General features: G+C 41.0%; 3 protein-coding genes across 12 annotated transcripts; 1 reads left to right on the top strand and 2 right to left on the bottom strand.

Moving 5' to 3' along the window:
- Positions 1-10,930: 10,930 nt before the first annotated feature.
- CCR6 (C-C motif chemokine receptor 6) lies at positions 10,931-25,377 on the bottom strand. 5 transcript variants are annotated; one of them, XM_027777491.2, is made up of 4 exons: positions 25,213-25,377; positions 21,818-21,924; positions 14,748-14,824; positions 10,931-13,905 (listed from the first exon to the last, which is right to left on the bottom strand). In XM_027777491.2, exons 3-4 carry the CDS (start codon positions 14,754-14,756, stop codon positions 12,820-12,822), a joined length of 1,095 nt encoding a protein of 364 aa, XP_027633292.1. In that variant the 5' UTR covers positions 14,757-14,824; positions 21,818-21,924; positions 25,213-25,377; the 3' UTR covers positions 10,931-12,819. The 5 variants fall into 5 exon arrangements, with proteins under 5 accessions (XP_027633292.1, XP_055666823.1, XP_055666824.1 ...); XM_055810848.1 differs by lacking the exons at positions 21,818-21,924; positions 25,213-25,377 and adding exons at positions 16,419-16,827; positions 18,403-18,546; XM_055810849.1 differs by lacking the exons at positions 21,818-21,924; positions 25,213-25,377 and adding exons at positions 17,255-17,696; positions 17,740-18,393.
- Positions 25,378-46,375: 20,998 nt separating this feature from the next.
- CEP43 (centrosomal protein 43) lies at positions 46,376-73,297 on the bottom strand. Of its 3 annotated transcripts, XM_027777489.2 has the most exons (13): positions 72,952-73,295; positions 63,330-63,383; positions 61,409-61,463; positions 60,690-60,778; positions 58,531-58,665; positions 57,698-57,781; positions 52,384-52,601; positions 51,248-51,328; positions 50,918-51,030; positions 50,245-50,313; positions 49,442-49,481; positions 48,726-48,819; positions 46,376-48,271 (listed from the first exon to the last, which is right to left on the bottom strand). In XM_027777489.2, the coding sequence occupies exons 1-13, from the start codon at positions 73,039-73,041 to the stop codon at positions 48,197-48,199; spliced, it is 1,197 nt and encodes a 398-aa protein (XP_027633290.1). In that variant the 5' UTR covers positions 73,042-73,295; the 3' UTR covers positions 46,376-48,196. The 3 variants fall into 3 exon arrangements, with proteins under 3 accessions (XP_027633290.1, XP_027633291.1, XP_013160984.1); XM_027777490.2 differs by lacking the exon at positions 48,726-48,819 and having other exon boundaries at positions 72,952-73,297; XM_013305530.3 differs by lacking the exon at positions 51,248-51,328 and having other exon boundaries at positions 72,952-73,291.
- A 4,770-nt stretch (positions 73,298-78,067) lies between these two features.
- RNASET2 (ribonuclease T2) lies at positions 78,068-107,032 on the top strand. 4 transcript variants are annotated; one of them, XM_055810245.1, is made up of 10 exons: positions 78,068-78,226; positions 82,529-82,633; positions 84,805-84,871; positions 91,805-91,860; positions 92,808-92,865; positions 93,660-93,730; positions 99,324-99,437; positions 101,717-101,762; positions 101,972-102,046; positions 104,490-107,032. In XM_055810245.1, the coding sequence occupies exons 2-10, from the start codon at positions 82,545-82,547 to the stop codon at positions 104,679-104,681; spliced, it is 768 nt and encodes a 255-aa protein (XP_055666220.1). In that variant the 5' UTR covers positions 78,068-78,226; positions 82,529-82,544; the 3' UTR covers positions 104,682-107,032. The 4 variants fall into 4 exon arrangements, with proteins under 4 accessions (XP_055666220.1, XP_055666219.1, XP_027633287.1 ...); XM_055810244.1 differs by having other exon boundaries at positions 78,094-78,251; XM_027777486.2 differs by lacking the exon at positions 78,068-78,226 and adding an exon at positions 78,258-78,431.
- Positions 107,033-127,694: the final 20,662 nt, after the last annotated feature.

Below are 127,694 nucleotides of genomic sequence, written 5' to 3'. Positions count from 1 at the left end.
CTACGATACATCAACACAAAAAATCCATTCATTTTTTTTTTCTTTAAAAGTACTGAATAATTTCCAAAAATACTTAGCTAACCAACGAATTTCATAGGGGAAAACCAAACTATCAGTAATACCAGAGCCATATCTAACTCTTCACACCTCAGAGTGATTCAAGAGAAAAGCAAGACTGGTATCAACCTAAACAAAATGGAGTTTCCAGACAGTGACTAGTGATAATTAGGATTTAATCATAATCTTCAAGTCTTTTGTTCTAAGAGATGTGCTGAGAAATACATTTAGATGGTGTGTTGGATGATCACAGGTTTTTTAAGTTTTTAATGGCTTTGTGATATGTTTACACTTGCTTTTCGTTATACTTTGAGATTTATTCTTCTTGTGCAGTATACAATTGTTTGATGATGTAATAGGAAACCATACATTTAATTAAGGTGAGGAACATAGCCATTTATTTGTATTAAGTGGTTACTTGTTATATATGACCACAATTGTTGATACATTTGAAAGCTGTTATTTGACAACTGATAAACTCATTACTGTGAGCACTGACACCAAACACAGGCAAATTATTTCTAATCTATGGGTAATTCCACACATGTTGTCTCAGTATTTGCCACTGGACCATCGTTCATGCCACTGTAGTCACAAGGAGCAGTGCTGAAGCCCTTCCATGTGGTGGAGCGATGCTGCTTCTCAGCCCCAGCTGGGCTGCTGCCTCTGCTGCAGCAATGATCTTCTGTGAAGTTTGTGTACCTTAATATTGACATTTCTAGCATTTTCCCTTCTTTCTCCAAATGGGTGCCAGTGTCCTCCCAGCAAGATGCTGCCACCTGCCTCACTAGCAAGCTGGAATCTTTAAAAGTAGCCAAAATGTAGAGCATAGACTCATTTTTCTATGTTTTTAAAATCTCTCCTTTTCACCCAGGTGCTGGCAACATGGGCAGCCGTCTGCCCCAGACAGCCTGCAAGCACGTGGCAGCAGTGTGACCTCCTTGCTCAGCTTGTTGGTACTTGCTCCTATTGCTTTTTTGGATAAGCAGTTTCAGACAGCTCATGACTTCCCCCAGGACCCAGCTGCAACAGCCTAATGTGAGGGCTTCCTCTTCCTGAACCAGTAACTTGTTAGTGTGGTTTGTTTACCAGCTTTGAGTGCACACTGCTAGCAGCTTAGTAACAGTAGCCACAATTCAGGGTAATAATGTCATTGACATGAATTACTCTCATTTAAGCACAGCTCATTTACTATCTACCATTTAGGATGTCCCAGGGTGCTTGAATTGCATATCATTTATCTTGGCCTCTGTAAAGACTCCCCAGGAGAGATTTCTGTTGCCTTGCATATTGCTCATTCAAGTTTCACTATGGCAGAATTATTGTCACAGTTGAAAACTTCCAAATCAGCTTGGGTCAGGGTTTGTTTGGTTTTTTCTTTCTCATTTACACACCATGCCATATATAATAAGATCTCTGTTAAAGGTAGGATGGTTTAGCTAGCTGTTAAAGTTAAATCTGCTCAACATTCCGAAGATGCGATTCAAAGGCATCTTAATAATTCTTTTCTCCCTTTTTTTTTTTTTTTTCCCCTACAGATATCCTGGGATATTAAACAGATAGAAAATACATAGCAGAAGCTCTGCAAGGCTGCACATGAAACAACAGACTAGAAAGGGCCACTGCGGTGTGCCATGTGGCAGGCAGCTCTTCCAGCCAAGACAAAGTGGCAACCCCTGCTTCCCTGCTCCTCCCAGGGCCAGAAGAGGGAATGAGAGAGAAATCAGAGAAGGAAAGAAGCACTGAAACAGCTACCTTGTTTGTCTTGCTCAGGAGTGCTCTGCACTGCTGGAGCTGAGTAAAAGTCACCGAAGAAAGAACGTCTGTTTGGCACGCAGCTCCCTTTACATGACAGATCCTTTGGTTCCTTCTCCTGTCTGCTGCAAGACCAACTCAGGTAGTACTACAGAGATGCAAAACAAGCAAACAGCTCTGTAAGAGAACGGAAAGAATGAACAAATGCAAGGAAAAAAAGGGCAAAATGTCAGAGAAGAGACCTGTGACTGGGGAACTTAGACCCAGTTCTCTCCCTTACATTTTGGCAGACGTTTGGAGGAAGGGTCGAGGCTGTGTTTTCTGTTCATTCAGTCTGCAAAGAAACTTTGATTACATCTAGAAAGGAATAACATCTATTTCAAGTCTGACATTCCTGTGCATCTTTTGCGATGTAAAATTACAAAAGCTAGATAGTACAGATACTACCTCATACTTTCAGAGAATTTGTATGGGTTTTACCCACTAGAGGGAAATCTTGCACTGAGTGAGTAAACAGACAAAAATCGAAGCACACTGGTGATTTTTTAAAATGTAAAAATGAAAATAATTTTACACCTAAAAGAAACACGTGCTTTCTGAAGTAATCTTAAGAGATCCTTAGGATAGTATCAGTGTCTCACAACATGTTACGATTGTCTCACAACATGTTCATATTAAGCGTGAAAATTCAAAAATTCATAATCAATGAACATGAACAGTGGCATTTTTTTGTAACCTACTGGCTATTAAACTCAGACTGATGAAAAGCCCAAAGTTTCCAAACACATCCAAGCCTCCACACTCGTGTCAAGAAGACAGTAGCGATGATTTGCAGACACTTTTTAAATTGGAGTACTGCTCTATTTCTGAACTAGGTGACACCACATAATTAACTCAGTCTGTTTATACTGTGACACCCACTTTTCCAGCTGGAGTTACCAGCCCACCTTGAGCAAAGTCCACAGAAGGGCACTTTGCCAATGGAGCTACACTGGCTATGAGAGACCCTAGCAACAATAAGTGGGTACAGCTTACATCAACAAAACCAGCTTTCTGCCAGTTATCACTAACCTCTACTTCCTTTGCAAGACAGCTTTTCAGGAGCAGTATTATTTTGACAGCTGAGTCTTTGGTTTTTAATTAAGTAAAGATATTTTAAAATCTCACTGTAAGTTCCTTTCATGCAGAGTTCTTCTGGATAAACTTCCCCACACAAACAAGATGCATCTGATAGTGACAGTCAATATTTGGGCATCTGGGAGCATAAACATCTCTGCAACAAGAACCCCGTAAATATGAGTGTGTCTCTGTTGATGTCAGATCCTATAAAAACTGATGTTTCCTTTTAGCATTTTGCCCATGAGGTTTTCCCCGATGCCTGGTTCTATAGGATATTAAGGTCCATGGGAAGAGTCATATACAAACATATGCTAAAATCATTACCCAGTATGTTTGTAGCTGTCAGATCCTATATCCTGCACTGTGATCTGGTAGCTTTTGTTTATCATTTCAGTCCACTCAGATGCTTCGACACCTATCCTGAGGCAAGGAGGATATGAATGAGTCCATATCTAACAGGATTCCTGTATGCTCCAGTTATCTGCTGGAGATACTCGAGAGTTTTTCTGGCACTCTGGAGTACCCAACAGCTTGTCCATGTCTTAGTTATGTTAGCTGCCTTTGTAGGAGGAAGCAGGTTTTGAGGAATATTCATTTCTGATAACTGCATTCCCAAAAGTTGTCTTGTGGGGTAGAAGTCAGAAGAGAAACTGGAGTCAAGAAGGTTTCCTAAAAACCTGGTTTTATAGCCCTAACAATAAATGCCAATTTTTCTCAGATGATCAAAAGCAGTGACAGAAAGCTCACAGACTCTTTACAACCACAGCATCCAGGCAGAAACCTGCAAAGAGATGTTGGGTTTGTGGTTTGCTGCGAGTCCTTCACAAAGCTCTAAGAATGTCTGTAACTTGGATTTTGTACTTCGGTCCAGATTGGGCCCTTTGTTTGCTTTTATTTTACCTTCTTCTCCCTTTTCCCTTAAAACCAGTTACTGTAACCTTTGTTATGAAAACATAACATTTAGATAAAACTGCTATGAACATTTCTGCAATGAAGCATTATTTGGGAGAATTTTTTACACAAAAATATATTTTTACTTAAAGGCCAAGCAAATAAAAAAAACACTCCACCTTAATTCACTGCATTCCCCACCAAATAACCATTACTTTATTAGAGACCACACACTATATAATAAAGCAGCAAAATACAGAACTTTTTTTATATTCTCCACCAATAATTTCATTCTACCTGTGCTGTATCTTCATTTAAGTGTCTTGAGTGTTTTCACCCTTAGTGAATATTACAAATTGCTCTGGCTGCAAGACTCTGAAATGCGTAAGAAATTGTCTTTCGATATTCTCCTATAATGCAATCAACTGGGAAGCCAGAGAGAGAAGTTTCTGACAAGAGAAGCTGAGTTTTTATGGCACTATTCATGCTTTTTCTTCCTTCCTTGTGGAACTATGCTGTATCATTAAATTAAATAACTTTGGGAATTGAAAATACATAGGTATAGACTAGAAACTTACTGTAACAAGCTGAGCAGGGACTGAATTTAGTGGACAAAGCCTCTTTGATTTCAGTAACCATCTAAGTGAGATAGCGACAAAGTGCAAATCAGTACCTACAACAATCTGTTGATACAGATTTTCAGAATTGCAACAGCATAAAATAGTATAATACAGAGAAAAATCACCTAAATGTGTAGTTACATGCGGTAAAACCAACAGACATTCAGCTGCTAAGCACCAGCCATTAGACTGTCTTAAGTCTAAGATAAGACACTATCTTAAAAATGATCTGACTTACTAAGAAAAATCTGGTGCACAGTTAACAAAGACAGATGGTGTTTTCCATATTACATAGTCTTCCAAATAGAAGATAGCTAAGCAACCTGCTTATTTCCATCAGTAGAGTCATAGAACAGATGGTTAAGTTTGACCATTGAGACTTCTGGACATCATCTAGTCCAGCACCCTCCTCAAAGAAGGGTAAATGTGTACCATAATGTATGTTATCTATTGATATGTCTAGGTCATTCACAGTTTTCATCTGTAAACGTATCAAATAGATGCCTTTATAATAAATAATACAGTGCGATTTTTCAAAGATCTGTTTGCTTGTGCAGCCGAGGATTTCTTATTTTATGTCTATGTTCTTCTCTCCTTGTTGCGTTAGCTCTAATAAAACAGCATTTTAAATGATACTTTACAGAGTCTGAATGCCTTTCTTACAGGGATCATAACAAACCAGCACTTCCTGGTGCGAAACAATAATGCACTGTTACAACTAAGTTTTGCAAATCCAACAAAAATTACTCATCTAGCTTTGTTTGAGTGTTTCATAAGCAAAGCCAGCAAAAATACGTGTTGAAATTGCACAATAAGCACACAGCCTAGCCCTCATAATTATTGAGACCCCAATGAGGCATAACTGCACCTGATTCTGCACAGGAGTAGCTGTTGTCCCTTCAGACATAATCCCACTCACCAGTGATTGTTTCATGGTAAAGTAAAAGCTCGCCATTATAAACTTAGTAAGATCAGATAAAAAATACTTAAAGATTGAAAGGAAGAAACCTATTTTTGGAGAAAAGGAGGTTCTTCACTTCCTCCTTCACTGACAAGAAGCAGCAACCACCCCCTCAGAAGGTGCACTGGGGGAGAGAACAGGCAACAAGCTCACACAGTTCCAGTTTAGCCACAGACCTTAGGTTTGAGGAAAGCAACAAGGGAAAGCTTAAAATGGACATATGTAATTCATTACATAGTTAAAACATACAATCATTATATTATAAGGCTAAATTAAGTGATTAAAAGCATGTCTTCGGGCCTTATATCTATAGAGATTTAAGAGATAGAAAGTCAGTTCAGGATAATCTCAGCATGAATATTTTAAATGATGTTCAAGTTGAAATAAGCAAGTGTTCTAGATACTACCTCACACAAAAATCAAGTGAGTAGAATTAGCTATCACTGAGGTTTTCTGTCCAATATTTTGCAACTTTAGCAAGAATTCTATGCAAGTTAACATGTTTCTGTAGTGTTGTGTCATTACCACAAAACAATAATTTGTATCCTTATGGAAATAAAGGCAAAAATCAGAAAAAAGTGAAAAGGAACAAAGTGAAAAGGAGTAAAACCAATAAAACCATCTTAAAACCATTACTTCTATGGATTTCTTCAATAATGTATTTTAAAGTTAAGTTACAGAACAACATGTATTTATAGAAAACTTGAGAAAGAAGAAAACTGTCGAGAGCAACAGTGGTTAGAAATACTTTGTAATGAATCCAGCCGCATGCAGCCTAAGGTAAGAACAAGAGAGGTTAATGAAGACAAAACAGAAAATGTTTCCTGCATTGATCAACCTATTAAAAAAAATCTTAGGTTTATGACAGTCCCAGAGCACCTAATACTTTCATTAGCAAACACTGTGTTCATGTCAAATTAACTACAATGTAAAAGGTACACCAGGTTCTTCAATCTGTTTTAACTTTTTGCGTTCCTGCTGATACTGTCCTTTATTACTAGCAGTTGCTTCTGAAGTGTAAAATCAACATATATATACACTGGTCTAAAAACACCATAAACTAAAAAAAGCCTCTGAAAACAGCATTATTTTTATTACTGTTGTTATGAGTGGAATCTGTTTTAACTCTCAATCAGAAAAATAAATACAAAGGTGTCTACATTTTTCTATTAAAATTCTAGAGACAGATTATAACATATCGTAATCCACCAACAATACATTAATAAGACTATTTTAACTTTCATAAATAGGTTTCTCTTAGAAATCAAACCATGCATCATAAATACACATCATTCACACATTTTAACAGTACATTTTCTATACCTTTTTCTCTTCTGTATTTTTGTAATTGAATACAGAACCTAGAAATTGTTTTTTTTAAAAGCATACTTGATACTAGCAAAAAACAATAACAAATTACGTTGACTAGAGGCAAAACTTGATCTGATACCTACCAGAAATTCATAGGTTAAAAAACTGAATACTAATAAAAGACGAGCAGAGAAAATCAAGGACAGCAGGCAGAGTTCCACTTGTATCTACTTTAATGGCTCCATACCTTTGTAAAAGCTTTTCAGAAATGGGACCAGAAATCACAATAAAACCATAGCTGGATGATCCTTTGCAGGCTAAGAAACAAACAAAAAAATAATCACCAGCTTTCTGGTCATTAGGTAGCTTTTTTCCTTTATAATTCATAACCACTAGATAGGACTAAGCACAAATCCTTCACAAATAAAACTAACATGTTTTGTACTGAAGTATCAGGGCTGTCTATGCCCGACGTCAATCAAGATGACAGATATTTTCTATTTTGAAGAGAAGCTCTTACTTTGATGTCCAGCCATTGTTTTTTTCCTGAAGGAGCTGAGTGTTCCCTACTTCCCCAGCCCCCAGTGAATCACAAGTTTATAAATGTTTCAGTTACTACAGATTAAATATATTTTATTAAGTTAATTTGTATTAACTAAAAGAAATGTCTAGGAATGACAAAGCTATACTAAAACTGAGTTAGAGCTTTAAAATGTTTTGATAGAAGGGTGTTACAGCACAAACTAGTAGGCTGCAATAAGGCTTTTACCGTCGGTCAGATTCTACTGTCCTGCTGTTTGTACTCTTCAGGCCAGTCCCCCTGCTTCTTCTAGGTCTCTCTTCATTCAGTACTTCTCTTCCATACTCCTTAGGGCTATTTAACTACTTAGCAGGAACCGGCCAGAGCTGCACATTATCCACATCAGCCAACCCACCACCCCTGAAGCCAGCCCACAGCTGTATATTATCAATGCTAATTAACCCAGCTTCATTCCTCTACAGGCGGGTATTAATTCAACTGGTTTAGCTCAGCTTTTATAGGTACAGATCAAATTGAGAATGCAGTAATTCAATGTGTATTTCTAATAAAAAGGCAATGAAAATAAATGGAAGATGGTGTTTTCATTAAAAATATGAATGGTGGATCAGGATACACAGTTGGGTTACATAATACTATCAATCTAAAGAAAACTGTCTATAGATATCAGCTAGAACACTGTACAAGCAACAGGCTTTTCAGCCTGTAGGAAAAGGGATCCCGACCTGGTGGGTAAGAACTTTCACCATCAAATTAAGTTTTTAATGAGCATGTTTTGTGCTCTTGGCTAAATAATAACCAGACACTTGTCAACTTAGGTTGGATAATGGAGTTCATTCAACCAAAAATGGAGAATTTGTTTTAAGGAACTTCTCATAAAAGGAACTTGACTATGCTCAAAGCTGCCCACAGAAACAATTCCTTGGTTAGCGATCACGTCACTACCACCAGGTCTAATCTTATTCACCCACAATAGAAGAAATGCCATTGAATTCCCTCTTCAGCCTGCAGGACCTGCAACTACACTGCCCAGAACAGAATTAAGAGCTAAATTAAGGCTGAAACATCTTTTTTTTTGTTTTTGGAGCTGTACTTTACATAGGCTGCTTCAAAGAGGGTATGAGCTCCTAATCCATAGGTGGTGGCAGGAGGTGGTGCCTCCTACCACAGGAGGTGGTAGGAGGGAATAGTCTGATTGCTCAGCGGCAGCAACATAAAAAAACAGATTATGAGCCTCTTTCAGTGGTTTCGTAAAATCATTTCCTTGGCTTTTATTATATTATCTGAAAACTAACCAGAAATGTCAGAACAGTTTAGATGTTTCCTGAGACAAACTGTTCTGACATTTTTAAAATGTTATCATTTGCACTTAATCTAAAACTATTTTTTCCAAATCTGAAAAAGTTCTGAAAGCTTCAAGTACCATCTTCTTGCTGCTTTTGTAGCAACGACACACACACAATTTCACAGTTCTCGTCAGCAAGATTGCCCTACAAAGATCTAAAGTAGAGTTTGGTCTAAATAATAAAATCCAAGTTATACCTGTTATGTACTTAATCATTATCATTATCATTATCAATAACCTTCCATCACAAAAATGTTCCTCTCTAGACTGGTTTTTTGTGTTTCTCTTCAGTTTTCACTCATCATCTCCAACTGTTACTTATTTTTTATATAGTTTTCATTTTCTTTCTTCTGCCTTTCCTTGCTAGTAGCAAGCCCAAAATTATTTTGGTCTCCTGTGCTCACTGTGACTCTTTTGCAGGTTCACCAGCTCATAGTAATTATTATTATAAGAAAATTAATACATAAATAGAAAAGATAGCACATGAAATTTAAAGGGAAGCAAGTTGCCACTTTTTATGGGGAGCTAAATAATAAATTAGGTCCATTTTCCAGATGATATGTGTCAGAAAACAGGATTAGCTTTAGGCTGTCTGCACTGAGATATTATGCCTTTATTTAACACCATGTACTGATGACCCACCTCCTTCTGAACTGCTTGAATGCAAAGGGTCAAGCAGGGCCACCACGGAGCCATCAAAAGCAGAATGGAACCCACTAACAAGCAGAGACCTTGTACGTGCAGCCAGTACCACAACGCAGTCCCCAGGTGGAGGAAGAAGATATGCATTGTCTTCTCGAAGCTTATAGCCACATCTTCTGTGTGTACAACACAGCGCAGCATGTATCTTTCTTTCTTTAAATGTGGTAGGAAATGAGGACTTATATAAAAATAAGACTATTTTCTTCAAAACAGCAGATGGGATACATGCAACAAAAGAAGAAAATTTCACTACATATTTGCTATGCAGTGTACTGCACAGCTACCACAACATGAAAATAATAATAAAAAGCAGCATCTATAGCAAGCTCTGAAAACTTACTTCTTAAGCAGTGAAAGTAACACCCAAGTTCCTATATATGTGTGCTCTTTTCATGTCCTAAACTCCCAACACCAACCCCAGCTCACCTGCCAGTTCTGGTGACATGGTCACCGAAGGAAAACAGAATATCTGGGGGCCCGTCAGCAACATCCACTGGCCAACCCGCCACTGTGGCCACCCCATCCACTGCTGCACATTGAGCAGTGGGGCTCCCCTCTGCTGTTTTCGCTCTGAACTGGTCTTGCTCTTTTACCTTATGGTATATTTCACAAAAAATGGTAAGAAGGTATTGAATGTCAATTACATTTGTAGCCACCCATACTTCCATTCTGTAGCTGCCCTCAAAATTGGAGTAAGAAAGCCAGCACGCCGTGGGTTGGAGCTGAGGCTCTGCCTGCTCAGCAGCCCCTTGAGAGCCCGTCCTGTCCTTCACCCCATTTCTCCAGAGACAGGGCCATCATTTGCACTGGCTGTACCTCAAGCAGGATTTTTAGTGAGGCCTCGACATTGACAAAACTCATAGCTGAAGCACCGTGTTCCCCTTCCCTTAGCAACACTCCTCACCCGTGGGAATCAGGGAACAGCTGGGTATGTTTTCTGCTTTTCAACATCATTTCCAGTGAGCATTTTGCCTTCCCACGAGACAGCAGCCGGCAGGCTGTGTTGCCTCCCGCATGAGGCAGGTGTCCCACCACCATCATTCCCAAATCTCTAGGGTCCCTCACAGCTGCCAGGGACTGGTGACCCATGAGGCAGCCTCTCTCCCTGGGGAAGGTCCCAGCCTGCGGGACAGAGCTTTGCTATCTTCCCCCTGCTCCCTCACCCCAAGGGAGGATGCCCTTTCTGCCAGGAACGCCTCCATGAAGGCTGTGGTGCACTCGCCCTGCCCCAGGGCCCTCCCTCTCTGCCCAGGGTCTGTCAGTGAGCCCCCTCCGGTGGGATGGTGACAGTGACAGGGGCAGGGACTGCCCCTCGGCCACCGTCTCACCCCTCAACCCCAGCCCGGCAGCCATCAGGGCAGTGCTTGAGGTGTTCAGTGGCTGAAGGCCAGTGCAGGCACGGCAGCAGGACCGGTGGGAGGGTGGGGGTGTCTTTTGAGCCTTGCGGGGCTCTGCCCAAGAGCCGCCATAGCACCCAGTGAGCTCCAGTCATGGACATGTCGCCCTACGGCACACCTCACACAGCCTCTGAGGGAGAGATGCTACATTGTTCAGGTGTGGGAGATTTTGCACTGAATAAGAGAATGTCTCAAGGCAATACATGTAGCAAGAAACTCTTAGATCTGAGGGGATTTTTTCCTTTTCAGTTTCATTTTTTATTTGCCAAATCCTCTTCCAGAAAATCATCAGTGCTATATACAGCAAATGCATGCATCTGCACTTACATAATTTTGTATCAGATTCTTGCCTAAGTTGCTATTCAGTCATGATAAATATATGCAATCCTTATCACACCTGGCGCTGATATTTAAAAATCTCACACTGCACTGTAAACAAGGCTGGACTGCACCTGCCAAGGCAGCACTAGTTTCGTGTCATGCCATATCAATGCCCTTCCTCAAGGGATCTTCAGCTCCACCACTGTCGTTCTTGACCTTTTGCGTTGCCACTGAATGACATGGTTAGTGATCCCAGCTCTGCTGTCTCTTCAGCCATGAACTTTAAAAAAACCAAAACCACCAAGGTAAAGAGCAAGCTGCAGATTGCATTAATTGACACAGCCGTAGGAGTGTAATGTCCCACACAACAACAAATGCAGACACCATCATGGCTTACACTCGCATTGCAGCGGAACTCCAGAGGGCTGGTAGGTACTTCAGCAGATGACAAACGATGGTGCTCTTCCTCCCTCATCCATCCTGCCCCTCTGCCCTCCAGCTCCTGCTCCTGTCTACTTTGCCATCCCATCATGACTGCTACAGTGTGGTGAAGCTCACTCAATGAGTAGAAGATCCACTGAGGATTTGCTGAAAAGTCACAGCTGGGTAAAACTAATGGCATTTATTATAAATATTTCTATATTCATAGTGAGCCAAATGCTGACTCAGTAAAAATTCTGTCTGAATTAAGCCAGATTATGGTCTCATTTTTAGATATAGTCCTTAATAATTTCTGAAGCAAATAAAGCAAATTTTATATATGCAGATTTGTGCTAGAAAATCCTTTCCTAAGGAAACTTTGCTAATGGCTGCTAAATACCAAGAAATGCATCATGTTTTGTCACCAATCAAGTTCCAACAAGAAGTGTTGGAATAACTGCGGTTCTGTACAGTTTGTTGCCTTTTTAAAAGCGGAGTGTGAAGAGATTTCAGCTAGAAAGAAACAACTTTTCGCAGAGATATTCACCAGCTTATCAGCTTTGATGGATTCCAGCATCTGAATCCTGTGCCAATGAAGAGAAGCATCTCTCAAGCAAAAAAAAAAAAGTTCTCTGTTCAGAAGATAATTTCAGTAGATATTTCAGTGTTCTCTTTGATTAATAATTTTCTTTTTTTCTAATTTTCTGTTTAGTAGACCTGTCACTGTTGGCTTTGATGAGCCTCATCCCTGGTGTAAGCAACTCCTGATGAGCAGGTGGAGTGTAGAACTGGGCAAAGACTCACGAGACCTAATCCCTAAGCCCAGCTCTGTCAGCAGCCTTAACCCTGTTTCTTCATTTCTCTGTTTGCTTTCCTTGACGTGCTTTGCTCAAAATGCCATCTCTTTAGGTCAGTATTGTCACAGTGTGACCTTTCTGTAACAGAAGCACAGTGGAAACCTACACTTAAATAGGATTTCCAGTAGCAGTAATTAACAGAAATAACATAAATGTAAACAGAATGAGCCTGGATATAACTTGATTAATTTATGTAGTACTTCAGGGATATTTCAGTGATGTAGGACAGATGAGATGCCATTTTCCCTAGAAAACAAGGAGGGTTCCTCTGTAAACTTCACTTTCCTGATAATTCTAAGAAAGTGCACTTTAGAAGAGCATGAATGTTGAGAGAGGTAAATAAGATTTCAGTTTTCCACAGTACAGTGTTACTCTTTTATCTTATTTCTTTTCCTGAAAGAAGTTGTAGATAGTTGGAGCTCCCTTAGAGTTACAGAGAAGCCCAAATGACTTGTCACAGGCACAGTGACACTGGTTTAGGTTGCTCAGTGGGAAGAGTCCTTCAGTAATACAGTTCAAATTGTATTACATAGTAAATGAAGATCCATTGTCAGTCAGAATTTCACTAGTCTGTCTTGAATGACAAATATCAGAGTTTGTCTTTGAACAACGTTTATGGTATATTTTGTCTCTCATGCACCATAGGTCCTTCATTATCTTCATGAAATAACTTCTGAACTTCACTCCAATAAACGCATAGAGCACAGGGTTCATGCAACAGTGTAAAAATGCTATGGCTTCAGTGGTGTATTTTGCATAGGCCATTATCTTGTCACTGTCACAAGATTTGTCTATCTTGCCCATATTTACAGCTGTCAAAAGAAGAACAATGTTATAAGGTACCTGGCAAACTAGGAAAACAGCTACAATTAAAATGATCACACGGATTGCTTTGGTTTTTTTTGAATTCTGAGCTTGTTGTAAGGATCTGACAATGAATGTATAGCAAAAAATCATGAATATGAAAGGTATAAAAAATCCAAATCCAACTTGTAGACACAGCAGCAGTGATTTCAGCATCGTGCTTTCAGACATTCTGTCAAACCTTTGATCACAAATCTGTTTGGTTTCATTGACGGAGAAGCTGTAACTTTCACTGTATAGAAAAGAAGAACTAGAGATTAAAATTGATGATGCCCACACAACCAAACAAATGAGTTTACTATATGCGAGTGTTCTTGCCCTGAGTTTAAATGATTTTGTTGCTTGTACGATAGCGATGTACCGGTCCACGCTGATAAAGGCCAAAAGCAGCATGCCACAGCTGAAGTTGATTGCATAGATACCTCTTGTCATTTTGCAAATGAAATCACCAAAAATCCATTTGTCAGCAGCATAATTCACTGCCCACAGTGGGAGAGTGAGAACAAACAGTATGTCTGCTATGGCCATGTTCAAGAGGTACACATCCGTCATGGACTTGGTTCTTTCATATAAAGCAAAGGTCATCACTACAAAGATGTTACCAACTAGGCCGATGATACAAATTAATGAATATGCAACTGGCAAAAATGCTTTTGTGAAGTTCCGGACTTCCAACTTAGAACAAGGCTGTGTGATTAAAGAAGCATAGTCTGAATAATATTGATAATCTGTGGTACGAGGCTCTGTCTGTAAAAAAGAAGATCATCAGTTAACACATAGGTGCTCTAATTTCTATATAGTAGAAAGATGATAGATAACAAAGTCATACATTTGGAAATCTTTCAAAAAAATCAGTATACAAGTATTATATGGCTTGCTGACTTGAAATGGAAATGACATTTCCCTTATGATAACTGTAATACTTCTGTTCAGTCCTTTCCATGTCTCAGCTTCAAGTCTGTATCAAACTCATCTCAAGACAGACCACACACACTACGTGTTTTACACTGTTTCCACTGACCACACACACCACAATTACAAATGCATTTAACACTGTGGAGGAGACTTGTGAGAACTAACTAGGGAACTTCATAAAATGTTAATTAAGTTATGAACACGGAGATAATCTTTTTGGATGGCCCAAAGGTCTCCATCTTCAAATACATTATGCAGAAAGGATTAGTCTGTCCTCACAGAAGACTCTACAGTATAAAAGTCTGGATTTGAAGTAGGGGGTCTAGGCTTCCTTTAACATCAAGGGAGAGGAACAGGGCTTTCTAGCTGATACTAACTTAGCTTGGCTAAATTAAGCCCAAAAAATGATTAATTCTCTCCACTCAGCTAGACAGACAATCCAGGATGGGTAGCCTCAGACAGTTACCTGCTCCACAAACACCAAACCTGTAGTTATATTTGGTGAGTGCAAACCCAATAAACAGTGTGCTTCGACAGTGAACTCTGCTGTCAGAACCCCCCCCTTCAGCTAATCACTCCTGAGATTAGGGCATTTGGACCAGCAGCCGCAAAGAGCTGGGACTTCCAGATTCATTGCTTTATTGATGTGCTAACATAGTTTATTAAGTACTTACAAAACTCATTTTGGCAGTACACTTCTCAGAAAGAAAAATATGTGAAGAATAACTTCAAAATGCCTTCCCAAGAGTTTCTGAAAAGAAAATAAAGTGGATTGGGAAACCAGCACAAGAAATGTGAACAAACAGAAAAAACACAATTGGAAATAAAACATTTATTCAAAGAATCTCTTCACTTCAACTATATCAACATTACACAGGGGCATCTCAACAAATCACACATCTCTGCAAGCGCAATGCAGTTGGGGAAAGTGGATGGTTTGTATCAGTATCATTAAAAGCACAATCTTACATATGGAATGTTTATTCATACAGCTAATAAAAATATATGACAATAAGTGGCTTTTACTTCACAAATTGCACCACAAGAAATGAAAGTAAATTAAGTTTTACTTTCAGAAATCCTGTATGACAATGGCAATCAGTGTATTGAGGTAAATACGAAGCAAATAGACAGCACTACCTCAGTACACTCCATAACAGTAATCACAGAATGGCCAGGGTCAGAAGGGGCCTCTGGAGATCATCTAGTCCAACCCCCTGCTAATGCAGGTTCACCTAGAGCAGGTTGCACAGAACTGTGTCCAGGCAGGTTTTGAATGTCTACAGAGAAGGAGACTCCACAGCCTCTCTGGGCAGCAGATGGAACTTCTTATGTTGCAGTTTGTGCCTGTTGCCCCTTGTCCTGTCGCTGGGTACCACTGAAAAGAGCCTGGCCCCATCCTCTTGACACTCACCCTTAAGATACTTCTGGACATTGGTAAGATCCCCTCTCAGTCTCCTCTCGTCCAGGCTGAACAGGCCCAACTCTCTCAGCCTTTCCTCATAAGGGAGATGCTCCAGTCCCCTGATCATCTTCACAGCCCTCCACTGGACCCTCCCAATAGTTCCCTGTCTCTCTCCCTTGAACTGGGAAGTCCAGAACTGGACACAGCACTCCAGATGGGGCCTCACCAGGGCAGAGTGGAGGGGGATGATCACCTCCCTCGACCTGCTGGCCACACTATTCCTAATGCAGCCCAGGATCCCATTGGCCTTCTTGGCCCCCAGGGCACACTGCTGGCTCATGGGCAACTTCCTGTGCACCAGAACTCCCAGGTCATTCTCAGCAGAGCTGCCTTCCAGCAGGTCAGCCCCAGCCTGTACTGGTGTGTGGGCTTGTTCCTCCCCAGCTGCAGGACCCTACACTTGCCTTTCCTGAACTTCATTAGGTTCCTCTCTGCCCAACTCTCCAGCCTGGCCAGGTCTCACTGAATGGCAGCGCAGCCTCCTGGTGTAGTTTTGTATCACCAACAAACTTGTTGAGGGTACACTCTGTCCCCTCATCCAGGTCATTGATCAGTAAGCTGAACAGGACTGGACCCAGTAGTGACCCCTGGGGAACACCACTAGCTACAGGCCTCCAGCCAGGCTCTGCGCCACTGATCAACCCTCTGAGCTCTGCCATTCAGCCAGCTCTCAATCCAGCTCACTGTCCACTCATCTACCCCACACCTCCAAAGCTCACCTACAAGGATGTTACGGGAGGCAGTGTCAAAAGCCTCTCAGAGGTCAAGGTAGACAACATCCACTGCTCTCCCCTCATCAACCCATCCACTCATTCCATCATAGAAGGCTATCGGGTTGGTCAGGTGTGATTTCACCTTGGTGAATCCATGTTGATTATACCTGATAACCTTCTTTTCCTCCACATGCTTTGAGATGATGTTCAGGATGAGCTGTTCCATCACCTTTCCAGAGGTGGAGGTGAGGCTGACCAGCCTGTAGTTTCCTGGGTCTTCCTTCTTACCCTTTTTGAAGACTAGAGGGACACTGGCTTTCCTCCAGTCCTCAGGCGCCTCTCCTGTTCCCCATGACCTTTCAAAGATGATGAAGAATGGCTTGGCAATAACATTTGCCAGCTCCCTCAGCACTTGGGAGTGCATCGCATTGGAGCCCATGGATTTGTGGGTGTCAGGTTTGCTTAAGTGACCTCCAACATGATCCTCCTTGACCAAGGGGAAGTTTTCATTTCTTCAGACTTCCTCTCTTGCCTCCAGAGTCTGGGAAACCTGAGGGCCAGCCTTGGCAGTAAAGACTGAAGCAAACATGGCATTCAGTAACTCCACCTTCTCTGTGTCCTTTGTCACCATGGCACCCACCTCATTCAGCAGCAGGCCGCATTTTCCCTAGCTATCCTTTTCCTACTGATGTACTTGAGGAAGCCTTTCTTGCTGCCCTTGCCAGATTTAATTCCAAATGGACTTTAGCTTTGCTGGTCACCTCCCTGCATGTTCTGACCACACCCCATATTCCTCCCAAGTGGCCTGTCCCTTTTTCCACATCCCATAAACTTCCTTCTTCGGTTTGAGGTTTGCCAGAAGCTCCTTACTTGTCCATGCAGGCCTCCTGTCCCCTTTGCTCAATATCTTACTCATAGGGATGCACCTATCTTGAGCTTGGAGGAAGAGATGCTTGAATGTTAGCCAGGTCTCTTGGACACCTGTACCTTCTAGATCCTTGACCCATGGGATTCCTGCAAGGAGGTCCTTGATGAGGCCTCCTGTAGCTGAAGTTAGCTCTCCTGTAGTCCAGATCTGCAGTCCTACTTTGTTGCCCTGCTTCCTCCACACAGGAACCTGAACTCCACCATCTCATGGTCACTGCAGCCAAGACTGCCCCCAACCAGTCCTTCTTTGTTTGTGAGTACAAGGTCCAGGAGTGCACCTTGTCTCGTTAGCTTGTCCACCACTGCATTGAAAAAATTATCATCAATGCTCTGCAGGAGCCTCCTGGACTGTGTGTGCCTAGCTATGTTGTCTTTGCAGCAGATATGGGGGTGATTGAAGTCCCCCATGAGAACCAGGGCCTGTGACAGTGGGGCTCGCTCCAACTGTCTGTAAAAGGCCTCATTGGCTTCCTCTTCCTGATCGGGTGGCCTGTAGCAAACACCCACAACAGCATCCCCTGTGTTGGCCTGTCTCTGAATCTTTATGCATAAGCTCTTGACTTGTTCTGCATCCACCCCACGGGAGAGCTCGATACATCCCAGTTGCTCCCTCACATAAAGAGCAGCCCCACCACCTTGCCTTGCTGGCCCGTCTTTCCTAAAAAGTACATAGCCACTTGCATCCCCAGAGCTTTGTATTCAAGCTTCCTTGATTCTGCCCAGGTTCCGGCTTATGGTGTCATTTGTGCCCAGGTGAAAGAGTGCCAGTGCATGGCAGTCTGCGCTCTTGACAAGCTGCGGCACCCTCTCGGCACCATCTCGGACCTCGGCTCCCGGGGGGCAACAAACCTGACGTGGCTGCATGGGCGCCTCAGCGCCCTGTGACACAGGCACCCACTGCGCCCACCCCACGTTTCTTTTTGCAGTAACCACGGTGCTGCTGGGCCAGTATCTCCACGCAGACCTTGCTCGTGGGTGTCTGTAGCTGTTTGAGCTTCCCATCTGTTCCTGGTTGTGGTGCAGGAGGGTGGCCGCCGAAGTGGAGTCCTGCTTTTGCGGGTCACCCGGGTCCAAGGTGCCTCATTCTCTGTGGTGTCTGCTACAGGAGCACAGCTCTGAAACCACCTGTCTACCTCCGCCTGGGACCTCTGATACTGGCAGCCTTTTTCCTGCAACTCGGCCACCTGTTGTACCAGCCCGCACACACCTGAGCCAGGCACTTACCTTTTCCCCAGGAGAAGAGTCATGGCGCTCACATTAGACCCACCACCTGTACCGTCTCCTTCCTCACCAGCTCCGGCTGGGTGGGCTTTAACTCCGAGCCGAGCGCCCACCACCCCGCCGGGACCTCGGGCCCTTCCCCGGGGTGCCGCCCCCGCCCCCCGCAATCCCCCGCCCCGGGACCGCCCGCGCGCTGCTTCCGGCTCCCGCGCGCTGGAAGCTCCCGCCGGCAGCGCCCCTCCCCCCGCCTCGCCTCTGCCTGGCGGCGCTTTAATCTTTCCTGTGGCATTATTATTTTAATTTTTATTTTTTTACTCTGTATCTCAGCACTTTTCACTTCGCATCACTTGCCCTGTCGTATCGCACCCGTGAGGCGGGTGGAGAGCGCCGGGGTGCATGTGTTCAGTGTATGGGCCTGTGTGTTACAGGCTGAGAGAACAACTCAATTCATCGCTCTGATAACTACGTATTTTACAAATGGTAATTAATTAATTTGCACCACACCCTGGGGTGACAAGGTGTTACTACCTTTATTTTACAGAGAAGGAGCCTGGGCTCTGAGTCAATACAGTATGTGCCTGCTTGGGTGCCCCCCACCATCGCTTTTAAGCATATTTAGTGTTATAAAGAATTTCAGTTACATAAAGGAAAGCCATTGACTCTGGCTGCAGCCAGGCTCAGACTTCTGCAAATCAGACCACAGAGTCTAAAGTCACAGATAGATAAAATGGGGAACATGCCTCTGGATGCCACATGCACGAAGCTGGGCTTAAATGACTTGTTTAACCGTGCACAGGAACCCACAGGCAGGAGATTCGGTTCCTCGGCATTCCCTGGCATGAGCTCAGCCCTCCTCTCCGTTAGCCGCTCCGCAGGAATAGCACATCCCAGCACTGCGGTGACTGCAGGGACTGGGTGACATGAAGTCCCATGTTTGCAAAGGCTGTGAATGGCAACTTTAGACTTAAGGTCTAGATAAACAAATCCCCCCTGCTCTGGAATTGCCTGAATTCTGAAAGAGAGAGACAGACAGATAACCTGTAAAAGTGGGGCAGATGTGGTCCAGACATAACTGGGAAACTGAGGGAGGGAAAGGACTGAACATTCTCCAAAAGCATAATGAGGATGAGACTCTCTCTGACTCATGGCAGAGGGCTGCAGATGGGTAAAGACCCACACTATATGATGTTGCTTAAGCGTGACAGCTTCTCTGGCTTTCCTGCCCTTTAAATAAATCTTTAACCAGCTCTCCAGCTTCCTCTGCTGGCTTTTCAAAGCTGATTTTTAGCAGCTGTAGGAATTTGACAGCCTGAAAGCAGTTGAACACCTTCAGAAGAAAGCTTTAAACCATTTAAAGTGCCTCTCAGAAGTGCAAAGATATATAAGGCAAGCAGGTAAGCTGTACAGTTCAGCTGGGGCTGTGGTCCCCAGCCCATCTTTGAGCAACTCTAGTCTCCATCTGCTGCTTTACCCTCCCCTGATAACATCCAGTCAGACACTCATGGCCTTCCTTGGTGTTCCAGTTACCCTTTGCTCTTGGCTGCAACTGCGGTAACTCTTCAGTTACACAGCACTGAAAGGCTACCTGTCTAAGGTACTATTCCAGAAACTGTTATTTTATTGTTGCAAGAAAAATACCTTTCTAGGTATCTGTCAGTCAGATCTTTCTAGGACATACATGGCTAAAATACACAGAAAGACCCTGACAGCATATATTCTTTGTAAAATATTCACTCTTCATTCCATTTAGCCAAAGCCACTCCCAAACATTAGTGTAACGTGTATGTCATGGTTTAGCCCCAGCTGGCAACTAAGTACCATGCAGCCGCTCATTCACTGCCCCCCCACCCCGAGCAGGATGGGGAGGGGAATTAAGAATAAGGTAAAACCCAAGGATTGAGATAAGAACAATTTAATAATTGAAATAATAATAACAACAACAACAATTGTAATGAAAAGGAGCGAGAAGGGGAGAGGAATAAAATCCAAAAGGAAGGGAAAAAAACCCCTAACCAAGTATGCACGATACAGTTGCTCACCACCTGCTGACCGATGCCCAGCCAGCCCCCAAGCAGAGGCCCTGGCCAACATCCCCCAGTTTATATACTCATCATGATGTTCTATGGGATGGAACACCCCTCTGGCCAGTTCAGGTCAGCTGTCCTGGCTGGGTCCCCTCCCAATTTCCCGTGCCCCTCCAGCCCTCTCGCTGGCAGGGACCAAGAAACTGAAAGGTCCTTGGCTTAGTATAAACATTATTTATCAACAACTAAAAACATCAGTGTGCTCACTGTTCTCACACGAAACCCAAAACACGGCACTGCACCAGCTACTAGGAAGAAAATTTGCTCTGTCCCAGCTGAAACCAGGACAGTGTAGAAGGAACAAGACAGGGTGGGGGCATTTAGAAGAAAGGGAGCACAGGTGTTTCCTACAGCCTGCAAGGAGGGCTAAGAAACGAGATCTCTTCAGATTAGCCCTAGAAGAAGGGCTCCCTAGTTCTCAAACTAGCTCAGCAGAAAGCCTGTAGGGAACGACAACTGTTCATCATGGAAGAACTGCATACCCTCCCTATACGCTACAGGAATTCACAAAGGCACTGCCAGTCACAACTCTATTCAGAAAAGGACTTCCATTGTCCAGCAAAAGCTTCCTGAGGATGGCTGGTACGAAAGTAGTCAAGAAAGACTCAGACTGAAACCAGAATTGCAGAGATCAGATTGAGGACCTCATTTAAATCTCTTGAGCTGATTTCCTTTTCTGGCTTTGAAACAGTATTCACCAAAGTTATTAAGAAGATGCACCAGCTGCAGAGGAAGTTGAATCACAACTCCTATAAACAGAATTTTCTTTTCAATGTAAATCTTTTTAAGAGTCTTTCAGTAGGCACCTTTATAATTTATAACTTGCGTATTTATGGCTTTAATTAACATTAAGGTATTAGTTAATTATAGAAAATATATTTCCATACATATAAGGGGGCAGGTGTGTGTTCTAACATTGTTGATATATTACATATAGGCACATGTCTGTGCATGTACACACAAGCTTATGTTCTGAATATTAAATATATAAGCCTTGCATTTTTATGCTTGCTATTTTTTCACTTCATCCACATTATCATATTTCTTCTCACTATGAAAGCAATATGTGTGTACTCAAAAGTAAGATTAAACTACAAACTTGAATACAAAATAATGATTTCAATTATACAAGCAAAGTATAATGGATAAAGAAATAACTCAGGAAGAAGATAGATTTCTATAAAGAAAAAAAATTCTCAGTACTTGGAAGGAACTGATAGGTATTTTTAAAGTATTCTCCACCATTGTAACTACACTCCTACTAACGAGCTCAGTTTAATACATTCATCACACATACTTACATTATAGATTGCCTATTTTATTTTAGTACTTACCAGATTTGCAAATCCTCTGAAGAGCAGGTGAAAGAGGATGTGTGATTCTGTTACATTCTTTCGTGGCTGCCTTAAGCACATTTACCAGCAGCCTCAACAGGAGTACACTTTAATGCAAAAACCAAGAAATAACAGCATCAGTTAAAGGTACAGGGCTCAATTGAAATAATCATCACTTCCTCCTGACAAGCAATAATAACAACCTGCTTTTTTATGCAAAGGAAAATATTTAACCTTATCTATGCTGGAAACATGCAAGCTGGAGGCAAATAATTTACTAATTAGGCTACCTATGTAATTATACTATTTTTTAACAATCAAGCTAGCATTAGAATCACAAAAAGTAGGATGGTAATTGTCACTGTGCTCAGAACACATTCTGAATTTTGGCCTATTTTTGCAAAGGGTGCACTTAACGTCATGCAGATAAGCAGTTTAATCATTAATCATTTAAATCAACAAGATCACTTAGAGTAGAACTGCAAAACTGAGACAAGTGTTCATTACTGAATTGAGTAATAGCTGTTTTCTGAAGAAAAAAATAATAATCTGGTCTGTCTCAAGGCTGACATTATCCAAATGTTTTGCCTGAACTGTGGACACAACACATGCACATGCCCAGGTAAAGAAGGAAAATGCAATTGTATTTGCCTGTTTGACACAAACATTTGCTGTTTGTGTGCACACTGTTCAGGTCTGTTGCTAAAGTCAGTTGGAACTAGACATGAAAATGTTTCATTTTGTGTTTTTTTAATTTTAAATGCTATAAATATTTCTTTTCCAAACCTTAATTTCTGACAACTTAGATGTTTGCATTAGCAGCAAAACCAAAAACTAGTAAAAAAACCCTTCAAACTTATTTATTTTAGAAATTATGTGTGTGAACATTCCATTGCAGCTTGTGTTCTCGTTACAGACACCAGATGGCATTAATATAGGCAGCCTTGTAAAGCATGATTAAATTAACAGAACGCTGTATCTAAAAGAAATGCCGTATGATAGGTGTCATGCTTGTCTTTTTCAGAACTGAGTGTATCACAATATTAGGGGCTCCCTAGCAGCCTAAGTATGGTGCTGCTTTCTGCTAACTGTACCCAGTGAATGAAACAAAAAAAGCTGGATAGTGCCAAAATGTGACTAGTAGATTTAAAGTAATGGTACGTAATCATTTAAACAGGCACTTTCACATTCTTGATAGATGATTTTCATAGGATCCAAGACCTTGACTTCAGCTATGACAAAATCCCAACATATTTGCATGGAACAACACAGAAATACTTTAAAATCCTGAAATATGAGTCTGTTTTTTTTCTTATGTGTTTCTGCATATGTGGACGCAGTGCATGCATGATTTCATTGTTGCTGCTGAAAAGCAGTCTTCACTGTTTGATGCATGCAAAGCAAAAAAAAAAGTATGAAATCTATCTGGATTGTGACTACAATAACTTCCATGAGCTCACTCTAAGATTTATTTGGCTTCCTTATTACCGTTTGGACTAAACTGTTCCCTGTCATCACAGATCTGGGGAAGGTTATGATTAAATCCATAAAGTAGTTGAGCATTGGAAATATGGTTTGGTAAAGTCCAGTTACATGGAGGAAAGAAGATGTGTGAGTTTCAGGGCAGAGAAGAAAAAGGTAAAGACAGAAGGCCAACAGAAGCAATTGTAGCAGACGACTAATATTATCTCCATTTTAAGTTTCTATTAATAAATCAAACTAGCAGCTGCAGTTAGAGGACCAAGGGTGAAGTAATGGTCAAAAGACAGATTCCTGAAAGTTGCAAAGATATCAAAGAACAAGTCATGAGGCAGATGTTCTTTTCTCCAGTTGTCTGCCTTTGGCTATCTTCAGAAGCAGGACATGGCACTGAATGGACTTTTGGTCTGTGGGACAGTTCTTGTATTCTTAGCAGCCACCAAGCTCTGCAATGTATCTTAACTGTCTGAAGCAGTCCAGATTCAGTGACTTGCCACAGTTGCTGAAGAACACCTATGTTTTAATTGGCCTATGCTGATGAGCAAGGAGAGCTGAGCTGTTGATCAATGTACGAGGGCAGCACAGAGGCAGGGGCGTGAGTGGGGAGGGTGCATGAGCAATGATGTCGTGGAAGGTGCTAAACAATTGCACTGTTTTATGGTTTTCTACATTTAGATGTTTGGCAAGGTGCCCAGATCTTGTGAATCTTTCCAGACATCCTTAATCACAATAGTGAAGTTCTTTTCACTGTATTATTTATTTCATAATTCATAACAATTTCCATCATTAAAACTTCACACATTTTCAGGTCACCTTTTTAACCTCTGCTAAGAGGGGCTTTTACTTTTTTAAACTGCATTTTTGTACTCTTTTGCTAACTTGCTGTTACTTGCATGTCAAAATGTAGTGAAGGAAACCATCCAATTAACTTGATTTGGGCTTCAGATGAGGCTCATAAGGTATTTTCTGGACCTTCATGGAAAGAAAATACAAGCTTAATTTTTAAATCCTTTTTAGTCCCTCAGGTGCTGTAAGGAACACTACATTTACTCTTGATAAGCTGAGGTGCATATACTTTTTGTAATGACAATGCTATGACAGCCTAGATCCTGTTTTCAAAGAACTCACTTTCTATCTAAATGCTGCCTGAAGCAAACCACAGATTCCTGCTCGCAGAGTCTGACATTTTGAAACATGGGCTCAAATCTTGTGAAAAACAGCAAATTCAGAGTAGAAGCACATTCTATGTCAGTAAAGGAAATTGCTGATATTTCAGTTTGGTCCATTTCCTTGTGGGCCTTTTAAGTGCTTCTTTCTCATAACTCTGGGACTGAAGAGATGAATCTGCATCTTGCAGACTACAAACTTCATTACACAAACCCAGATCATGGCAGTCACGTAAGCAGCAAATAAAGAGTAACAGAAGTAGAAATTCCCTCTGTGTTACAAACATGTATGAGACTTCAGATCACTAACCTGGCCCATGATGATTGCAGTACATACTCAAACAAGCACTTCTGCTACTAGCAACAGCTTCTAGCATCCCTCTCAGACAACAGCCTATTTTTGGAATACTAAAATATTCTAATATATTTTAATATTAATATTTTACAATACTAAAATACTGCTGTGAAGCAGCTGAATATTATCAATACAATTTCATGGAATGGGAGTCATTAAAAGATAAATCAGAATTTTTAGGGTTAATTAAAAAATAGATCAGAATTTTAGCTTATCCATTACAAAAACTATTGCTCATCTCGTTCAGTATTTAGCTGTTTCCTAATTTAAATGTATCTCGTGCTTTTAGTCTGCAATATATTCAATATTCACCATGAGAACAGTCTTTCAGAAGGTGAAGAACTCACCATGTAGGTGAATGCCAAAATTAATACAAGTTAACCAGTCCAACTTACCTTCTTAGCACGTTTTCTTTTGACCCAGTTACAAAGCCCAGACAGCCTTCCTTGCAGACACTTTGTGCTTCACCTTCGCACTGTGGCAAGTGGAAAGGGTTTTTTTCCTTTTTAGCTATTTGAAAATCTGCATGTTATGCAAATGAAGCTCCCACATACAGTTAGTTTTTGTTTGTGTGTTAGAGCTCTGAAAGGAAATCTACTCTCGTTTAGCTAATATGGTTATTGTGGTTTCTCAAGTCTTACCACATGTTAGTTTTCTGCCACCACTAATTAAGGAAAGAAAATATTGAAAGATAAGGAAAACAAAACCACCACCTGAATTATTCCAGAATCCACATGTTTCTTCTGGAATGACTAGGGATGTTGGGATTTTTTAATTCTAAAAGAAAGGCAGCACACACACCCACACACACCCCACCCCACTGTTCCATCCTACTTTAATGTTCATTCAGCTAAATTTGGATCAGCCTAATCTGATGCAAAAATCTAGCCATCAGCTGAGGTTCTGGTCTCTCTTATTCTTTCGGGCTACAAAATGTAAACTATACATTTACATTCAGGTTGTTTATATTACCTATTTAATTTTTTTAACACTACCATCTTATATTATCAATATATTTTTTCTCATTAATTCTTCCAAACTTTCCTTCTTTTACTCGCATCTGGCTTCTCACTCCCTGTCAAACATGCTTTTTCTGGTTTTGGTATTTCTGTATTTAGTTTTTTGTTCTCCCTATTTCTTCCTCTTTCTTTGTTCAGCTTTTCTAGATTTCTCTTATTTCCATCTCTTGTTGTCTTCATAATTTCTCTCCCGCATTAAAATTTGTAGCACAACTCACTTCCTTCCCCTTTGATCTTTTTTTGTTCCTATTTTCAGCCTCCCTCCCACATGATTCCACCTACCCCCCTCGTGCCAGGTGCAGCCCTCCTCACACATTATGAGGTGTGAGGGTCTGAAATAGCATGAAACCAGCACTGACATTGCATTGACTGGCATCCATCATTACTTGATAATTACTTGATCACCTCTGTCAAACCAGTTAGAGAATACAGAGCCCTCTTAAAGGCCTTCTACAGGGCTTTTGCCATGGGAGAAGATAGGGTTTAGGAGATTTAATGGGTAGCAGTTGTCAGTAGAGCACTTGGGAAGGAGAGGGACTGTATAATCAATGTTTAGGTCTTGCCCCTAGCCTGGGACATATGATTGCATTTGTAAAACCTCCCAATCCATCAGTTTTCTTCCACCAATGCTTTTGCTATTTAATTTGAAAGCAGTGGGAAACCAAAAAATTGAAGGGAAACAGTCTGCTGGTCATGTGAAAATGGTAAAGATTCAAAGGTAATTTCTTCTCGGACTGAACGTGGAATTTTTGAAGGAGGAGCACAGTCATATTCAGAGCACTCCTCTGCTTCACTGCAGCATCACTTCTTAGAACCAGCACAGTTCCGAGCTGGCCTGGCTTCCAGAAAGAAGCATAGTGAGCAGTAAGTGTATCCTCCCATTGATAATCACTGGCTTCAGGAAAGCTGGTTTAAAATACTTTATTTTTTTTGAGAAAACGTTAATGAAAACAAGAGTTTTAAACAAAAAGTTGACAGTTTTGATGGAAGTTTGTACAGCAAAAATGCCAGTTCAGAAAAAGCACCAAGATGAACAGGTGAGTTCTGATCCAGTTGTTTATGCTTTTATTCTGAGCTTACCAATCAGACTACATTTCCTTGCTTTGAATAAAATAGGCAATGAGTAACATCATTCCATGGCCTAGGGTCTCACAGAAGCCTAGGCAGGAAAAGTCTTGGAATTCATAAGGAACAACAACCCCCATGAGACATAAGAGTAGCAATTTCCAATTAACACATTTCAATTTTTCATCAAAATGTTTCAGGGATAGCTAAAGGCATTCTTCAGGAAAACTGTTTTATTGAAACCATGCTTTTTTCCATTAAGAAACAATTTTAGCAGACTATTTGCTGTCAGTTATACTCCTTTAATTTAAGAACTTTTACCTGAATTATATTTGGTCTGTTTTCTACTATTGCCCTTCAGCTGCTGATCTTAGAGGTTTAAGAACCACTTCTGGTGAAACCATGACCCAAGGTTATGCCAGAAGTAATGAAACTTTACAGTGATGAACAGAATCATACAACCTGTGCATTGCCAAGGGACAACTGAAAGAAGATGCCAGGCACTTGTAATCTCACTTATCTGCATTCTCTGCCCACAAGAAACTGTTTTACTGTCCAGAAAATGCATAATTGTTCCTGAAATCACAAGGAAGAAAGTGCAACACGAGTCCCAGTCCCTTATTCTCCATCACCTGCACAACGCTTTGCATACAGCTGTGCATCACCCAGATATTTTCTTTTCTCAGTGGGACATGATTGCTTTCATTGTAAATGTCCTTTCTGAGGTCACGGAGGGGGAAAGTGGCTTCATTCCTGTGTCTCCCATGCCCAGTGGAGTTTTACATATTAGAAGTACCTATTACAACATTCTTTGATCCCGTCTGGGTCAATGTAACTAAGTCCATGTAACTAAGCCCATGTTACTGCAACACTTAGACAATATGTCATTATGAGACCGAGCCTAACACAGCAGCTACACTCAAAGGTTAAAGCTAGATTCTTGCTAAAGTGGATCTAATTTTTTTAAATGAAATGTATCACTATAAAGAAGACAAAATATTGCAAAGTATCTCCAAGTAACTGCTGCTTGCTGAAGTAAATGGTCCCCTGCAAGAAAGTTCTGCTGAATTGCCTGCCAATGCATGACTAATTTACATTAGGCTGTAGAAGACAAGTGAGTTTCTGTATCAGAAATGCTGCAAACACAATGCAAAGAGACAAGCAGAGTTAAATATGCAGTCGCTGACATAATTGCTATGGTTTTAATGCTGTAGTTAGACCATACCCATTGCGGTAACACTTTTTTTTCTTGCTCACTCAGTCACTCACTCTCTGTTTCATGTCTCATTGAAATAACTACCAAAGTAGTTTCTCAAACCCTGTCATCAGCCTGTACTCCCAGGCACTGACATTTCAACCTGAGCAAGTTGAATTCATTGACCTGATTTCTTTTTAGAGTTATGCTTTCGTTATATGACTATTTTTACAAGACACCCACAACCATGGAATACCCCAATGACCTCTCTTCGCACAGCAGTGGCCTTCATGGCTAGGGTAAGAGCAAAAAAATAGATTTTAAAAAGTGTTTATATACCTAATGATGCAATTGGTTATGTAGTATGGAAATTTTAAGGCATCTGGGATCCTGGCCCTCAACTAAACACACAAACGCTGAAATGGAAGAATGAAATTTGAAATTGTGTCTGCAAAACATGCAGTCCCTGGATTAGCTGGATACAGCTCAGAGATTTCTTTATTCCTGTATGAACCAAGACGCAGCACTTGCTTTTCAGCTGGTGGACTGTAATTTTCCCAGTTGTAAAGACAAATTAGGGGGTTTGGCCGGCCACTTCAATGAGATAATGACTCCCTTACTTTACTTCTACACCATAGTGTAGGCTATAACCACTAACCACACCTATAATCTGAGGCAACCTGAAGAAAAACTCTCACAAGAGATTGCTCTGCAGGGAGGAAAATCTTCCAGATTTTCTGTACAGCAGGAGTTACTGTTCCTAAACTGTCACCACTGAGATGCCACTGGTATAGGAAGGCAGTTGTGTCCTAATCACAGACCCTCTCTATGGTCAGCTGTGGATCAGTGTCATAGTCAAGCACATGTTTAAATCATTCTGCTTGCAATAAGCTTTAAATGTATTGGTCACTTTACTGTTGCTGTGGTCAACAGAAGCTAGGTACCTCAGTCCCTTTAGAGACTTGAGCATACACATGAATTTCCATGTGGATTGGGAGGGAATGTTAATGCACATTGGGGTGCTGTGCCATGCAGATGACAGGGAGAGCAGTTGCTGTCACAGGATCCTCTGCTACAAACAGCTAACACAGCTCTTAGAATTCATACTGCAGCAGATAGTTCACCTTTCACTTCCTTTCTAGGAGTGGGCAACTGCTGTTATCATTTGATCTCCAGGCCTTCATGCATGCAGTCACTTACTGGTGGTTACTGCTTTGATAAAATTGATTTTTCCACTGTGATTACATCGCTGGTAAAAAACCCCAAAAATAAAAAAACCCACCATAGAAGTAACAGGAGGCACATTACTGATCACTTCTTTGCAGAAGCAGCCATCTGGCAACTGCTGTCAATTAATTCTGTACTGTAAGAGAACGGAATCATGTCCTTACATCTCTTTGTTGAGAGATAATGGGTTTGTTTCTATAAATATAAACTAGCCCACACTGAGAGAGGCACCCCATAACGCTGTGGAGCAGGTACGTTGGAGAACCATGCTGCACAGCTATATTAGATCTACTGAAATAATACTCTAGGGCAGCAGGCTGGATAGCAAAGAACAGGAGGTGATTGGCCCAGATAGCCAGGTATATCTCTCCTGCCGGGCTCCCGGGGCTGAGGGGACAGCCTGCCTCAGCCTGGGCTTCACCGCGGGCTGGGGGGGAACCGCTGCTCCGGGCCTGGAGCCCCTCCTGCCGCTCCTGCCCTGGCCTGGGGGCTGCAGGGCTGCTGCTCTCACACAGGCCCACTCCTCTCCCCAGCAGCAATTGCTGTTGCTCATAATTTTCCGCCCCCTTCTTAAATCCGTTATCCCACAGGCACCACCACCGTGGCTGATGGGCTCGGCCTGGGCCAGCAGTGGGTCCATCCTGGAGCCGGCTGGCATGGGCTCCATCGGACATGGGGCAGCTTCTGGCGGCTTCTCACAGAAGCCACCCCTGTGCCCCCCGCTACCAACACCTTGCCATGCAAAACCAATACAAACCAGAAAACCAAAAACCTGGTTATGGATCTTGGCTGTAGCAAGGAAACTTCTCCATCTGCAGCAAGCCCAAGACTTTTTAACAGGTCCCTCAGTATATCTTTCCTATCCAGTGCAAAGCTATGCCAGATAGCTCAGGTGTCAGATGCAGTACAGTCCCTAAAAGATCCATTTATTTTGCTCCAAGTTAGATCGCTTTTGATGCCTGCCCAGGCACCTTGCTCATCTCTTCATGTCAATGTCCCTGCTCATTGTAGGGGCAGTGGGACTAGAGGACCTTTAAAAGTCATTTCCAACCCAAACTACTCTATGTTTCTATGATTGTGTTGTGCAGCACAGACATGTTCTTTAATGAAGGGAAAAAGCATGGATGTTCGTGAGGACACACTTAAGAAAGCTGGCAACTGATAGCTACCCATGCTCCCTCCTCCCCAGGATGTTTTGGTTACCTCCACCATTGAGATTTAGGGAAGTGTGCTAATATTAACCACTCCCTGCTCCGCTGCAGCTTCCTCCCACTTTGTTGACCAGGGTTGGTGTCATGCTTTACAGTTGGCAGACATCCAGATTTGCATCAGTCCTTCACTCATCCCTAGTGGGCTCTCACTGCCCCAATGTTTCAGCACCTATCCCAGGAATCACCACCCAGACACGAGCAGGGACACCCTCACCAGAATCTGCAGCAGCTCCCCATGGCTGCTCTCTGTGGCCTCACACAAAGCAGTCTTGGCTTTATCTGCTTCCTCCTACAAAGAGGGACAGGGAGGAACCACGCTTAGCATGCCCCAGCATAGTTCCTCCCTTCAGAGAGGACTATCTGACACATGTTTCTTCACCCTGAAAGCATCTTTCTGTCCATATTCAACTGACCTCACCAGTCTGTGTTTGGAGTCAAGATCATGCTTCAGCTGGGAATATCTGAGCCAGCAGTCTTCTGCTTTGATTACTTCACAGGCACAATATCCCTTTTCCTATTTCAAAGCTCAGTTTCTCTCCAAAATACCTCTGATCCTTGTTAGCTGAAATGCTGGAATGAGACCTGGTCCAGCCAGTCATATCATTCTACCTGCTAGCAGTCATCAAGGCAAAGATGCTGCTCCTCTGCACTTTTTGTCCATTTGTTTCGAGTATACTCTCTCTGTTCAGTCCTGAGTGCCAGGACTAAGTACCCTAACTCTCGAGGCACACATCACAAGAACCATTTAGCAGATTACCCTTTCATATCGAAGGTACAAAGCCAGAATCCAGAACTGTAATTGGTTTCTTAAAGCAATGTTGGTTACATGAAGTTTGTGTAATCCGTTCCTTGACTTCTCAACATTAGTGTAGAATGAAGGCACGGGGTCAACGCGCCCACTGCTAACCACTGTGATTCATTTAACGCTGCAGCATCGACTCTTCAGCCCCGTCTGAATCAGGGAAGACCTCGGTCTCCTGAGACATTCAGATTTCTGCCTACTTCCAAATGTGGGCGTAGTCCCAAAGGTGTTTTTCAGTCAGATTTCAAAAGACAGTTGAGCCCACATGGCAGCTGCCACAGGCAGCGGTCCCCTACCTTCTCCTGGGCTCTGGCACTTGCTTTTCTCTCTGGGTGGCTGGCTTACCTTGAACAGAAAACTGTTCATTCTCTTTGTTGGTTTGTTTTGTTGTTTGGGTTTTTTTCCCCCAAGTAAGGAATTTCCTCCTTGTTTAGCAAACACAACTGACTCTTTCGGGGGTCAGGCAAAAGCCACAAGAAGAGCCCAGACCTTGGTCCTAACTAGAGTTGGGTCTAGCTTGCCTCCCCTCCCTCTGCTTGTGGAAAAAGGGTTCTCCTTGATGAGATTTGTCATTCCCACCTGTGACCAAGAGGGAAGGTCTCACCCACACAGGTGAGGTTTGCCCACACTAGCCCACAGTGATACGTGAAGTCTGGAAAGGATCCCCTACGCCTCACTCTGGCATGGTTCTGGAGGGACAATGGCATCTTCCTGGCAGGACACAATGTGTTGTGCGTGTTGGTCATGCCTGAGTCTCCCTGCTGCAGCTGGTGCATAAAGCAGCCCATCCTTCAGCAGCCCCCTTCTGCCTGTCCAACAGAAAGAGGTTTCTGTTACATTCTGTTACGTTGATGTCAAGACTGGCATTCCCTGCCAAGCCAGGTCTCTGGGGACGTCTTCATCACCCAGCCTCACAACGGAGTGTGTTCCTCATGTCCAAGTTCACACAGCAACCTACTGTCAGCCAGTGTGTGTGTCCAGGGAGGTTGCTTTCCTTTTTCCATTTTGACATATACAGGTGGTACGTGACATGAGCTTGAACTACTGCCTTTTGTAAGGACAGAGGGAAAACCTGCTTCCCTGTCATCACCAGTCCCAGCACAAGTGGGAAGGGGACTTCTAGGTCTCGGCCTACATGGCTGCAAAAGAGAAGGATGTAATGCCACTTCCCACGGCAAACACAGGCAGCAGGACTAGAGGGGTTTGTTCCCCTTCAGGTGCTGCCAGACCTGTCCAACCAGCCTGATCAACACCACCTCTAGCACAGGCTGTCTCACACCTTTGTCAAAGAATCCTTGTTGTTAATACTTCAGTGTTCCTAAAACAGGCAAACAGCTTCCACTAATACAGGATTTTTGCTGCGATTTTCCCAGCAATTTTATGTGATAAGCACCGTGCCTTGGCTGTGCCAGAGAAAGGAATGGATTCCTACTAGCTGACCTCAGCCAGAAGGTTCCTGGAAGTTCTAAAGTGATAATGTGGGGCTGCTTAAAAAATTTAATGCAAAAAAATACAACAAAAGAACTTGCACTATGGTGCCTTACTTAATGGTATTACTGAAAAGTAACTATGAAAGGAGCTGCACTGTAATTACTAGATTCATGTCCTCTGTTACTGAGATGCTACTGCCCGATAACTGTGAGCTACACCTCCAAATTCAGAACTTCCCCTGGGTCTTCCACAGAAGTGGAACTGATGGCAGGATTAATGACTCAAGAAACAAATTCTTGTTATGATATGGTATTGTGATAGTAATTTATCTCTTTGCGGGTTCCTCATCATGTGAACCAGCTGCAAAGCTTCAATATTCAGGTAGACGCTTCTCCGTGCAAGGTGTGGTAGATAAGGGATAGGCTGAACTTCTCAGCTGCATGACCCTGCTCACCAAGGGTGAGACGGAGGCCACACCGGCAGCAGGAGAGAAGCCCTCAAGTACGTAACGTAGATCCTGCCTGATTAAGTGAAATGGAGGGTAAGTGTGAGGCCATTCCGGCCTGCGACAAAAGGCGTGTAGGAAAAGCCAGCGTTTTTGCAGCTCTGCCAAAGGATTTCTTATAACTTTGCAGTAACCTCTGCTTACACCAATTTTACTTTTCTGTCACAGCTGAGTGCAACAAAAATTGTAAAAGGTGAGGCAATGTTAGACTGAGACATTTTTAGAAGCAATAGGACATTTGTGGTTACAAGTTATTCGAAGCTCCTACTATGGAAGATGTTCCATCACTGAGGGCAGTACAAGGTTTTATTCTTAACAGCTCCCCTCTGATCATATGTTAAATAAAAAGCTGCTATTTGAATAAAGAAGAAAGAAGCTGAGAGAGTTCTGTTTTCTCTAAGCCATGTACTAAGGGTGCTTTGGTTTGGAGAGGGCTTCACATAATTTTTGCTGAAGTTGAAATCTCATTATTCTAATAATTGGAAAAGGCTAGAGTCAGACCTGGTTTTTTTAATAGTCATAAATACAGAGTTCACTCACTGTCTCCAGCTTTATCTTGCTATATCTGAGGTGGCAACATCCTACGTTAAATGTCTTTCATCTTCTCTCTCTCTGCTGTCCTGCAGGGCCCAGGGTGGTTTTCAGTCTGTGTTAGAGTACCTTCACATCCAGCTCATACTGAGGCTTTAATGCTCTTGTAGACAGCAGCTTCTTCCTGGGATAGTTCCCAGCCTGCTCTCAAGGTGGGTCTCTTCCATCCCTATCCCACTCAAATGCTTTGAACTTCAGACTAGTCTCTGAAGCAGTTCCCCTGCACTAGGACTTCTAAGCATGTCTCTGGGGTGCCCAGTTCTGCCAGCAGCACCTCCTGAATGGTTAACCTCTCAGTCTGCCTGCATCTCCTCTCACCCCACAGCAGCTTTAATGTGCCCCCAAAAGTGCAGGTCTCCACTGCTGAGCTCCTCAGGTACTCGTTCAGTGTTCTTAGGGGGAAACCCAAGTCTTCCGCTTGAGTTGAAGGCAATTCAAGGGTTTTCTTCCAGGACCCTGAGAAGACCAGTAGATATATTAGTGAGGCCTCCCACCCACATACAGAAGTATGAACTGTCTTTACTCTCATTGAGAGCCTGTTACCTTTCTCTTTCTCCTCTCCAGATTGCTCTAAAGGCTAGGATCATCACCAGGGTGGGGTTCGGTTCCTTCTGAGCAATAGCTTTGCCATCTCCTCAGACCTATCCCAGACTGAACTGAAACAGTGGGTCAGCTACAAACCATCTCACTTTCAGCAGAGCTGTAATGACAGACCATTGTCCTGGGTCGGAGAGGAACAGGGTGACTGGCCCAGCATGGAAGGAAACCCACAGGGGCACTAGCGGTGCTCAGGGATGTAATGAGCTTCACAAGCTGTACGGTCTGACAGATGGCTGGCTTGCAGCAAGGGCATCCACCCATATTTTACAGTTGAGGACCTGGCAAACAGAAAGATTAAGTGGCTTAGCTTAGCCAGAGTGACCGTGGCAGACCTGTGAACACACCTTGGGAGATGTGGGTCGGTGGCATAAGGACTAGATGGCCCTTCCTTGGACCATCTTCAGACAAAAGTAATTTCTCCTGGTGCTGGGAGCAGGGGTGGCTGGCAGGAGCACAGCTGCATCTGTTGGGTTTGCTGTGTCACCTTGCAGAAACCAAGTGCAACTGGGAGCTGAGGAGGAGATGGGATGAGAAGGGGCAACGCAGGGACAACAGAGGGAGAGGGATCCAGTAGGAGACATGGGGGAGTAAAGGCAAGAAGGGAAGTGAGGAAAGTCAGAAAGGAAACCAAAGAGGAAACGTACCATATACAAAGGGAAGGAGCTTGAAATAATGTCAAGGGACTTTTTAAGCCACCATATCGTGGCTACCTATGCTGTGCTTAGCGTGGCTGAGTTCCCAGTCTGACAGTCTAATGAATGCAGAGGGCATTGCTCGGAACAGTGGCTTTTACCTTCCCACAACCCATCAAATTAATGGGAAGGAGGAATACCCCAGCGTCTTGCTAATACCATTGTACAAACCTGAGAGCAAGGAAGGCTCTGCACTACAGGGCCTGAGTTGCCTCATCATGCTCCACCAGGACTTCAGGACTGGCCCCACATTGCCTCACCACTGACCATTCAGGCTCCAGCTACACATTGGATGATCCTCCACTGCCCTTCATACCTCCTTTCTGTGCCTAACTGAGACTAGATACAAATCTGTGCTTGTGCAGTTTTCTGCAGGTAGAGGTTAACACATGGCCACAAGAGACAGTGTCCCTGCACTTAGTCACTTCGGTAGGTTTTCCATCACACCATTGAATTCTTTTCCCCTGGTGCAGCCTTGCGCACAGTGCAGGGACTGCTCCTTCCCCGCCAGAATGCTCAGTGGGGACCATCCTCTCAGCACCTTCACACTGGTGGGCAATACCTCGAGTGGTAAAACTGTTTTCCCCAGATCCCTGGCAAATTCTCCACCATCAGAGCTTTTTCTGCACTGCCACAGCTGTAGCATTAAATTCTGTGAAATACCATATTTGTTAAAATAACGACCACAGTTCAGTAATGATCATTCCAAATAACTGCACGCCCTAGGTCAGTAGCAAACAACAGGCTACTGTGGTTTTAGATTAAACACTCACATCAAGAACAAAAGCCAGGGGAGAAAAGGATCAGCTGTACTCAAGAAAGCAGTCTGTCTTTAGCTGTGTGGGCAGTTTATCACAGCTTCTGGACTCCCATACTGTTGGAACCAAGCAGGGAGAAAGTAAGCTCCGACTGATTAGGTTTGCTTGATCTGGATGATCTCTTTTATATTCCTACCTGTTGAAAGTTTGTTTCAATTCACTTCCCCAACCCCTCAAGGCAGCGCAGAGAGGATCAAGTAACAATAAAATGATTCATTAGCAGAATTGGACTCTACTGTGCGGAAAAAAAGCAGTCAACCTGAGCAAAAGTGCAGTAATTATGAGAAAATGTATAGACAGTATTTATTGCAAAAGACCATGCAACTGGACAGTCTTCAGTTTGCTTCCCATGACCGACAGATCCTTGGTGATCAGTAAGAACATTGTCAAACAACAGCATGAGTCAGGATGCATCCTTTTTATTTTCAAATTCAAAGGCCACAAGAGCAAACCACATTGGGAGATGAGCAAACAAAAAAGAAAAAGGCTGTTCTGCAAGATTTCCTGTTCCATGATGCATGGGTAATTGGCCTATATTTGTGACCTCATTTTTATTTCAGGTTTTTAGCTGTACTGCAGAGGTTCGATCCTTTGGTACAAAGCTTGGGCTGTGAAGGAGCAGAAACAGTCAATGCTGGGTACAGAGCAAGTCTTGAATGAGGCACACGGCTCTCTAACTTGCACGCTCTCTGACTTTCACATTGCCTTAAGCCTGAAACAAATTTTAAATGCTACTTCTCTAGCAAAGGGATGAAGGAAGACATAGAAAGAGATAAACAGCCTCCTCCCTCAGGCACCTCTTTCTGAACTGCACCCAAGCCTGAGCTGCTGGGTAGGACCCTGGCCCGGGGAGGGGGCACTGGCTGTTGCTGGCTGTGGTGGTGAACGTGCTGTGGCGTGGGAAGGGGACCTCTGCGGTTCTGCTCCTGCCATTAACAAGGGAGAGGGCAGTAAGTGACATTTGTGGAGCTACCCCTAGAAGTCATGCATTTCACAGGCAGAACAGCACTTTACATGGTTTACACTGCAAATAAGCCATGCCCACTTGGTGCACTGCTAGAACTGTTTGGTCACAAGGTATTTCTGTTACACAAAAACCAGTGGCCAGAGCTATGACATCATATAGTCTACATGCACTGCTACAGCATGCAACGCTTCATCTTTTCCCAACAAACATTTTCTAGCATGCTCCCTACAGCACCAGGCCACAGCCAAAACCAAAGTCCACTTTCTAATTTTTGTTTACAAATGGGATTCAGACTTTCTGCTTCAAAACCAGAATGCTCCTCACCATTAATCTCTAATGTGCTGATGTTATTTTTTCAGACTTTTCAATTTTTATCCTGAAACTATTCCCCACACCTGCAGCTCCCTGCTCTAAATTGCCCAAGTCACTATCTGCTTCACTGTCAAGCACATGGCCGCACGCCCCAGGGAAGGGAGCACAGCTTCAGCCGTCCCTTCCGCAACACAAAGGCAGTTTCCTGCACCAAGCCACAGCTCTCCTGCTGGCTGTGGGCACTCTTGCTCTTTCAATCAGTTTTACCTAACTTTAATGTTCAATCGGTTTTACATAACTTGCTCTCTGCTACCACCCATTGCTTCCCAGCTTTGCTCTTCTTTGGGCTATGTGCTTGATTTCTTTTTCTTAGTATAAACTGGATTAGCTTGGGTTCTTTGACACTCGTTTCTGCCTATACTTTTAGTACTTCTCTGGACTCCTTTGCATCTTTCCACAGTTTAGCTTAATTCATTTTGATATTTAGTGCAAAAGGAGCATGCATGCAAGGAAGCAGTGCAGAAGAGCTACTGAGCATTAACATCACACTAGTTTATCCTACTTCAGCTTCTCAGGTTAGATGGCCCCAATGCATTCACATTTTTTGACTGGTACTTGCAACTCCTTCAAATGAAGTACCATCAAATTAGCACACACATTGAAATCAGAAACTAGTGGAAGAGAAGGTATTAATGAATTTTAATTTCTCTTTCATGGAAGAAGTCCATGAGAATTTGTCTTATTTCTCTCCAGGAACATTTGATTTCTAATGTCAGCACCTCCCCACATCTGTAACCACACCTTAGAGGGACCTTCAGTCAAAAACCTGCTCAAAATTCAGACTGTCTCATAGTTTTGTTTAACAGTTCCTGTTCAGGTGCTCAATTTAAAATTTCACTTAGGGCTTAATTAACTTAGTCTACTGACTGAGTGTAACTGAGGAATACCAGTTTTGCATGCTACAGTTAACAACAGCGGGGCAAGGAGGTGGTAAGTGTTGCTTTTTTATAGCACTCTGTTAATCTACAATTTATTCCTTAAAGGATTATTTTAAATTTCATACTTCTCCCATTAATGTGTGTTAATCTATGAAGTTTAAGTGTACATAATACTAATCTCCAGGATTGCTTTAGTCTTTGAAAACCAGAAGCAGTATTTTGTAATTCCCTCTTGGTTTGCTTGGAATTTTTTAACTACATATCTTTCCATTTAATCAGTTTCCTTTTAATGAAGAGCACAGCCCTCCTACCTTGCAGTTCAAAGGAGATGAAGAAAACATCAGTCAACATGTCAGCCACTCATTTGAGCTACTTAACAGCATAAAGGTGCCTTTTCTTACAAAGGTTGCCAGAATAATTTTGTAAAACCCAGCCTCTGTAAAACATTTCTTAGGTAGGCAAATACCACATTGATTTCTAGGAAATGTACACGTCAAGATTTTGCGTAAATTCATCCCTAGTTCATCCACAAGCCAGAATTATTTAGACTGTTTTAAGCATCTTTGTGTTTAGAAAGGGTTGGAAACAGTGCTCAGGGAGGAGACAGGACACACATTGCTGGTCAGGGGCCAGCACAGCTGGAACAGCTGCTGAGCAGCAGCCTGTTTGCACACAACCAGCCCCTTTTATACTCTTACCCCTCTGTTTGCCCATGCTTGTTCCCTCAAACCACCGTGATCCCTCCCCTTTTCCCCCTTTTGGTCCTTGCCCTAAATATAACAGGATTTAACCTAACACTCACCCACATAAAATTAGGTGGACTGCACCATACCCTCTCCTTGCACAGTGTTTCACCTCCTGGGTGGGCTGCACTCCCTGAGCAGAAGGCTCGGTGCCACCGCGTATCACCTCCGAGGGTGTTGGTCGGCGTGGCTGTGGTGTGCTGAGCCTCACAGCCCCACGCCTCAGGAACGGAGCTGCAGGATCAGAGTACACCCAGCCGCGGCAGCTGGACTGGCAGGAGTTACCTCGTTCCTCTGACCTCCTTTCCACTTGTGGAGATGAGCTTTTAATCACATAACCTAACAGAAAACACCAGAATTATATGCCTAAAACATGATGTGAACATCAGTTTAAAAGTGATTCTGCATGAGCATTTAAGTAGAAAATGTGACCGGAAACACTGCTTTGCCATATGCCATCCCCTTCCCAATAGTGCCCTTTGCAGCATGCCCTGAAGGACATCTGTCAGCCAAAGTAGACCATGTTGTGAGCACGAAGTAGAAGTTTTTCCATTTCAAGGAAAAAAAAAAAAAAGCAGCAGTTTCTTGCTATGAAGATGCATGTGATACTTTTACAGGGGAACTGTGCAAATGACCTGATTTTATTGCCTTGTATCTGTTGTGGTTTCCCTATATGGAAACCACATTGAAACAAAATCGTGATTGAAACAAAACAAAGCTGCTAAAGAACTGAAAAACAACTTTTAGAATCCTTGCAGCTTGTTTTTAAACATAGATAGATCCAAGGGTAATGATCAGCTGCAGTTACTTGCACAGCACACTACCCAATTATGTCCTAAATTCATGTCTTCTGAGAGTTTATGTAGTGGTTTAACCCCAGCCAGCAACTAAGTACCACGTAGGTGCTTGCCCACTGCCCCCACCCCCAGAGGGATGGGGAGGAGATGCACGATACAGTTGCTCACCACCCGCTGACCGATGCCCAGCCAGCCCCCAAGCAGAGGCCCTGGCCAACATCCCCCAGTTTATATACTCATCATGACGTTCTATGGGATGGAACACCCCTTTGGCCAGTTCAGGTCAGCTGTCCTGGCTGGGTCCCCTCCCAATTTCCCGTGCCCCTCCAGCCCTCTCGCTGGCAGGGACCAAGAAACTGAAAGGTCCTTGGCTTAGTATAAACATTATTTATCAACAACTAAAAACATCAGTGTGCTCACTGTTCTCACACGAAACCCAAAACACGGCACTGCACCAGCTACTAGGAAGAAAATTTGCTCTGTCCCAGCTGAAACCGGGACAGATTCCTTCAAGGACATAAGGTTTAAAACCTTATAGTACAGTTGATGTTAAATTAGTATATCTTACAAATACTGGCTTTTTTCAGTGGGACAGTTTGCATGTACATGAACATCTGCAACAATAAACCACAGCAAAACTGTTTACATACAAACGAGGTAGTCTGCACAGACAGAAGCGGCCAGATGGAGTCAGTCTATCCCATAACAACTAATCTTCTGTCTAAAGTCTGCTTTGCTAGAGTCATGGAATAGTTTAGGTTGAAAGGGCTCTCTGGAGGTCCAGCCTCCTGCTCAAACCAGACCTAACTTCAAAGCTAGATCAGGTTGATCCAGGTCTAGTCCATCTGAGTTTTGACAATTCCCAGTGAGGGAGAATTCACAGCTTCTCTGGGCACCTGCTCTAGTCCTAGACCATTCTCACGTTGATTTTTTAGATTTTCTTTCATGTATGCAGCTGGAATTTCTCTTTATGCAATTTGGCTGTTGTCCTTCCCCTGAGCACCTCTAGGAAGAGTCCAGGTCTGTTTTCCATACAGCTCCTCATAAGCATGGAAGACCAAAGCTTAACCACCCACCTTTACCTTCTCCTCTGCAGGCAGAACAGCCCCAGCTCTCTCTGTAGGCCACATGCTCCAGGCCCATCACCATCCTCTAGCTCCTCCACTGGACGCTTTCTGGTTTTTGGCATCTCTTGCACCAGGGAAACCCAAACTGAACACAATACTCCAGGTATGGTCTCACAAGGAAAGGGACATAGGGGAAATAGCCACTTCCTTTAGCATGCAGGCTACATAAGCGTGGCCAGCAGGCTGAGTCACTTCTCCAAGCTTTCACTCTTCACAGCTGCCCCCAGGACCTTTTCTGCAAAGCTGCTTTTTACCCAAGCCCATCTTTCTACGATTTGGTTACATAGATGCTTTGGGAGACTGGCTAAAGTCAAAGAAAGTGACATCCACTATGGCCCCAAGAACCATGGTAGAAGGTAATCACATTGGTCAGTCATGATCTGCCCTTCGTAAACCCAGGCTGGCTCATTCTCAGGTTCTCAGTCAATTTATTTTCATTCATTTACTTTGAAATGGCTGCCATGAGAACCTGCATCAAATTTCCCAGGGATGAGGTGAGGCCAACTGATCTATAGCTTGGCTGGATCCTCTTTCTCACCTTTTTAAAAGCTATGCATACCATTTTCCTTCTCAAGTCATCAGGAACATCCCTTGATAACCACCTTTCAAAGAAACCTGGGAGCAGGCCTTGACAGTAAAGACAGATGAAGAACAAACAGTACCTCGGTCTTTTTTACTTTACCTTCATGACTAAGTCACCCAATCCATTCAGCAGTGGGCCCACATTTTCTTTCCTCTTCCTTTTACTGATGCCCTGCTTGCAGAACGCTCTTCTTGCTGCCTTCACATCCCTTGCTAGTTTCAGCTCCAGCCAAGCCTGGATGTCCCTCGCACCATTCCTGTATGCCCATGCAGTTCCACAGTCATCCCTTGTAGCCCGTCCTCACTTCCACTTTCCACACAGTTTTTTGCATTTGAGCTGAGCCAGCAGTTTCTCAAACAGCCAGCCTGTCCTCCTGCTCTGCCTGTGCATTGTTTTGCACAGTGGAAGGAATCCTTTGGAAAGGCAACCCCATACCCCTCAGGGCAGCCTCCCATGGACTCCAACAGAACCCTGAACAAGAACTTCACCACCCTGAAGTCCAAGACTATTACTCTGCTACTTGTCTTCCTCTTTGCTCTCAGGATTTTTAATACTGTCATCTCATGGTTGGTGTAGCTAAGGTTGCCATTGACTCGTGCATCTGAGCACGTATTCCTTATTCCTGGGTAGAAGATCTAGAGTATCCACCCCCATCCTGACAAGCACCCAGGTAAAAGATGATCCCTAACACACGAAGTCTCCTGGCTTGTTTGCATTCTGCCATGTTGCCTTTCCTGCAGATCAGAGGTGGTTAAAAATCCCCATGAAAACCACAGCATGTGATTGGGAGACTTCTTCAAATTGTTTAAGGAAGGTTCCATGCTCTTCCTTTTCTCAAATGGTCTGTTGCAGGTGCCTGCCACAATATCCCCTTTGCTGGCCTCCCCCTTACCCTTGACAACAAACTCTTGGCGAGCCTGTCGTGAGGGCTTTTTCTGTTCCATTTATGCTCTGCACATTCAGGCTACTCCTCTGTGAACCTCACCTCCTCCATTTTTCTTCTCTGCCCACCCACTGTAGCACTCCAGTCATGCAAGCTATTCCTGTCATCCCAGTGATGTCACAGCTATGTGACTACAGACTTCCCCTTTCTCTTTATTCTGTTGCACATTTTATGTGGAAGAAAACCTCAGACGACCCCAGTCACCCTGACTGCTTGCGGTGAGGGATGTCCCTCCCTCAGACTCTCCGGTGTGTGCTCCCTTCAGCTCCCACAAACCTGCAGGCTTTGGTCTCCACACTCAACAAACCCTTCACAAGGTTAGCAGCCCTTTCAGTAAAGATACTCACCTTCATCAGGTGCATCCCGTCTTTTCCTAGCAGACGTCATTCCTCAAAGAGTGTCCCATAGCCATAAAAAAATCCAGAGCCCTGCCCACGACACCAGCAACACGCTAGAGGTGAGCTTGGGCAAGGAACAAACAGGTCTGACGGGCAGGGGACATGCCTTCATCCCTTTGCAGAAGGAAGTCCCTGGGTACTGTTACCTGTTGCTTTCTCTCAGCCTCACTGGCTCCAGCACCACGGTTGGATGCATCCCCCAAAAAAGCTCGCTCCCTGTCCCGTTGGCAGGACTCTGCAGTTCTCTCGGTGAGCACCTGCAGCTAGAGAAAAAGCTTTCTTGTCTCCTTCATGGGAACCCCAGCCCTCCCCTCACTAAACATTGCCTCTGCTCTTCCCCTCCTGCCATGCAACGGGCGATTGGGGTCTTTGCTCTTACAGCGGCCACCAGGTACCTCTGCCCTCCTCCTGTTGGCATCCCTGATGCCATCCAGGCTGCTTCACCGGGCAGTTCAGTGTCCTGACCAGAGCAGAGCTCCCGCAGGCGAGGCTGCTGTTGCCTCCAATCTCCAAGAAGCTCCAGGCACTCCCTGCAGCCACATCTCCCCCAGGGCTGAGGTCCCCAGTACACTGTGGTAGTACTCTGGCTAGTGTTAAGGACCGTCTTGTGGCTTGTCACCAATATCACTGTGTCCTCCGCTGGTCCCAAGAACTGTCTATGGCCTTACTGTTCACCCTCTTCTGCTAGCTCCTCCCTGTTTGCACAGCTGGTCACAGTGGTCCTTAGGTGTTAAGAAAGAAGATGAACCTGTTCAACCTCCCGGTAGGCAGCAGGCAGCTTCTCACTCTCTGTTTCAGCTACATTTCTCCCACCTAAGAAATGCCGGCTGTGCCCTCATGCACCACCCACGGACCAGGACACACAAGCCTGACACACACCTGCCTCATCCCCATTAGGTTTCCTGCACAGTCTACAACTCCTCACCCTGCTTTTTGTTCCCAGCTGCAGTTCATTTAAGTGTCAGGTCTGCATTTTTTCTCCAGCACCGCACAAAGCTTTAGAAAGCTTTTTTGAGGTGCTTACAAACCATTCTGTTCCCCTAGGTCAGGGGTCCTCAAACTTTTTAACCAGGGGGCCGGTGCGCGGATGAAGTGGCAGGAGGCCATCTGCGGCTGCTTGGTTCCCCTCCCCCCGGGCGGTTCTGTAAGTACCGGAGGCCAGATTGAGGACCCTGGGGGGCTGTATGCAGCCCGTGGGCCGTAGTTTGAGGACCCCCGCCCTAGGTCAAATGACACACTTAATGAAAAAACCTCAACACTAATAGCAAACATTCAGTTCATTGAACAAAGGAAGGGTTCCCCCAAACAACCTGTTAAGTGTTTGCTCAACTTTGTTGTCATCTCTCCACTGTTCTCAGCTACTGTACCAAGACAATGCTTGACAACTGCACTTGTAAAAAAGAATGATGTCCAATCTCTTTCTGTACCGAAAAGCTCGCTACTCATTCATTGACCATTTTCCCCTGAGAGGTACAATGGACTTAGATGACCAAGGCAATTCATTTTGAGGCCTGGGAGGGAACAGTTTGTCGCACTTCTTTGAACAGCAAGTCATATACTTACATTATATTTCTGAAATACTAGAAAGAATAAACGATTTGAAAAAGTCACACAGGAAGTTTTGAACTGTGATTGACTAAGACAATTATGGACATATTCCAAAGAAGTGACATATTGTACATGCAATGACAGTTAAATGCATGTTTCCTATTATTCTGTAGCAAAGAAAAAAAATAATAAAAAAATCACAGCAGCAACAAATTTTAGTACCACAGAAGCCTGAAACCAGAAACTGTATGCTTGAGGTCACTGGGCTTTTTGGCTTTATTTTTTTTTCTTCTCATTTTTATTAGAAGAATTGAGTACTATTTGCGATATATAACCAAAAGAACTGATGCTTTTTGATATTCATTGCAGTTCTGTGAGACGTTCAAACTTCGGGTAAGTCAATGACCTTAGATAGCCCAGTTCCTTTTTTTTGTTAGAAAACAAGATAGTCATATGTTGCAAGTTATGAATGCAGTATTGCAAAAGCATTATAGCTAGTCTGTAGAGGATTTAGATAAACGAGATCACTTACAAATCTACCAAATCTGCACCACTTAAGATTCAGCTCAGCTGCTCTCTTGGCTCACCTTACAAGGGAAACATCAAACCAAAAAGACCTACCAAAAAAGATGCATCTGAAATTAATATTTCACCATTTCCTGAAATGAACATGAAGCACTGTAGTCATCTTGCTGAGTCTGCTGCCTAGACAATGCTAACACTAGAAGTTTGTTAGCCTTTATCTACAGCTGAACTGAAATACCCACAGATGCATTGTTTCCTGAAGAGAAGGCTGGGCTTCGTAGAAGGTATTTATTTCATCAGTGAAAATTTCTACACCAAAAAGCAAGCAAAATAGTAAACCCCTTTTCTATTATCACCCAATCCATCCTTGTTAATAGTTCCATACCATTTAATGTGGCTGTAGTAGCCATAGCGGAGTCCTTAATTGTTTACTTCTGGAAATCACATTATTTCTTAAACAAATTACAACATATGAGTGTTTAACAAAAAACCATGTTTCTAACCAGACCTAGCTGCTACAGACCAGTCAGTCATAAGTGCCCCTCGCACACACTTCCTCCTCTGCTCACAGAGATGCCTGCAGAAAAGCAGAACCAATACAGAAGAACACTAAAACAGGAATATTCCCATGTTTTATGACAGGGCTCTAGTTGTTAATTCTAACATACAGAGGAGGTTGGGTACTCAACTGCATTAGGTCCTTTAGCAAGAAGCCTAATGTAAAATACCAACCAAGATAGTTTGAAGTGTTCAGCAAAACAAGCATTCAAGAGAGCTTAGCTTGTCAGTCATGTTTAAGTAACTATCAATGGTAAACAAGACAAATTTTTGCTCATCAAGATTTGATTTTTTTCCCCCCATTGTCTGTTGAATCATACACCATCTGACAACTCTGATATCCAGTAACCCTAATCAGTCTGGTCTTAATTAGACTTTAGGATTCACCATCAGGAACTGCAAGATCCTTTGGGCTTACAAAAAACCTGAGCATGCACACATTCTCAGCTGCAGACTGGACTAACTCGGAAAAAAAATCCTTCAAGAACCCCCCCTAAAACCCACAGGGCTTCCCGAATTTCCTAAATGTCAAGATTTTTGGTTCAAGAAGTCTCTAAAATACAATTCAGCCAGCACAATAGCTTTATTTTGCAATTTGAATTATTATACACAACTCGGTAAAAGCCTACAGGAGGAACAGCAAGGAGACTTACCACTTTTTGGCATTTCCTTATGTTAGAGTCAAAGTGCAGGGTCTCCAATTAATCCCCAAGGTAAAAGAACAATATTTTGCTGTTAACAAAAATAATGTTAACACTTAAAATATCTAATTAGTTATTTAAAAGGCCACATCTTCAAATGCAATTAGAAATCATTTAATAAATTTTTGTTTCTTTTGGTATGATAAATTGCCATATATCCTACAGCTAACTGGTAATGGAACATCAGGCTTTCCCAAGACATGTAAAAAAGCCAACACTGTCTCTACATTATTCCATACACCTTAAAAATGAATGGCAGAAATCAAATGTTCCCAGGTGTTCAAGTGGAATTTTATTTCCTTCAGACATGCTGTTGATCTTATTAAAAAAGGAACAAACAAACAAAACAAAAAAAGCCCAAACCAAATTTTTTATACATAGTATCTCGAGGCACAGGTTCCCCCCATACATAAAAAAAAATGAGAAAAAAATTTATTTTACACAGGATATATCCTATGTTACAACATTGTCGCTATTTGTAACCTATGGCACATTGATTTTTTGGGGTGAAAAAAATTCTCCTCTGTGTTCAGCTGCTACAATATGGCACAAAGTTAAAAATTAACATCATTACTAAATATCCTGATGCTTTTCTGCTGGCTGTTTTGGGGTGCACATAAATAAAAGGCACACTTTTCCTCTCTCCTCTCAAATCATTTATGTACTGTACAAGCCTAACTGCACTGCTCCATGCCTGCTGGCCCAGTGCAAGAAAAAGATTTAAGTCAGCATCCAATGCTAGTAGCAGCTCTATATGCTTAACCAATGGCTTTAGATTAGCATGCTACTTCCACTGTGGTGAGCACTGATGAGAGGCCAACAGTGTTCCTGAAAAAAATTACAAAGCCAAAAAAAAAAAAAGGAAAAAAGAAAAAAATTAAGTTATTTATATTCACTTACATGTATATTTTTCAAATGTGTTCACAATGTTCAGAAAGTGCACGTTTTGAAGTCTTGTTTCTGTATTACAAATGTCCATGACCTATATATTATAGCAGCGCCATGTACAACAGTATCGTTAAAGAGCTGTCAACGTTTCCATTACTGACCCTGTTTTGCAAGAGTATAATGAAAATACAAGAATTTGCTCTTAGCTAGAGCTTAGTGTCCATAAATGTCTTCGGTATGGTATCTTTAAATATTTGGATTCAATTCTGTACAGTAGTCAGAATCTGAAAAACAGCACGCTAGTGGTTTCACTTTTTGGCGCTCATTTTTACATAACAAGTATTTTCAAGAATGAAAGTGAGCACATGAAGAGCCCTCCATAATAAAAGCTCCACAAACCATTACCACACTGTTAAAAACTTAACAAAACCCAGTAAGATTTAGTTAATGTTTTGTGGATCCTTACAAAATCACTTTTCATGGTTTAACAACAGATAACATCAAAGAAATTATCATACATAAAAACAGCTTAGGTCTTAACATCAATGGCCTGACAAACATTTAAACAAGAATATCCGGTGTTAAGACTAGTGCTAAATTTAGCTCCTCTCAATTTGATATGCTGTTAAAAAAAAAATAAATTCCAACTTTCAGAAGAGTCTCAAAAACAGCAGTTTCAAGTAAGTCTGGAGCAATTAGGTATTGTGGCTAGAGTTACTATAAATACATACTACTTGCTGACTTGACAAAGTTGTGTTAAAAGAAGTGTGAGTTCAACTGCTACCTCTGAAGGTTCTTGCTTTGGTTATCTTTAAAAAAAAAAATTAGACTGTTATAATAGCAGTGCAAGTTCACTATAAAGCCACATGCATCTCTGTCAATGTTTTCTTATCAATTGGGTTTTATTATGCCCACTGCCAGCAACGGGCATTCTGCTTGGAAAATTCATCTCCTGCTGTAAAAGATTTGGCTGAACCAAATGAAGAAAGTAATTCTGACGTCAGACTCAAATGGGAACGCACCGTTTCATTTAGTTCTTGTTAAAGAGTGTTTAAAAGCCTTCTCCACCTACAGTCTTTTTGAAACACAAGGCACAAATAGGGAGTGGACATTCCAGCAAATAGTGATTGTCTGAAATTAACAGTCCACAGCAGTCTTCTAGTCCAGCACAATGAAACACTTTTGCTGTCCAGTTTTATGCCACATCTTCTAGATAATCTGCAACGTCACTTAACTGAGAAATGGTAAGGTCTTGTGTGATGCCTTCAAGCTAGAAAATAAATGAAATTACAAACTCAGAAATCATAGAAACAGTAAGTATAAGTATTATTTCTTGTAGTCCCTCATATAACATCCCATTCTTTTGGCCTCAAGCTCTTTTAGTGACATCTCATACTCCTGAAGATCTGTCCGAGTACCTCCTAAAGATATAAGGATAAGACATTCCTATGCCGAATACTAACCCAATGTCAAATACATTTTACATGGCTAGAAACAGACAGTGAATTGTGTTACAAAACAATTGTTGTGGGGGGTTTGTTTTGTTTTTTAATCAGTGTAGTATCTAGACTTGGCAAGACTACTTGGTGTAAAGATACAGAACATAACAAATAATACAGCCTTATCCTAGGAACATATGATAATGGCACTTTCCTTCACAGAAGGTTAAAAATAAAAAAGGCAAGATCACAAGAACGTGAAGAACAATTTTAGAAGATTCATACTTTATCACTGGCATTTGACTCTTCTGTTTCCACAGAAATTTCATCTATTTCTTCACCAATACTGATATCACTTTTTTCTGAGCGATGGCTAGTACTAAAGAGAAAGAAAACCATAAATGAGGAAATAAGACTTTCTTCTTGAACATCCAGGTGTTACGTTCACTTGACATTTGACTGGGATTTCACTTCCTAGCAATTTAAATATGAAGTTACTTAAAACCCCATAACAGCTAAAGACTTTCTACCTAGATGAAACCATGATAAATACTTAGGCCTCAATCCTGTAGTTTACAACACCAATACCTTAACATCGTAAGGATAAGGCTGTTCAACATTTATTACTGACTACTCATGCATGATGCTTTATTTCTTTGTTGAATATTTCAGCACACACCATATTCATTGTTTAATAGCATTGTTAAGTGCATGGTTCAGGAATAAACCAAACACCTTCCACAAATAAAGCAACAACTTATAATAAGTTAGTACCAGATTTTTAAGGAACTCATTACTGCCTACACAAAAGGGATCAGGTTTTTTCATGTTTGTAACCACATGTACTAAAATAGCAAATGGAAGTTTAAAGGAGTTCCGAGATACTGACAGACTCCAGCAATAGTGACTAGCCGAAATATTATGAAATAATTCAAATATGCTACTGTATATGCTTATAATGCAAGGAATACTATGCTACTGCAGTATCATCCTTCTCTTACCTGTTGAAGTCATCAGCATACTCATCGTCATCTCCATTTCCTAAATAATTTTTAAAAGGTATTAATCAAACAAGTTTTATTGTCAGGAAATGCAAAAAAAAAAGAATCTCTTCCTGCACCCAAGCATATGGTTTGGTGGCCAGCAAAAGTGTCAAGTAGATTAAATTACTTGAGCAGGTTAGGAAGAGACAATGACTTTATATTTGTCATTAATTAATCTCAAGCTCATTTATACAAACCGTTTTGAAATTGAACATACATTTTCGTGATATTGACTACATTGCTGAAGTCAAAACTAAAATACATGGCAACTATTTTGAGAGAGAGCTGATGCTTCTTATATCACATCATCTTCATATTGCTCCTTCATATTCATATCGTTTACAAATAAACTTTCAAATGTGTGGATGACAAGAAAATAGGCCACTGAAAAACAGTAAGACTTGCCTGGCTATATTTTTGCACAAATATAAACCCCCTCTTTTCTTAGAAATCTAGACAACAAGCAAAATTTATCATTTGATATTGGCAAACATATGCATGGAAAGAATCAAATTTTTGCTGCACATGTAAAATACTAATCCACATACAAGACACCGATTTTGACTTTTCTGTATTCCTTTAGATCAGATCTTGCTCTTAACTCCAGTAAGTTTCGCAACGGTGTTAAACAATGACAGAAGTAAAAGCTGAAGATTTTAGTTCAATATGTGTATTTCAGTTACTCAGATTCCTCTAAGAAGCTGGGCCAGAACTTAAGGGTTTACAATATCAGAGCTTCCTCAGGTTTAGCAGTTACTTGCCTAATTCTAGTGATCCCAGTTTTACATTCACCAAAAGCAGGTCTTTCAAAACAGAGTTTCTATTCAAATCTGTAAGAAAACAAAAGCACTTATATCAGAAATTTGACTTATGACTCTTTAATAACATCCCACTAAAACATATACATCAACCATTTATAACAAATGTTCTTTTACAATAATCTTATATAATTTTATAGTGTAGTATGCTAATATTATATGCAATTTTCAGGTCTGAACTCCGCTAATGTTTAAAAATGTGAGTAGCAAACATGGACAGTCTCCCAGTATTCAGGATCAGGTTTTACAACATGAAAGCAAATATCCTTAAAGAACTTCCGCAAATAATTTAAGGTAACAATACAAAGGAGTAAGTCAATTTCAGTTAGAAACCAAGCAACAGAATTTTATACTCCTGAAGACTGCCTTATATAGACCAAAAAAAGGAGTGTATATAAGTATTTCATGCTCCAAAACCTAAGATGCCCCAACGGTGACATAATATATCAAAACCGCTAAGAGATCACTCAGATAAAAATGCATTACTATAAAGCATATTACACAAGAAGGGGACCACATACTTAATCACATTTGCATCTGAATATGTAGTGCAGTCATTATATTACGAGAAATATCTCCTACATTTATCAAAATATAAGAACATGTACAAACTTACTACTATCAGACTCCTTTAGCGAAGGTGCACCAGTCAGGGAGCTTAATCCACTTTTTATAGGTGGTGCATCAGAAAGGGATGCTAGACCTCCTGCTTTATTAGCTTCAGTTTTCCTAAAACAAACCAAACAAATAAGCAGTCTACAGAGCTGTGAAATGTGCGTAGTGACTTCTTTTTCTATGATTTACTAAATGGTCATAAAACGAGAACAGCAATATTAACAGCGAAAAGAGCTAGGGACAAAGGACTAATCATTCTGTAATCTTAACAGTAGGCAGTTTACTGGCACAAGTGTCAAGCGAGACTTCAGTAAGACAGTCACTTTCTCACCTATGCAAAGACTTCTGCCTGCCTTCTTTCACAGACAGAGCTCCTGCACCTCCATCAGCATCACTGTTTTTATCAAAGGGCCTTTCATTATTCCCACATGCAAACGCAGCCACATGAAGAAAGATTCAAATATAAATCAGTATTTAAATTGGTTTGGTTTACAACTAAAACTACGTCTGACAAAATTAAGAGTAAGCATCTACTGTAGTGATAATACAAAACAGTTTATGCTGTTCTGCCTGCTGTCAACACAGTTGGAGGAAAGTCAACATGAGGGGAATCTACTGTCAAACTGACTTGCAAATGCTTCTGCATTTCTTCTGGTAACCTCTACTAAACTAGAGCAACACTCTGATTACTTGAGCACAGCAAAAGAACACCATGAAACGATACTGCATATAAATGATATTTAGTTTAGATATCAATAGATATCTAAACTAAACTTCAAGATAACTTGACATGATAGCACAAATACAGTTTTTTTCAGTTGTGAAACAAAGCTATTTTATAGTCCAGTCACTATTCTTGTTTCAAATGGTATTTTTCAGTCATCAGACTCCATAGAGGAACAATTAAAAAATGCCCTTTGGAAGCTTCTGCAGAATTAGCATATGCAGAAATAACAATACTTCACTGAAAGCACAGAACTGCACACAAAAGGTGCTGCAATGTGAAGAGGAAGCCCTCGTCTGTTAGAAAACTGTCCTCATTCTCACAATGGAGCCAGTTGACACTTTCACCAATTTTTTGTACAAAGCCATCCAGAACGCTAAAGCATTATCCTTATTATTGTGCACTTCCTTTAGTACTGATTGCTGCTGCAGCTCTGCTGCAAGAAGAAAAACCAGCATCCATGCTTTATGCATGTTCATTCTACCAAATATATAGCCTTACTGATGCACCTAAAAGTGATACAGGTTTTTCCACTCAGTGTACATCCAAGAGATCCCACAAGACACTGCATTTCAAAGAACAGAATCATGGAAATGCACCTTTCAGAAACAAAATATTGCAGAACAGATCTAAACACTGGCATTTACAAGCATAAATAATCAAACATCTGCTAGCTCAAAGGCCTGCAAGCATACAGAGGACAAAAATAAAGCTGCATTAAGGAGATCATCCATGTCACCTACCAGCCATAAGTTCTTTCTGGTTTGGGTATAGGATCATCAAAAAAAGAATCTCCCTCTACATCGTCTTCATCCACACCTGGATCGCTTTTTTCTTTGGTATTTAAGTCTTTGTTTTCTAGTTGAGGATCTAGTTTTGTTTCATTAGGCAGAAAATGAATGCTTTTTTTGCTTGCTTCCCCTGATGAGACACTTGTATCACTTTGAGTGGTTTCAGCATCCTTGAAAGATAAAGAATGAAAGGAGTAAGAGTATTATAAGATGTAAATACTTAAACAACATATACACCTACCATTCCTTTTGAAAAAGTTAGCTCAGACTTATTAGTATTTTTCAGGAATTTATTAGTATCATCAAGAATCACACAAAAGGAAAAAGTTAGATTTACCAGTTTTATAAAGGAACTGCTATTTATTGTTGCTGCCATCAAAATTTTTTGTTCATCCTCTGCATTGCTTTGCTATCTAGATCACCTCTGCCATAAAAACAACCAATTTTAGAAGATGTTGGTCATCAAATAAAGAAAACTAGACAAATTGATTCTTATCTCTTAGCTTTGAATATAGAGGGGGTTGTTTGTTTTATAGCCTGGAAGTTGTGATGCTTTTAGTGTTATTTTACATCCCATCTATAAACAAACTTTTTTAGTTATAACTATTATCTTCAAGAGAAATCAATTTAAACCCATGCAAGTTACCCTGACTTCCATATTACAAGGTAACCTCAGCAATATAATATTAGGTTTTAAACTAGCAAGTGTAAGATGACTGCAGTTGATGACACTTTCTCCCTTCAAATACTAAAACCAAAAATGACATAAACAAGATACTTTGAAAGTACATAATTTTCAGTCTTCCATGCTTATGGCTCCATCCTAGATACTCAAGCATGTAAGGACTACTCTATCTACTAACTTTAAATAATGCAGCTCAAGTTGTTATCTTTGCAAAACTTTGTGGCCCAAAGAACAATATTCAAATTTACCTAGATAATTAAACTCACTTGAAAAAAATGGATTCTTATTTTTAACCAATAGCGTCTTTCTAAGTAGCAAGCAGTACTGCAATTTCTATCTTCTCCTCATTAAAATTAAGCCACTTAATATCTGTTTATTACATTAACTTCCTTCCTGCACACTAATAGCAACAGTTTTAGTTTTAAAACAAAAACAACAGTATTGCTTAATTCAGATAATCAATATGTAGCTTGCACTGTCTCAAGTATTTCTTTATCAGTCATTACCTTTCATTCAGAAGGCTGAAGTATAATTTTTGAACTGCAGGCCATGAAAGTTGAAAAAGGCCTGCCAAGGTCATTTTATCTCAGTCACAGAACCACATTCACTTGCTGGCAACAGCTCAGTTGTTCTAGGGCAAGAACAAGTAAGTGGCAGTAACAATGAAATTTTAATTTCCTATCCTAGAGGAACAGAATCATTGTTGAAAATTAAGAGCTTAGTGATAACCTGACTGGAGTAAAAGGGAAGTTACTGCTACTTTTCTATTCTGGGCCCTGAGGGAGTGAGCTGCTGCTATCTCATCTAAGAAACTACAAGCACAACAGTTGGGCTTTGCTTGGATTCATATATCATAAAGCTTTGCTAAAGTGCACTAACTACTTTACAATTGTAGCGATAGGTTAATGATGGCTGAGGGTTCAAAGAGCAACATCCCTACCTTGAGTTTCAGACTTAATGGTGTTAATAAATCAGAATGTGGTTTCACACTTGTACTTAAACAAATGCAATTCTTTGCTGCTGCCAAGAGCTGTGGTCTTGGTCTCTCCCAGCACACTTCCTTCTACATTACATGTATTGGTTGCCAAGTCACAGTCAGAGCAAATTAAGCTCACAGGTTTGCTGAAAAAATACCAGAGAATCTCAAGTTTGATCAGGAAGCCTAAAGTGTTCAGGCAACTTCCATCTTGCTCCAGCTGGGACTGGCTAAAATTTCCTCCAAGTATGTTGCACAGGCAGAATATTTTCCCATCCTGCCTTTACCAAAGAGAGAGAGAGAGAACCAGGAAGAAAATACATCTAAAAACTGTAGTCCCATTAAGATAGCCACTACTTATTCTTAGAGGAGTATGTAGTCCAACCAACAGCTGTTGCTATTCTGTAAGAATCATCCATACAGAAACCAATTTTCTCCCATTTCTGAGATAAATATATTTTCATGGAGGATTCAGCAATATATTATGTAAAGAATTTCCAGAACAAGTTAATCTCCCACTGCAATAGAATTATGATTTGCCTGCCATAGCAGATGAGTATAAAGAATATAAAAAGCCTGATCATAAATTCCAATTTATTGGAAATTATATTCTACTTGCAACCTCATTACATCAGAAAAAGCATGTAAATGAAAGTGTTTTTATCACCACCTCAGCTGCTGCTGCATGCTATAAGTATTCAACTCCCAACAACACACAAAACTCTCCTGAACAAAAGCAAACATGACTCAATGAACCATCTTTTACCATACTTTAATACTTCTTGCTCAGATTTAAATACTATTTGGTAGTTTCTTGTGTGCTCCCCTTCCCCACACCCCTCCCCTCCACTCTGACCTTTATTCCTGTAACAATGATCAAGTGATAACCATCAGTGGCAGTCCTAATGTATGCATCTGGTCCTGATGGCTGCATCTGACTCAAAGTGGATTTGGGGGAGACTGATAATGCAATAGCCAAGGGCTAATTTGAACAATATGCTCACTTAACAGTGCTGGTCAAGGCCCAACTCAAGCCAGGTTGGAAAGAAACTAACTTCTGTAGTTGGTATGCAAATATGACTATAAGTCGATTATCTTACTCCATAAATATCAGTCTGCCCAGGGCTCATTGTGCTCTCGTGCACAGCAGTGGGCTGCACGCCAGTATCTCCCCTTCATTAGGGACACCGCTCAAGGTTACTCTTCGAGGCTGAGGGATTCCTTGCTGTGACAGATACTCAGTAAAGTGATTAATAGCATGCTAAACTGAAATCTCAGCTAAGTGGTATAGAAGGATTGATTGCGCACATACAACTCTTTAGATACAAAACATTGATCCAATTTGGGACAAAAGTCTGGATGCAGCTGCACCTAAACTCTCCTCTGAGAAGGAGTTTAGAACAAAACAGGGTCCTTTCTGAACCTCATGACTCAATGGGAAAATTTCCTTGGCAGTTTTGTCTGACTGTCCTCTATGCAGCAAATAAGTGTCCTTTGCCATCGATTCTTGTTAAACCACTGTCACATCTATTATCAAACTTTTTTACATTTCTCTTTTATGTCAACAAACATATTGCTACATCTTTCTTACAAGTGAAGTACATCATTTCTTTATAACTTAGACCTTAGAATAAATCCTAGCATCACTTTCTTGTGTCCATATACCTATTGGGGATTAAGTATATACACATTAAAAAAACACCACTATTGACTGGACCAGTCCCAGTCACTATAATTAAGCTGAAGTCAGTCAATAGAAGCTTGTGCATCTATAGATTAGTAATGTAAGTAGTTGATAGCAGCCCGAAAAAGAATTCTGACCTCAACACATAGAATAATGCAATGCACTGCAAGACAGTATCACTTTAGAGAAACAGCATTAATCTTTGGAAATCATTCAGGCATGGTTTATATTTATTTTCCATCCAGTTTCTACTAGTGTACCTAGCACTGTTTGAGCTGAGTACAGGAGTTCCTGTTTTGATCAGGCCCAAATAATTGTGATAAAAGAACTAAGACTGCCATTTATTCCCTCCTCTAAAGCAGTTTCCAGGCATAACTTAAAACTCATTCTTATGAATTTAGTTTCCTAATGAAATGAGTCTTAAGACACTATACACCTTTGTGCTTGTGACTGTCTCCCCTAACCAATTTATTTTGGACTGGCTGGCAAAGTTTAACCACAGTAACAAGGGCAGAAGTTTCAAAAAAGCCCCAAACATCTGCATAACTGCATTGCCAAAAGTTCTGCCAAGAATAGACATAAAGGAATAAGATTTATACCAGACAGCGGATGAACCAGCCTTGAGGCGTGCATGGACATCCAGAAAAACATCCATATGAAACCTGGTTCAAACTACAAGCTACTGGAACTACTTTTTTCCTCTTCTAGACTTCTCCTGAGGAAAAGCCATATAACAAACACTAACCTCTTCTCTTTCTGACCTACTTATTTCAAAAAAAGTAATTTAGAATTGAAGATGAAAGGTAGTATATGCAAGGGAGAAGGGAATATTTATGACTTCTAACCCATCTTCAGTAGTTCTTAGCTAATCTAGTACAACCCCAAGACAAAAGTAAGGACTCAGGTATAAAGCAACAATATTAATAACAGTGATATTTAATCAGCATTCAGATCTTTTTAGTGGGTTTGTTTTACTATGAAAGCTAGTGCCAAGCAAGAATTATCTTCTACAGCAGGTCTGAAATTATTAGAATTTCCATTCAAATGTCAGTTAAAGAAATATTAGCTTTTAAAATACTACCAACAAGCACAGCAATTAATATGGTAACTCAATCTTGAAATGAAGTTTGCTTTTCAAATTGTATAGTTTCTGGGTTTGCATGGCAAAAAACTAAGGAAGAGGAATAAAACGAAGCAGATCCAACCTGGGATGGTCATATTTTCTTTTATCCTTACCAATCCCTCTCCAAACGCATGAACTAACAACAAAATCTATGTGATGTTATATTTCTCAGCTTTGATTAGTGAGTTGGAAAGCTTCCAAGTAATTTCCCAATAATCCTGAAAAAAGCTATTAAAACTTTTTATGTGATCAGATTACATCAATAATTTGAACAAACTTTAGTACTTGAATCAGGGTTGTTTTCCTTTGGGTTGTTTTGTGGTTGGGTTTTGGGGGATTTTTGGGTTGGTTTTTTTTTTACAGAGTGTAGTGCGTAGCTGGTTTCGGAAATGCTGCTTTTCCTGCTCCACACTGGTAATTTGTGTCGATCAGTTCCAGTCAAATGTAAATAAGTATTAGAGCCTGGAAGATGTTAGTTAATACCAGTTTTGTGCTAACAGGAAGCAGCAGAGAAAAGACAAGCCAGAGGCCCCAACACAAAGACACTTGTATCCTAACACCCTTATCAATGCCAAGGGCAATCAGCCAGCTGCCCCATACACAGGGCAACGCAGCTCCAACCTGTCTGCATCTCACAGAGGCTGTGCGTATGTGCTGTCATGTACCCAGTCAGAAAGGTACAGGACTTTACAGATCATTTAAATTAATGCCATTGTATCTGCAGTTTCATAACAGTTCTCTTTTACTTATTTCACGTATGTTATGTAGCTTTTTCATTATATATAAACACAATCTTACCTTATTTGGTGTGGGGTTTGTACTTAATCTTCCATCAGATGATTTTGATGTGGCACACAGGCTATCACTTAGAACTGGAGCCACCTAAGAAATTCAACATAAACACTTCTTAAAAATACATTGAATTTTGTCATAATACCATCCAACAAGAAACAATCTTCACGCAGTATGCAAACTGCAACGCTGTGATGTTATTTTAGGAAGTCTATGACAACTACTTCTGAATTTAAGCTTTTATTGTGGTAATTAATATATCCTGGGTGCAGAGAATTCTTCTTTCGAGCCACAATCACAGCAGACTAATCAAATGCTTCTTCATTAATTTAATTTATTCCATTAAAATATTACTGTCATTGCCTTTAGATAGTTCAATACTTCCCTATATTAAGTTTTAAATGCGTATGTTTTCAGAACAGCTTTAAAGCTTTTAACAAAACCAAACCTAGGCTTTTCAAGTCATATTAAAATTAGAAGTATGCCAAAGAAAATAGGTACAGCTAAAAGTGTTACCAAACCACACTAGCAATTAGAAGATAAGTGACAGTGTTGTGTGCTATTTAACTAGGTTCACTCTGTGTTACTATGTTGTAGCAGAATATTAGTAAAGCATACTAGGGTGACATCAAAAGTAACAGATTAGTCATAATTTTATCTTTCAGCATTGTTTTCTGATAAGTTACATTGAAGGCATAATAAAATATAATAAAGCCTTGAAGCAGTGAAATACTATAATAGCCAAGTGTTCTTAATTTCAGTCATGGTTTTCAGCACCGAAATGAAAATGAATAAAGAATTATGAAGAAAGAAAGAAAATACATGTTAACACTACTTACTTCCCCACTGCCTGAAATCTTTTTCTGCTGACATTTTTTAACAACCTCCAACAACAGGGGACCACCCACAGTACCTTCTGCTTCTATAATTCCCAAATCTCGAGCTAGGTTTTCTCGACCATCAAGGCCATTTAGCTGGGGGGGGGACAAAAACAACACATTAAAAAAATAAAATCATGACACAGAAATAGCTGTCAGAAAACAGTATTTATTTTGAAATATAACTCCTGAAGTTTTTTGTTCTTATTTAACACAGCAATATTTTGACTAACCAGTGATTATTTAAGACTTCTGTTAGCATGTGGGCTAAAGTAATGATAGCCTATTGCATTATTTACATCTGACCTGTACCTGAACTTAGCACATAGTGTTGTAAATATGCAAGTATTCATCATTATCATGTTTCAGGATGTAAGGATTTATATAGTCAAGTTACTTTAGCCTATCAGATTTAAAAGTGGATCCTAGGACACCTAGCCAGGGGTTCCAGCAAATACATAGATGAGAGAGTCCCCATTCCTGTGCATATAGAAGTGCATCAACAGAGGTCAACACTTACTTTCAGTCTCTGTTTCACTTTAAAAAACTATGGATTTGGACAGAAACAAGAAAGAAAGTAATTCAGTATCAGCCCTCCAACCAAAAAAATTTGACACAAAAAAAATAAAAGAAAAATACACTTTTTAAAACAGAACTTCACAGCAGAAGCAGGATGTTGCAGCAAATTCAGGTTGGTTGGCATAACCTCCAAATGACAATACTGCAAAGCGCACCAGCTCATCTTGAAGTCACAATTATTTAGTGACGCTTCCTATCAAAACACTGGTCAAGCAAATACAGAAGCAGGCCACCACTAGCCAAGCACACTGAAACATGGAAGATAAAGAGACAATACAACAGACTGCTCAGAGACGGGGGCTAGTAGATGAAGTAAAATCTTTCGGCACTATACACAGCAGCCTTGGCCAATTAGCTTAACTTTGTCCAGATTTCATATATGTACTGCAAGAGGTGAAAAAGACCCTTACTAGAAAAAGGAAAGGTGGCATTTCAAAGAGTATGAGATGCCTTTACAATGTGCATGAAGCACTGGTCCCCAGACTGAGTGGCAACATGACAGAAAGCTTGACTTTCTATCTCAGGGGTCCTCAAACTATGGCCCACAGTCCGGACACGGCCCCCCAGGGTCCTCAGTCTGACCCCCTGGTATTTACAGAACCGCCGGGGGTTGGGGGGGGGGGGGGGGGAACCAAGCAGCCGCAGATGACCTCCTGCCACTTCATCCACGCGCCGGCCCCCTGGTTAAAAAGTTTGAGGACCCCTGTCTGATAGCATGAACATAAATCTATGTACAGATGTGTCCTAGTGCAATAAATGCAGTTATATTTGGTAAAGGACAAGAGTGTATGGGATTTTCTTCAATTAAACCCCTAAAAAGAAACATGAATTTCTGAGAAACAGAAGTCAATTAACTGACTTAAAAATAAATTAACTATTCAAACTGACATTAAAATAAAAACGAGTATTTGGGATGTAAAGAGAAATCCTTCAATTAAATGGAACTGTTTCAAACCCAAATTTATTACTAAAATCTTTATACCATAAAAGGGGACAAATGAACAAATGTGATGAGAAAAAACTCTAACTTGGTATCAAAAGCCTAAAAGCAATCAGTTGGGCTACATGATCATTTTAGGTCCCTTCCAACTGAACTGTTTTTTTCAATCACTTTTTGTCATGTACAAAGTCCTTTGTTTCACTGAAATTTCTCTCAGAGTATATTACTGACATTATTTTAATTTTCATGTAACAGTATTACCTTAATATCATGACACAGTAAAATTATTGGCAAAAAATGTTGCAGGAGTATTCTGTTGTATATACTGCTTTTTGATTTCACAAAAAAATAATAATTGTGGATTCAAAATTAACATACTATCAAGCATTGATTTTTGATAAAGGGAATACTCACTTATTAGCACACTCTCCTGGAATATGTGTCTTTAAGGCAGTAAGTACCCTTTACAAACTAAATATAATTTTTTTTTTTAGAATAAACAGAAGCAAGTGGCTTAAATAAACCTACTATAGCTTCTGTATTCATTGCCATACACTCCAAATGATCAATATAGCATACAAATAAAACCAGCATATCTTACTGTGCTTGATTCAGGCTGAAAAACAGCCAATGTCAAATCAAGATTGAAAAACCGTAGAAATTCTGCAACGAGACCTGCTACCAAGCGACCTAAAAACAGAATGCAAAGAATAAAAATACACCAGACAGACACAAATATTTAACATTAACATGACTTCAGTATGAACGTCTGCATTGATTCAACAGTCCTACAAATATCATTTAGACATTCAGCAAACTACCACTACATCGCTAATTTGTGTACCAATTTCTAACTCAGCCATCGTATGAAAAAGCAATACTTCAGGAGCATAAATATAGACTGCTTACAAAATGCAGGTATAAGATTATTTTTTTAGGCTATTCAGCTGTTCTAAAGACAACATTTTGGCATTTCTCCTATGCATGCATTCACTACTGTACCTCTGCAGTGTGTTTTCACTGGTTACTGTTTCTATCAGTCCAGAATGCTTCTGAGTTTACGTAATCATAACTCATAATGAAGTATTAATTGAAATGCTTTAGTCACCTCACTTCAGCAATATTAAACTTCAAAAAATACAGATTTAATTGTATTCTGAATGAATAGTATTTATGACATCCCTTGTCATAAATATGAACAAAACCATGAACAAAAGCATCCTTTATGTCATTAAGACTGTACAGGTAAAAGATACAAAGATTTAATCCTTTGTTTCCTGGTTTTATTATTTTGAGAAGTATACTAAACAAAGAACTTACCGTCTTTTGTACCTAAAAAACTTTTCAAGCTTTCATTTACCAGAGGTGCTTTGTTCTGTCAAAAAGCAAAAACCAAACAGCAATTAACATCAGTCTCATACTAGCAAGAAACTGAAAATCACAGCAAGGTGGTGTTTTGTTGTACACTGTTCCAGAACGATGCCTGACACATGTAATTCACCTCTTTACAATCTACCTTTATATTAATTCTACCACCTACAAGTAAAAGCTGGAGAGCCACACATTTACTTAGGAAAAGTCAAAATCGTCTCAGTGTTCCTATTATAAAAGCTACAAAGCTAGAGTGATTTCACCAAAATTCTTGATAGTACACTGATTTTTATTTACTTAATGATTAAAAAGGTAACTTAACTTCCCAGATTGCTCCTCTAACATAGCGCCAGTTTTAAGGAAATTCAGTCCCACTTTACAAAAAATGGGAATTTACAAATCTAGATAAAACGTGGATCGTGCTAATTAGTAGTTCACAGATCAATATTAATCTTCTATTAATCAAAAGACCTTCAAAGATACAAAACATTCTTTTTCTCCCTTGTTAGATTTGCCCTCTTCAACTTTGATTTTTAAACAGAGATAAATCAATGTGCTACGTTTGAGTTTGTCAAAATTGTTCGAGGATTTTTCAAACCAAATTCTACACGCCACTCCTAACATACCAAAATATCCTGGGTAAGAACTTAAGTTGAAGAAAAGGGTCTGTTACAGGGATTTATTATTACAGCCGTAAATGCTAACACACACAAGAAAGAGCTGCACAATAAAGGAAATCTATCTTGCTTAATATTTAGGAATTCAGAGTACTGAAAAGTATTAATGTATTTCCAGCATCTCCACAGCATAAAATTAAAATATCATGATACTTTTAAGCCTTCTGAAAAAAGGGTGAGCCAAGGTCAACTGTGGCAGATCTCTCTTCAGCCCTGGTGCTCCTCAGATAAGTTGTTCTCTGGGTATTCTATAATATTCTGAAGCTTCCCATAAGAGATGGCACTGTTCCGCTATAACACTCTTCCATTATGTCTTCTTCATAGATTTAGATTTCTGGAATATGAAATCTCATACCATAGAATAACTACTTGCCTTCCTTACTAATGTGACTGTAATGTCTGTTACAGTTGTGCAGTTTTCCAGAAAGAGCACAACTGTCTAACCAGTAGAGGAATAGTGCAGTTTTCCATTCCTCTCTTGAAACAGAGCCTGGACATACAGCACCCTCTCCCCTTTAGTTCTAGAAAAAGGAAAGACACAGGGAAATGAGGCAATGCCAACAGTAGAAGGGGTCACAAAACTAGCATCTGCATACCACTGCAGTACTGTTACTTTATGGTGCTAGTGTCACATACCCCTAATATTGTCAAGGTATCAGTACATATTCCATCTCTTAATTCAGAATTCCTTCTCAAATATAAGCAAATTATCCTGAAGTAAGCCTACAACATCCATTTGAGAAATAGCAGAAGCATTAGCATACTTTGCAAGTTACTGCATTAAATTGCTTTCACAATAGGCTTGTCAAAAAAACCACTACAATATTTTAAATATCAAAAGATGTTATTCCAATTTGATAAAACCTTAATCAGTCAACTAGATTTTTTTTTTTTTTTACAGAAGTATTTAATGGAAAAGATATTTAGTTACTCCAATCAATTGGACAGAAGCAATATAAAACCAGTAGAGAAAGTTACTTAAAGTTACAGTCTCAAAAGGCTATGTAACAATTCCTGTTCTTAAACATCGATACCCTGATAGTCCAGTTCTGCATTCTTTAAGCATCATGCTCTTATGCAGTAATAAATAATTTTCTCTTGTTAAATTTCACAAATAGAAAGTATTAAAACTACTGTATTTAATTCCACATGAAGAACTATCAGGATGCTGATTTTTTTTAAGGTTCTCTTACCTCTACTTTCTCTTGTTCTTCTAATGCCAAAAAAACAGCTGCCCGCAACTCTGCCTGCCAAAGAAAAAAAAAACAACCAAACAACTACAAACAGCGTTTCTATAAGCACTGTTTTCCCTATGCAAATAGAATGCAAAGAGCCAGCACCTAGCTTAACAGCTATTTGTTTCTCTTCAAGCAACATTGGCATTGATTGTGATCTACATCACTGCAATTAATACACTTGAGATTACAGGCAATGTGACTTGAGGCTGACAAAGAAGAGCTTTCAGACATGAGTTAATAGCTTGTGATAATATATTTTGGAAAGTTAATGTTAAGACATACAAATTGCTGTGATTTCTTGTCAGATCACACTCAAAGAAACAGAACTTCTCAAGGAAAAGACAGCATGATTGAGTCATTCAAATACTCCTATGGTGAGGTTTTACCTAGCTGATTTTGAATGTCTTAATATCAAGGATCAGAATTCTTCCAACAATTGTTTTGCATATTTAAGCTTAAGCCTTGCTTACTTTTTTTTTAATACTACAGTTTCACTACTTCTTTCATTGAAAATATCAAATGGACAACATACATTGCATTTGATGAATTAGTTTGCCATTTTCATCAACTCTTGATCCAACATTTTGAAGTAGCCAGCACATAACACTGCAGTAATAAACTGTAAGAGACGGTACTACTCTGTATGGTAGTTTTCTTAAGAGAAAAGCAGCAAGCAAGCTTTAAAGAAAGATTGATTTCTATAACTAAGAACAAGAACAATATGGTGAGCATCTGGATTTTCTCATGTATATCATGAAAGGTAACTAAACATGGATTACCCTGCAACTGTTCCCTCCCACAGAAAAAAAAAATAAATCATGGCAAAAATAAAATAAACCTTTCCTTTTTAAGCATAACCCTCTTTGGACACGTTTTAAAGGGACAAAAAGTAATGCAACAAAGTTTAACATGTTTCCCATCAAAAGAAGTGTGAAATGCTTACCACAATTGTATGCAATGGTCATACTGCCAGTGCAGTTACATTTTTTCAGGTGCTGGGGTACACGGAGCATTCAACCAGCAAATCCTCTCAGAATCCATTAATTTAAATACTATTCTTACAAAATCATTTTACATTTAACTTTCTGACCAACAGCTAGCAACTTGTTTATTTAGTCTTATGTCAATATGAAAACTATGGTTGCAAGGCTGACTTTCTGTTCCACTGATGCTACAGAAACCAAGTATACTGACATAAAAGGGCAAGAAAAAAAACCAAACAAAAAACCCCATTAAACTGTTCAAAATGAAAGACACATGGGTAGGGGTAAGTCCCTTTAAGGGTCTGGATCATGGGACAGTAGAACAAAGTTGTCTGTAAGTAGTTGCCATTACATCAGCTGATCCAGAGTCTGACCTGTTTGAGATTTTGCAACAATATCACAATTGTTATTCCTTTTCTCCTAACTGTGATTGTTTGTCTGCCCTACTCCTCTAGGTCAACCCAGTGGCTTTTAAATACAGACTGCATTGCTTTTCTTCCTCTTCTCATTCATTTAATGACATAGTGTCAATTTCTCCCAAATGTTGCCATTCCCCATTAATAGCAGGTTCACCTTTATTTCATTTAGTGCCCAATTAATATCCTTATGGCTAGGACCTCATCAACAGAAAATAATCCCACTGGTATTTACTACATCTGCCTTTGGTTTACCTGCAACATCTAGAATACCACCCTGTAGAGGAATGAAGGCAGTGGGTTGATTGACATGGATGATGTGCAGCTGTAGCTCATTCCCACTAAGTAGTTATATAGCCCTGAGGAGTGTGGGAGAGGGTGTTGGACAGAGGAGGAGCAGTGTGGTCTGACCTCTGGAGGAAGGAGAAACAGTATGGACAGTAGAATCTGACTGATGGTAAAAGCCTTGTTGTGGCCTACTAGTTTGGTTGTGCTGCAACACCACCCTTCAGCCTTTCCACAGTTAAGCAGCCCTCCAACTGGTCCTTCAGTCCTGCAAGTGTCACAGCAAGTTTGAAGTTAAACACTCCTGTATTATCTCCACAAGAAAGCTTTCACCATTCTAACACACTGACCTTCACCCTTTGAGCTGGGTACTGCTCTGATGATAGCAAGATATTCTCAAAATATAATCTCAATAAATTTAGACATGGAACCATACACTTCAATCTGTGTGAGGTTAAAGCAGTAACTCTCAGGTTCATGAGGAAGAAAGTAAAAAGCAACAACGACAAAGCTAAGGCCAAAGGAATAATCACCCCAATACAAGGAGACAAATCATACTACGCGGTAGGATGGACAATGTCATACAAACTTTTCAGGACCTGACAAGTCACAGAGAATTTGAACACCAGAGACTGAGACCAATATCAGGCATGGTCACAGCAATTTGTTCCCACCAGCAGATAAGCAAGCTTATACAACTACAAAGATTAATCCATTTAAAGAGCATTATTCTCCCTGCCCACCTTTTTTCTTTTTTAAGTAAGTGTGAAGGGTTTACATTTGTCTTTGCCCTAGTACCCTTTGGCACCATCCCAATTTGTGTTCCATATATTGTTACAATCTGCTTTTGCCATCCTCCTATTCCACACTGCTTCATTCTGCTAGCAGTTTTCAACATAATTCAAACATGTTTTGAAGAATTTTATTCTAGTCTAGTAGTAAAGCAGACCAAAGCTTGATATGCAGCTTCCCCACCATATCCTTCCCAAGTCTTCAATAAAACAGGGTTATACCAATAAAGCAAGATGCTGACAAGTAAGGTGACAGTGTGTATCTACCACTCTTGCATTCACCAAAACAGCAGGCTTCCTTCTCATCCTGTGGAAGATGCCCATTCCCTTCTATCCCCAAAGTAGTTTTACCAGGTGAGAGCTCATAATAATGAGACAGCTATTTGATTTCACTGAACTCAGCTAAAACGAGTAAGGCTAACATATGACAACCACTGTCTGTATGCAGTGGGGAAATCTATGGGTCAGTATTTTGAAACAGAAGTACATTTCCACTTTTCCTCCCAGGCATGTACAGCTCGACAGAGAACACAGTCTCTTGCCAGTTGCTGTTGTACTATAAATCAGAAGCTTGTAGCCCATGAAAGCATCTTTTCTGCACCTGGGCTATAGCATCCCTCTTCAGAAACTGGATAAACTTATTCTGTTCTAAACACAGAGCCTCTAGCATATCTCTGAGGTACTGTACAGGAAAACAGCTCAGAGTCCGCAGTTCCCTGGAAAAGGAAAAACAGTTCTTACTCTGTCAAGAGCTCCCCAAGCACAGTTTTTAGGTGGCATCTCAAAAATGCCAGTCTAATTTGGTAATATGGTCTTAACAGTAAGATAGCAAGCACCTACCTTGACAAGATTATTAGTTTGATATAGTACACTAGTAAAAGCCATCCACAGCAGCTTACATAGCCAGATGCCAGATAAAAAAATAAAATAAAAGGATAAGATAAAGACTGTTCAGGACTGAAGGATGATCCGTAGCCTCTAACTACCTCACACCTGCAGACTCCTTCTGACTGGAGGACCATCCCCTGAGAAGGTGGGGGAAGCAGCAGCAGCATGGCAAGTGCTAAGTAAAGCAGAAATTGAGATTCACCACAGAAAATATCAGGGACCAAGTGAAAAAGGTAGGGTTTTTTTGTGGTTTGGTGGGTTTTGTTTTGGGGTTTTTTTTTTTAGGTACTTGGTGGATAGCAGGCAGTACAGCAATTCCTCCAGATAACCTTAAGAAAAATCGGAGAGCCACAAATGCCCCAATCAAGGAAGGAGTTACAACAATTAATGGTAACTTTAGGATATTGGAGGAAGCACGTATCTGCCATTGCCTGTCCATTGTACTTGCTCTTACAGAAAGGTAAACCCTGGGAGTGGAAATTAGAACATACAGAGGTGGTAAAAACTCTGACCAACGAATTAAAAATACTGGGACCGGTACACCCCTGCAACCCTATTATAGCCAAACGGGGTTGCACGGAACACACTATATGCTGTAATCTGTTCCAAACTGGTCCCCACAGGGCAAAAAGGCTTCTATGGTTCAGATCAACTGCACTTAAAGAAACAGAACAATGATTTCCTGAATGGGAAAAGGGACTTTTATCTTCAGTCTGAGCAATTATACAAATTGAGAAAATGCATCGGGGACAACTTAGGCAAACTAGAGGACACATTACTAGAAGCAATGCTAAAGAGGTCTTCTCCCCCAGAGGAATTGCACAAAAGCAACTATCAGAAAATGGTATGCCTACCTAAGGTTTCCAAATTGCAGATGCCCTTTTAGTGTTACAACAACTTTTTAAACCGTCACCCCTTCTGGATGTACCACCCCTCACTGAGGGTACACCAAAAGAAAACATTTGGTTTACAGATGCATTAGCAAAAAAGGTAAATAAGGCTGGCAAACAAGTAACAGAGGAAAGTGAATGCAGTGCACAAGTAGGAGAAATAAGAGCAGTTGTTCTGGCAGCACGGAATGGAGCAAAAACCATCTATGTAGACTCCTATGCTGTGTGGGCTGGTGCCACAGCAGCTCTGTCATGAAAAATCTTGAATCGGGAAGTAAACAGGTCCCCAATTTGGGGAAACACAGACTGGCAATTATTACTATACATAGCCAGGAAAACACCTTTCAAGATGGGAGGGGGTAAAAGCTCATGCTAAGGATTATCAACCAGCCACAAAGTGGAATCAAAGATAACTAAAATCAGTAAAATCACCTTAAATCCTGAGTGGTATTGTTTGGGAGAATGGTTACATCAAAACCTAGGCCACAAAGGTAAAGAAGCACTTTGCTGCACAAAGGCCAGCCCATGAACAGAAAAACTTGTGAAACTATGTTTACAGAATGTCCCCAGCACAGACTGAAAATAAAGCAGAACACCCTGCTAAAGCACCACCTCCACATATCAATGAAAGGAAAACCTTACGGTCTACACTGCAAATTGATTATATAGAACCATTCAAATCCTCTGTGGGATATCAATACATTCTTACAGGGGTCCAGTCATCGGCTTGCTTGTGGTGGTGACCAAGTGTCAGGAAGCCAATGGGCAAAACACAGCGTGAGGGCTATTATTTTGGTTCTCAAATCCACCTACTCCTGATGTTATCCAAAGTGACAATGGTACACATTCTTCATGCAAGATTGGGCAAAAGGAGGGAACTGAGTATTCCACACCCCATATTACCCTCAATCAAATGGGATGGTACAGTTAATGGCTTATTGAAAAGGAGTCCCAAACCAAGTGAGGCTCCATGGGATATGAAACTTCCCAAAGTACTCTATCAACTAATCACTAGGAGCCCACTGGAAGCCCTGTAAAGTGAGCATTCTTTGTAAAAACCTACCACAAGAAGTGATTTAAATTAGAATGCTGGGAACTAACCAATGGCTCTTGTCTGAATGGGAAATAATTAAAGGAACCACCAACTCACTGGTGCCACAACCACATGGTAAAGACCAAAGTGTTGTGCTGGCTCTTAGTTGTATCCAAGCTCACCTGTGGATGCCATCTACAGTAGCAGCAATTACATAAGAGGTGAAGAAGGCATTTTACCCACTGACATTTGAAAGGTAATTTTGGATAATATAAAAAATTGGAAATATAATTCCACACCTGGTGGTATTTAATCAATTTTACTTATGACCCCACCAAGAATAAGGCCACAGCTTTTGTCTTAACCATATGCAATGCTTTGGTATACACCATAATCCCAATTGCACTAGGATTAAATCACAATGGAGCTATACTCTGTCCATTAGAACACAGAGTATGGGCTCAACAAAACAGAAGCGAATGGCAAACTACTGATGTTAATGCATGCATTGTATGGGAAGAACAAGTATTTATTTGTGGGACCATTAACACCACCAAAGCCCAAGACATTTGCCTTGACACTGAACAAAATGTCTGTCATTTTGAAACACATCCTGATAAAATCCCTGAAACTGTACCTGTATATAGTGGGAAAGGATATGTTCACATGAAAACTTTGTGATTTTATATGGGTAGATAACATTACTGTAGATAAAAGCAATCACCCAAATACTTCTGTTGGTAACTTTAGTCAAGTTGTGGGACATGACTTTAATTATTCAGCAACTGTTCCATCTTATCAATTGTGATCATTATATGAGTCAAAATTTATTGCCTACTCCCACTGGCATTAATATTAGATGGGTGAAGAAACTACTACAGCACAATGACCTGTGTCAATTGCTAAAACATGTCTCAAACAATGGATACAAAACTGCCCATCATGATACAGAAGAGATACACCATGTCTTAGGTAAGAGTGAAGAATGATGGAGAACACCATTGGCAGGCAGCTCTTCCTGGATGGTCACCAACAGCAACAGGAGTGTTTAATCTTATGCTTCACGCAGTTGTGATTTTGCTGACGCCAATATGTTTACTGCTTATAATTATATATAAAACAAATAACCCCATTTCAACCACACAAAACAAACAAATTAATGAATAAGCACTATCTACTTACCATGGACCTATAAGCACACAAACCATCAGTATGCCATTTATGGCACAGAGGCAACAGATGACCATAACACCACTCTGTGAAGGCAAGATGAATTGACTACAGTCACAGGGTGGAGTGTGGCGGTGTGCTCCCAAATTACCAAGAAATTAGCAACAACAGTATCAGCTGTCCAAAAGCATTACTAAGTCATGCGGTATTAGTGATGCTAATCTCCCTCATATTTGTAGCAACAGCAAGGTCCAGAGGTGAAAAATTCAGGTGCCATAAACTATTTTCCAGAACAAAAGAGATTAAAAGATACAAACCAAAAAACCCTAAAGTAATACAGGAACACAGTAAGAAGCATAACAGCTCTTCTTGCTCTGATGACAGTTCCGATAGGAGAAAGAAAGATCACATTCTCTTCAAGACAGAAGAACATCTCCATTTGTACAGCATGCATCACACAGTTATCGGTGATAATTTTCACTGAAGTACAAATACCCACAGTTACATTCTGTATGTTTACAGAATTCATTAGGAAGAAGCCTTATCCCTCAGACTTATTCCAGTGATTAACAACTTTATATACATACACAAACACACTGCATTTTAGAGAACACAGGAGATTCTCAATTACGAGTGGCAAATATATTTACACATCTTCCAGTTTTCACAATATGACTTCATTAAAGACTCCAGTGCTCAATGTCTATGGTAAATAGAAAAATCATGAATGTATTTTTAAATTAAATGTTAAATTAAAGATTTTTAAAGTATCATACAAGTAACATTTTTTCCAGCTAAATAATTTATATCAAATGTACTCAATAAATTAATCTCAAAATAAGAGTAAACTAATAAACTGCAACCCATTATAAAAATCATACTCCATTAGAGAACAAAGGCATCACCCTAAGTTTCCTTCTAAAAATCACTCCATCATTATATGTTACAAAAGGTATTAGCTGACAGCCTGATACATTCTATCCACTGAAATTATTCCCCTTGAATTCCAATCCTTCCAGAACTGTTTCTACCTATAGTGCTTCATTCCAATTCAGCTATACATTGACCATATATCTTTCTCTTCAATATACCTACTTCAATGAATCTTAAATATATTATAGTTAGCTTTCTAGCCTCATCAGTCTTGAACAGTCAGTACTCATTCTGAAGTACAAAATAAACAACTGTTTTGATAACATGTAAATGTTCATTCAGTTCTACCACATACTAAAAAATACTGACACACAATAGATAAACACACACTATCGATCACAGCTACGTTTGTTATATTTTAATGGAAGGATGATGGTGGGGTTTTTTTTATGCATGGCATAATTAATTTCAATTAAAAGCTCACCATTTAAGACTACTTGTTCAATCTTAATTCTTCTGGAAGACAACTGACTTCTTGTCAGGGACTAGCAGAAAAATTCTGTAAGTCATTGATACTATCAATCCACAGAAAGTCATCAAACTTGCATGCCAATTTGAATTCCTCAAATGAACAGCCTTGACCATAATCATACCATTTATTAAACAGTAATTCCTGATATCAAAGAGAGACATAACCCAGGAAGTAGGATGCAGTTTGTATTTGTCATTTGCTAGTTTGCCTTAAGGATACCTTACACCATAGTGGATACTATACGCTTACAGCATTATGGTGAAGATTACAATAAATTGTTGTGTGTGTATATATGTAACTTTTTAACACAAATCTCAATGAACTGACAACCATGGTACAAAAACCTGCATACTGCACACAGACATTAATTAAGAAACTACAGGTCATGTGCTCAAAATGACCTAATTGGCTTGTGATTTTTTTAATCATCACTATATGTTTATTGGTTAACACTATGTGAGAGGTTAACAGGTGGCCCAAAAAGCCTATCTGATGCTTAGATAGAAAAAAGGTCTCCTGCTCAAAACAGTTACATGAGCTAGAATCTTCACTACTTAAGGAGTTTAAACAAGGATTATCTATTTGAATATGCAGAACACACATTTCAACAAAATAGTAGCATTAAAAATGTGATGACAACTAGCCCAAAATCCAGTCGACTTCAAAGTACACACACAAAGATGTTCTCACTTCTATTAAGCACTTAGTTGTTGAACTGTTGCTGAAACATCAGCAATGGTCATCTACCTCTTCAAGGTCTAAAAGAACGCTGTGGATAACCACCACCACAACTGAGCCAAAATCCAAACTCCATTTCTCCTTTAGCTTGGAACTGAATCCAGCAGTACTTATGCTTCTGTATCCGTATGGCTCTTTGCTATACTCAATAATTATTGCTAGAAGCTTCTAACTTAAAAAGAATCCTTGAAACCAATTTTCATATCCTTTCTGACACAAGCTCAGGCTACACTACAGGCTTGGAAGTAGCATACACTCCAATATAAGAAAATACACAGAAGATAGTGTTTAACAGCATTATTGGCTCCCTGTAGGCAATCAGCATCCCCAGAGTTTCCAGGTTTAGGAAGCCTCCAAGACACAGCTCAAGCAACCCACGCTCAAGAAAAGCAACGTTTAAACAGCGAGCCTCAAGAAAACCCGTTTGAAATTTTCAATAGGGGCTTTTCGTATCGAAGCAGAAACTATAAACCCTGTCCCACAGCACCCGGCGGCTGAGTATTTCCCGTGGGTTTGGCAGCTGCCAAGGTGAGCCCCTGCGGCCGCACGGTACCTAGGGGGGGCGAAACCGCAGAGCCGGGCACCGGCCCCCCGCTCACCCCCCTCGCCCCGCCGACCCTGCAGCTCCTGCGGCCGCCGGGCGGACCCACGCAGCGGTCAGGCCTCAGGCCCCGGCCTCCCCGTCGGGCGCGTACCAGCTGCACCGCGCAAGGCGGGCGCTGGCCGCGGCTCCCCGCCGAGCCCCAAGCCGAGGAGCACCGCGGGGGAAGCAGGTGCCACCGCCAGGCCGTGACGCCAGGAGAGGGCCCCGGCCAGGAACACCGGCTGGAAGCGGCAGCGAGAGGGGACGAAGCCCGTGGAGCCTCGGCCCCTCCCCCCGCGCTCCGCTGGGCCGTTAACCGCCGCCGGCGCCGGCCAGCGCTACCCCCTTCCCGCCGGGCGACGTGTGCGCGGGCGAGAGCCTCTCCTTTCCCCCACCTTAATCTTATTGAGCACCCCGCTGCTCTCCAGCGTCTGCACCAGCAAGTCCCGCAGCTCCGTGTCCTCCTCCGTCGCTGCGGCCGCCATCTTGTTTCTCCCTGACAACCGCCCAAACTGCGCTAGCGGTAGGACGCGGCCGGCAGATTCGCCTCCGCTGCCCGCGGAGGCACCAACCCAGCGGCGGAGCCCCGGGAGCGAGGCGCGGCGGGCCGGTACCCACCCTCAGTACCGCTTCGAAAAAGGACGCAGAAAGGTCGCGGCCGCCCGGCGTCTCTGCCGTCCGCGGCGCCTGGAAACTGCGGCGGCAAACAGGCAGCGCGGCCACGGCGCCGCGAGCGGCGGGCGGGAAGTTTAAAGCGGTGGGTGGCGTTAACGGCTGGGCTGGGCGGCCGTTCGCCCCTTCCCTCAGCCCGCCTCCCGCCACGCTCGGATCCAACGACGGTTAAACCAGCCCGCCCACCCTCTCCCGCGCCCCGGGGGGTCCAGCCGCCCTGTGCTCGCCCTCTCACCCTAACGCGGGGTTAAGGAGGGACCAGCCTCCGCCCCGGAGCCGCGCTCGCTCCAGCAGCGAGGGCGACAGTCCCCGGCCTCTGAGGGGGTACACGCCTCAGGGCGGCGGCGGGCCCCCGGGCGAGGATAGCGCCGCCGAGCCCGCCTGCTCCGCCACCCATAAGGGCATTAAATAAGAGTATTAAAAGGGCTGCTAGAGTCCTTGTTTCATAACAACCGCATTCGTTGCGTTAAAAGCGTAGGACGGGGATGTAGGTCTGCGAGGCTTCAGCGTTATTGTGCCTTATGAACAAAGGTATAAATCTTTGCAAGTTGTAATGCTCAATTTGCAGCGCTACGTGTTGCTTTCAGGCCTTTTTTCCTTTTTTTTTTCCCCACGCTGAACTGAACTTCCCATGATTTTTTCTTGACGAGAACTCAAATGTATGATAAAGAATTTCAGAAGCTACGAAAAAGTACACACACACCCCGGATTGAGCAGGGCGCTGCTGGAAGATGATTTTCGAACAGATGCAGTAGGTGGCACTGGTTCTTCAGCGATCCCTAAGGGCTCAGTCACGCCTGGGAGGAGGGCAGGTGTCATTCATACCCCTCTGCTTCTACTGAACCCACGGGAGGTACCGCTGGATGCACGAGCCGGTTTCTGTAGCTGCCCAAAGAATATAGCAATGCATCTTGAAGTCCTGAAGTTTTGGAAACACTAGCAGACTTTTGCTTCAGTACAAAATTGTGTTAAAGTACACCTGCAACACTGCACTTCTGAAGTGAGATAGTGATAGTTTCCATCTGATTTTTCAAAACCCTATCAGAATATAAATGCAGAAACGTGTCTGGTATTACAGTTATCGTGTTTTTTTCTCCACTAAATCTCCAAACTTCATGCAAAGATAAAACCCACTTGACAAAATACTTGATGGAGATTGCAAAGCAAAGGAAAAAGATCAGTAGACTTACAAGAAAATTTATAAAATTCATTGTCAGCATTTCAGTAACAGTGGCTTCCTGCTCTCAAATACACATAAACTATTTCGAATCCAGTCTACAGATAGCCCTTTTTGAGCGCTGCAAAATATCAGAATACTACTTAGCTAAACGGTCACCTTGTAGAGGGCAGCAAAGCATTCTAATAGTCCAACTTCTGACTCAGCTCACAATGTACTGTCGCAAACTCTTTCATATTTGAAGGTTGCCATTTTGAATGTATGCAATTCCCTAATCTATCTTTATGGAAATAATAGAAACTCATTGAGGAAGATAAACCAAAATTATTTTTACTGTTTGTATAGCAATGTAAATGTGACTAACGTGTTACCACAAAAAGAAGGAAAAAGTTTTTCATGGGAAACCTAATATGGCTTTAATAAGATTCTATGAAATTAACACTGCATTATTAAAAAAACCCAAACAACCAAACAAACAAACCCAAAATGCTGCAGTGGCATTGCTACAGGCTCTCAACACAATTTAAACCAAATTTAAGCTTTCAAAATCATGTGTGGACCAAGTCTATTGACTTTAAATTTGGACATGGGATTATTCCTACATTCCAAAATTTGTGCATCTGCTTAGAGTATTGTAAATGTCTTATTAACACACAATTAAGAACAAAGCTTAGTTTGATTTGTTGGTTCTATTTGTGCAATGGCAACAATCAAAGCAAAACAATGCATTGTTTTAGGGAGACAAAATTTGAAAGTCTCTATCTTGAGTCTTAAATCCCAATCTAAATGTAAACTGCTGGAAGCTGGAAAAATGCATTCTTCTGAAGCGTTTTACGTAAAATCTTTAAAGATGAATCATGCCAACCTCATTTTGAGTCAGGTTCTTTTCAGGCAACACATTTCAGCACATAAACATACAAAAATCTAAGATACAACTACATTTGTTCAGAATTTTTTTGAGGAAAATATTGTTTTCATGAAAAAAATAAAACTTTTCAAATGCTCTGACATTTCCTTAGTTTTCCACCACTAGCATCTAGTCATAGCATCATGAGTGTTAACAGGGAGTGATCAGGAGAGAAAAGTCAGTGCTGAAATCAAATATCATAGTAATTCTAACGAGAAATTCCCAAAATGAGGACTATTATTTTTCACTACAATGCTTCTCACATTTTGGAGACCAACCTGTTCTCAGAATTAATTACACAGAGCATTAAAAATCCAGTTTAATTCTTAAATTGGTGTTGGAGGCTTTAGTTCAGGAAAGCACTTCAGTAATTTTTAGTTTTATCCCAATTCAGAAGAATATTCTAAGCGTGTTGGTATGTGCTCATGTCCTAGGATTTGAGTGTGTGTGTGGAGCCACATCCCCATAATGCAGGACATGGATATGAGTCAGGTACCAACCCATAATCCAATTTCAAGTTGTCACACTTCAGGAACACTCAAAGGTCCCAACAGTTGCCATGGCCTCTATGCAGATATTCTTCCATGTTAATTTCTAGTCCTTTCATTATGACTTACGTGGTAAATTCTTTCTGCCTTACTTCTAATGAACCGCCTCTTATGTTGTGCATAATTCCACCGAAATCAGTGGATGCTACCAGCAGCATAAAGTACAGCTCAAACTGACCAAAGTGCCTCAATCTTTAATATAACCACATGTCAGAACATAGAAGAAATAGTAAATTCCAGGCATTAATTACTAAACTAAGTCTTGACACCACTTTACATCTTATAAACCTGGATATTTACATATGCTTGTCAACAATCCCTAACATTCTGAGTTGTATTAAAGTCGCTATCTGCCAACTATTGATGAAAGGTGAACATATTTTTGTTTCACAAATGATTATTTGAGAAAGCAGTCTCATGATGATTGGTTTTATTCATCGAACAGGTTGCAACAACAACAGTTCACATTACTGAAGTAATTTCTTAAAAGCAGAATATTTTTGAATCTTGAAAATGCTGAAAAAACTGAAAGAAGAACTTGGCTTTCTCATTACAGGTGTCAGCATCTACATCTGACACAATGTTTGATTTTAAATTATTGATTCATTAACAATTTTCTTGTTTCCAGTAAACAGATAAATATTAAATGGAATGTCTTAAGGATATAGTTATCCAGCGTAGCTCTCCACTGTCTTTCTCATATTCCTCAAAAACATTCTCTTTAATAATAGCCACTATTAACATGCACTATTTTGTAATGATACTGTGACATAAAAGTATGGCTTCCTTGTCCTAATATCTTAGGAGCCTACAGTATTTCAGAGTAGCTTTGGATCTCTCTTTAAAACCACCTTAATGGGAAACTTGTCTTTGGGCTTAGCTTTCACAAAATGCTGAGTGCTAACTTGGCAGCCTCGGAGTGTAAATCCCTATTGCACCTCAAAACAGGACTAACATTGGAGCACAGTACCTTGCAAGCCAGATTGTATGTGCCGTACAGCGCACCCTTTACATCCCTAGTCTGCAGACAAAGATAAAATCTGAGGCTGAGAGAATAACTCGGTTTCCTGACTCTTCATGGGCAGTGATGAAGACTTCAGTGCCAGATGGAGTGGCGATGCCCTCAGCAGGAGGGGGAGGAGGAGCAATGCTGAATACAAGGATCTGGAGAGCTTCACTATTTTTAACTCTACAGCAAAATTTCTGAAACTTTTGATACCTCTCAGACACTGTCAGAGACAACAGCAGATGGATTCCATCCAGCATGACGTTTTCATGTTTCCATGGAAAGGTGGGCAAAGAGATTCATTTCGCCTCATCCTCCTTATCCTGTGAATGTGTGAACATAATGAAAAAATTGTTGCCAGTGAATAATACTGTAACTTTGAACAAAGACCTATTACACAGACTGTAATTAATCTGTTCAAAACAAATGTTGTTTTGCTTGTGGAAGTAGATCTGCCCACATATTTCTCAAGTGTGTTAATGGGTGATGGTTGTGACAGATCCCCCCCAGTTCAAAACTATGTAATAGTTATTAATAATCACACTTTGTATTTATGATTCATGCACCAGCAAAGAGGGGTTGGAATATGTTTCATGGTTTACTATAGTGGTGAGAAGACAGTGAACCATGACCTGCCTCGGATATTTATGACTCATCCCTTTGGATTCCTTTTTCCAGAAACTTTCTAGTGTTTCCAAACATGACTGTTACCATTTCAAAATTCCCTCATGATTTTGGAGAAGTACAGGTGTCAGCAGTCCTCTGTTCCCCTTGGGCTGTTTTTTGTCAGCAGTCTCCAATTTGCTACTCGAGTAGACTACTTCAAAACACAGAGCGTCCTTATTGCACCCCTGAAGACCTCTGTGCTGCACCAATGTCCAGTAGGAAATCAAAATTAAAACCTGGATTACACTAAACAAGACCCAACCAAAGCATCCTAATGGATGAGCAAAACCACGCGTATAAATGGTCTCCTCCGCAGGCACCTGGTGGTTCATGCTTCGGCCGCGCACGCAGGGGCCCGGCCCGCTCTGCGGGGAAACCGAGAGGCGCCCCGGCCGCTGGGCAGGGGCTCCGCGCCGCCACCCGCCACGCCGAGCCGCTGCCGCCAGCGAGAGGCGGGGCTGGCCCCGCCAGGCCTTGCGGAGGGCCGTGGCCGTGGCCCGCGGGGCGGTGGCGGGGCGGCGGCGCGGCTGCCTTCTTCCCGCCCGCTCTCCCGCCCGCGCCCTCCTCCGGGGCGGAGGCTGTGCGAGGGCGGCCCAGCCGGGAGCGCCGCTGTGCGGGGAGCGGCGTTCGGCCCTGGAGAGAGGCCCGGGCCGCGGGGTTGCTCCGGGGACAGGGCCGGAGCAGCGGGCGGAAGGTAACGCGGGCCGGCGGCGGCTGAGGTGAGGCCTCGGGTCCGCGGCGGCGGCGGTCGGGTTGGGAAGCCGCGCCGCTCCGACTCGCTGTCGCTTCCCGGCCCGGAGGCCGCGGCCGCGCAGGGGCCAGGCAGCGTTCGGCTGCCCCGGGCGTTCCTCTGTAAACTGCTGTGCCTGCTGCCTCCCGTGAGGTTTACACCGAGCGAGGTGGGGTTTGCGGGTTTTGGTAAGGGCTCAGGTTGTCTCAGGTTCTATTTCTTATGCCTTAAATTCCCCTTGAAGCAAGTCGGCCAAAGACATTGTAATATTTCCCAGAGTTGGGAAAACTGCTTGTAGTTCTTGGTACAGTTGTCATCAGATTTAGCACCCACCTGTTTGCTGCTCGTAGGCATCCTGCTTTGGGTTCTCTGCAGTTTTGCCCTCTTTACAATTTATGAGAACTCCTTTGTAATAAAATGTGATGATTGTTTATCTCGGGAAAGCGCTTTGTGGTGTCGGGAGGCCGTGCAACGCCGTGCTGGTGGTGGAGCAGCGTGTTGGCTGGCGTGCGAAGGGGACATGGTCGTCAAAGGGGACACCAGTCCTCTGCTTCCTCAGGAAGGTGGTGGCAGGGCTGAGCCCAGTGCTGGGCTCACCCTAAAACCTCTGCGCCACGAGTTCTGCTTTGGACTGTGTGAGAGAAAGCGTGAGAGTTTTGCTCATAAGGTTGCTGTGTCGGGGGGCATGGGTATTGCCTCTGAAATGTCTTCAAAGCGCTTTTTGCAGTTACTTGGGCCAGCACTTGGGCTTGGGGTGAGTGGTTAGCAGGGCACAGTCCGTGGAGGTAAAAGTTGCTAGAGCTAAGAACCTTGTAAATTAAATTAATGCCTCTGGCATACGCTTTTGTAACATGGCTGGCTGACTTGTGGCAGAGGTTGTGTGTGCTGGTTGTTTGAGATAGTACTAAAACCTTGGGTGTTCATTTTTGTGGTTTTAGATGCCAGGCTAGGTGTCCTCATGCGTATCTCTGGCAGTTGTTGTTGACATCTAGCTGTATGTGCTGTGCTGTTAGCCGTGGGAGTCCTCTCGCTAATGCTTAAGCTCTCTTCTGCAGGCTCTTTGCTGTTTTGTGTCTATATGCCTGAACTAACGTGTAACCCAGGAAATTTGGTATAAAATATAGGCTTTATTAGTCAAGTTAGTTGTTAAAAAAAAAAAAAGTAGATTACAGGTAACTAATTGCTCATGTTCAAAAGAAGCATAAGGTTGTATATTAGTATTCAATCGATAGTAAATGTGTTAAAAATTTCATCGCTATTTTTGACAAGTTCTCCCTAGTCCTTGATAAGCCTGGGCAGATGATTTTGACACCAGTATTGAACAATGCTAGCATAGCTGAGTAGTGACCTTGTCCTGGCGCAGTTATGAACATGCCCACAAGTGTTGTGCTTTTGTATCCAGGTGTAGTAAACCAGGAGTCATTCCAAAGCTATTCTTATTTGGAATTTTATCATTTGTGAAAATGAGCAGACAGCCTAGTTTCAAATAATGATTTTATGTATGTATGTATATTTAATTTTGAAATTTTAAGTTTTCTTCATTATGAAGTCTTTTGGAGATCATGACTTCTTTATAACTAACTTTAATAATATGAAATCTCTTTTTCTTATTAGAATAAAATGGGTGTAAGATTTTTAATGTCATCTTTCTTGTATTTTTTGGAATTATCCAGTGCAGTTTTTATTAAACAGAATAAATTTTTATTAAAAATGGATGTGCTTCATACATCTTAGTTGGCTATACAATCTCAATTGGGATGTATGTCCTCAAATGTGCATCATTTGGGTGCTTTTCAGTTGGGATTGGTGTACTTTTCATCTCCCACCCTGAATGTCACAGGTGAATAAAAGATCAGTTTGAGTAAATAATTCCGTCATGATAGCTGCAATATTGTCTTCTGAGATAAAACCTTAAAGAAAGTTTATATATTGTTTGAGTGGAAAAAATGTATTTCGTTATGTAAAAGTTACAGATCAAGGACTTTAAGAACTGCTCGCTGTCTCTGTTGTCTCTACGTTCTGGTTCCAGGGTGCAGAGCAATATGCAGAATAAACAAGTAGATTCCACTGTTCTGATAGCAGCATTATTTTTTTAAGACCCCCCCCCCTCTGTTTCTGTTCTTTATTTGATCAAATGTAGGAGTCCAGTAAGAAAGGGATATGATTGCCTCTGTGCTTTTTTGCAACTTAGTTACTGGGAGTAAAATGTTTCTTTGTGCCTGACTTAAGTCATAGCAGGTTGCAAAAGAAACACCATAATGCTTGCTGACCTATTTTTCTTTCATAATCTACTTCCTTAAGATGTTTTTTCCACAACCTTGTACAGTGCAGCCCTTTTTGGTGGTGGTGTGCGATGTTACTGTCTTTAAGTGGTACTTTCTGCTCTCTGAAGAAATGTGCTTTTTATAGGTAGGGCAGAATCTTATGTGAATACTCCTTACATCTCTCAGCGGTTTATCTTGGGTACATAGTTTATCATGCAGAAGAATAAGGTCTTGCTTGGTTGATTATCAGTTGAAAAAACAGTAGATGAAATCATAAACAGGTCTGTGAGGCCTCTCTCATCAATTCCTACTGCTCAAGTTATGAGACTTAAGATCACTTCAAATGCAGAACTTGTAGGGAAACTGCATAGTTAATTACTTATTTTTAATTTTTTTGTGTGTTATGTGGATATATCAATTTCTTTGCACATCTTGCTTTAGCTTTTGTTGCATTATCAATTGCTTTTGTATACAAGTAGTACACTCAAAATTATTTGATTATTTTTTTTGTGCTCATCTTGCCTGGTGAGTGAAAATCCTTCAGGCCTTTTTTTAAGAAATTAGATGAGAAAATTAACAGTTGCCAATCAATATTTATCTAGTAATATCTTCTGTTAGGTCAAACTGTTTACCTTGAAAATATAGCCATTGCCAATTAGAGAGACATTAACATATGAAAAAGTTGAATCCCTTAAAGACTAGTTGCTTTACAATGTAGCAAAACCTTGTGATAAACCAGCTGGTTAGCTCTTACAGTTGTTACCCAAACCCCCCACCAGTTTTGAAATCTTGGCGGATTTTGCAAGTTGGGAGGCTGCCTCCTTTGTACATCAGCTCTGCCATGGTGTTTGCAGGGCTGTGGGGTAGGGCTTCTGGGGGGCCTGCAAGCAGGGTCCAGAGCCATGGGACAATGCTGGAAAAATGGATTTTTTTGTGTGTGGTTTTTTTGTTTGTTTTTTTTTTTTTTTTAAATGAGGTATGGTTCAGAATTACACTGAGTTTCCTGAAGTTAGCCTTAATAGCTGACTCAGAAATGTCTTTACTGGTGTCAAAACAAGCTTTATTGGAACAAGAAAGGTTTAATTTTAAAACCTTCCTAGGAAAATGGATATGACGTGTGTCGTGAACGATCTTTGAAGGGACACATAGGTTACATGTGGTGTCTTGTAGTGCTTTTTTTAGGGTTCTCAAAATGAGAAGGTTGGAAAGTAGGTTTGGTGAGGTGTTAATAACCGCATGTAAATACATGCATGTACATCTGTTTCTGGCTTCTGGGAGGTAGCATTTGAAATGCTGTGAAATAGTTGGCAGATACAGGAGTCAGCTGGTTCTTTTTGATCTCTGTCTAGTGAAAGTCCTCCTGTTGGTGAAAGTGAAGTTTATTTGGTTTTTTTTGCCTTTTGTCATCCCCTTATTTCTAAGGTTCATGAGCTAGTAGGCAGATTGCGCGTGGTTACATAGAGGCTCTCTTGGGTTTATAACAAGAACAGAAACTAACCTGGTTTTAGCAGCAATTCTTTTAACAACAGTTTAGTGGTTGACTGGTGTTTAGAGAGTCTCGTCCTTGGACATCATACTTCCAGTGAGTTTCTAATATCAGCCTTCATCAACCCAACACAAGTATTCAGTATGAAGTTCAAAGGTTCTTTAACGAATCACTTTGGGCATTTCAGCTGAACACAAGTAGAATCTTTATGGTTCCACAGAAGATTTTCTCTCTTTATTGGAAAGTGGCTCTATTGGGACTGTGTGCAAGTAAAGCAAAAAAAAAAAAAAAAAAAAAGAAACAGTGATCTCATCCTTCATCTATGAGTTTATGAAAATTGGTGTACAGGCTGGGGAATTGGGCACAGCCTTGAAAGAGATCCTCATTTTACCCGTGGTTTTAAATGTAGTCTAGAGTTGAGTTTACCTGCTGTTTCTGAGATAGTTGTGTTTTTAATACTTGTGATTTAGTGCATTGGCTAAGTAACAGATTTCTTCTTTTAACATCTTTTTACAGCTATTTGATTAACAAAATGAAGCCTGCAAAGCTGCACTACTGGATTCTGGGTTGGTGTTCTATGGCATTATGTTGTTGGTGTACTTCAGATAAATTCACTCAAAGGTAAGTTAGGCTTTAAAAAGAAGCCCTGACAGTTCTTTCTTAAATGCACAGCAGAATACTTAACTTCTAATGAGTGTAAACTTTATTTCATTATGTGCTGTATTTCCTTAGATCATTGGTAAATGAGGCATCAACATTAACTGGAGTAGTGGGTGTTATGCCTAAGAAAACCTTTACATTTATTAATGTGTCAGCATGAAGAAAAAGAGGGAAACTTAAATTACATTAATTGCACCTAAAAACTTTGCAGTCTTTCTTTAAATGAGTCATTTAGACTTGTAATAGTAATGACAAAAATCAGAAATATTTTTGGGACCTATAACGAAAAACTGGGATAATCCCTATGGCATGAATTGTATCAACTGTTACACTGTGTATTTTTTTTAGTTGCTGTTTTCTCAGTTCCAGTAATTTTAAATTCCTTTCCACACAGCATCCCAACTGGGGCTGTATTAGTGCCGCACAGCCCTTTGGTGGTTGGCGCTTGGCAAAATCTGAGCTTGAATACTAATAGAACCCACACCCCAAATCACACCTTTCTGTAGTATAAGCTCAAATTCCTGTTGCATTGTACTAGGAAATAAACTTTTTGCATTCCTTAAATGTTTTGGCAAGAGAATGGTTAAGGGTGCTCAGTTAAGTGCTGAACTTCATGTAACAGCTACCTTGTAGCTGGTTGGTAGCTTAGATGCTATACTGAGGTTTCTGGAATCCCCAGGACTTGGGCTATGGCTTGGCCATCCGTCCTGGCGCAAGAGGCAGCTCTAGAGAGGCACAGTGCTGAACTGCATAGAGGAGGATAATTCAGGCCAAAAAAAAGGGGAGATATCCCTGAAGCTGGGTAGGTACTGAAATGGCTTTCCTTGGATTCCAGTTCTGAGCTTAAATTTCTAAATTTTATTTGGTTAACTAATTAACAATTCGTTAATAAATTGGTCCATTTAATAACGAAAATTTTATGACCTGTCCTTAGCCAAAAAGTGTGCTCTGGGAGAATTTGTTTTGGCATGTTGGTTGTTGCAGAAGTTCAGCTGCTATTTCAAATATAGATGAAAGATGATATTTTTCTAAGCAAGGATTTTTTAAAGCAAGGAAACTAACTGCTGTACAATACTGGGGAATTCTTCTATTCAGGTTTCCACAGCATCAGCGAAGACCAGTTAGAAATGTTAATAGTTTTCACTGTGGCTATAACTGATGCCAGAGCTATTCTGCTAAATTACTTAAACACCACAGATACATGTGAATGCTTAAGAGAATGTGTCCATTGCAAACTGGCAAAACTAGAGGAAAAAATTGAGAAGTAATGTAATGTGGGAGCATCCTTGCTTCCTCAAGTTGAGAGGAATTAGTTTTTCTTTTTTTTTCTTGTATAACCTCTGGCAAGCAGTAATGAAGGACATGTGTCTATTAGCTTCCAGAGAATAGCAATTTATTTTGACAGTACTGCACATAGTGCTGTCAGTTTGAACAATTTACTGTTCTGTTTTTGTTGATTTTCGTACTTGCTGCTCTATTTAATAATTCAGTGTGGTTGCCTAATAGCTGAATTTATCTACTGTTTTGTCTGAAGCAGCAAGTTTTTTTGTCTACTCCTAGTTTATCCAGAATAGATCTGCTCCAGACTTGGAAAACTGTTGGAACTGTTCCCTCTGTAGAAGTGGTAGAGACGTGACATTGGCTTCAAACACTTTTTGAACAAAATTTTTAAGCTTTTTTCTTTTCCCTTTCCCTCTGCACAGGAAAACAATAATACTAATGCCCAGTACTGGGCTGCACCTAGAAGATTCTTAACATCCTAAACAAAGATATCAGGGTTTTTTGGTAATTACTGTTGTAAAAGCTTGCCATTGTGCACTCTCCTAAATATAAAACAGAACAACGTGTTTCTTCCATATTTAAGAAATGGGAAGCATATGGAAATAGGATGACAGGAGTAGAATTTGTTTAACAGTGAAGGGGTATTAGCAGGTTTCTAAATATTTTGTTTCTATGCGAGTTCTTAGTTTGGTCCTGCTGTGTTTGGAATTCTCAAATACTGTGATAGAAGCTGTAAGCAACAACCAGCTCTAATAACAATGCATTATGCTAGTAAGCATTGTGCTGCTGGCTGAAGGTGTTGTCCTTCTAAAAATGCATGAGGAAAAATGAATATTTCTGTGTTTCTCCAGTGACAACCATCCTCATAGCTGGAAAAAGCTGTATCTTGCTCATCATTGGCCAGTGACTGTATGTAAGGTAAGATTTTTGTGTTTTGTTCTCTTTTATCCTGACAAAGGTAGCCTTAGACGATGTGTTTAAAAACAGACTGAAAGAAGCCCACCAAGTATTTAATCATGCTTATGCCCTTATGTCTTTATAAAAGCTTTTGCTGATCTTGGTGCAACTTTTACTGCTTCCCCTGCACTCCAGAGTAGCAGTAAACAAGACGGGATGTGTTGTCACAGCTCTAGTAGTCAATGCAGGACATACTGTATGCTAAGCCTTAATTGCTTGTTACGTATTTTGTGATGTCTTGTTAGTTGTAAACTTAATCCTAGACTTCAACCAGATTCTTAAGGAGACTTGCCTGTCTTGTCTGACTGAAGACAGCAGATTAGTACTTGAACTGGTTACTGCATGATGAGTTTTAGCTTTGTAATTTTGGCTCCAACATTTTAATAAGTCATCAAATATGGATTCAGTCAGGAAAAAGGAACTATAAAGCTGTTATGGCAACTATAAAGCTGTTATCTCTGAGCATTTCTGTATTTGAGGGGTGGGAACCAAAAGCGAACCAAACTTTCCAACATGTGTGTGTCAAAAGCACAGCTAAGAGTTGTACTTACGTCCCTTTTGCTATTAAATACCTACTACCATCTGATAAATAGAACCTTTTTGCTATGCTGGAAATACTTGAAGGCCTCTTCTCATGCAGGTAAGTTAAAAATACACTATACTACAAAATGGAAGATGTGATTAGATTTACTGACACAAGGATGAAGAACCCTGTGGATAATAAGTTTCGGTTTCAGGCATATATCTCTGGAGTCAAAAATGTCCCGATTCTTGGAGACTTAGGTTTATTTATTACAATATCAGAGTCCTATTTTTTGTGCTTTAGGTACTTTTTTTTTATTTCTAATTCCTGTTTCTGGAAATATGTATAGAAACAGTAGCAGCAAAAGTCACATACTCCCAAAATTTCTGAGGAAAAGTAGATGTACTTTACATTAGTTAAATGTGGAGGGGAGGTATCAATAACAAAGCAGATATGTGTGACTGAGACCAAGGAGTGGCCACGGTTACGGTTTTTGTTTGCCTGTTTTTGAGGGAGAATAATGGCAGATTTAATGCAATTTGTGTCTGATTTTCTGTTGAGTAAACACTGCTGTTGCTGACTTCAAGCAGAGAGGTTGATGTTCAGGAGCTTGTAGTGCCTGGCGCAAGTGGGCATTCAGAGTCATTAGCAGTGCAAACCCTTGCTTACATGAATGAAATGCAAACAATTAAAAAAATGAAAAAATACAAATCAAAACCCACTACAAACCAACCAAACACAAAAATCCTACCAGCCTGTTTTCCCACTGAATATTCATGCTAGCTACTACTCTTAATTCCAGGATAATGCTATTAGTAAATTGATAAATAACCTTTATAACTTTCCAGTGAAATTGTAATGAATAATTGAAGATAGTAAGCATCAGAAAATGTAGGCTTTCTTATACTTTATATATTTGTTGTGATCTTCTTTAGTAAGAGATGGACAGAAGCATTGCAAAGGAGCAAAGAAAAAGTGAAATTAAAATCATAGTAAGTGACTTTTTGCACAGTTTCACATCACTGAGTCATATGAAGAAACAAAATCTCAACTGTACTCCCCTAAAGGCTTTCTTTTGCTAATATTAATGTAAGGGGAGTTCCCAAATTCAGCTGTGGGCTTTTTTTTTTTTTAAGTACATAGATTCTTCTGCATGTTCAGTGTATTTATATTTGATAGCTATGTTATTTCAGGAAGGAAGTATTTTTAATGTCATTCTGCAGTTTAAAACTGTTGACATGATGCTGAAAGGAAAAACAGCTGAGTGAAGGAAACTGCAAAATTCATATCATTTATGTAAAAACCTTTGGGACAGTACTTTGTGCTTATTAACTTGTTTCCTATGTAAAGGCACCTGGTTATAAACTACTTCACTGGTTATAAACTACTGTGTTTTTGGTAGGTGTGTGGATGACCTACATCTTAATTCCTACCTATTTTGCATATCTGTGTTAAAAACGTTTTTTGGCTTTTGAAGGCCTGAAATGTCTTTTTTTAAATTTAGTGGGCACAGTTCAGCATGCCAGAAATTTGAGAGTACACATCTCCCAGCTCTTTCTGTGCTTAAAACTGTAACGTGTTCAGTTGGTGCTTTTTAATACTGAGTGTGATCAGCACCATTAAACTGGAAAGTGTTTTGTAACCATATCTTCTGAACTAATTCATTCAAATAAAATAACGAGTATCATGGAAGCAATAATAATCCCAAGACTTAACTACTGACTGCTGCAGTGGAAGGGTGAAGAGAGATGTTTTTCCGCATCATGTGATTAGAAATTCCAGTACCGTGTAATTGACCTAAAGTGACTATGTCTTCTACAGAGATATCCAAGATAAATTCACAGACCTCAAGTGATTATGAATTCAATGTTTCTTTAATAAATTGTGCCTGTGGTGTAACTTACTGAACTTCATGTTGTTAATTCATGTCACATTTAAACTTTCTGGTCACAAATTAACATGAATCCTGTTGGGTGGAAATAGGAGCAACTCAAAAGCAAGAAGAGGCACTTTCCCCCTCCCTTTTTATGGAGTTGTGAAGATCTGTAATTCAAAAACTTAGAGACAAATATTATTACAGCTTTTGCATCTTGGAGATGGCAAGAGAAAAACTTATGTGGGTGTTTCCTTTTGAAATGGGGAAAATCTGGTGCAAGTTTGTAGGCTATTTGGTTCCTCTTCAGTTGAGAATGGGAAGGATGATAAAGAAATGAGTACTAAAACCTGCTGTCATGTGCCTTTTACTGCACATATGTGCTGATGAAATGAAAGAATCAAAGAAAGGACAACAGAATAGGCTGGTGAACGGAACAGCCTGAATTCAAGTTTGAATGTAGTGTTAAGCAGCAGATGAATTTTTTTTTTTAATGTGTGATAAAATGTTTTCCTAATTTCAGGCTTTGGCAATAACTTTATAGCAGAGGCTTAAAGGAAGAATAGAAATTACTTTGTTGTTGTTGTTGTTGTTGTTTTAAACAGAAGTAGTCACATAATATAGAAAGAATTAAAGGATTTAAGGTGGGGGCAGTACACTGTTGTGATCGAGCATTAGATCAAAAAGTTCCTTAGATAAAGGGATACCTTTACTTCTTTGTTTGTGTGCTAAGCCAGGTGTGTCAAAGTGTGTCCAGCTCTTGACATGCTATTTTGGAAGAAAAGAAAGTCTGTTTGTTTTGTGGTTGTTTTTTTTTCTTTTTCCCCTAAATGCTCGTATAACTCATAAGCTAACTCTTAATCTGTGCCTCCAGCTTCTCTGTGAATCAGCTCTGGTTTAGATGTTTTTGTGGGTCTTTATCTTCTGTAAGGATGAACACGTGAAAGGTTGTAGCTTATCAGTTTGTGCTAGAGAGGAATTCAGCAAGAATTAAATTAATTTTGTTTCTCTCCTCCCAAATTTTCAGCAACCTTATAAATTTGGTTCATTCATTGATTGGTTTTACCCCAGGGGATGAGGGGAAGGAGGAAGGGGAATAATTACACACTTTTTGAGGGAGAGAAATTGAAGAGGTGAACTTTCTCTGCAGCTTCAAAAGCAAGGATTTTTCATAGCAATTGTGATGTTTCATTACAAAATAACACTTAAAATTAATCCTAATTAAACAGATGGTCTACTTAAACAGGTGGTTAAAAGGGAGAACAGGATTAAATATTTCACTTCCCACAAGATTACTTTTTATTTAAACTTGGAGTGTCTGTATATGATCCAGTAGCACTACCTTCTCCTGTGTACAAGCCACCATACCAAGGGATTTATAACTTGGGCAGCTCTAGAGGTAACACTTCCATGACAGTTTGATGTTTCACTTTCTGGCATTTCAGAGGTGGAAGGAGCTTCTGCGCTTCTGACAGCTGCTGTTTATCCGATGTCTTGCTATTACAGATCAGCTAATCTCTCTGCTGCAGCATTCCCTCTCAGCATGGTGGGTGCTCTAAAGGCTCACTGGCACTTTTCTTAGGGTTATAGATCATGTATAGTTAATTTTGATTGGTTTGATTATCAGATTGCTTTAAAACAGGAGAAAACAATGTTCCTTTTTCAAATTAATCTAGATACAGAAGGCTTTCTGGGGTCCAATGCCTACTTGAAAATACACATTTGTAACTCAGTTTCACGTCAGCAATTGCCTGAGGGTGAATTAATTCTTCAGCAATCAGTACATGATAAACAGGAAGGTTGATAAACAGTGTTTTTGCAGAAGCAGTAGGGGTACCCAGCTTCTGAGACTAGCATTTGCTCATTTTATGATACTGATTTGAAATGAACATTGGTAAAATACTGTGACTACAACTAAATAACAGCAACAAAGAAAGAGGGTGAATGAAGCTGACCAAAGTATGCAAAATGTGAGCTGATGCATTGTAGCTGTTGCGTTGACCTCACAGTTCTGACAGCACACAATATAACACCAAGAGCCTGGTGAAATGTGTAGAAGAAATTCCTAATAAGGTTAGTGTTGTGATAGGGGAGAATGGTTCCAGATTTAAAATACTTCTGGCTTTCCTTTAAGCTGTCTGAGAACTGTGGTTAAAGATTGGATAAGGAACACAATTGCACTGTTCTTGTTACTACCCTTGGTTGAGCAAGCTGGTTAGCTGTCAGGATGTTTTTCAGGGGATGATGCATTAGCTGCTGGCTATTAATTTGCTGTATTTTGGGCTAGATAGCTGAACTCTTTCAGCTCCACAAGCTTGTGTCATGACAGGAGCAGTATTGTTTAGGTGTTTGCAATGTGTGTTTGTTGAAACTACTTTCAGGAAAAAAGCTGTTGCTGGGTTTAATTGGTTCTGTTATTGGTGGCAAGAGAGGAGAGGAAGGAAACTAGCACAGAACAAGAAAGTCTTGCAGAGCTTGCAGTTTTGCTGCTGCTAGCCTGTGGCAGGTGGAAGGCAATTAGTGAGATTACAGGCCTCTGCTTTTCTCTACACTGCTTTTGCTCTGGCATCACATAAAAGGCATTGTGGTATAATTAAGACAGGATACACAGCTGAAGAAGGAAGCTATTATTATGGGAAAAGAAAGTCTGAGGAGGTTGTTATTTAGTGGCAAAAAGTGTTTACTAAAAAGAGCCATAATTACTAAGCAGAATAATCAGGGAAAATACAGTAATGGTATTCTGTGATGTATGAACATGGACTTTTTTTGACTTTGTTCAGGAATGTGTACTGTGCTGTAAGCAGTAATTAATCATAGAGTTTAGGTTGGAAGGGATATTAAAGGTCATCCAGATCCAGCTCCACTGCCGTGGACAGGGACACCTTCCACTAGAGCAGGTTGCTCAAAGCTCCATCCAACCTGGCCCTGAACACTTCCAAGGAGGGGACATCCACAACTCTGCTGGGCAACCTGTTCCAGTGCCTCACTGCCCCTCACAGTGAAGAACTTCTTCCTAGTATCTAAATCTATCTTCTTTCAGTTTAAAACCATTACCTCTTGTCCTGTTGCTGCATACTGTAGTTAAAAGTACCTTTCCAGCTTCCCTGTAGGTCCCCTTTAGGTACTGGAAAGACGCTACAGTGTCTTCCTGGAGCCTTCTCTTCTCCAAGCTCAACAATGCCAACTCTCTCAGCCTGTCTTCTTAGAGAGGTGCTCCAGCCCTCTGGTCATCTTCGTGACCCTCCTCTGGTCTTGCTTTAACAGGTCCATGTTGTCCTTATGTTGGGGGCCCCAGAGTGGCATGCATTACTCCAGGTGGAGTCTCATGAGAGTGGGAGCAGAGAGAATCACCTCCCTCAACCTGCTGGTCATGCTTCTTTTGATGCAGCCCAGGATTTAGCTGGCTTTCTGGGCTGCAAACGCTCATTGCCGGGTCATGTTGAGCTTCTTGTCTATCAACACACTCAGATCTTTCTCCTCACAGCTGCTCTCAATTCATTCTTGGCCCAGCCTGTATTTGTGCTTGGAATTATCCTGACCCACGTGCAGGGCCTTGCACTTGGCATTGAACTTCATGAGGCTCACATGGGCCCACCTCTCAAGCCTGTCCAGGTCTCGCTGGATGGCATCTCCTCCTTCCAGCTGTACTACATGGCTTGGTGGTGTTGCCAGACTTCCTGAGGGTGCACTCAATACCACTGTCCATGTTACTGGCAAAGACATTAAAAAGTGCTTGTCCCAATACCAGCCCCTGAGGAATGCCATTCGCAGGCATAGGATGATTATGTAGGCTATTTCTCCTGCGTTATCAAAAGTTTTTTACTAGGGGCTTTGTGTTTGGTGTTTTTTGGGGTTTTTTTTTTTTTTTGAATGCATATGGTCTTTCCTCTTCTCTATGTTCCCTTATCGCTCAAGTCAAAATATTAAAAAAAATATTTCCTAATCATTTTACTTGCAATAAGCAACGTATTTCATATCTTCTTTGTATTCTTCCCTTTAATGCAACATTAAAACTACTCCTGGGTGCTTAAAGATGGTTTTGTGCTTGTCTAATATTCCAGTTTATTTTGATATTTTTTATTTTAATGGCTCTGCATTCCCTGAAAAGATCTGATGATGAAAAAAATAAGTGAGCTGCCAGCTGGTGCATCTAGTGCCATTCATTTAGCATGCATCAGGCTACTTTGTTTCCTCAGAACCTGTCCTTTGTCTTCTTTTTACACTGCCTGTTCAGGATACTCCCTGGTATTCACTTGATCTCCTTCAGAATTTTAATGCTAGTTGTTCTCTGCAAAGTGGCACAACCAAGTGGATACTTTAAGTAACTGGAGTTTACCAGTTCCTGATTTGGGCAAGCAAAAGTTCTCATGTCTTACTAGAGCCTTGGAACACCAGTGAATGATCTGTTTGTTTGGTTTTTTTTTTCTTTTTTTTCTCTCTTTTAAAACATCATCCCTGGACTCGTATAACAAACATTCTGTATTTTTGTTTCCCACAGATGAGTGCTAATGATTGTCAAGACCCGCCGGAGTACTGGACAATCCATGGACTATGGTATGATCATAGAGTGTTTTTATTTCAGCCTGGAAAGGAAAAATCAAATTTTGTACCAGGATGTTAGTGTTTTGTTTGTTTGGTTTAGGGCTTAATCTCTCTGGTTTTATGATTCCCTGAAACAAAAACCTTCACTTTGTTGGAAATCAAAACCCTGTCGTTTGATATAAAGCTGAAATACACTTCTGCATGTCATGATTTGCAAAGCTCCTGAAATAGTCTTGCCACATGAGTGTTTTGTTTATACATTTTCTAAGATCAGTAGTGTCCTTAAACAGAAAGGGAAGTAGTGTTTCCCTTTTTTTTTTCCCCTTCTCTCCCAGCGTACACAGAATTTCTTAATGTCTCGTGACTGCATGTGGCTTTAAGTATCTTAACTCAGCACAAATATTGCAAAAGTACAGGAAAAACTAATTGCTTCAGGGGAATCAACTCATGGGAGTTGGTGCCTATGGCAGCATTTCAAAGGTTTTCCTGACAAATGCAGGGGAAAATTCAGTGCAGGACTTTAAGCTATCCATCCTGGAAAGGTGTACAGCATTATGTCTAGATTTCCAGTGAGTGTCTTGGTGGTACTTGCAGAATCATCACTTGGTGCAGTGGTTGAGGAGGTCAGTGTCATTAGGGGCATCATGTGCAAGACCCTTCCATATCATTTACTCCCCCCCACAGAACTTTTACACATAGGGAGAGGGACTGGAGGGCCTAACAAAGAGCTTCTGTGTGGAAATGTTTGGCCATAATTAATGTCTTGAATTTTTATTTCTGAAACATTGCGGATGCTGATGGGTTACTTGAATTGTATAAAATTGTACTTGAATTGAATAAAATCTTTAGCTATAATCTTCCATATTTAAAATTCTGGCTAATGAAATAAACCAGAATGATATTAGTTACCATTAGTGAGTTAGGAGACATATTTTTTCACTTTTGTTTTCCTTCCCTAGGCCTGACAAAACTGAAGAGTGTAATAGGACATGGCATTTCAATGTCACAGAGATTAAGGTATTTATTTAAAACAAAAACAATTGTACCAAGCAGAGCTATGCAATTATTTCTACACATCCTATATGCAAAATCTGTAGCTTACAATTTATCACTGTTAATGTTTGCTGAGAGGTGTGTTCTTTTAACGACTCCACAAATTCATTAGGTGCTTCTGGTACTACTTGAAGTTGCAGTGCTTGTGGTCATTAGCAGCTGTTCCTGCTTGGTTTTGTAGGTGTGAGGTTTGACTAGTACAGCCACATCCTCCTTAAATATAGAATACAGGCAGTGGATTTGCAGTAGTAAGAAGTACTTGTGAAAATGTGGTTACAGTCAGTCCATGTTCTCTCTTCCATTTTCTACTGCAAAGAACACAGAAAGTATGAGTTCAGAGTACAGTTTTCTGGGTGTTTCCTCCCAGGGAATTAAGCATTTTTAATTTTTTTTTAAATTAAAAAAAAAATCCATATTTCACGCAAATGTGTTGTGAACGGGGAAAGGAGGCTTGAACCAACAAATGTGAAAAGCTGTGTGATTGAACAACTTCTGCAGGGACAGTTGGAGGAAAATCCTACTTTGAGGCAGTGTGTTGGTATTAGTACTTTCAGATATTTAGCCAGTTGTACCTACCTGTTACCTTCAACAGCAGCATGTTCAGAATATTGGGGAAAAAGACCTTTTCTCTTTCTGTGGGTAAATGTTTTAGTTGGGGGTGTTGAAAGATGAGGCCTCAATTCTAGAGAATGTTGCAATGTGTGTAGATTTTGTAAGAAATACTTTTCAACACTGTAGGTTTATTGTGATACTTTTAGGATCTTCTGTCAGACATGAGACACTATTGGCCTGATGTGCTTCATTCGTCTCTGAATCGCACCCAGTTCTGGTGAGTACAAAAAAACCTAAGAAGTATTTTGGATATTGTTTTATAAAAAAATGGATTGATCTGACTTGGTAATTCTTCAGGTGAGATGTTGTGCCTGGGAAGTGGTGTCCAGGAAGCCACTGAAAGTAGTCTATCTTGTCAGTCTCATTTGCAAAATAGATCTATTTTCTTGTTAGAGCACCTGCAAGTTGCAGCTGTTGAGAAGGCTATGGCAGAGGTTTCAGAGAAATTAAACTTAGTGAAAGAGAATGTGTTTCCTTCCTTTACCCCCAGGGAGGAGAAACAGCTGCTGTTGACATATTAAATCTGAATAGCAGTAGCGCTCCTGGGATGTCACATCTAACTGCAAGAGTAGCTTTCAGACCTCTTCTAGCTAATTTCGCTGTGTTGCTGGGCCTTGAGAGACCTTTCCTTTTGGGCATTCAAATTTTTTGAAGGGAATGTGCATCTCTCTTAGTCTTGTGCTTGCTCTGCAGAAGGCACTTCTCAGAGTCTTAAACTGGTTCCGCAAGTGTCTTATGGCAACCTAAACTTGTACCTGTTGAAAGTGGTGGTCTCACTTTTTTCTCCCTCCACACCTTTGTTCTTGTACTGTGCCAAGGAGAGCACGACTGCTTCTTTCTGTGGTAGCACAGTTTTATGCCACCTTAAACTGTTCCTGGAATTAGAGTAAGAAAAATGTGTCATAAGTCTAGCATCTCTCATGCACTGGCTACCTACCTATTTATAAAAACAGGTGCATGGCAGTTCTTATTTTACTAACAGGGGTGGTTTGGTAGGCAGCAGGTATGAACAAATACAGTCGAAACCTTTTCCCCTTCAGTTACAGGCTAGCAAATAACACTTTTTTTTCAATACCTGGAAATAAGAAATATCATAAAAGCAATACAAATGTCAGGTTATAACACTGTCACTAATATTTTGACTGACAGGATAATTCACTCCCTTTCAGTAAGGTGACAAGTGCACTGTAATTGGCAGCTCTAACTGCATATTTTTGTAAATGTAAGCTTTTAAGCCAACTGAAAGCCAGTAAAATCCCATTGTATGTCCCCCTTCAGTTAAAATACTGCATTTACTTCAAAATTAACAAAAAAAATCAAAAATTGTCTGTAGCATAAACTTCCTGATACGGCAGAAATAAGAATCTGAAAGTAAAACTGACTGTTGAGTTATTGTTGTAGACTAAGGGTATCTTAATTGGGTAAAGATTGTGAGCAGTCACAAACCAAATGGATATTGACTATCTTACTGTATCATGTCAGGGTTTTCCCAAGGCTGCTATAATTGTGTATGTTTCTTCTTGGATTTACCTCTAACTGTATCCCTGGCTTAAAAGGGGAGGTAAAGAATATTTTTTGGTGATTTTAGTATGGCTGTGGGTGCTTCTGTAAAGGTAGTTGCACATCTCTGTTCACCTTGTTGACTTACGGGCTGTGAAAATCGCCACCCAAGAGCTTGAACTGGACAGGCTAGAATGCCTTAAGGACAAAGGGTTATATGTGCTTTATATCTCAATTTATTAACTGAAACTGTCCCTCTTATAGTAGTTAGTAATTTTTTTGACCAAATAAAAAATTCTACGTCAAGAATCCCTTCAGGATCAGTTTCTACGTATATAGAGAAGGAATTGGTGTTCAGCCTATAGGACAGCTGGGTCTCCCTAATCTACATTTTGTGGGCAGCACTTGCAGCTGTGCTCTACAGACCTTTGTTCCTACCCTAATAATGAGCCGGTCTTCCAGCTGGGTGGTTTCTATAAACCTCAGACCCACCTGATATGTGTCCTGACTTTGTCACATCTGTGTGACTTTGTGCCTGGGGGAACTCTTGCCTTGTACACAACAGGGAGCAAAATCCTTTCAACAGAGCTGAGTTGTACTAGTTTTGTTTCTTTGCATTTCTGCAGCCCGCTAAGACTTCATTTGTAGGACTTGGCTATGAGGTATGCTAGTGGAACACTTACTCTTAGCAGTGCCATAGAGGAATTGGTGGCTGGTGGAACCCAGTCTAGTGCCTTAAGCCTCACTCCTGTGTGGCTGAGAAAGTACTTGTGTCTTCTTACAAGGAGGAAAAGATGAAAGCAAAGTTCTTGACAACTAGCCTGTGCTCTGTGCTACTGCCTAGCGCATTGGTATGTCTAGAGGTACAGAAGGATGGGTGGCCTTCATGAATACAGGCAGTTCTGTGTCCACCTGCCATCCCGCTGTGAACTGAGACTCAAGTAGAATTACCTTGTCCTTTTGTGGTCTAGGTGAAGGGTAATGTGTCTCAATGAATAACATTGAGACATTAATTCTTTTGATTTCTAAACAGATTATTTTATGTTATTCCTTAGTACCTGCAGCTCCTTCCTAACTGCTTCAGTTTGCATGTAAATGGAAGAGGTGAAGGTGAAATTTCATATGCCTGTGCTGAATGGTCAGAATTAGCTGTATCTGCATTTTTTTTCACAAAAAATTTTTATGCAAAAATATTTTTATGCAAAAAAAAAAGATAACACTCTTGACAGCGTTACTTAGTTTCACTAATTCAGTAATTAGAGTCTCTAGTGACTCTAAAGTAGTTTTCCATTCGGGAAGTTCACAGGACTGATTAAAAAAACTTGGGCACAATGTGTTCTTGACTTGTTGCAGCTGATGATGCATAGGCACTGTCTGTGGGTAGGTCTGTGTATTTTTACTTGAGATCCCTACAGCCTCATTGGCTGGGACATGTATCAGTGCAAACTGGACCAAACCACTCCAGCAGCGGTTCCATGGTAGCAGTAATATGCTTCTTGAGCACCATCAGATCTTTACCCTTCTCTTTCTGCCTTCTTTCTGGAAACAGCAGGGCACTCTGATACAAGTACTACAGAAAGCCTTCCAAAGACAAGCACAACACTTTACCCTTACTTTTACACGCATGCATATATTCTCTGAAGAAAAATTGACATCCTACATGCAAAGCCTTGCCTCCAGCTTACTGTGGTTCCAGTAGCCCTTTGGATTTGGCTGTTGGCTGCTTCTGGTCCAAGCTAACTGCTCAATATCTCTTGCTAAATTTATCCCTGAAAGAGCTTCCATTTGTTTTAAAACTGGTCTGTTTTTCTCATCAGTAATTTTAATTCCCTTGTTGAGAAATCTGCTCTTTGGCCCATATAAAGTGGACATCTCCAGGCAGTAAACAGTTCACATGAGATGCAGTCAAGTTCAGTGTTACAGCGAAGATGAGAACTCTCTGCAAGGCTGAATTCGGGAACATACAGTAAAATCTTCTAGTAACACATCTTCTACCCTGCCCCAAATCTCTTGACCCCACAGCTGCTTTATTCATTCTCTGTTCAGAAGTAGTATACGAATTTCTCTAGGTAAAAACATAACTTTTAAAAGTGTTTTCATTCCTGAGGAAAAATATGAAGTTAATAGGAATGAGCAATTCAAAGACAGGCTTTCAAGTGAATAATAGTTGTCCTTGTACTTCTCTACTTTTCTGTGACATACTTAAGGTATCATAAGGCCAGAGAATGCTGTGGTAGTGGCAGGAATTTGTGATTAGATAACTTTTTGTGTACATCTGCTGAATTGATACCTATTTAATACAGGGCTCATGAAAACTTGAAAAGAAAGAAGAAAAAACACCCCCATACTCCTTCCCCCCCTCCCCAATTCACAGGTGGTCTTATTAAAGATTATACTGTTTATTCTTTCAATAGACTTTAGAATTGATATAAATATATTTTGAGCTTTGCCCCCTTTTTTTTTTTTTTTTGGTCCAATTTGAGTTTGTCATAAAATTGCAAGAGTTGCTTTCTTTTGCACTGTTCCTTTTTATTAGAAGACTTGATGGGGGAATAGAAGAAAGATATGAGAGCAGGCCTGTGAAAGGTATTTCCACAGGCCAAAGTAAAAGCTGATGCAACAGTCTTGTCTCAGTAGCTTGTGCAGTTTCATTGTTCCACCCTGTCGTGGTTTAACCCCAGCTGGTAACTAAGTACCCTGCAGCTGCTTGCTCACCCTCTTCCCTCACCCCAGAGGGGTGCGGAGCAGAATTGGGAAGGGATGTAAAACTCAAAGGTTGAGATAAGAACAATTTAATAATTGAAATAAAATAAAACCAACAATAATTATTATAATTTTTATTGTTATAATAATAAAAAAAGGAGGGAGAAGGGAGAGGAATAAAATCCAAAGGGAAGTGAGAAAAGAAAACAAGTGATGCACAGTAAGGTTGTTCACCACCCCACTGACTCTTGCCCAGCCAGTCCCCAAGCAGCGATTGGCAGGCCCTGGCCAACATCCCCCAGTTTATATACTGAGCATGAAATTCTGTGGTATGGAATATCCCTTTGGCCAGTTTGGGTCAGCTGTCCTGGCTGAGTCCTGTCCCAACTTCTTGTGCCCCTCCAGCCTTCTTGCTGGCAAAGTCCAAGAAACAGAAGAGTCCTTGACTTAGTGTAAACATTACTTAGCAACAGCTAAAAACATGAGTGTGTTATCAATGTTGTCCTTAAATCAAATCCAAAACCACAACACTGCACCAACTACTAAGAAGAAAATTAGCTCCATCCCAGCTGAAACCAGGACACACTCAAAATAAGGGTTAGTCTGTTCAGTTTTGAGAATTTAGTGCTTTGAAAGTACATTTAACAGATAAGATTCCATTAAAACTTATACAAAATTCAGAAATACTTATATTCTAGGCATATTCTTACCATTCTGACCTCCAAACATCTCTTTGCAATACATGGAGAGATCTTTGTATCATAAGAGCATGATACATGTTTGCTTCATAAATTCCTTCATTTAATTATTTCAAAACCGAGCTGATTCAAAGGAGACAGCTAAATAAACCAAACACTCCAGCTGTTTGGGCTAACTTAATCTAAAAAACCCACCCAAATTCTGCTTTTGGCTTAATAAAGTTTTGTCACACTCTTGTGACACGAAGTATTCTTAGTCAGCTTTGGAATGAAGCAATGATTTGCTCCATTGGTATCTATCTTACCTTGTCACCTTGCAATGCCTAATCTTACAAAGACAGATGATGGACGGGGGAGGAGAGTTTTTTTCCTTTTGGTGGGATAACAGGTGAAGGGTTGAACTATAAATGACTTTCACACAAATTCATATACATAATTTATAGGAAAACAGATTACTAATTCTGAATGTCCCAGGCCATCCAAACCGTTAGACCATCATCTCCTTTGTCTTCTGCAGCTCTTACATTAATTTGAAGTCTCTCTTTTGCAACTGCCAATGTTAAGGCCAACTCATTTGTATTGTTTTAACACCACTTATTATCTGAAAGGCTTTTTCCTTAGTCTGATGTTACAAACCATAATGAGGGACTTTGTGGGCTTTTCCCTTACTCTCCTGGTAGGTCCAAAATCTTGGTAAATGATTCTACTAAAAAAAACCAATATATGGATATGGTTGTAATTGAAATGGTGGGAGTTCTCTTGGTTTGCCTTTTTGCATGTGCAGTATTTTTCTGAGTGCAGTGTCTTACTTCACACATACAGCCTTTCAGATGCTTGCTTTAATTGTATTGGCTAGCTTGTGCAGCATATAATGTTTTCTAAAACTTAAATTTTGCTTTTCTCCTATAGGAAGCATGAGTGGGAGAAACATGGCACTTGTGCAGCCACGCTTCCAATCCTTAATTCTCAGAAAAAATACTTTAGTAAAGCCTTAGAACTCTACCAGCACATTGATCTTAACAGGTATGTAAATGAGCTCAGTGGTCTGCCTCTTACTTCAAACAGTTTCTAAAAGGTTCAAATCTAGCCTAAAAAGAAAAATCTAAAAATCTGATGGCAGAGGGGAAATGAGCATTAACATAAATTACTTTTAGTACTGGAGTTCAGAGGAAGGATTGTCTACTCTGGGAAGCATGTCTCTGATCACCTCGGAGTCTGGTAAGCCAGCAGTGTTCTTTGCAGCATAATTCTAAACAATGTGAGCCAGTAAATTTTGAGAAGCCTTATCAGTTATATCTCGCTACCAAAAGCTATTCTACCTGTAAACTTACAAATCAAGTGACAACCTCCCCCAGACTTCTGAGTCATACAGAGGGCCAAACACATGCTTTTAGAAAAGACAGTGCTGTGCTCAGAGGAAAGGACAAGCTGTGGGCAAAATCCTGAAGGACGTCCTGGGAAGAGGCTGAGAGGTAACAGCAAGAGAGGGTGTCCTGAAGGGCAGCGTTCAGTCACTGCAGGCAGCCCTCTGCTGTCCTTTCAAACAAACAGCCACGATGTGACAGTCTTGCTTTGTCCTAGGGGCTGATTCCTCCTCATGGTTCCAAAGCGCTGGCCATTCCAGATACAAAATGTTGGTGGGAATGTTGTGGCTTGTCCAAGCACTGTATGTACACGTTCTGGCTGCAGGTGAATGGTAGACGGTCAGAGCCCTTTCCTGATCAGTGCTTGATATGAGTAGGAGAATGTTTCACACAGCTTTGTTGACCATTAATTGTGTGTCTCTATCAGAGAAAGGAGAGAAGTTATTTTGTATCTAGAAACATATCTTAAAAATAATTAAAAAAAAATTAAAAATCATCTTCTGTCGGTGTTTTTTTCCAAGCAGTCTCCTAAGACACTCATTCACTTTGCACATGCACAGAGGAAATATGTCTTTCTCCCACCCCGCCTCCTATTCTTGTAGGTGTCTTGTAAAACTTAATCAGATTTTTCTAGACACAGTGCTTAAGAGCATGTCGTATGTAGTATTAAAATAATAATGTCTGATAAGTCAGTTGCCTAAGTAGCTGTGATGGTGTGACTAAAACATTTACAGATGGCACAGTGACCAGTTATGTGACTTGATACCAGCATGTGTAGCACTGAAAAAGAGTAGCAACTGAAACATTGAAATTAATTGCTCAGAGCATATTCTCCGCTGTAAAAATGCGTATAATTAATCTTTACTGAAAAGAGTAATATTTTCTCTGATTTTCTGATACTCTCTGATATACACTGCTGATAATCTCATTGTACTTCATTTTACTTGAATGAGAAAAAGTAGTGGTAGTGATTAAAAGACTGTTTCCAGAAAGGGAATTATTGAAAAGAAGATATCATGCAGGCTTTTGTAAGAATGACAGAACATTGCCTATTTTATTGGCCTCCTTATACCCCGTGGAAAATGGCTATGATGAACAGCTAGACCTTTAGTCAACTGGGTTCAGTCTTCCCTGTGCAGAACCTGACCTTGGAAGGGTTGAGCATTATTAGCACTCATGGATTACATCCATGTGAGATGCTGAACATTCCCACTCCTTATGGAAGAAGCTGGGACGTAGAGGCTTGGATCTATTGGGTCCTGACTCTTGTCAGCTTGGAAGTGTGGACTTCCCTCAGAACTGAATCTAAAGGCGTATATAGGCCTGAGGTTTTTGTGAGTTACCTTGTTTTGCTTATGTGAACAACCTTTCCTCTTCAAAAATCTATTCATTAGGAAGTGTTTCTGCCCTGGCATTGATGTTGATCCAGATCCACAGACCACGTTCCTCTCCCAGCGTGCTGTGCCCCTCCCACCCCAGCAAGCCCACCCCACGTTAGGACATGAGGGTGCCTAGAGCAGCCTCACAAGTCTGTTTCCATCCCTTCTTGGTGGCCAGAGCATAGGGGTGTGGCTCGAGGCAGGGGAAAAGAGGCAATTAAACTGCATGTACTGCCACTCAATGGAGTATTCTGAAGGTTCAGTAAATAACAATAATACAGCCCTTTCCCCTAGCCATGTCTGAAGACTTGACTCTCCCAGCTCCTCAGATTAAGGCAGGGGAGAGGGTTCTTCCTGACCCTACTGAGTTGGATGGGAAGTAGCCTTTCAGAAAAGGGGAGCCTTTCCTAGGCTTGGTAGTGGACGGAAGGCAAGTTACCCTTCCTCCCCATTGTTGTGATGATTGCCAAGTTCTCACGAAGATTATCTGTTTACCTAATGACTATGAAGTTATGTTTGCATACAGGAACTGTGGAAAAATGTTTTGTCTTTGTTTCAGTTGTCTCCTGAAAGCTGGGATAAAGCCAAGCAGTTCGTATTACCAGGTAAGAGGCAATCTTTTATAAAATAAAATCACGTGCAGGTACTTTTTTTCATCAGGAGTCATGTAATTTCTAGAGAATAAGTGATCTTTTTTAAATTGCTCTTTAACATTCTGATTTATCTAAAAGTTTTTGTGAACTTAACGAGTGTGGGAGCTGTTGGAACGTGTGCTAGTGACTTATTAATTTCTTTAAGCTTTTTAATTTTTCAGATGACTGCCATAAAGGAAACTCTTACGAAGTTTTACGGTGTAACACCAAAGATCCAGTGTCTTCCTCCTGAAGAGGTAAAAACTCCAAACACACACATATACAGAGCCCAAACCCTGCAAAATCAAAAAAACAAACAAAAAAACCTCCAGCCAAACAAAAGACCCAACAACTTTTTTAAAGACTACTTTTTATCAAAAAACAAAAGCAAAAATAGAGTGAAAAATCTTCAGCATGGTGAAACTTAGGTCTCGGTGTTCCTTGTGTAATCTCTTTGCAGATTAGATATTGCTCAGTTCTTGGAGTTGAGTTCATAAAAACGTTGCTTACATACTGGCATCACTGAGTTCACCTTATATTACTGTTGCCACAGCCTTTTCTTAATGCAGAAAAATTGTTAGTCAGGAAGTGTCCATTCTTCACCTAGTAACTTTGCTGTTGGTATACATACTCAGAAAGTAGGAGCACTGGGTTTTAAAGTTCTCTTTGTCTTTAAAAATTTGAACCTGCGTCTCCTGCATGTGCTGTAACCACCATGCTAGAGGTACTGCAGTAACTGAGTACTTTTCAATCCTCCTGCTAGGGCTTAATTGCCATATAGCAAATTACTGTAACCAACAAGAGTGAGCTGAATGGAGCCAGTGACTGTCAGCCCTGACAAAGGTACTGCCTGTCAGCAGCAGTCTTTCCTTCGCAGGGCATCGCTCATGTTCTGCATGAACTGCCTCCATGGACAGACTCCTTCAGAAATAAAGCAGCCCGGAGGCTCTTCTCTGAGGTTGTTCTTAAGAGCCTGTACCTAAAGAGGTAGAAAAAGGCATTTTGGGCTTCGCTGTTGTTCAGGATGACTATATTCTTTCCTCTCGAGCCAACAGTGTCTAGAATTTCCATTTCTTTCTACTTTTCCTTGCCAATGATTATACTGTGAATCATAATCCAGTAGAGAAACACACAGATGCTGTAGCATAAAATACAAGTCTCCGTATCGAAATCAAAATGCCTTTGGAGGAACAAAACAGTATTTTGAGCAATTAAATGGGTAGGCTGCATAGCTGTTTCTTCCCTTTTTCAGCTAGGTTTCTTTGCTTTTATCCAACAGTAAAACAAAAAAAACAACCCCAAAAGATAGCTTTCCCTCTTATGAGTATTTCCTTATTATCTCAGCTTGATAAAAGTGGTTTACTACAAAACACTTGGCAGAGTTATTGCCCATACACAGACAATTTTATGAAAAATTGCCAAGATAGAGTTGAAGTTCAATAGCTTCTGTGTTGTTAGCTCATTTACTTTAGTAGTGCTCTGAGATTTTTATGCTCAGATGTTTCTTCATGTGAAAAAGAATTCTAGGTTACAGCATTTTCAAAATGTATTTTTAAGTTACTGTAAGCAACAGAGGAATGTGAGTTGGATGTGTGTTGCACACTCACCCACCTTTTGATGTTGCAGAAATACAGAGCTAACACAGACTCCAGTTTCTAGCTCTGTTCACTGGAGTTCTGCCGTTGCTTTTAGTACAGTTGGGGTACTGCTCAGATTATGTGGAAGTAATTTAAAGCTTGAATCTCCTGTGCTTAACAGCTGAATCTAATGGGTAATAGAGAGGAAAGAGTACACCACAGCTGTTTGAAGATAACCCAATTCAGAGCTCCAGCCTTGTCAATGCCTGAAGTGTGTTATGGAAATACTTTGATATTTAAAACATTACACATTTGCTGTGTTCTTAAATTTCTTAAAAAAACCCACACCCTAAACAAAAAATACCCCACCAAAACCCAAAGAAACCCCAACAGTAAAAAAACCCAATCACAAACAACAAAAAAATACTCCACCACAGTTACTTTTGTCTTGTATGTGTATTTTGGTTCGGCTCAAAGGTTTCAAAACCAGTTTTTTCCTACCATACATTTTGTCACACCTGAGCATTTTGGGGGATTTTTGTATAATCTTCTGTCCCACATGAAAGGCTTCCATGCCCGTCTGTCTTATTCGTGGCCAATATTTTTCTTCCTAATCTGTCCTGTAGTCCGAAAATGACATTTCTGCTACTTTTGACAGCTTGCTTCTGTGTTCTTTTCAGTAAAAGCTATTACAAAACCAAGTTTCTTTGCTCCTTTTTGGAGAATTTTCTTTGCCTCAATTCCCATCCTGCTACAAGAGATTTGGTGAAAGGTGGCTTTCAGGTCACACATACCCTTCAATATTCAGAGTTCAGCCATAACTCATCATTAAGGTGAACAGCTTCTGTGTACTGTGCAGATTTGATAAATGGCAAGATAATCTGTGTCACGGCATTTCATAATGAGACTAGTTTGGCAGATTCCCCATGTTGCTGAATAATGTTGGGATGTGTTTTGTTTCTGTCCATCCAGAGCAGATACCTCTGGTACCCGTCTCCTTCACATTTTTAAGTGGCAAATACACAAATAAGCACTACTGTATTCTATAGATAAGGCAGTATATCTGAAGAATTTATTTATTTTCTTCTCCCCATTAAGCTGATCTCATCCCTCATGTTTCTAGGGTGAAAAAGCACAAACAATTGGTCAGATTGAATTCTGCTTCACCAAAGAACTGCAGCTGAGAAACTGCACGGCACTGGAGGGTGAATCTGACCCAGTGCAGGCTGACTTGAAGCTTGGAACTGAGGAATTGTCTGTCTGCAGTGACTCTCTCCCAACCTATTATCCTTCACAGGTCCAAGATCACAAATGAAGCCGTAAGAGTTTGAAAAAGTTTTTAAGGAGCAACAAAACCCAAACCCTTAAACATTGTATCTTGGAAAGTGGCCTTGACTTAGCAATATTCCAAAGCCCTGTCCAGATTGCAGGCATGCTGGGAAGATTTCTGCTGGAAAACATACTACTTTCGCCATTAAAGGAGAATGGTCCACATTGTATTATCAGTTACACAGGCTAAAGTATTGAATTGTTGCTTGGATATTGATGGGATCAGAATCTGATGTACAGCTTTGCCTGGACTTTTTGGTTTGCTCATGTTTAGAATCAATGTTCAAAAGAGAACTGTGACTTCTTAGTTAAATCTGCCACTTCTTGGTTTCTGCCAGTGAGTTGGGGAATTTAAGTCGTTCTTTGTTTTGAAAGAATGCTTGTCTTTCTGAGATTAGATGACAATTTCTTGAGAAGAAAGTAATGTAAACAAAAAGAACTTGGAGACCTGTCAGAAGATCCTTTCCCAGACATAATACCCACTGCCTTGTGTAAGTTTCCTCTCCAGAAGTGCTGAACAGGGGCCAGGTCCTCTGAGGCATTAAACCTTTCATCACTCAGGAGATCATGGTGGACCAAAGATGACAGCTTATGCATAACTACATAGTGGATGAAGTAACATTCATCAGGTTATAGCATTTCTGCGTCAAGGTCCTCAGGAAGACTATTTGTAGCCTTACCTATTCTTTGATTGATTTTGCTACGGTAGCTTGATACAGTCTTGAAGAACAGCCGATCTTAGAACTTAACTTGCTAGTGTAGGAAAATGTTAGGCCCTAGAAGTATGTTGTTATTAATTTTTCATTGTATTTGAACATTTAGCATTACCACAGAAGTGTGAGTGCCTGCACTTTTATTTAAAAATGATTGTCACGTAATCACTTTGTTCCAAGAAACAGCTTTTTATAGGTGAAACAGCAGATACCACAGGATTTTCAGTGAGAAGTACAAATGTTAGCAATAGTGCATCTCCACCCCATAATAATAACATGCCACAAAGTTGCACGTTTCCAAAGGGGACAAAATTTGGGAGTAACCCTGTACTTTTTTAAACTTTCTCTTCATCTCTTTCAGATAGTACTTAGAAAGTACATAGGTTTTGAGCGGACTAAATAGAGTGCAAACAACTTAAAATGGACATTAGTTTACAATTCACATAAGTTGATTTTTTTAAAAAGAAGCAAGACTCACCTTTTCCTCAAAACTGTGCTATTTTTTTAATGGTTTGGATTTTTTTTATCCTTGGAAGTCCTTTGTTCTTCTTTTCCTTTCAAGGTTCTCGGGGTGCAATGCCATATCCTTGCTTGTTAAGCTAATTAGCAGTGAGGGAACTGGAAACCTAGGCTGGTAACTACCATCGACCATCTCATAAACATCTTGCTGAGTGCTTTTCAGTCACCAGTTCAGTTATGAACACAGTCCTTAATTAAAACAATAGACTTCTCAAAATCTCACTATAAATATTGCCACCTTGGATGAGCAGGTACAGTATAAAAAAATCCCACGAAATCCTCAGCAACATGCTCTGCTGCTGCCAAGTGAGTGATTGTTGGGTTTGCCTATTTTTCTGCAATTTTAATTCCTTGGTCCTCTTCACGTTAGAAGAAAAGCTGAAACTTGGAAGCAATGGTGGCATTGGTTCTTGCACAGACACATGCTTAATGGAAGCTCAAATCAATTGCCTAATTTTTTATTTTTAATTGCAGTATAAATTATATATTTTTTTTATGAACCACATAATGCTTAGGGAGACAAAATATACATTATGAGTTCTCTGCAGTTCAAATGTAATGCATTAATTTAAGGAAAGCCAACAACTGCAAATAGGTACTTCGCACGGAAGTGACAACAGACACTTAACAACATCCACAATGTGAGGCTCAAAGTAAACCTGATTCTTGCCAAATAGTCAGTGGATACAGACAAGAGTTAGAAATGACCAGCCTCTGCAGTAAGTAGATCATATAGCTTCCATGTGGTTTTGAACTTCATTTTCAAATGCAAGAAATGCGAGGGACCTGCTAAGTTTTAAAACTTTGAGGAGAAACTAGTATAATCTGAAATGAGAAAGGGAGAGGAAGGGAGGGAGATGGCAAACGCAGCAGCATGCTAAACAACAACCTGCAACTGAGTAAAACAGGTCTGATGTTAAGTCAAGGTTGGCTAAAAATAACCTCACAGACTCTGAAGTTCTGTTTAAAGGACATACCTGAGGTACTGCATTAACAAAACCACACACGTTCTTTTAATTGTACCAATGTTATTAAACATTAGATTTTGTAATTTGCTATGATTAATTTATTAGTAGTAGTAATAAAACACTGTGTATGACTGCCATTGCTTGGTTTTTGACAATCCCACCTCCCTAGCTTCTAGGAAGATAAAAATGCCTTTTAAAAGCTACTGACTGATTTTTATGCAGAGGAGTGCCAAGACACTGTAAAGTTTTAAGTGATACATTTAAGGCTTGCTTTAAGGGCTATGTCTGGATGTGGGCAACCAGGAGAGGTGAATGAATGGTGGCACTGGTTCAGACCAAAGATCATGTCCTTTGCTCTCTCTAGCAATGGCTTACAGCCAGTTACCAGCCTTGGCGGTTGCTTTTCATCAGAATGTATAATCTCAAGGGTTGTATTAACACAATTTAAATACAGGAGTTAAACATAGGTATATTGGGAGCCTTAAAAATCACTTCAGTTCTTAAAAGTGTCACTCACTTTCTTAAGCAAAATAAAATCTGTCAGCCTTGAAGATTCAGTATAGCCTGGGGAAGATGTGGGCTATATTCTTTTCTGCATCATTGAATAAATTAGGTAAATCCCTGCAGGGGTGTTGTTTGTGCAGTCTCAGTGCTCTGTAACACTAATCAACTCCACAAAGGGAATTAGCTTGTTTGTACTGTTTGTCCGAGTGCCCTCCTGCAAAATGCATAAGTATCCCATGGCCCATAGGTTAGAGCAGGGGCTGTCTGTCCCCTTTCCAAGGACAGTTTCTCCTCTAATACCATGGGAAGGTTCTCTTCTCTCATTCTCTCACTGTCTTCCTGGCCTGCCCTGAGCCCTTCTTGGCTGCACAGGAGCCCAGCTTCAGCCAAGTTTACGATGTGGAGGGAAACACAAGATTGGAAAAAACAATTTCTAATCAGTTTCTCTAGGTAGCTACCCATGCATGTGTATGTTGTACTGAAAGCCATGTCTGTCTCTCCCTACCAGCAGCCGGCTGCTCTGCCACTGCCAGCAGGAACAGGAGATGGGAGAAGCAGAAGGGTCTTCTCCCCATCTCCCTGGTTCTTAGTGGGGGCAGCAACCAGTTGCTGTTGCCCAGTTGATAGGTGAAAATACTTTTGCAGGCTGAAATGGAGGTGGCACAGGCCTGTGTCCTGTCCCCACTCCACTCTCAGTAGCTGGCGAGCACAGAGCTGCGCTGCTGCCCATCAGAAGGAAAAAAGCGGCAGCAGGACCGCAGTACCCACGCAGCAACATCAATACACTGTGAGTCAAGTCCCACCGAAGTGGACAGCCTACCTGTCTAGAGCAGCAAAGCGGCAGCTGCTGGCTTTTGCAGTGGGAAGGGGGATTTTCATAGGGGTGGGTTCTTGAATTTAGTCACCTCATTTCTGGTGTGGTTGTGCTTCAGGCAGTTGTGCGTTTTTTGGGTCTGGCTCTGAGCACCATTAAGCCAAAACCATAGAAGGTTAAGGGTGCTACTAACAGTATTATTGCTGCCTGATGACGATATGGATGATACAAAGGGAAAATGTCAGGACTTTGCAAGTCACTTTCCTGGGAATGGAGCAATCGATGATGAGGGATGTTGTATTTATTCTAAATTCATACTGTTTTGCTGCTCAGACAGCTTCCTTCACAAGGCCCACTGTGTGCCTTCCCTTTCTGCGTGTAAGTACTCCCGGCTCCATAAAGTTGCCCTAGAAGGGATTTCATTTCTTGTGTTTTGGCAAATAAGAGCTTTAGTACACAAGCTAAGTGAGACCTGATGTGGGAGATGGGCAGATTATTTTATGTTTGTGTTGTTCATTATTCCTTACCCCAGAACATCAGATTGGGCAAGGATTAGATGAACCTAGCAGCCAAGCAACCAAGCCCAACCATGCCTGCAAACTGGTGGTATGAATCCTATCTGTGTTCAGCATGAAAACCACAGTGCTCAGTATGAAGGACTTTCATTTCAGAAACCTTTTATAAAAAAGAAGGAAAAGTGACCATGTTTGATAAGAAAATTTTTGAGCAGGTGATAGAAAATACCTAAGCAAGCTGAAGAATACCACGATGCTGTCTGTAGGAAGCGCTTTTCTGAATACAGCCTCACTTACAGAAAAGAGGCTGTTCACTTCAGATTTTTCTGTAACTCACACAATTCTTTGTGTTAAGAAACCCGTGCTCTGCATGTAAATCAGAGAAGATGAGCCAAACAAAATTAGCAAGAACTAAAAGCACAGCAGTTACCCTGTAATAATTACAGTCCCTATAAATAAGTGTGATGCATCCCAGCAGGTACCCGCCATTAGATCACTTACTTCTGCTTAGTATTGTTGAGTAAAACTTAAGTGCTGGCAGCTTTGGAGAGAGGCGTCTCTCTTTCCAGAGTGCTCAGCTGAGGGAGGAGTAGCTGTGCATAGTTGCAGCAGAGGCTGGAAGAGCTGTCATGTCACCCAAGTGCTGTCATTTTAGCTCATCAATCTTCCATAGATCCATCTCCCTTACCAAGATTTCATATTGTTACGATTGTGAAGGCCACACGTGTCCAGGTGACTTGTGCTATCGGTTCCCGGTGCCAGATGTTGCAGGTGTGTGTTCAAAAAAATATTGTGCAGGGAATGTCCCTACTCGTAAACCTTGTTTTGCAGGTATTTGCCAAATGCCTGAGGCATGCATTTGTCAAGGATTTATTAGCGAGGAGGCTGGCTGACAGATGTGAGAAGTAGGAACCACTTTCTTGTCTCCCAGGCTCTCAGATGTTTGGGGCTGGCCCTACCTTCTTTATCCTCCCTCCCTTGGATATCTTAAGAGGTTTCATCTCTCAGTGTCTGTGGGATTCAGTGAGCAGTTGTCATTTCTGAAGCCTACTGCAGGGTGATCACTGTAACAAAATAGCTCTGGGACACAAACTACCCTTTCATTTCCAGCACCTCATGTTGTTTGCAATTCCCTTAATTATCCTGAGTGACTTGAGGCATGAACATACCGTGCTCTTCAATCTCGCAGAGTAACCAAACCATTTATGGAGGCACAGATATTGTAGCAGAGGGAAATCTCTTAGGTCTCATGGACAAAATACACCCAAAATAAATATCTTTCTTACCCCCCCCCCCCCCTTTCCCTCCCCTCTTATTGTTTTGAGAGATTCTGACTGCAAGTATCACCAGAGTCCTGGAGGAAGGTAAGCATATTAATGGATAGCTTCTGATCCTTTCTGTTATCCTGGTTTTTGGCATGTCTGACTGATTAACAGGCTTGCTGTCACACTCACACCAGACCAAGAACAATGTCTCAATAAATTAAAATTGGTGGCAAAAAATGGATATTCATTAAATGAGTTAACAGTCTGGGGCCTCCATAATTATTTAAACAGAAACACGGCATGGATGGCCTGGTCTCTCTGGGCAGATGGAAGAACAGGGAAATGAGAGTATTTCTTACTTAGCTCTGCCACTACCCCACTGTGAGTGAAATTCAACCTGAAATCTGGTGACGGTTTCAAATCCTACACAAATCAAGTAATACTTACATGCAGTTGTTGTCTGCAGAGGGCATTTCATCATCCCTCACCCTGGGCTTTTTTAATTTAATTTAATTAGTAATTAAAGTCTAAATGCTTAGAAATATCATGGCTTTTGGAAGCAATTAGAATATCTGGTCCCTACAATGGAATCAAAACCCAGTTTAAGTAGCTGTGCTCCTTTGTGCTTGCATGGTGGGAACTATGTGGCGCTGCAGAGGGTTGACTAATGCAATAGTTGGACTAAGTCTTAAATCCAGCTCCTTCCCAGGGTGGCAAGGGAGCATTGTCCTGCTCTTCTGGGGCAGCTCTCCCTAAGCCTTTTGGGATAAACCAGGTATGGCATTCCTGGCAGGAGCCCCAGATAGTGCTGGTTAGTGTAAATATGCACTGTTGAGTCACGTGGCACAGTCATGGTCCTCCTGTCACCCAGGAGAGGTTTCTGCTAATACAAACAGCCCCTGGAGAAAACGCACAAACAGATTTTATAGTAGACGTGAGAATCCCGGGCTTCTTCCTGCTTGAGGCAATTGCAGCCAGTTTTCTTCACAGGGGGAGACCTGGAGGAGGCCCTGTGCAAAACAGCCCCCAGTCTGGTGGTTTGGGTGCTCAGTGGGGAAGTCCTGGAGAGTCCTACAAACAAAGAGCACCAGCCCTTTCAGCTCTGTGTTGGGCATAATGGCTGGTGTCTTTTGCAACAAGCTTTATCCTGTTGGTGTGAGTGACGTGGGCTCTTAGGCAGCCGCCCCAAGGACTGGTAGGAGAAGGAATAACCTGGCCAGGCAGGAGTGCATTGGGTGCTGAACTCCTCCTCACCCAGATGGGCCATCCTCAGCAGCACATCTCCGAGTGCCTGGGGAATATCAACATAAAATGGTGAGAGTGAGGACCTTGCAGGACTAGGTGAACCAGAGTTTCCTAAGATCAGATTTTATGCTTTGCATGCCTAAATTCCCCCAAATCTCACAAGAAGTACACAGGCTTTTTCACGTCCATCTGTTGAAATTTGATAAGCAGCATTTCTGTGCATTTCACCTTCTCCAGCTGAATTCTGCTGGAAGCCTGCAGTGGTCAGTGGTAGAAATTTTAATTACTGGCAGCTTGTTTTATAAGCCACAGAGAGCCAGATGGAGCCAATTCCATAAAATCCCGAAATATAAATAATGTAGTATTTAATACAGATTCTGAAGTTGCTTCAGGCTTGCAAATCAGCTAGTTAATAACTTTTCATTTTAGACATACTGAACACTGTAATAACCTGATGTCATTTTGAACACAGTGATTAAGTATTCAGTTTACAAGACAAATGGAGACTCATTATAATCAATCAGGGAGGATTTACATGAACATGAATTGCAGGTATTTATCACAGTTTCTCAAAAGAATATTTTGCTAGCTATTTTGAAAGAAAGAGCTGCTTCTTTGCTATTCTGTAAAAGCACTGTCTTCTTTATAAAGAACTTCTATTGAGATCTTTTTCCAATGCTAATGTTTTACAGTATTCTGACTGCATTATGTCATCATGGGTTGTTGTGACGTTACATAGTGAGTGTGACAAATGTATATTCTACTGACAATTTCTTAGCAATCTATTTTGAGTTTTGGTCTTTGTGATGACTAGAATGAGAGGAAGCTTTACTTTAGATAATGCAATAGGAACTGATTCAGCAGCCAGTGACTTCCAGTACACTGGCCAGAAAGAAAAAAAAAAAAATGAAAGAAAAGAAAAAAAAAACAGCAGCAAGGAAAGTAGTATTTAATATGCTGAGTTTGTCATATTTGCTTCACTTGGAAAATGTTGGGATTTTTCCAGTAATTTAGAGCTCAGTGACATAAGTAATTACAAGGTACCCATAGTTAAATACATACACATTCAGTTTTTTCATTATTGTAATTTTTAGTGATTTCAATTCCACCCATGCACTGTATTTATCTTTTTTACGAGATCACCTAAGCTGTAATAAGAGAATTACCAATAATGGGGTATTACTAATACATTGTAGCAGAGGAATTGGAATAAAATTGTTTCCATTTAGCCAAGATTTCAGAGTGAAATATTAAGTAGCATCATCACGAGATTTAGAGAAAGAAAACCAAGCTGAGGCTGCTTTTGTGAAACTTGCTGGACATTTTTTCCCTTGGATTTCTTTACAGCACAGAAGGCCAATGCTATTGCCCCCAGCTACAGCACCAGGGACTCCTATTGCTTTAAGATGAAGTTTTATTATTGGTTGAACAAATCACAGTCAGACTCTGCTAATCAATAACCTTTGCATCATGAATGACTTACAGTAAAGCTCCTGGCTTATCTCCCCATTTTCAGTAACAGCATGTTTCTTTTCAAGGTTATTTGGCATCATTCATATTTAGACAAAGAGGTTGTGTTTTGTACTCACTTTTTGTGAAGATACCATTTACATGAGCATTCCCTGATATGTCACAGTCAACTTGGCACATTTTCACTGAGAGATGTTGGTATTCCAAGACAACTGGAATTTGTATTCAAATAACAGAGCAGAAGGGTTGAAGAGAAAAACATATTAATTAAGTAGTTTTGCCTTAGAGAAGGAGTTACATTTCCATGGGAAGAAGGGAGCAGTTTTGTCGTAATTTTCTTTATTCCACATAGATAATAAGATATAAAGACTCTGAGACAGTGAACATGCCTCAGTGCAGCCTGACTATGCCAGACAGTTTATTACCAGATTTTATTCTGGACTTTTATCTATTTGCTGGAATAAACTACCATGTGACCTGCTCTCAGAAGCATCTCAGGGTAGTTTATGAAATAGAGAAAATTCTACCATTGGTGTCATTTCTGTGAGAAAATAAGCAGTTCCAGTTATCATTTTTTTGGAAACAGTTTTGAGAAACCCTTCCCAGTTTTTCAGGTGAAAAGTGGGCTATGGTTAGAAGAGGGGATCGTCAAACTAGCTGGCATGCCAACTGTGTCCAGGCTGGATTTATACCAGGACTCATCCAGAACATTTCTGAATCTCAGTTACTCACACTGTGGTCATTGGCTACATATCCATTTCTGTCCTGGAAGAACAACTTCCCAAGTCAACCATTTTCAGCAAGTCAGAATTTTATTTCCCAGTGAGCCTTTCCCAGACTTCAGCAACCACCAGAAATCGTTCCTATTGCAGCCAAGATACTTGCAGTTCTGAAAGTATCACACTGCAGAGATGTGCTTCATCCTGTAGCCAGATCAAAGCTTTAGCATTTCAGACAGTTCAATTCTGAAATTCTGGGATTACTTGTACTTCTAATCTGAATTTCTGCCCTGTTTACATTAGCCTTCTTATTCTGGTTTCTATAGAAGAGGGGGAGAAACCAAAGGACCAAGCGACTTGCTGCATTTTATGCAGAGAAGTAAAACCAGCCATGAGCAGAACCTCATTTAGTGCTTCACGTTTTAGGTAAAATTAGATTTGCAGCATTAGTTACTCTGTTTTGTTGCATAGTATTGTAAGGGACCTGGCAGACGGTTGGTTTATGTGACAGAGCCGAGTTATAAATAATTATGTTTTGTTCCTACAGGTGCTGGTTTACAAATAGAATGACTGCAGGAGAAAGAGAGTCTGAAAATACAAGTGCCACATATCTGAGCTCAAAATGTAATAATTTATAACATTAAGGTGAGTCAACATGCATTTTGAAACACTTCTTAGAGGTGTTTCATTTTCCCCAACGATGTGCATTGCCCATGTGGAGATGAATTTTCACTGTCCTTGAAAACCTTGTAAACTGGAGCTGGTGGGAAGCTGCGCTGTCAGTCGTCCTGAAGAGCAGGGTTCTGTGCAGTACCCAACTAAGAACACTGACCCCTCGGGAAACGTTCCTAAACTTCACGAAGGGTGCTTCCCTGTGGGAGGCATTTTTGCAAATTCCTGTTCTGCTTGATTTGGGTTACTCAGGATTAAAAAGCTTTTCTTCTTATCAAGCAGCATATGCTCTTCTATCAGGGTGTCCCAAAAACTGAGACCATACCTAGAGGTTGCAAAGCCTGATGCACATGGGCTGTTTTCCCTACAGCTTTGCAAGAGGTTCAAGGTTTTCTTTGAAATAAATTCATCACCTTGATTGCTGCTGTGAGGCAGGAGAGCGCTTTGCAGCTAGGATGGACAGGTCAGGAAGTGCTGGTCTTCCTGGTGGATATTTTACTTCTGATTCTAGGTCTTTTGAGTGTTAGAGGTTTGGAAACAGGTAGCAGTTTCACAGGGATTAATCCAGTCAATCAGATTCAGAGAGAAAGGAGTAAACAAACTGAAGAACTTTTTTAATAGCTATTTGCTTATTTTTTGAAATAAGCACGAGTGCGATGAGTAGGCTGGGCCAAACCTAATGGAACTACTTGACTCGGCTGGTGATCTGTGGTGGAGTTTGTATGTTTTGATCAGGAACAGATTTCTCTGGCTGGAACCAAGCAGAGCAGGAGCCCAAGGAGGAAAATTGTCTCTGTTAAAACCATTTGGAGGGTGCTGTCTGAGAGGTCTGGTAATTAGATATACGTCTAAGTCAGGGCAGCTGTTTGCCTTGGGGTTTTTTTCTGGTATGTGACTTTTAGCTACTTGGCCATGTTGTATTGCAAGATAATACAGGCACAGAAATGGTTTAAATTGCTTTAGGTAAGAATCTTCTAGTCAACCATGTCACGGTAATGTTTCAAGGCAAATTGCAGCAAAATTGTACAAATGTTTTGCCAGTGATTTAGGATGTCATAAGCAACATTTGTCTGGTTTTAGTGATACTGAGATATCATAATTATTCAGGTAAGCCTTTTCCTCTCCAGTGATAACAGACAGATGATTAAGACACTGTTTGAAAATAATACTATGTCTCATAGGCCTTCTTCTCATATGCTACTCAACAAGGATGATAATTTTTTCTTTCAGCAGGCTATTGTGAGGCTTTATTATTGCTTACAATGAAGTTGATGATATTAGGGTGGAAATTGTACCAGTAATTACTCAAGTCAGAATATTCTGACATGAGAAAATAATGTTTTCCAAGCACCAATTAACTGAGCTGAATGAAGACTCAGAGATACATACAGAGCTTATTATTGGTGACCTATAGAAATGATACGGGTATAACTGGTTCTAGAACATTCAAGCCAGCAGTTATTTTAGCCAATTAAGCAGTGGAAGCATGTTTAGAGGTTTTTTATAGAAGCAGTAAAAGAAAGTATTTAAACCACTATGTTTTAAATGTGAGGTAGGAACGTAGGGTTTTGGAAAACGGCAAATTCTAAGATAAAACTATTTTTTATGAACAATTTAAAAGCTGAAATGATGCAAAAAACCCAAACTATTAAAGTAGCTACAGCAAATAGACATTTTTCCACATTAGACAATACACGCTCAGCCATCATTTTGGTGTTAAAATCAAGATATATTAGATATACTTAATAACCATATGTGTATCAACTTTGTTGAGCAAGGTGCCTAAGAACATGTATCCAAAGATGAAGCATCGCAGAATTGTCATGGAAACCATTGCAAAGTTACATTTGCATATAATTACCTGTGTTGCAACCATAAAGGAAGAAATGGGAGGAGAAGAGACAGAAAGACAGGAATATCCAGCACAAAAAAAGTTCCAGACTTCTAGTGGCTGTGGCTATTGAGCTCCTTTTGATTCTCATTATTTGCCCAGTTTCCATTCACCTATATCTCAAACAACCACCCCCAATCAAAGTAAAAAAACCAACCACAAAAACACTAAGTGGAATACTTTTTAAGGAGGTCTGGGGAAAGAAGACAAAATCAGTTTCTGAAAAACTGGTTGTACCCTTACGTGGAAAAGCAAAAGGGCTGGATTTCACTCTCTGTTGTATCTATGCAATTACAGCAGAACAAAATGTGTCTGGTAATTTTATATTTGGGCTTATGCCATCTACGGAGTAATTCTGATCCCTCTGATATTGCCTTCTATAAGTTTATGGGATAGTAATGATATATGTAGCAGATACCAGTTGCTAGCATGAAGTATTTGTCAATGTAATTCCAGATTTGGTTTTACAGAAGTGCCTGAACTACTAAAACCTTTGAAGGTTATTTATTTGGCCAGTTCTGTTCAGCTGCAAAGCTACAATTCTTTGTTCACTACAACACTGAGAGCTTTGCTAGAGGGCTTTCACTTATCTTTCTCCACTCTTAAATGTGAGGAATAAACCTAGCTCAGACAGTCTGGGCTGTACAAGCAACCCCTGAGGACACTAGTATTCTTCATGAGGACATCGTACGCAGGAGGTTACCCATAAGGGCTAATGATTATCTTGGAAAAAGTATAAGTCTTGAAGCACCTCAGCAAGGCCACAGAGCTTCCTACTCTTTCAACGGCTGGCACAGAGTATCAGGTACAACAGGAAGGAAGTAGAAGAGTTTCTCATAGCGTTAGTAGCACTTCTTTTTCAGGCCAAAATTTAATTATAAAAAAAGGTCTTCAAGATGATACGAACCTGTACCTAAATGGATTTCTAGAGGTAATGATTCATACATCAGAACAGTCCCTCCAGCACGTACATGAATCTCTGTTCCTGTTTTAAAAAAATTCTAGAATGTAGAAAGACTTTTAAGCAAATCTGATTTTTTTCTGTAATAGTACGATATATTTATGCTAATGTATTGCAGCATTTGGGGGAATTGATGAAGACATAGATTTGTTTACATAGAAAAAAATTACAGTTTTCTAATTGCAGTGATGTTAGGGTCTGCATGAAGTCAGGCATGTCATTAAAACTATCTGCATTTTCCTTGCTTTATTTCTGGCTGACACTGAAAATGCTAAATCATTCCTGCTGAAGGAACTTCTGACCCTCAGTTTCAAGTCCTGTTTGTAGAGTCTACAGGCAAGTCATTACATTTAAAATCTTTTGAGGATCTCCAAGTATCCTTTTCCTTTGTTGTATATTAATGCTACTAAGAAGGTCTAGGAAAAGTTGTGCATGTGTAAAACCAGCCCAAATCCTAAGAACATTGATTTAAGCTGGGACAAAGATGTCTTACATAGCCATTTCATTTGATTGGCATTGAACAGTGGATTCAAGAGTCCTTCTCTACTTGACAGAAATTCCTGCTTACCTTCTGTGCAGCTAACCTCATTTTGCAGCCTTCTGGTTGCAATATCCTCTGCTCCTATGATCCTACTTGGTCTTAAAGCTCATTTTCAACATCAAGATAGGTAGGATCTTATCCTACTTTTACCATAAAGGAATACTGTGTGATACTGCTGCCTGAAAATTACTTAGAAAAGTTAAACAAAGGCTTAAATTGGGGCAACTTTGTAGGAAATGCGAGGATGTGTGAGACAGAGCAATACCTCTGATGCAGAGAGGTGGAAAAATACTTCAGTTAAAGCCAAGTGAAAGCATGAGATCCCAATGATTTCAAAAATTAAATATGCCCTTATAAAGATGGATATAAGGAAATTATAAAAAAAAAATTAAAAAAGCAACACAAATACTAAGAAATCCCCTATAAGGTGGCACTTTGTTAAGAGGCTAAACACTCACTCGGGATGTAGGGATCCTTCCTTTAGCTTCCTTTTTTGCCCAAGAGGCTCCACGCTTCCTACCACTCACGAGAGACCCTCGCCTGGCAGAACAGCCTGGTTTGGATTGCATCGGCTGTTTGTGTTGCTGTTTCCCTTTGCACAAGATCAACAGTTTTTGCTGATGTGACTGGGTTTCGGGACTCTTATCCATCTGCTGAACACCTGAGATGCTAAATACAGTCATGATTTGTCCTTTTTCTACATCTTAGTGAATTTTCATATGTTTTATGAAAGGTTAGGCAGGTTTTTCAGCAAGACTGAAGTGTTTCTGTACCCAGAGAATAACAATTAAGGACATCCACCGGTGTGGAGAGAGCAGGAAGTGTAAGCTAAAGTGCCTTCAGGGCAAAGCAGTGGCAGCAGATCTGCAGTGCTGGAAAGGAAAGGCAAATTATGCAATGCACTCCTTTTCCTTTGCTTCCTAGAAGACATTTTCATATAAAAGAATGAGGTATGGGGTAAGAAAGTGCTGGGAGTAAGTACTATAGATACAGTCATCACTGTACATATCAACTAATCAGGAGACTCATTATTTCATAATTATTTTGTTAGAGATGAACGTTATTTTTTCTGTCTTCCCGTGTTTTGTTTTTATAAGGGTTGTCATTCCGCAATGCAAGTAATTTAGAATCCAGTTCCCCTTCACTGAACTTGGTAATTGCCTCCAGCAAACTTTAAACTGCTTTCTAGTTGAAAGGATGGAAAGAGACTCAATGCATCTTACTGAAAAACTTCACAGACAGGCTCCATGGCTTGGGGATTGTGCACTTGCTACAGGAGGCATCAGACAGCCCTTGCAGCCACCTGGGAAGCACGAAGGTGAGACCGGGTTCATGCAGTGTCCCTTAAGATGCCAGTTCAATGTGCACAGCCTGTAGAGTTGGAGAGCAGGAGCTCACTCCGGTCAAAGGCTGCGTGCGGAAGGGATCAGTACAGCCTGCTGCAACCCTGCGGAGAAGAGCTGATTGAACGTGGTGTTCCTGTAATAAGGTGCACAGCACTTCTGTCAGCATTATAAAGACCCTAAAGTCCTTACCAGTGGCATTTGTATGGATGGTCCAGGTTAGCTGGACAGTTGAAAATTTAGGTTAGTTCCCAACTTTAGCCTTGAAAAATCAGCTGAAGGCAATCATTCTGTGTAAGAGTTAATTAAACCCTGAAGACCCAGATAGACACAATGAAGCTAGAGTGGGGAAATACTAGGCCTTTGAGAAAATGAACACGTGTGGATACATTAAATGAAGCTGGGGAATGAGGGAGGAATTATCCCTTGCATTTTGTATTACTGCTTATTGAGGATAGATGGAAATGCTGTGAGGGACTTTTACCACACTGTTCCAGATTTGAATTGACTGAGAGCCTGTGCAATCCAGCTAAACTTGAACCTTTTGTTTTTATTCTTTCTGCTATGACCTTGGTTTTATACAAGCTTGCTAAAGCTTGAAAAGCAAATTACAGGTCTAGTGGGTAACAGCAGCTCAGAGCCTGCAACATACCCTATGTGTCTGTTGGAATGGCTCTAATGAGGCCAAGGGAGCTTTGTTTTGAAATCTAGAAGCATGACTGCTCTTGCAGAATTCTGCTCTTTGCAAGGAAAATTGTGCCTCATTGGCACAAAACTAAGACCTTTGGTTTGCTCCTGGTTGCTATCGCCCTGGTTCCGCTGATTGAGTGCTGCTAGGGAAGTGCTGCAGCTCTGGTCTAGTTTTGTCTCTTTTTGTTAAGCCTTTGGCCAGCTAGCTGATGGTCAGGCTCATTTGGTCACCTGTGTGTAAGGCCTTGAAATTTTCTTGGAAGTGGCCTTAAAAGTAATTTATGATAATGAATTCTGCTATTCTTGCAGAACAACTGTGTTTCTTTTCTAATACAAGTAAGCTTTTATCTATCAATACTCATACAGCAACTTTGGCAGGCTTTTGCTTGTCATGCTTTGCCTTCACAAATTGTGCTTTGAATTTATTTAGATTTTTTTTTTGAGAAGTACAAAAGCAAGCTAGTGACGTATAATGGTTCTTGTGGCAGAACATGGAAATCATAATTTATAAGGGAACATCAAACATAAGCCAAATATAAAATTCTACTGCAGCCTTAATTTTATTTACAGTCAAGAAAAACAGGTGAATATTGGAACAAATGTATTAACCTACATGTGTTTCAGAGCTTTTCAAACTTTACAGATAGCAAGATAACAAATGGATGATAAAAGAAAACCCAGGAAATCAGTAACTCGGAACACCAGATTGTTTTACTAGTTGGGATTTATTCTATTATACCTTCTTTCTCTCAGTAATTATTGTTAGCAACAAAACACCACTATAACTTACTATTACTATAATTTAACACTCATCTGAATCAAAGTGGCAGTGAGCTAGTGCCCACCTGCCTGACACCCCCATGGGCCAGATTTGAGGCTATGCGGGTGCTTGCGCTCCATGTTTCTTCCCTCACAAACACTCTGCCCTTGCGTGAGGGGAGGATGAGTGTCTGACCCGCAGCAAACAGGACCACGGGAGGCTGAGAGCTGCTGATGCAGCAGGGAAGCAACTGCTCCAGCCTACCCAGGAAACTTTGTTCCTGGAAAAGTCCAGTCCAGAAAGTGTTCCCAGCACTACCACCATGAGTACCTTACTTTCCCTCTAAGACCTAGGAGCAGGTGGCTTGTGCCCAGGTGTCCCTTGCTAAGCTGATGAGGAGCTATAAATTAGTATGGGCTGGGAACGTGGAAGCTTTTTTGCTTCTTTGGCTGTGGTCTTGTCTGTAGCTTGTGCTGCCTCTGTGTGGGAAGCAGTACTCTAGGGCAGCAACATTGCCTGTACACTGGATTTGGAAGTGAGCTATGGATGTGGGCTTCTGGAGCTGCTCTATCTTGACCTGTGAAGGTGGGAGAGTGGCTTTGAGCAGCCCCATTTCCTTCCCCCTTCTCAGGTGGGGGAAGAAGGGTACCTAGAGGGAGGAAGGTATGTGCTACCAGTCTGGCTTATTTATTGGGGGGGGAGAAAAAAGTCACAAATGTATTCCCTGTGCTAGTGTGGGCTTACTGCTTCTATCTGGGTCATCCTGCTGTTGTGCTGTGAGGAGGAGGGAGGCTGGCTGCGGGGCATGACAGGCTCACCCACAGGTACCCCTGTCCCAGCCTTGTGTGCTCCTGTCCTGCTGGCAGGTAGGAATTCTGGTTTGGGCATGTAACTCTTGGTGATATTGCCATGGGAAGTACTTGCTTGACCTGTAATGTCTACTTTGGAAAGAGCTGCTATATTGCAGCTGGATGTCTGCTCTGCTAGTGGGCAGTGCAGGTGACACATAGTTTGATCCCTTGTGCAGCATGGTTTTAACTTGCCCATCAAGCTGCTTTTTCTTCCCCCCCCCCCCCCCCAAGAAACATGAAATGTGAGTTATGTGGGGGTGGTAGATAGCTGTGCCATGTCGCCTGGCTTTCTGTTCACTCTCACAGTCTGACAAGACTGTAGCTCCAGCCTGTGGCTTTCTGTCCCCTGCTCTTGCCTTTGCTAATATCAACTGCAGTGATGAGGGGGAATATTTCCTGGAATTGGGCAGTTGATAGATACAGGTTGGGCTGCAATCTAAAAAAAAATTCAGTCATCACCCATAATAAATTTTATTTCTTGAGCTTGGATATTCAGGGCTGTACCTCAGTCATCTCACATACATGTCTGTAAAAATAAGCAGCTACTGTGGTGTTCATTTGGAAAAAGTAATCAAAATACAGCATGTGACACATTTAAAAAAAACCTACAAAACCTGTCACTTCTGTGTGTTTAAAATTCAAAACTCTGAAGAAATTCACTCTGTTTTGGGGGGTTGGTGGTATTTTTTGGGGTGGGATTTTTTTTTTCAGATTCGGATACTTAACACCTATAGCATTTAGCACCTCTATTTTTGCTTTCTCATCTTCAAGCTAAGATCATCTTAATCAATAATCAAATCATCTCATCAAAAAGACAAGTGTTAAGTGGTTGAGGGGGAGAAATCATACTGCATATTTGTTTTATGGGTTAGAATTTCTTGATTTCCTATTTACTTTGTGTATGTGCTTTCTGTAGTCTTTATTGATTTGAATGTCACGTGTTCTGTTTGAAAGGTAATAATTCCCTTTGAAACTAAGGGTACTTGATGTTGCAAAGCTTTTAGAATAATAGAGGATTGGGGCTGTTAACTTTGAGGAGACTTCATTAGCTTCCTGACTGTAGATTAGATCACTCAAAAAGGAATTTGTGCAGCTGAACTATGTCACCGACTTCAGTCGATGCTGCATTGGCTCCTGTTCTGAGTGGGTGAGATCAGATTTACTGAGTGAAAACCCAACCTGTGTGCACAAGCCTCCAAAGTAAATTGAGAATGAAACGCTCCAGCATCCTGGTCCTCCCTTCCACTCAAGGGAGCAGCTTCCTCAACCTGCCAAAGCCAGAAGGGCTTTGCAAGAGTCTCTTGAATGGGTGTTTTTTGTTTCTCTGCCATTCCTGCAAATAATATTGCAGTTGCTGAAAAGCTTACGTGGCTGTTAAAGGTTGGATTAGTTTCTTTTGTCTGAGTAGACATGCTAAAAGGAAAGTGGTCAGTTAGCAAATATAAATGCTCTATTTCAGTGTCCTTTTTCTTGACACACTGCCACTTTACCTAATGTTGACTGAAAAATTGATCTTCTTTTAGGAACACTGTAATTGACAATTATTATTTTATTGTTGTATGTTTAGGCAGAATGCATGTTTAGCAGGATCTAAATGAAAGGGTGCCCAAAAATGAACTGGTACCCTTGTCCTCAGTCACCTAAAGTGTCTGTGTCACAGTTATTGGGTAAATTACTGTGTGGGATTTTTATGACTCAGCGTGTAATCTTGTGTCACATTGCTACCCTTGTTGATTTGTGCTTGGGAAGTATTGCTTGCAGTCTCCTGATACTTTTCTATATGTTTCTAGGCAATCTTGCCTTCTCTGCTATCATAATGTTACCTCAGCTACTTCATTTTCCTTTCTGTAATGTCAGTTTTTAGTTGTCGGTTCAATTTTTTTGAAGTTTATATGGAGAATTTAATTTCTGAGCATTCTGTCACCAGAATAATGTTGTTCTGTGTCTGAAATAACTTCATCATGTAATTAGGTCACTTTGTCAGTAGTTACATTTAGAAGTACAAGAAAATTGTCAACCTATGTGAGAGCAGTCTGTTCCATCTGTGAAGGTTAATGAAGACCTAAATTTATTTCTCAGGTTCAATTTCCCCGGTATGCAGGAGTAGGACAGATGCTTTTACCCTGTATCAGTTCAGCCACACCTGCGCTGGTGAGGTGCAGGCTTGTTGCCTTCCCTTGCTGGTGTTTCTGTCCCAGACTGTTCGTTGCTTTCTTTCTGCGTGGTCCAATCGAGGTAGCAAAGCTGTCCCTGCTCCTTGCAGTAAGGAAGAGTTTAAGCAGCTGGAGGGGGTTGGTTGCAGCTACCGTCTCTCTCCCTTGTGCTCTCTAGGCCTGGCTATGTGCCCCGCTGCTATGGCATTGAGGGGACAGGCCTGAGGCAGCTTCCCTTGGTCCTTGTGGAGAGAAGGAGGGTATTTTGGGGTGGTGGTGTCTCTGGATGCAGTGGGTGTGAAAGGCAGGGTAAGTGAAGGGAGCCCCTGGCTCAAATGTTCTCCCATCACCGCCTGAATTGCTTTCTTGCCTCCAAATCAGTCTTTCTGACCCCAAATTGAGGGGAATGTGACTGTCCTTTTCCTTTCTCCTCCCCTCATTTTGGCTGCAGTAAATGTTCAAGCTCTGCTAGAGCTGCTGAGAAGCCTTGATCCAGCCTGACGTGAGCTGCTGTGTCAGGCTGTCCTACCTCTGGCAGAAGTGGCTGCAAGCAGCAAGCACACAGGAGCCCCTTTGTGTGGCCAAGGTGCCACTGCTGTGATGGTGACCGGGCAGAGGCAGGAGTGTGTCCTTGGTGCCTCTGCCCTCCTGCACTGTAAGCTGCTCCTTGAGGAGTCATGTGATGTATTTTGGGGAAAACATAGTCTCTGCCGCGCTTGTGCAATGAAAACATGAAGTCACAAAGTTTACTGTAGCCTTGTGCAGCAGGAAAGCCTTTCACTACAGCTAGTTTTTATTGACTGTGTTTAACTGGTGATTTTTTTTTTAGTGTAATGGGGCTTTCTGTGTAAGAGATTACTCAGTGGAATGCTTCTGAGTAAGCATCTTTGCTGCAAGGGTCCCTTAATTTCTTAAGTGCAGGAGGTGGCACGGAGGAGTATCCTGTGTTCGGCCCCTCAGCTCTGCAAGGGGGTAATGTCTCACATGGCCAGGAGGCCAACAGGCTTTGGATGTGGAGAAAACTGGCAGCAAATTGGCTCAGTCACTCCAGGTGTGTAGGCCCACAAGTGCAAGCATGTTGCAGACATCTAAATTGCTTGTGGAGAAACCTGTTACCACCTGGTGTGGTGTAGGTGGCACTCAAGACACAGAGCGGAGACAAGACTTTGCTGATTCGCTGGTGATGCTTTTGGTCTTCTGCACTGGCTTGCGAGCCCCAGGGCACACAGACTATGAAGCCAGACCCAACACTGTACCTCAACTAAACTGATGGCACAGAGCAGGAACACAGTGGGGCTCCTGCTAGGCTAGCTAGTTAGCCCTACCAGGGACATCAGCTAAGCTGCATCTGTACTGAAGGGGGTTGGTCTACTGCAGATATCTGACCTAGGCTTTCTGTTTTCAAGGTAATTCTGGTTTACAATCAGTTCCTAATATTACTGAATAGGTAATGCAGAATGTGTCAAGTACCTGCAAGCTTAATGCAGATAATTAACAAGGATTAATGTGAGAAGTGTTTCTTTTTCTACAGCTCCTAGCAGCCGCCTTCCCTCTTCTGCAGAGGAAGCATGTTGGTTGGTAGCACCAGTCTGTTTCAGGAGCCAAATTACCATTGTTGCTTTCTAAGTATTGATTTTACTAATCAATCTAGACCTTCTTGTTAAATACAGATGGGGAAGCCAGAGCATTGCAAGGGCTAAGAATTAAGCTGACTTTCTTTCTGGTGCTGAGCATTTCATATTTCAGGCAATAGAGCAGACATAATTTAATTTGAAAATGTTAAGCTATGAGTTTTGCAGGGGACAGATGTGTGCTGCTTTGCTACTGAACGCTTTATTTTTGTCTGCCACTGTTTCCTTTTGTGTTTCTCAGAGATGGCCAGGCATGTACTTCATGACTAAATAGTAAATTGTTTTAGCAGCACGAAGGGCACCTCTTCTACTGAAGTAAGCAACACTTCTCTGTGCCTTGCGCACTTAGCGACGTGTAGGTGGTGTTTTGTGCTTCTCTGTGTTCTGCGTAAGTGATGGTGAACATCCAAGTGCTGAACTTGAAGCAGTTAATGCTGAGGCACTGAGCAAAGACAGCTTCTGCTGAGGAAATGTAGTCATTTTGTTTTAGTAATGAGCTTAAAGCATTTAAACGTCTGCTCTTGGGAAGAAAAAAGTAGCATGGGGGATTTTGTTTGTTTACTTGCTTTCTATCAAGAAGTGTAGCTTTTGATAACTTTAGTATAAAATCAAAAAAGCATAGGCAACTGAGACTTCCCTCTGCCAAAGAATGATGCATGGTTCTGTGCAGTTTAAAACCTGCCCCACTTTTACTACTTCCAGCCTGTCCACTACAGGTTTCATCCATCTAACACAGGCTTGGTCACACAGATTATAGGAGACTACTCATGCATAGCATGTTTCTTCCATACTTGGGATGGTGCAGTGACAGACTGAGGCTAATATGGGACTATGGTCTTGCTTTCTGCTTCCCTGTAAGAAGGCTGCGTTTTATGGTAAACTAGAGAGGCTGTTGATAGATCCACATCTGATAGAAAGTGGGCTGTGTGACTCTAACATGATCACTGGGATGTGCTCAGACATCTCCACTTGCTGTTGAGGTTTCTGCCTGTGTATGCATTGCCTTCTGCTGCTGTGCACCGACAGCAGCCTGCCTTCATCACAGGGGGTGACCAATCCTTTAGGTGAAGGCTCTCCCATCAGCAGGTCTTCTGTGGCATAAACTGGAGGAAAACAACAACAATTTGCTGTCAACTGATGTATTTTGAAGTGTTTAAGTGTCTTTATGTGTTCCTCCCAGATCTGTGCCTGTATGTTGGAGAAGGCAATATATGTGCATATTCCATGGATACAAATATCCTCCAGAATAAGGAGGCTAAAAGTTGGCTGATTGCTTGCAATCTGTGTGTGAGTATGTGCTGCAGGCAGAGTTCCTGCCCTGGGAGGTCCATCTTCTTCGGCTGCAGTATGTAACGGGAATGGAGACTGAAGTAATCTGCAGAAAATGTTGCTAAGCCTTTGCTCCTTTTTGTCCTTCTGTCTTGGGCAACCCTGTAAACTTTGAGGCAGCTTCAGTGCACGTTTCTCTGTGTAGTCCGATTGCTTTGGTGATTAAGGAGTGATCCGTGGTTGGGCCCCTGACAGTTGAGCATCCAAGACTTTCCAGGAGCCCTTTGGCAGCAAAAAATGGCATCAGACTGGTGATGTGCTCAAGTGGCTGGATGTTCTCTAGTGCCACATCTGAAAGGGACAGGAGGGTGTTACTGAAAGGGATGGGAGAGTTTTACTTCTTTGCCCCTGACAATTTTTTTCCTTCCTCCTTCTACAGTGCTGTTGGCACTTCAGAGACCCAACATTTTCTCAGTGCTGGTACTTGAGGTAATCCCTCATTTAAGAAAATGTTCCTTGTAGCCGTTGTGTGCCTGGGAGATGCTGAATATTAAGTTTAAGAAGCTGTACGGATGAGTAAGTGTCAGCCTTGGCCTAAAAAGCTACATGCCAGAAAGGAGACTTCACTTGGGTGAAGACTCAACTGAAAATTTAAAAAAGGAAGAAGAAAAAAGAAGTTAGGCAGATAGTTCTGGTACGCCCAGCTCAGTAACTGGTGATGTTTACGCTGTGGCAAGCAGGAAGAACCATGGGCTTGGGAATGCCCTGGAAGGTGGGAGGACTTTTTTGCTGGCTTCTACGTCAGTAGTACATCTCTTGGCCATGTTCTAGGTGTAGATAGCCTGGCAGAAAAGGTTATCTAGCTTAAGCTTTGAGTGAAGATGTGCAGGCAGATAAATGCCTGAGTCTTGGTGTAAGGCGATTACATTAAACCTAACACTGAAGTCATGAACCTAGAAACATGCTGAGCTACTGACAGAAAATAATATTTCTCTGCTCCTCTTCCCTTCTGTGTATCAAATGGGAAATAGTACTTTCCTTTTTCACAAAGTAGTGGCAGTGTAAGTTACTAGTGTTAGAGTATCTTAATACAATATATAGACAATGCTTTTAAGAAATTTTCTTTTGTACTTATGCATCTCCTCCCAGTGTAGGAGTCATAACACAGCAGAATATTGATGTGTCTAATCCCCCACTCTGCATCTGGCAGCAGCCATTAGCTAGTACTCAGGAGACAGGTAAAAATAGATTAAAAATCACCATGTAAGTAGTCCAGTGCTTTGTTTCAAAGAAGATAAAAATGCTTTTATACTCTTGAAGCAAATTGAACTCATCTTCTTGCAATTCTTGGCCTAGCTCGCATATCTGCAAATATTACTTCTGCGAAAGTGTGAATGTGGTTAGCTAATCTTTCCTTGGGGGAAAAAATCCATAGCTACTTCTTGCTCTGACCAGATTTCTGGTGTCTTCAGAGGCCAATTGCTCTGAACCTCCATCTGCTGCCT

Source organism: Falco peregrinus, chromosome 7 (genome assembly GCF_023634155.1).
Source record: "Falco peregrinus isolate bFalPer1 chromosome 7, bFalPer1.pri, whole genome shotgun sequence".
Lineage (NCBI taxonomy): Eukaryota > Metazoa > Chordata > Aves > Falconiformes > Falconidae > Falco > Falco peregrinus.
Note: the sequence above shows the minus strand (reverse complement) of the source record. Positions and strands in the feature narration are given on the sequence as shown.

Excerpts from the sequence above, each read along its gene's own strand:
- CEP43 (XM_027777489.2), bottom strand. The coding sequence starts at position 73,041 with ATGGCGGCCGCAGCGACGGAGGAGGACACGGAGCTGCGGGACTTGCTG. Across the intron at positions 57,782-58,530 it reads AGATTTCAGGCAGTGGGGAA|GTGGCTCCAGTTCTAAGTGA; the intron begins GTAAGTAGTGTT and ends TGAATTTCTTAG. Across the intron at positions 49,482-50,244 it reads ACTGGGATCACTAGAATTAG|GAAATGGAGATGACGATGAG; the intron begins GCAAGTAACTGC and ends AAAATTATTTAG.
- RNASET2 (XM_055810245.1), top strand. The coding sequence starts at position 82,545 with ATGAAGCCTGCAAAGCTGCACTACTGGATTCTGGGTTGGTGTTCTATG. Across the intron at positions 93,731-99,323 it reads CTGAATCGCACCCAGTTCTG|GAAGCATGAGTGGGAGAAAC; the intron begins GTGAGTACAAAA and ends TTTCTCCTATAG. Across the intron at positions 99,438-101,716 it reads CAGCACATTGATCTTAACAG|TTGTCTCCTGAAAGCTGGGA; the intron begins GTATGTAAATGA and ends TCTTTGTTTCAG.